Source organism: Zosterops lateralis (assembly GCF_965231275.1).
Source record: "Zosterops lateralis genome assembly, chromosome: 1".
NCBI lineage: Eukaryota > Metazoa > Chordata > Aves > Passeriformes > Zosteropidae > Zosterops > Zosterops lateralis.
This window is the reverse complement of record NC_139762.1, coordinates 34,994,311-35,136,024: the sequence shown is the minus strand read 5'-3', so window position 1 is coordinate 35,136,024 and position 141,714 is coordinate 34,994,311. Positions and strand designations below refer to the sequence as shown.

Here is a 141,714-nt window from a genome sequence, read left to right as displayed (position 1 = left end):
CTTAAGACAGAACTACATGTGATCACTAAAAATATTCCATTTTAAATATAAACAAACTTATGGCATCATTTTTATTTTGTAGTGTTTAGATTGTATCTGTGGCCTCACAAGGAAAAGGATTCTTTTAACAAGCTTTAAACAAGAGCCGAAGAAAAAAAAATATGGTGGCCTGGTGTATTCTTGTTAACATTAAAATTAATTACCATAGATATACATTTTTAAAAACAGTTCTTAAAAAGTGACATAATAGTTCTCCCTCAGAAAGCAAAGATAATTACACAGTATTGTTGCACCAGCTTTGGTTTTGCTGTTCATGTTCTAGGTGATTTGAAGAGTCATTCTAATTGTGAGTGTTCATATATACTGAAGTCTATGTGAAAAGCTCCAATACTAGGAAGGAATGCCTAGCCTGGAGTGATAACTCAAGGCTAGACACTTATGCGGCTACTAGAGAGGAAACCAGATTAGTTTCTTTTGCCATATGATTCTATTCCTCCTCTTCTTTTCCTTTCTTTTTTCGTTCCTTGCCTTTCATTGATTTATGCTCTTTCTGGTCTACTGTTTTGAGAACCTGATGTTGTGAAATCTTTAAGTCATCTGTGACCTAGGTCACTACAGACAGGAGCAATTTAGTAAAAGTATTAATTGAAGCTCTTTGGCAAGCCCTACTTCTGCAGATGAAGTTACACATCAAACCTACACAGACTGCAACTACACTTCCGAACACACTAAGATTTTCAATATCTCATAAACAGGCTCCTCAATCACCAGAATCTAATAAGACTATAATCATCATTGACACTATAATGATTAAAATGAATAAAACCCATTAAGAAAAGTCATGTTGAGTTATTAAAAGTTTCGCTCTGTGTGATATGTAATCTTTTATTCATTTTTTATGATGAAATCTGTAACCATCTATCCACAAAAGACCATTAATTTACTGCTCTGTGGATGTTACCATGCTCTTTAGTTTAACAGCTTATCATTGATTTCTTGAGGGAGATATTATATTTGGAGAAATACACATGGAGCTAAAGCCAGTATGTTGCTGTAAATTTGCCACTGACAGGATGATCAAAGTATTTTGGTCTAGTCAAAGCAGAGGGCTGCAGAACAAGTTCAGAAGAGCCTATGGTCATATCCCTGCTGTTGTAAGCAGACCCCGAGGCAAGGCAGCAGATACATGTTTTCAAGAATCACAAACTCTTGTAAGAAAAGGTCATGTGCACTGCAGGGGGAAACACAATAAAATTTCCATTAACTAGAGCCTAGTTAACCGGCTTATTGGCATCTATTAGAAACAAATTGCAAACAAAACTGATCCTATTATAAACTTCCCCTTGTTCCCTCAGTAAAATAAAGTCACTGAATGACCCACAAAAGAGGAGGAATACAGTTTGTCAGATGACTTGCTTTATTTTTGAGGGAAGTATTATGTTTCACACACTGAAGGGTCTACAATCATGACTGGCAGAAAATTACATAGTTATGGGAAATACGTGAATCAGTGCATCAAAAGTAACCTGGAGAGGGGAGGCAATGCACTTCTGCTCACATTCTTTTAATAGGGACTTTTTTCCTCCTAGGCAAACAGCCATAAAAAAATGTGAATGGAAGGATGTGTACACAAACTTTCTGTCTAAGTGGTGGGAGAGCACTCTTCCTGAAGTGTACATTTTCTCATAATAAACCCAGCTCCAATATCTTTATTGCTCATCTCCTTTTTAATCTTATTAACAATAAAGCCTAAAAATGTTTTAAAGAAGTCAAATAAAGGGTGTTCTCTTTTTTTCTGAGCATTCTTTCCATTTACCTGGGATTACTAATAAAGTGTCTTTCCCAACATTTTTAATGCTGGGAAAGATTTTAAATCTTCAGATGGTGCAAAGTCACTCAAAAACAGTGAGGATATGATGAATATTACTTGCTTAAAATCTGATCCAATCTCTGTATTTTCCATCTTTCTGGCTTTTTCCTTCAGGTGCCTCTTAGCACTTCAGATATAGCTATAAATCAAATAAAATTCCTCTTGGTTTATCTAAACATGCCACAGGCCAGTACCATGGAAGCGTTAAGTCCCTTTGCAAAGGGAATAAAACAAAAAATACTTGCCTTCCAAATAAATATAGGCATGACAATTACAAAAGTGAAATATCATCTTCTTCTTAGAGAAAGAAAGTAGGGGATGGAGGATGCAGGAGCATAGGACATACAATAATGACCGTGGATGTTATTTTGACATAGAATACAGCTATAGGGAAAATGCTCTGATTTTAGGCACTCCATTCAGAGACAAAGTTGTGCCAAGGTATTCACAGAGAGGAGCTTGCACTGGCCAGCCCTGCCCTTTCACATGCTCTGCCAATGCAGGATGCTATTTATCTGAAAAACCCAATTTTCTCAGTAATGCTTTTGAAAGAATAACAGAAAGGCTTCAAGTAATTGTTGTATTAGGAGTTTGGGAAACAATCCTAAAAGTTAAGTCTTTCCCTTCTGAGTAATAATTGACCCTTACTTTGAGGACAGTGACAAATACCTGTCATGATCATCTGATTTTATACAACAGCTTACATGCTCTACTGAAAAAAAAAAAAAAAAAAAAAAAAAAAAAAAAAAAAAAAAAAAAAAAACACCACAAACACAACCAACCATGAAGGAGACCACCTACTCTGACCTAGTCAAGAGTCCTTCCTGTAGTCTGGATCCTGGATTTACTGAGCAATCCATGCTCAGTTCTACTGCAGGATTTGTGGGTCCCTGTGATGCTATTTTTCTTCCCTTGCAAATGTAAGCGAGAGATTAAAATTCTATTGTACAAATCCCCCAGAGCCACAGAGCCTCTGGCCATGGGGCACCTTTCATATTGTTCAGACTGATGCTTTGCAGAGCACAAGCCAGGAAGCTCAACACAGTTGTCTACAGATTGAGTCCTATGACTTAGGTGAATCTGAAGTATTTCAGTTTGTTGGCAGTATGCTGATTGACTGCCATTAGTAGAAAATGGGTAGTCTCAGGTATTTACGGTGAACTCTGCAATCATCTATCCTTTGAAGAGCATTAATTTACTGCTCTGCACATGTGACCACACTCTTTAATTTAATAGTTCGTCTTGCTGGGGGCAGGGAATTTGCAAGTAACAAATTATTCTGACAGGTGACCTATATTCCATGTTGTAAAAAATGGGGTTCCTGCCAGATCCTCCCTCACTCCAACTCTGGTCAATGGTTAGATTCCATGTAAGTCATAACACCCTGTATTGGGAAATACATGAGAAAGGAGTCTCAGACTGCTGTGCCTTTCTGCCTACTATCCCCACCCTGGCTGTTGCCAGAGCATATGCCTAATCAGGAGGAAAGGAGACCAAATCCAAATTCCAGTTGCATACCAAAGGCTTGTGTTTCTCCATGATGCTTGCAACTAATTCACTAAAAGTCTGAAGCATGTCTTGACTACAGTCATGTACTAATGCAGTGCTTCAGGTATTATGAAAGCATAGATTTCTCCCCTGCCCCTGGACTAAAATATGTGAGGGAATAAATAGGAAAATTTGTGACTTAATAGATGTTTGATTTCTTAACAAATACTGCAAACCACAGTGAATGACATCTGTTGTCAAAAGAATTAAAGGGGAAAGTTATTAGGTAGATGAAAGCTTATTAAGGAGTATTCTATGGTAGTGAATGAGGTAAAACAGATGAAACTGTCTCCATCCTTGAAGGAATATTTACTGTAATACACCAGAGACAAAAGGTAAACCGATTGCTAAGATGTGTGTAATTTTTAAGATATTAACAAATTTCATTTTATCTTCATATTATTAAAAATATACTTCTTTCAGCAGGGCAATGAAGAGTTTGTTGCATGAATGTTATTAATTTGAACTATAATTAATTATAATCTTTTGAGGCGACTCTTACATTGATCAGAAAAGTGAGGGAATTGTAAGGGAGTGACATGCTTACAGGAATGATGAGAAAACAAGTCACTTTGAGAGTTTTGGCAAATCTGTTCAATGATAAGGGGTGATTATGGACTGATGAGTCAGCTGTTCCACAATTACAGGTGGAGAGAACAATAAAATCTTGCTGACTTTGGCTATTGAAATTATGTGGTTTCATAAATAGTATAATATTGTTCTCAGCAGGTAAATGGTGTATTTTAAGGATGACCACTTTACCATACAGAGAACTATCCAATGGCTGAAGGTCAACAGGACACCTGCTAAATTATAATATAAATCTATAGAATTTATATTATAAATCTATAGAATTGATAGGAAAGTAATTGTTGAAGGTTTATTCTTGTTTATTCTATTCAGTTTACTGAATAGGCAATATTTTCATCATAAATGTTTTCCTACAAATGTATCAAAGGAGAGAGGGCAGAAGAAATTTTTGCCAGTGTGTGTCTCAACAAGGAGTACCACATTTTATAATAAACATGTCATAATGGTTGGTCTATTTTTCCTTCCAGCTGGTGCAGAAAAAGAACAAATTTCATTTTCCTTTCTTCCTCAAACATTATGTCTAGAAATGTAACCTCAGCACTGCCTTTAAGTTGGTGAGCAGGTCATGCAGCTACAAATTCCCAGATGTGACTGCATCAGGAGAGTGGGAATGACACCTTATTTTCCTAAACAAGGAATGTCCCCCCTCAAAAAAGCACAGTATATGAGGAATATGAGCTTGATTGTCCTTCTTTAGCCCCTTGTTATGTCTTGCAATTGTTCCTGACTCTTGTCTGGTGGAAGCTCCTTCCTCCCTGCTCTCTGACTGTGTATTTGTAAGCAGAGGCAGATGAGAAGTTTGACAAACAGCCCGGGGAAACTGGAGAAGTCATTCAGAGGTCTGGCAGTACTGCACGGAGAATTGGCGTGTCAAAGTCCCGCTCAAGGTGGTGAAAAATCACTTCCTTCACAAAGCATTAAGCAGGTTTTTGGATAACCTCTCAAGTGATAATCCCTTAGCAGCCAGGCCCCAGACTTCATCCCTTTGAGTCTAAAAATCAGACGGATTTTCCGAGGATTGGTCTGTAAGATTGCTATTATTTCAGAGTAATCTGAAAAGTTATCCACAGCTTTCATCAATCATCACACAAGTTACTTTGCTCTGCAAGTCCAATGACATCTTGATGTTCTTTTTTCCAAAATATTATCTTTATTTTTTTACAAAAGGCCTTATAACTGATACTCAGGAATATTCATCATGGAGCAGGCTTATTTATACTCAGCATAATGCTAAGTGTTATAGTAGTCAAATTGCAAATGTCTTGCTCTCACAGGGGATGCAAACAAGGTCCAAAGAGTTCTTAACTGAACCCAGATATTGCAAAATTTAATACAAATTACTGCCATGAAAAATTGTGCTGGTGTTTTAAATGATTACACATACGGGTCTATAGAAAGTAATTTTGAAGGCTCATTTCCGCAGGTGTAAAGTGCCTAGGCTTTCAAAGGAGCTATTAGGACTTGTCTAGGTATAATTAAAATTACATAATTCATAAATAATAAATCCCTTTTTTTCAATTACTCTTCTATCTAATTAGACATAAGTGCTTAATTGATATTTAGCTCTGTCAGTACTTAGGTCTTCATGTAAAAGCAGAAAAAATACTTCGGGTTAGAGTCCACTCAACCAGCATCTTACTTGCATTCAAATATTTTTCTCACACAAAATGAAATAGATTATCTAAAATGAGAGTGTAAATTGTCTAGATCACTATGTCAGCTCTGAGAAGCAGGTACATTTTAAGGCTTTTAAGGGGAAACTTAGGGTAAGCAACCAGGTTTCATCCAGGACTCACATTTCAGTTTGCTGTTATTTTGCATGGAAAAGACCTTAAAATACAAGTCTAAAGGAAGGAGTATCTCAAGAGTGACTATTGGTGTAGTCTGAGACACTGTATAATAGAATAGTTTCCTGCATAGCTCTTCTGGAGAACAGTGATACCTTTAAGTAGGTAAGTAATCAAGAATAATTTCTTGATGTGAAGACTTCTCTTGCATGGACAGCCATGCTGAGAGGCAATATTTGCCTCAGATCTCCATAGATAATTTGTAATAGCATTTTGCTACTCGGAAGTTGTATTACTGATTTCTTTCCTGTCTTCTAACGTTTGCCATTAGTCTGCATTTTAGCGTAATATTAATGTACCTACTGGCACATATATTACATTGCCATTCTAAATTATGATTGCAATGGCTGGATTCCTCCTGGACTCTTAAACTGAAAGGTGATTTTTCTCAGGTTTGCCATCAAGTCTTGAATTTGACCTCTGAACTTTGCATGACTACTCACAGAGTCAATCAGATGGGAAAGTTACACCACTGACTAAATCTTCCATTATAGCTATTGCAAGGTCTCAACAATCTCTGCAATAGATAACCCACAGGCAAATCACATACCATTTAGTAGCAGTGCTAGAATTGTACTCATTTACAAAGCTGTCACTGAATTTGCAGTAGCACTTCATGCTTAGAAGATAATTTGTTTTAATTTATCTGAAACTGTCTGTCTCTGCACATACTTTACTGATGTAAACATACACATCCTTTATATTCACAGTGTTTAATATAGAAGATTCGTTCTCTTTCCTAGCTGGTTTACCTGCTACCCAGCTTAGGAAAAGAATGACAAATATTCAGAAGGGTTATGTCTTAATCTACTTTGTTTTACATCACAATGTTTTCATCTGATTTAGTCTATATCATGATGTAAACCTTTCCCATTCATATTTAAACTTCAAAGTCCCACACCAGTAAAACTTCTTTCCATGCTCATTCACCTATCCCATACTATTCTCTCCAGAATCAGTGTAGGAGTCTACAGAGCAAAGTGTGCATCATCCCACTGAGTCTCCAACACATTTGAATGAAAATGGGCCAAATGAATTTACCATTACTCTAGGTCTGCAAAGACAGGTTCTCTGTGTTGAGGAAATAACACATTTTTATCTCTCTTTCCATATAGTAAGGGGGAGAGGATTCAGAAGCAACACATGAAGGTTTAACATCTACACCTTTTTTTCAGTTTATCAGCATTTTTTACTTTCATCTTTCAGTAAATAAATTACAGAGATATTGCATGAGAAATCCTAGATAATATCTTTGTTGTATGTTCGAGACAGACCACTGTTTCCAACTGTTAAACAAAATTTGTTGTGAACGTACTTCAAGTTTGCTGGTTTTGAAGCATGAGTTTAAAATAAACGTTGGGATAGAAATGCCATTATTGATAAAAATAACAACAGCAAGCTAATAATAAAAGTGTGCTTGCTAGAACTTGTAGCACTATTGTTGTATATAATCCCAAAAACAAGGACATTTGTTTAGAAATCATGGTATTTAAAAACAACTTGGAGTCTTAAGCTCCATGCTCCATGTTTGCCTTTCAGTTGCAATTTCAAATTTTCCTTCACAAAGAAGACATTTGGAAAGTATTTTTTTTAAAAGGAAAGCCAGGTCCACTTGGTGCTAGGACTCACAGCTTCAGAGAAAACATTACAGAATTGTGGAATCGTCGGGAAATTTGTCAACCCTGTGACACAACAACACAGTTACATTCTAGAATACAACTTGCTAGCCCAGGCTTCACAAGGCCAAAGGGTTTGCCTTCAGAATGGGCCTGGTTATCAAGAAGAGTTACAGACATTCACACAGCCTCATGCCAAAGCCATCTCCTGCCATCCCTTGCATATGGAAAATGTTAGAGAACTCAAACAACTAAATCAGGCAAGAGAAACAAAAAGAGAATAACAATGACTTTCATGTGTCCCATAAATATACCTTGGCAGTGAATCCATTTGCAAGCACAGCACACTAGACAATTAAGGGCAATTTTTCAAATGTGTTCTCTGAAATTTTAATGCAGTGTTGCTCGCCTGGTTTTCATAGGAAAACTCATGTTTTCATATTGAGATGTGTGTGAAAGCTGGCATGCAACCATTCCTTGTGTGTCTTCAGAGGCTGTGAAGAAGGACTTTTGAAAGTGGAACCTGCTCATTAACATTCTAATGCAGAGATAAAATATTTTCTTTTTACCTTGATCTTGCAGAATTTTCACAAGCTTCAAGTGAAAATAAGTGTTAATCCCTCTAAATAATTTTTGCAAGATGTCTGTGGTAAATTAGCCGCAAGATGTAAGTAGGTTCATCTGATAGCTGGAGATCCTTAAAGTGTCTATTAGAAAACTGTACTCATGAAAGACTTTCTTATTGATTGCAACCATTATTAGCTCAACTGGCCTGAGACAGAGAATAAATATGCATCATATCTCTTGAGAAAACAAGTTTCACAATTATACAGATTTTATTAGACAAACAAGATTTTTAAAAGCTTGTATGGTCAGTTCCTCTTTGGAGAGCCTTGTCCAGCTTGGAATCGTTACAAGAGCTAACAGCAGTTCTCTGTATTGCATGATTCATGTGTCCCTATAGATAAGCCTATATATCACTGCTGAGTGTGCTGATTAGAAGGGATGTTACTAGGACCCAGAGGCCTAAATTGCTGCTTAAAACTGCATTAACATTTCACATTTATTAACTCAACATACAAACGATTGATCTGAAAATAAAATTAGTGGTTTCTCTGGCATAGTAGTGAAGAATAGCTCTTTGTAATGGAAGAAATTCTCATTCTTGATTGTGTAACAGTAACCATTAAATTTCCTTATTATAAAGGCATCTAATTAGCAAAGATTTTCATTTTTTCCCAATACCACAGGGGGCCAATCACTATTCTGAGCACATATCACTTAGGTGCATAAAAATTTGCATTGTGCTGTTGGTTTTTCTTTTGAGAGAATGCCTGGGAATATAACAGAATACAGATATGACACTAGCATTTTCTACATAAAATTAAAGTTCAGTTTAGCAGAAAGTGCACAGAAAGGAAATGTATTTGAAGCTTCTGCTTCCTCTCTGTCTTCTTGTTCTTTGCCACTCCCTGAAAACTTTGTAATGGATTTTGTTGCCACAAAAAGACAATGGTTTTGTTGTTTAATATAAAATTCCCCTGCAAACCACACAGAGGATTTCACCAGGGCCCTGCGTCTTCTGAGCATCTTCACACAGACTACAGCTGCCATTTAAAACCATGGCTTGCATTTCAAGGGTGCTCCAACTGGGCTTACTTCTACTCTCTCTCCTCCACAAAGTCCAGCGCTGTGAAAGAGAAATTAAAACTGAGAAATATAAAACTTAGAAGTGTACATGATGTGGAATGAATGACTTTGAAGTATGTGTTCCCGAACAGTGCAGTGTCCGTGTTTCCGCCAGAGCTGTGGGGCTTGGCGGGCAGATTGTCACGTCTGTCTATCAGTCTGGTGTGCAGAGACTGCAATCAGCACCTCACTGCCCGTCATTCTCAGGCCAACAGGTTCACTAAGTGCAGCAGATGCACTGAAAGGGAGTAAACTCTTTTGAAACATAATAATGCAGTGTTCTCTCAGAGATCCCACACCAAACTTAGAGTTGTTTTGAGTGGTGTAAAAGTACATGTGGTGTATGGTGAGCATTAACACATATGCCCAGTCTCTCTGTGTGGGAGAGTGATAGGAAATTTCATATCCTGAGTGGGTCCTAAACATTTTTATCTGAATGGAAATCAGTGGCAATCCTCAGAAAAGCATCTTTCTGACATGTTGACAATGCCTATAATGCACCATCTGCAATTTTGAAAGCATGGTACTGCTAAGGGTGTTAGGATTATTTGGTTGGGGGTGCGAGGGTCCTAGTAACGTACACTTTTCTATCTTTATAACCATATTAAATTTGTATAAAATGAGTGAAATTGATTTTTTAATGCTTATATGGCAATGGAATATGCATCGTAGTCAGAAGATAGGAATTTTAGCTCTGGAGTCAAAGTATCCTGACCATATATGCCTGCTTGATGGAATGGCTGAATGGAATGAAACAGCACAGTGAACATGAGCAAAATTCCTAATTGTTGTGATGGGAGAAAAGGGGAAAGAGAAAAAGGAAAAATGCAATTTAGCCTGTACATTATTCTTACAGTCATGGTTTTCAAAGGCTGAAATCGATGCACAGACCCCCAATCCCACTCGTTGCTCTCTGCAACTATATTGATCTCGAGTAAGATTTCAGCACTATTTCGAATGAGAAAAAGAAATTTAAATCATCACAACAAAATATTTCTTTTCCCAACTAGAACTGCTGGTTCGACTGCAACACCCAGCTACAGGGAGAATGTTTGACAGTAGATTTCAGCTCCTTACAGGCAGCCTCTGGATCATTTCTTGCTACTTGTGTATTTCTTACTGTTTCTGACCTCTTTTTGGAGAGCTGTGGAAATACAAGTTTCCTCTCCATGTTTTTATGTAGCAAACCCATACCCAAAATGAAGAAAGGGTCAAACTGGTGGTTAGATATATTGTCTTTCATTCCAGGGCTTCTTATAAAAGTGCGGCTAAAACAGCTGTGGTGGAATCAGGCTGCCAAGAACGCCTTATACCACAAGGGTATACCCAACTGGTTTATATAGCCTTAATTCAAGCAGCACAACTAATGATAATGATATGTTGCAGTATTATTATGCCAGGAATGTATGAAATCAAGAGAGAACATTTCATTTTAAACTTTGCTGATTTTTCACATTTGCTTAGCATTTTCTCTAATGATTTCTTGTACTGTTTTTATGCTACCTCAGATAAAATGCCATCATACATGATATTTGCACCATTAGGCACAAAGTAAGTGTTAGTTATGATTAGAGGCAATGCTGTGAAGCATTAAAAAATGTAAAGGAAATGGTTTTCAAGCATACTCTCAGAGGCTCTGAAGCTTGAGTGTCATTTGCTTTCACCATGCCAGCTGGGTGATGTTCTGCATTTCAACAAAGCTAGCTACCATTTCCAAACAGATCCATACAAGATTTTCAGCACTCATATTTGAGTGAGAGGTCCAGTAAAAAATGCATTCACACAAAAATGCAGAGAGCAAAAATCCAATGAACTTATATAGAGGGAATTAAGTGAAACAAAACACAGTGGTTATAATTAATCATCAGTGAGCATGGTCACAACGACATTCTTTTCAAGAAAAGGAAACCATTTTCTGTCATAAGCTGCATCTTGTCAAACAACACCTCTAATATTTGGTTTTTATTATGACTCTTGTCTTTGTGGAGCATAACAGTGATTTTGACTTGTTGCATAGATAAAGAGTGAATAATGTAATTAGGTTGAATTAATAAAACTCATGGTCTTGCACTATTCACATGTCAGTATGGGAATTTTTCTCAGCTATTTCCTAATGTTGAAATCTAATAGGGTTCCACAGGATTAAGTCTCTACAATTATTCAGTTCATCCTCTAGCTTGTGAAAAAAGAAAAAGACGATTTTTGAGCTGTGTGACCTGTTTTATCAGCATTTGGCTACATCAGTTAGAGTGCAGTAAGTAAAACACCTGAAAGAAATGATGGAACAAGCTAAGATCAGCTGAAAGTCCCTTGGTGTACATGTAGTCCAGACTTTTTCACGTTCTAGTCCCACATAAAAGATTATAATTTTTTCTTAGAGTTTTCTTAATTTATTTATCCAGAAAAGCTGACTTAAGGTCCAGAGTGTGGTTTTCTGTGAGTTCACTGTTTGCAACACTACAGTGACTCTTTTTGAACCATCAGAGATATAAAAGTCATTCAGATGATTTATTGGATTAGATCTTGCTGCCAACAGCTACCCTGGTGTGAATGATATGCATGATTCCATTGCATTTCATGAGCATTAACCCAGTAGCACTCAAAGATGGAAGACAAAAATGTTGCTCATGTAAAATTTTAAGGTCCCATGTATCCACTCTCTCTGTATAAGAGAGATTTGCCATAACTTCATATTTGTTCCTTAATTTTGATATTGAACATTTAAACAAAAAAAAAAACTAAGCATCTACTTTAGAAAATAACATAATTTTCTGATAAAAATTACTGTTATCTTCAAAATTAAGGTGATTTCATGTGGCAGGATAGAAATCTTGACTTAGACCAAAATAAAATAAGTATACCTGTGCCAAAATCTTCTCACATAACAACTGAGGTTCGAAGGCACCTCAGGAGTTCATCTGGTCCAGCTCCCTGCTCAGGCGGGGCCACTCACAGCCACTTTGTCCAGAACCATGTCCAGAGAGCTCTCTAATATCTCCAAGGAAGGGGATGCCACAACCTGCCTGGGTAAACTGTGCCAGTGCTCAGTCACCCTCACAATGGAAAGGTGTTTCCTAATGTTAGCCAGAACCCCATACTGCTTTCGTCTCTTTCCTTGTTTCCACTGGACACAAGGAAGTATAAAGTTCACAAGAGCTATCCCCTTCTGTGCTGCTGAGAGAAGGCAGTAGGAAGACAGGTCTATTTTGTTTTCTTGCAAGTGAGCTCGAATATCCTTCTCTTTCTAACATTTGCATTTCAATTACATATACTCTTCTGGAGATATCAGAAAAATAATGATTACAGGCTGCCAACACAGTAGAGGCCTCACCAAAAATACCAACATGATACTTGCATGATACTTGATACAACATGATACTCCCTCTGCTTTGAGTTTCTTGACACAAAAATAAATTTTAAAAAAACCCTTTGCCCTGAAAGGAAGTGGTATTTCCCTGGTATACAACAAGGCATAAGGAAATGAAAAAAAAAAAAAAAAAAAAAAAAACACCACAGGCAAAGAACAAACAGTCTGGAGTAGTTACTGCCTTCAGTAAGTCAGCATGCAACTATATAGTCCAAAAAAAGAATCTACCCCCTCCTGTTCAGACTGAAGCTCACATGTTGATCTCCATCCACTTGTAGTACCATCAGACTAGCAAGGGGATGCTTTTGTTGTCATTTTCAACATATCTTTTAATGAGTTGCTAATTGACAGTGAAATAGATTAGAAAATGCTTGAATAGTTGTAGGGATTTTTTTAGTCTCAAAGATGATAATAACAGAATGATGAAGAAACCTTAAATCTTAAATTTCTAATACAATTCAAAATAATATAAATCACCAGAACAGGCTACATTTGGAGGAAACTTGTTGTTATCAATTATTACATCGGCTAATTGTTATGATTCCAGAAGGGACAATAGCATCAGGTTAATATTTCATGACATTCTTTGAATGTGGCTGTTAAATACCAAAACCTGTCATTCTTCTCCTTACAAGAAGAGAGGTGTCTGAAAAAAATGTCACTGCAAATCAGTTTAATCTATCTGGCACTGAGAGCACAAATCTGTCTTCCTCCTAACTTTCTTTTTTTCCCATCATGTAACCAGTAGGAAAGGGCAGAGCTGCTATTACTTAGACCTGTAATTCCGCACCTTTATGTGTTCACGTTGCTTTGAAGCACAATTTAACTACGAATTTCCTGTGCCTGTAATGACCAGGGGTTTGTGTGATTACAGCACAATAGTGATGCTTTTCTATTATCAATGCATGTTTTTAAATGTCACTGAATTCTGACATTTTTTGGCCCTGAAGGTCTAATCACAGAGAGGAAGTGTGGCATAAACAGAAATGGAGGGCTTTGTATACATAATGTATTATCCTCAGGCTATTGTCACTTCCACAGCATATTCAATTATCTGAATCCATATATTATTTAATGGGATTTGCTACTGTGACGTGTTTTTTCCTTCAATCTAGCCTATATCGGTGCTCAACAGGAAAAGCTAAAACGCCCATGATTTCTTTGAGTCAGGCAGATAACTGATGGCAAAGGAACACAGGTTTTTCTTCAGGTTGTGGTGAAACACTGGCCTTCATAAAACTTCTCTGGTCATTAATGTACTAATCCTCGGAGAGGAAGGGAGCTGTGGAGGCACCACCCACAGCCTTTCCAAGGTAAAGATGAGCCATAAACATCAAACCTGAAACGGCTACTCTGGATTTCAATGCAGATTAGGGATTAAGCAGCGGGGTGCTGTTTTACATGTGAACGGGCTGACAGCAGTACAAAGAGAAAGCCAGAGAGCTTGGTGTTAGCCACTTGGTTTTGAAGCACAAATGTAACTTCCAAGGGGAAAACATGGACGATTGCCAGTAAAATGAGTTCAGCTAAATCACACAAGGAATTTATCTTTGTGGAAACAAATTCTTACACGTTATTTTATTTGAAACACTGATACTTGAATTACTTGTAAAATCCTGAAATTTATTTAGCTACTTTAAGTTTATCAGAATTCATTAGAATATATTTCATTTTGACCCACGAAATGTATTTTCTTTTTTAAAAGAGAAGATAAAAACATACCAACCCTCAATATTCTAAACATGGAATTAGTGTTAGATAAGTGTAGTCAAAATCATCCTCTATCTGAGAGCCTGGAATGAAATGTTCTTCAGGCTTTAAGAAGGCCACAGCATCCCATGGCAAACTGTGTGTTGATTTTTTTCCTTCAGAAGAGCTCAGAAGAAAAGTTGTCATAGGCAAAAGTAACAGCTGGGCCATATATCTTTCAAATCTACAAAATATTTGCATTAAATCACAAATGAACCTCAAAGAAATAATTGGAAAAGCCTGAATTCATCCCTTTCAGGATATGCAATCTAATCAGCACAGCACCAAGGGAGAGGAGGAATGGGTTAGAAATAGCAGGCTCTGTTTATTTTTGTCTGGGAACTATGGAATGTGCATTTATGGCTTTGTTGGAGAGGTCAGAATTTATAAATACAGTCCATAACTCTGTACTCCCCAAATAACTTACATCACCAAAAGAGCTATTTAGAATAGACTGGATGAAACCAAACCTTCAATCCCAAATTCATCTTTGTTTTAGGAGCAAACACATTTCATCTGCAAATATTCAGACATGCATCAACTAGTGCTGGACAAGTTCTGATTTACATTTTTTGTTCAGATTTAGCTGTCTCTAATGTCCTTCAGTATAACCGGACTTCGTGAGATTTTTTTCTGTTGCAAGTAAATGTCTCAGAAATACACTGTAACTGAAATCCTGCTTTAAACTTTGAATATGCCAAGCTGCAGAGTCTGTTTCCAAGCTGTCCTGATATAAAAGTTTATTTAATTGAACCATTAGTAATGCAGCTGGTTGATCTCAACACTCTGGCCTACCTGAATAAATCAAACGCACAAAATACTTTCCTCTTCTCTGGTGTGAAGGTGGAGAGGGAATACACCTGTTTGCTCATAAATCTGAGCAATTTTGGTGATGAGTATCTAAAAGAATAGGAAGGTCTGTCAATGCCATGCACATATGGCCAGAGGATGGGACTGGAGGCTGGCATCACTTCCCATCTATGCAGTTGTTCTTGAGCCTGTATGAAAACAGATATTCTCAATCCAAAACTAACTTTCCCTTATTCACCTCCCTGCACTTTTTCTTCCTTTTCTTGCCCTACTTACAGTCACACTCCATCTCTCCTGTTGCCGGTCCTTGTTTCTTTGACTCTCAGGAAGTTCTTTCCATTTTTTTTTTTTTTTTTTTTTCCTACATTACTTGCTGCCACCACTGTTCCTTTTTTAACCCAAAGGATCCAGTCCTTTTCCAAAGCCCCCCAGGAAATCCCACCCATTTTACCACACTGATGGAACGTGTGTTCCCATCTGGCAGTGAACTGCCACACTCTCAGAGGGTGGAGGAAACACCATCCTTCCCTCACCCTCTCATCCCCTCTATGCTTCCTACCATTGTCTTCTGAGGGAAAGTCCAACAGACAAGGTCATGCTACCAAAGGGAAAACATGTAAAGGGAGGATTTTACTTGTGCTTTTTATGGGTAACTTTTCATTTGAATGGGGATAAACAACCAAATCTGTCTCCAGACACCAGAAAAGGAGGACAGCAAATAGCAGAGGCCAATGCAACAGCCCTAATGCCTGCAATTAATTCCAGAGACCATAGGACAGGAGTGAGATTGAGACTACTGAGAAACACACAACACCTCTGCCTTGCAGGCTGTAAGCTTTGCCTTCATGCCTTCTCACTTTTCAGGCAGATTCTTCCTCCTTCTCTGCTTTCTTTGCCAGCACAGGCTGAGCCTTGGTCTTGTGGTTTCAGATCAGGTCCATCCCTGCCTAACAAACTGCCTCGACCCTGCTCGTCATGCCATGCATGGATCATGTGAAAGGACAGTATCCCCAAGTACCTACAACAAGAAGAGAAGATCACTCTTAAGGAGACTTCTGCACATGGAGAAGTCTTCGGTTTGCAGACACAAATGCACTGTACACTTCCATTCACATGGAGGACTGAGAGAACAATTTCCGAATGGTGAAGTTCTGTACCAGGACCAAGATTATCTACCAAGCAGATAATGATAAAATGGCTGACTATTCCTGACCTCACCACTCTTTCCAGCAGCAGTGCTCTTCTTCCCACACAGCTTACCAATGGAAAGTGTATTATTTTTGTACATCTCATGCAAAAATGCAGCTTTTATTTTGCTTACAGAAAATTAACCAAGGCTAAAATCATGCTTAAAATAGAAATTATCCCACAAATTGGATTAGATATACATTTAACTGACAAACTCTTGAATGCTTCTTTTATATTTTTTTTAAATTCTCCAGAGATAACATTCAGTCCTATAGTGGCTGCAACAAATGATGGGAAAAGTCTGATCAGATGTTGCTTGTCCACCAGTCTCCATGAAACATGAGTCGTCTTTATCACTATAGAGAGCATTCTAGGGAGATTAAAAATTTGACATGGATGCCATTCATCCATGTGCATGGAGCCAGCACCCGGCCAATGTACGGTATGAATTCCACATAATCCCTCTTCTGTAGGCTTCAGGGGTACATAGGCTTTATCCAGACCATAGAGAACCAAGAATTTTACCCATGGGAAGTAAAATCAAAACAATTCAAGACAAACTGTGAGGAAAATATCACTGATAAAGGGTTGCAGGAGCATGTTTGGAGAATTCCCCTACTTCATTGAGCACTGGGGAGTTGAAATGCCAGTACAGGGAAAATCTGGACCACTTAACAAATGTTGGGTCTGAGCCTGCAAACAATTACTTGTGTGAGTGATCATCAGCACAAGTAATTCCATGAAACTCATGTCTAAACATTTGCAAAAATGTCCAAAACTGGTTTTTTTAGTCAACAAATATAAGTATGTTCCCAGCACCATCTGAGGGCAGTAGGTGATGCACATAGTCTGTGTAGGTATTTTTTAGCTTGTTTTGTTTAAAAAGCATTTTAAAACATGATGCTTTGGCAACAGTAGAAGAAATAATAGGAGAGAAGGCAGAGTGTAGGAGAGGGTTCACATTCAGAGAAATCTTTCATATAAATTTGCTGCTAATTGCTTCCTTCTTCTTAAGACACCAAATGATGCCATTGATCATCCACAAGTGCTGAGGACAGCACAAGGATGGTTAAATGTATCAGTAAAGAAACATTCTTAATGAGACAGAAAGCAGGGTAAATCTTGACCAGTAAATTTCACTACTTTTCAATTTAAAGGAATATTTACCTTATCATTAGTTTTACTCATTTTTTTACCTCAAAATTTGGAGTAAGTCTGAAAATCAGGTAATCATAGGGAGCTGTGAGTTATTGTCATTCATATATTTCAGTCACCCTTAATATAATAGTTAAAATCCCAACTAGAAAAGGGGTGATCTAGTTTTTCTTGCTGTTTCGCAATCTCACACTGCCAAAGTTTAGTGAGACCATCACACAGTTACAGATTTAATAAATGGTCATAATAACTAAAACAGATTTACTCCAAAAGTGTTGATTCAAATTTTTTAATTCCTGTTTTGTCAAGCTGCTTTAAACAGCCAACCCTTATTGTAAGAATATGCTAATGTGTAATTAAACAGCACTCACATCATGCCATATGGTACATTTGAAACATAAACCACTGTTCTATTATTTGGGGAGGGTCATTTGAAAAGGAAAGGAAAAGAAAAAGAGACAACCCAGGGGAAAAGACAGTTTATCTGTCCCCTCACATTTTATAAGCCAGCTTTAAGCATTAAGCACTGTTATTCTGGATGAGATTTGACAGTTTCGAGGTCAATAGATTCTTGATCTTTTATTAAAGAGAAGAGCATGTGTTGATATGCAACAAAGACCATTTTATGGGTTGTGGGGTTTTTCCCTTAAATTAGACATAATTAAGATTTTAGGGAAAACATCTTTACTGTTAAACCACGAGCAGGTAAACATGCACACATAGAGGAAGTAAGCTTTGGAGCCAGTGTGAGTTTTGCTGTTGGCTTCTGTGGGAACAGATCCTGGTTCTCTGCCATTTTCCAATCTGATATTAACATGCAAGTCAGGATTGGTGAAAGGGAGATACAAAGAGAGAAATGCTGGATTCAGAAAGAGAGTTTGGCAGTTAGGTGCTTAATTATATAGCGGCATGTGGACAGTTTGCAAGCTGGAGTGCAGACGCAGGCAAAAATGATTAATCTTTTGTTTTAATTATAGTTGATTGTTTGATTGTGTGGTCATTATTGAAAAAGACCTAGTATTTCATCTGGGAACTTGAGTGTAGCAGGAAGGTGAGGAGATGCTATAGTCTAAAGCATTAGCTTCTTACTAGTAGATGTTTGTATTTTATTGTGCTTGACAGGTCACAAGTGAGATGAGTGATGGGCTCAACCTAACCTTTGCCAAATAATCACCTACATTAATAAACCTGCATAATTTATTAAAATAATTCAAACACTTTACTCAGTAGAGCATTCACTGTCTACTTTTCTTTTTAATGATAACCATCCATGATGCTACTCTCTGATGGCTATTCAAAGAGATGTACATTAAATTAGTTGGCCAGTGTTTTCAGCTTAGTTCCCAGAATCAAAGGTACAGATCCTCAGAGGTATTTTAGTTTCTAAAATAAAAAAGCTCCTCAGCACTCCTCTGGATTTGCATATGTCTACTCCCAAAATCCAACCTACTTTGAATTTGGTAGGTACAAGCAAAGAGGCCAAAAACTCGACAGTGCTCTGCTCAGTGATGTGGTGAAAAACAAGCAAGTCTTGAAGCGAACACTTCAAGGAGGGATTGTGGCAAGAAGCCTGGGCTGCTATGTAGAGAATTTCAGTTTTCAGATTTGGCAGGCAATAGATTTTCAATGCAGAGTTATTGCACTCAGAAATATGTTTCTGGCCTCATGGGAAGGCCAGAACTCTACATAAAATTCTGCTGCAGCATGAAAGAGTTGAAAGGTTTCTTTCACATGATGTAACCTCTCAGGAAATCTAACCCAACAAACAAAATAAAAAAACCCCTCTCCTCTCCTTCATTAACAAGAAAATAACCACCTTGTTAACTGAGAGTAATATGTTTTACCTCAGCTCTGCAAAGTACTTGCTTATCCTAAAGCGTGTTTCAAGTCCCATTCCTATTCTGGAGGCAAGAAAATAGGGTGTGCAATTTAAAACATTTACAGCCTTCATTTCACTTGATAAATCAGTGCTAGTGAGAACCATGTGAGACTATTGATGGCATGAGGCCTCCCCCACAGGCCCATGAGAAGGCCTGGGTGCTGCCTGCCCACCACTTGTCCTATTTTTCATACATGCCCCGGTTCAACCCTTGACCCCATGGAAATAAAGGATATTTTCATGAACATGAGTTCAGTTACTTGAATGGGACCAGGCCTTTGCCCACAGACTTTAAGGATGAAATTCATCTTGACTGGTCTATTTTGACCCATCCAGGAATCTCTGTGTTAAGCTCAGAACTTCTGTCTGAACTAGGTACTTTAGGAACATATCCAGGTTTTGTTTAAGGATTTTAAATTAAAAAGCATTCATTGTATACCTATTAAAAGTATTCCAAAGGCTACTTACTCTCACTCTTTGAAGACTGAATCTTACCTCCCATCCTAATTTGTATATATTCAGCTTCTAGATGTTGAATATCACCATATCTGATGGTCTAAAGCACTTCCTTCTATTTAAATACCCATTTATGGATCACAATCAAAATAGCTCCTAATATTTTCTTCAATAAACTGAGAAAAATTAAATATACACAATTTTCAACAGGAGAAGAAGTTTATTGGCCAGCTATCACATTAAAATATTTTTCAATGGAAAAAGGAATAAATGACAAATCTAGATCAGATTTGAATATAGCCATGCCAAAATGGGTTTATTTTAATATGTTTATTCATATAATTGCATTATATGTTTAAATAGGAGCAACTGTACTGTCCTGACAATAAGACAGCACAAAGCCTTGTGTTGTTGAATCAATTACTATTTTCAAAATGTAATAAAATAGAGAAAAAAAAATCTAAGACAGTATCCCAGGAAAGACAGAATTCATAGACTGCTAGCCCAGAATAAATAAATGATCCTTCAAAGAAAAAATAAAAGAGCTTGAATGAGAATAGACAATGAAGAATCTGGCAAGAGGAAGGGGTTCCCTTCATTGGAAAATGTGTTAGAATACCTGCATTGACAAAGAAAGAAAAATAGAGATGTTTTGGTCAAGTCCTTCTCTGTTAACACCCACTGCAATGGGAGAAATTTAGAAGAGTGAGAGATGAAATATGACTAAAGATGGGGACAGAGTCTTTCTAAACTTGAATGAGGATTTTGAAGCATATTTGGGATTTGAAAGGAAGACAATAGACAACAGAAAGAAGAAAGTATTTGCCTGCTGCAGATTCCGAGAGGAAGTAATTGCCAGAAGAAGATATTTTTAAAAGAACAGAGAAAAGAAAAAGACTAGTAAGGCTAAATGCAAAATTAATTAGGATAGGAGAGAGTGGAAAACAGGTGACTTTCAAAACAATTAGTAAGAAAGGAAGATTTTAGAATGAGCAAGGTTTTAAAGACATGGAGTGGTCATAAGGCTGCTTAGAGAAAAGGATCTTCTGGAGCAGAAAGTATCCACAGACAGCTGTAGCTATAGGTTCAGGAAGAGTACTGTCCCTGAGCATATTTATATCCTCAGGGAAAGGGAAATGCAAAAATGAGAACTGAAATCAAAGGAGATAATGAAAGGGCAATAAGAGAAAAACCAGGAAAGATGAGTGCTCTTGAAGTTAATAAGTTGAAAGGGAAAGAGTGGCAAGAAAAAAAGCAAGGGGTCAAAGAAATCCCCATTATATGGGAAATAAAAAACTTGGATAAGATTACTCGCTTGCAAAAAAGCGGATTACAGTGTTGGTTGGAGGGGATTAACAGGACAGAGTTTATGTAGTTGGGAGACTTAGGCTAACTCTATTCATTGACTTTAAAATTGCCAACTTTTTAGCCAGAAAAAAAAATTCAGAGATAAAGGAAGTTTAGTTATCCCATTCCTCCACCACACTCCTCTGTTTCACTGTCCAAAATGCCAGTCTATTAGGACAGGGGACTGGAGTGAACTAACATATCTACAAGACATTATTCCATATTCTGCCAAGATTTCTGGAAATTTCAGACTTTATGAAGATAAGGATAATAACACTTATATTTCTTTCAGAGTGATAAAAAACTTCGAAGCTTCTAAAAACTGAAATGAAAAGCTCTGATCAGAAAAAAAATAATCTAATCAGGGATTAACTGGTTTAACTCTCTTATGGATTATGTTACCAATCAGTCTCATACAAAGATATGACCTACCAATACAGAATAAATTAATAACAGCAGGTAAAGATATTCTTGGTGTTCTCTATAAATGCATGATATTTACAAATTGTCTATAGGCAATATACTTATTCAATATGAACAATACAAATATTTTTATCTGTACATAACTTGAAGCGAAAAACCTCCGAGATTTGTCACCAGAACTGAAGTGTGTGTTCTTCTGGATCCTTTTTGACAAATTCCCAGCCTATTGTCCAGATACACTGTAAAAAAAACACTGAGAATTTAGCATGTACAAAAAAATTATCGTCAAAGAGAAGTTGCTTCTCTGCTCTAAATGCTAAAAAAAAAAATCTCTTCCCCACTTTTTTAACTGTGAAATGCTATTAAGTCACAACAGTCTTATGTGCATGACACAGTAGTATTAATTCATTGTTATCCAAGACAAAATCACAAACAATCACAGAACTGGTAGGGTTGAAAGGGACCACTGTGGGTCATTGGGTCCAAGCACCCCTCTTAACCAGTGTCATCCTAGCCTTGCTGAAGTCAAGGTAGACAATACCCACTGCTCTCCCCCATCCACCCAGGTATTTGTTTCACTAGAACGCAGTCAGGATGTTCAAGTGTGATTTACCTTCAGTGAATCCATGCTGACTACTCCTGATCATCCTCTTGTCATTCATGCGGATAGAGATGGACTACAGGTTGTTGAGGCACTCCACCACTTTTCCAGGGATTTAGGTGAGGCTGACTGGCCAGTAGTTTCCTGGGTCCCCCTTCTTGTCCTTTTTGAAAACTGGAATAACATTTGCTTTCTTCCAGCTCTCAGGAACCTCTCCTGATCATCATGACGTTTCAAAGATGACCATGAGCAGCCTAGCTGTGGTGTCTGTCAACTCTCAACACTCCTGGATGCATCCTGTCAGGGCCCATGGACCTGTGGATGTCAAGTTCACCTGGGTGTTTTCTAACCCAATCCTTCTTGGCCAAGGGAAACAGAATTTCAAAGTCAAGAGCAAGAAAATTCAAAACCGATATGGAAGGAGTGAATTAAACTATCTTGAAAGAAGACTGAAATGTGACTGAAGTGCAACAGACTTATTGTTCTACAAACAGTTTTCTTGATTTGAAGGATATATTTCTAGTGTAGTACTGCTTGGAAAGTCAGATTACAGTTTTGGATTTATGTTAACTTTGTATGAATATTGTGCTATAGTTTTGTTCTTCCTTTCCATCTCCATATTTCATCTTGATTACAGCTTCATTCTGAAATGCAGTCAATTCATACTATAGTGCAGGTAAGAGGGAACACATTAGTCTTAGCAGTCTGTGGGAGAATAAAGCTGTGTCTTGTAAAACTTTGATGGTGAAACATTGTCAGTGGCCTCTCTCAGTATGCTATCTGTTCCTGAGACTTCAAAGAAAGAAGCAGTTTCAGTTATAGAGATACATTATGTCATTATTTAAGGGAAAAGGGTCAGTTCCTGGTTACTCAAGCACATCTGAAAAATGTAAACTTAAATACTATGAAATTATCTTTGTATGGTGGGAGAAAAGAAAGCAGTTTGTGTGTACTGTGTAGCCAAATGTTGTGTCTGTCTAGGTGCTTTTATTGAAATGTATAATGAATGACTCACCACAATTTTTTCTCCTGAGTAGATTGTGTGAGCTCGGGAGCCAGTAGGTTGTCCTAAAAGTCCCAATCAATGTAGGAATTACTGCAAAGGGTTACTAAATGCTTTGTCTCATCTAGTTTTTAGTTGATTGGGCAATGACAGCCTTACAGCTTCCCCTGAGAGATCTTTTCATGTAACATCAATTCCACATTAAGTCATTTCTGTTTCTCATTCTGTTGCCCTATAAAACTTTCAGTGGGGCAAGGGAAAAATCAGCAACATGAATGAGAAAGGCCTGTGTCACGTCTAATTAAATTATTTTGCCCTTGGAATGAAAAGGTATGGCGATAACTGGAGTCACTGGGGAGTCCTGCCTAAAAAAGTGTTGGCATCATATCACCTTATTTCAGTACAGACACAAAACTGAACAAAATGTGCAATTATGTCTTAAACAAAAATGTGGTGCTAGAAATCAAATGCATGTAGCTGAAGCAACATATGAACACATGGCATCTTTGCTAAGTAATTTGCTCTTAATTGTCAGCACATTTAGTACTGGCATTTTTAGGTACATTTTTGGTTCATTCTCTAACAAATGACTCTACACTAATTGTTTCTCCCAGCAATTTATTGCACAGCTGGGAGACCAAGTTGCAGAATTGCTCACACACTATCTTGTATTGAATTCATTTCTTGAAAATGCTTCAAATTCCATGAGGTAGTCAAGAATTATTTTAATTGTAGTGTCTACAATGAAAATATGGAATTAATTAAATGTCTTGCAGGTCAGGTAAGGTACAACTTTCAAAACCTATTGCTTAGGAATTTTTCAACTGTAATAGTGTAAATCAAGAGATCTTTTAGTAATGGGGATAACTGTGACATTTCAGAGGATCTTTTAAAAGCTTATTTTTATTTAAAAGGCGAACATCTGCTAAGGTAGCAAACTCATCTGTATGCAAAAGAATTATCTTTCTGAGGATCTTTCCATTATGAAATACCTGTCATGATTTTCTTGTACAAATCTGTTAGGTCTCACAAATCTTTCTCTCATGTCTCTACTAAGGTGCACTTATCTTCTCTGATGAGAGATAAATGTTCATAATTAAAAAAAGAAAAGGAAGTTTTAATCTTAAGCAGACCCAAATCTAAAGGCTTACTAAGGAATATTAGCTGGAACAATATAAATGGAGATGGATCTTTAGAAAATGAGTTGCCTGTTGTATGTGGGATTAACTTTCAAGAAGAGCTGATGTCACATTTTAAGTTGGGAACAAATTGCTAAAAAGTCCTTCCCTCTTAGCTCATGAATCACACTTCTCTGATATGTCAAATCACATCAAGAGCAATCAGTCAAATTAACTGACATCATGAAGTGCTTAGGGAATTTTTTTTTCCATAGGAGAATGATCTCATAGCTTTCCAACTTTACATTGTAAGCAAGATCTCGAGACACCGAGGAAAAAGTGTTTGTATGAAGTTGGACTATATTGTTAGCCTGAAGCAAGCAAATTCCTGATAAATTCTTCAGGGTTTCAGGTGTGGGCTTTTTTTTTTTTTTTTTTTTTTTTTTTTTTTTTTTTTTTTTTTTTTTTTTTTTTTTTTGTAGTTGTTTTTTGGTTTGGTTTTGGTTTTGTTTGTTTTGGCTTGGTTTGGTTTGGGCTTTTTTGGTTTTTATAATTGAAAGTACTTTGTTCTTTTAGTAATCTGTGAAATGTAAGTAGCATGCATTACTGCAGAGACTTAACATCACCTGTATACCTTTGCATACAGTGATCCCTTTGAATTACTGACCTCATTTTGCAAGCTGTAACTTTCCCATTAGCAGAAGGACTTGGTGATAACAGGATGAATTTGTCTGGTCAGAACACTTGGACCTGTGAAGTTCTTGGGCTGGAAACCCCTGTCACTGCTAGCACAAGCCAATACCTGCCGTAGACCCACAGCAAACACAAGGTCACCAAAGATGGAGTTGAACTTGGAAAGATCCATATGGCTTCACACCAATGACTGAGATGATGGGTGAGGAGAAGAGGGTAGCCTTCAGTAGGAGTGTAATGCATCACTGAAGAGATACCCTGGTGATAATCAACATCATAAAATAGATCTGCAAGAAGGTTAAGCCCTATTCCCATACATAAAAGGAAATAGCTGGTTGGGGGATGGGGGGTTTAGTGGGTTGTTTGGGTTTGAGGGCTTGGGGGTTTGGAGGGGTTATGTTTTGAGTTTGGTTTGATTCCTTTTGTTTCACTGGGTTTTTTCCTACGTGTACCTAAATTCTTTGTAAAGTTTCTAAGATGGTTGCATGCAGAAAGCATATATGTAAAAATCACAGCTAATCAAATATTTGCACCTGCCATCTCTAATTGTAAAATAACAGTAAACGTGTGCAAATTCAGCATTTTTTTAAATTTTACATCATGTTCAATAATACAAAACTTCTGAAAATTCTTGCTGTAATCCGTTAACTGAGCTCTTTCAAACTACTCAAAATTCTGAATATACCATTTCTTCCATTTAAACTACCTAAGGAAGTGATTAGCTGGTGTATTTTTACTGCTTGTTTGTCTTCTCTGTGCAATACCTTTTTTTTTACACAGGACATAAACATGTCCTGTGGTTTTAGCTATGAAGGGCAATCTAATAGAATAAATGCAGCCCAAGCTAAATTGCCATTGCTCTGTCAGTGTTACTGAGTGGTGTCTGCTTAACCTAGAGCTGAATTTCCATTGATTTCAATTGAAGAAGGGCTAAGGTCCTTAATGAAAAAGGAGTAGAACCAAATGGTTCTTAGCTGAACAGTTTTGGGTTTGTTTTTTTCCCTCATAAATTTGCAGGCTGAAATCCTGAATTGTGTAGATCAGTTATCAGAATGTATTATCTGCAGATGTTCAACTTCTGTTAGCTAAATCAACAACTCTGAACAGCAAGACTGCAATTTCTATAAATCACAGCTTAGTTAAAATAGCCTGTCTGTTACCTGCATGATACAGGAGGAGGCACAGCTCCTGAATGAGTGGAAGGGGAAGTGGAAGGGCTGGGAAGACCAAGATGGTGATAATGTTGAATGATGCTACTAGGGAGGGTCTAAATAGCGTTCCCCTACCCTTCTGTTCTGTGCTTGCAGAAACATAAAAACACCTAAAACACCAGATTTAATTTAACAGGACCAGCTGGTCCTGTTAAAAGACAATCTATTCCTACAAACTTATCTCTTATCCTCAGGCCACCACTGCTACCTAAAATAATACAGGCAATGTTGTAGTTGGCAAGTAGTGGCCAAATACTTTATTACTCAGTTAATTTCTGCAAGCTACAAGTGATAGGCCAGCCCTATCCCCAAAGAGATAATGTCTCTGCTGAAGATCTTCACTCTTCTAGCATACTGGCAAGAAAAATCCCACAATTTATACACCTGATACATTGAAATGGAGAATATGAGTAACTAAAGGCTTTTGTTTGCAATAAGACACAGAGGGGAAGCAAAAACTAGAAGATTTGTTCTGGTCTGCCCCTTGGAGAAACAGCTTGGAGTGGCTGCATTGTGAATGGTCATATAAGGGTTGCTGAGGGAGAGGGCCAGCCCTTGTGGTCCCTTTGACTATGTGTTGTGGACCAGCCTGACAAGTGCTGCCCACAGCCACTGCAAGTGGCTGAATCAAGAATTGCCTTGAGAGGTGTTTGGACTCTTATTTAAGCAGTCCTTCCCTTGGCTGCCATGAAGATAATGTCCTCTGTGCACACAGGCTGGAGACTGCTCCTACTCACTCAGCAGGATCAGAGAATTTGCACTCCTCACCATCAAAACTCAAGTCAACTTCAGCCCAGCTTAAAAAGCTACAGTTGCAGCAGGGCCAGGACTTAACCCAGAGATTCTTATTAAATATATTTTCTTCTGGAAATTAGAGTACAGTAGCCACTATTTTAGTTAACCTTTGCAATGACATATTTATTCTGGTGCACACAATAATTTCTTATCACAAATTGTTTCCATATGGAAACTTTAGACATTTTTATTTCCAGAAAAGGCCTCAAAAGGATTCTATTCCCACTTTTCTGTAGAAGTGTGATTATATTTGTAACAATTAAAAATGCAGTTCCCCTTGGGGAAATGTCAGTGGTAATTATCACACAGATGATTCAGAGAATGCTTCCTTCTACAACTGTCTCTTGATAAATTGCTGGTACTTGTTTGACACTCTCAGTTCTCTTGTTTGATTAAATAATCATTGGGAAAAAAAAAAATCATCACTTCCTAGTCAGATGTCAGTCTCCTTTCACGCTGAAGTGCATTGCTCTTGCTGTTAAAATCACAACGACATCACTATGTGAAAGCCAAAAAATGCCTCCAAGAACCCATCTCTATGTCTCATAGTCTGTGTCAGCAGTAACTAGAAGAGCTGTACATCTAAACCCATCTCCACATGAGTGGAAAGTTCAGGGATAAAATCCTTGCCTTACTTAGCAGCAGTACATACAAATAATGAAACCATTCCACTAGTGTTTCCTCAACTCTTGTTCACAATTGTCTGAGTTCCACTGTATATTAGGCTTGCAACTCCTGCTGACCACATTTATTATACCCTACACCACTGGGTGAGGGAACCACTCAAGAGCAACATTTGTACTGACTTCAGTGGGTGCTAGGTCAGACTTAGCATCTCTTTGTGAAAATGTCTCACTACTCCCTGTAGCCCCAAACCCTATTTGTCCCACACCTTCACTTCTTTCCTTGAAATCCTGCTCAATCCATCATTCCTCAGTTGATGTTCTCTGCCTTGATCTTCATAGCAGACACAACATGGAAACTAATGCTGACCAGCATCTTATTAGCATATCATGAAGTGGTAAACCACTGCAAACCTCACTGCACCTTTCCTCTTCCTTTCATTACAAACACATTTCCAATTTTGTCTAGCTGAGACCAAAAAGGCTTCAGATCACATTCTCAAAATAATACATGTTGGAAAATAGTACTACTTTATCACAAATTTCAGTCCTTTTATTTTTTTTTTCTCTTCTTTTACCTCATTTTTAAGTTTACCTCTTGCTAAAGATGCAGTTTCTAACAAACATGTAAGAAATTCTCACATCCCAGGCCAAAGCCCTCACAGTTGTTATTCTCAGGAAAGTTAGTTTTTTGGTTAGTTAGTTAGTTAGTTAGTTGGTTAGTTTTCTCAGCCATTGGTCTATTTGTATACTTGACAAGCAGTGAAGAACGTTGGTAGTTTTCTTGCACTGCAATTCATTTTCACTACCTAAGTCCTTTATGTCAATATGAGACACAATACACTGGTTCCTTTCCCCACCCCCACCCCCCTCCCGATCTCGCCCAGTAAACAAACATACTCTCCCTTTAACCTCTGGCAAGGAACAGTCCTTCATGGAGCAATGAATGGATCAGCTTTCCAAAAGTGGTTCAGCAGCAGTGATTCCGGATTACGGCCGTCTTTGAACTCTTGATCCATCATATCTGATGTGCTGTCTAGCCCCTTGACTGATTTTCAAAATGGTCTCTAACTGCACAGAAGCTACCTCTGCATTTGGCCAGACAAATCGCATGAGCAGATGTGAGGTGACCCAAACAAGGTACAGAAATGATGTGTTTGGGATCAGATTCAGTTGCCCGCTGTGCTAAATACCATGTAGACACTAATTGAAAAGACAGCACACATTCCAAGAAGCTTCAGTACAGCAACTGAGAAAGGAAATCAGCACCTAGGAAATGGGAACAACACAAGACAAATGAAGCATAAAACATTGTTTGGAAACTAAGAGAATTAAAGAATATTAAAGGAACACCTTTGAAGTAGCAAGGTCAAATAACTAAAGTTAGGAAACACAAAATATTAGACTGTTTCACTCTACCTTTTCTTATGTGATTATGTGCTCTTTTTTTAGCAAAAATATTTTGTCATTCAGATAAAAGGCTGTTGACCTAAAGAGCAAGTACTTACTATTTTGTTTCTTTGCACTGGTGTGCTCTCAGAGTGCACTTCCTGCATGGCATTCAAACCTTTGCCATGAAGAAGGAATTATTCATGAACTTTGCCATCATATTTCTCACTGCAGAATCCACAATTTCACAGCAGCTGCAGCAGCTGCATTATGATAACTCAGCAATGGTCTATCACCTAGCCAACTTCTTGGTAACCCTTCTCATAGTACTTACAAAAAAGTCTCTGTCACTTTTTGAAATGATGGTAGAAATCCATCATAGATAATAAGAGCCTGGGGTGAGTCTTGCTAGCATCTGGGGTAGATCCCTGGTCATGAAGCAGTTGCCCTAGTGAGAGCTTGGCTCAACCTACTGCTGAGGCAGGGGAATGTTCATGACCCAGGGAACACATTCCTGCAATATAGAAGACTGTCAGTCTTCCACTGACGATGGCTTTGGTGGAAAAGTGGAGTTGGTGTTCCGTATCACATAAGACTGAGAAGTAGAGGGGTCTACAAGATGGGAAAGCTGTCTGGTGTCAACTCCATGCAAGGAGAATTTTCAGGAAATTTACAGCCACATCCAAAGACTGGTTCTTGAAGTAAAAAGTAGGCAGGACCTAAGTACAACCTCAAAACTCCATATGTTTTTTGCTTTTTTTATTGTAAAATTTCCCAAGCACCAAGAGTTGCATCTTCTATCCCAGAACTGTCACAAGTCAGCGATTCTGAAAAGTTCATCACACATCTGACTCGTACAGCAGAACAAGAGCTGCTGTCTGTCCCCACATCCTCTAAGAGGCTCACTCAGGAAAGTGTTGTAGTTGTATTCTGCCATCACCAAGAGGATCTGTCTCCATTCAAAATGCCATAGTTAATTTCAAAATTTAGATGAGAAATAAGTGCCTACTTTCATCTGTATCTATATCTATATGCCTGTGCTTTACTTCCTTTAGTATGTTTACACCCACTATCTCACGCCTCTCAGGCTAATATCCTTGTTCCCAAGCTGTGGAATGTTTTGAGGTAGAGGGTGTCACAGCCCAGGGAAGAAGTCATGATTCAGTGGGTCAAAGACTGAGAACACAGTCCACTTAGCCCACTTTGTAGCCCACTTAGCCTTAAAATACTCCTACAGACCTCTTGAGAGCTGTAATTATTCAATGACTTGCATGATGGCAAGTTTGGGGAGCATCTCAAAGGGATGATAAAAGGTGCAACCTTGAATAAAGGCCAAAAATTATTAAAGGCTGTCAGATTTCAAGATAGGGGAGAGATGACCTATGTTTTTCCAAATAAAAGGTCAGCAGAAATTTTTAGCATGGGAAGAACACCATGTTTTTCTCCATATTCCTTCTCAGAAATGGCAGTTTATTTTCTGCATAATTATGTGTGTATATATAAATTCACCCAGCACTGTACACCCAACATAGAAAATTTCTATGGTGTTTGGCAAAGTTGAAAGTTACTCAGCAGAAGATCATGTCATGGGAAATATCAGTCAACCACAGTAACAGGCAGGGTGACCCATCCAGCCTACAACAAAACACATGGCTAGAGAGCATCATGCACTGGCAGATTTTCTGGTTTACATCAGTGACCACATAGCAAGGAGCTAGTGAGAAAAAGTAAGTGTGGGAAAGGGAATATGTAGCAGATCTCTTCTCCTTAGAAAATATACCACTACCTGCATGAATATATGTCCTGTGGGCCAGCAACTTGGCTTCCAAAAAGAAAGCAGCAATTTTTCCTGAGCTTAAGCTGCGAGCTGGGACAGCAACAAATAGTGTGGAATGGTTAGGTTTGCCCATGTAAATTACACCTTTCTCATCTAGTCCTATGACCTTCATTTAGACCTATGACACAACAGGTGAAAAAATATCCCTTATAGTAAGTGGGAGGGGGAAGAAAAGGCTTAAACTCAGATGCTTGCAAGATGATAATACCAAGCTGAAATCCTATATAAAAAATACGCAGATAAGCTGTTAAGTATGAACCAGGCAGTTGTGGAGAGGGGTTGTGTTTGCGATGAGAATGACTGTTTCCATCAGGCTAGTTCAAGGAGGGAGGATTGGTCTGTCAGGGCCATGCGATAGCTGATGGCTGCTTCCAAAGCCTGCAGTCACTTAACTGCTCATAGTTTTGAGGAAAACATATTTAGGGTTTTATTGACACACACAGAGATGGCAACTCATTCGTTTATGAGCAACAGAATGTCTCCTGCTCCAAAACTGCAGGTAAGTGTTGCATTGCTTAAACTCCAAGCTGGGCTGCATAATTTCCTTGTAGGATTTTCCCAGATGTAAGTACTGCAAGCAAGTGTAGTTATAGCAATTCTTTCTGATATAATTTGCCTTTTGGGCAAGATTTTTGAGAGAATTTTGAGAACTGCAAATGTTCTTCCTCAATATTTGAAAGGTGTATTTATTTCTTTCACCAAATTGATATAGTAGCTTTAAAATTCCTTGTCTGAGCTTCTAAGTCCTTACAAATTCTGCTATTTAAAAAATCAGGCTCTTCTACACATTGACAGTTTGGCTTCTGCTCTCAGAGATATGCTGTATATGCACACACAACAGTCTTTGAATAAGTAACATCTGTAATGTTATATTTACTCTGATTAATGAAAAGTGTTAGATCTCCTGAGTCCTTAAATGCTGTTCTGCAATTATGCTACAGCTGATCTTTATTGTTTCAGCTGATTATTTATCTCATTTTCTCATGATTGTCTGAAGTTACTTCTTTAAAAATTAAGTCTTGCTATTAACAGCTATTATTAATTATCCTTATAGAAGGCCTGTGTCTGCAGCAGAAATGTTGTGCTTACAAGTTCTGTTTTATCCAACTTTTGCTTAAGTTGTTTGTTGCTGCTATTTCTCTGCAAGACCCAGGGATGATCTGGAAGGTAGTGTATTTATCAGTAATATTTCAGAATTTGTTATGTGTAATGCTGAGGTTCCTAGATAGATGAATAAAAGCAAACCATTTAAAACGCAAATGTTGTCAGAAACAGGAAGAGAGCTGTACCAGACCCAAATGTTTGGCCTAAAATCTCAAGGCTTCCTCAGGGGAAATGAATGAATATTGCAGAGAACTGAATCTGATTAGGATGAAAAAATCATGACTAAATTCTAAAGTATGTATCTACTGAGAAGGACTAAAGAGTGATTTCAAGACACCTCCTCACCACAGCTTTGAAAAACCTATCTCAAGCACCTGACAGAACAGGGAGATCTAGTACCATAGGCTTTGTTACAAATGCTGATGGCATACTAAAGCTGCTGTAACAAAAGTCAGCAGGAGCTTTAGAAGTACCTCGGGTCCCAGCACTGAATCCAGAAGCTGGCATTAGGCACTGCTACTTCCTCTCAAAGAGCATAGAGAGGAGAGGGCAAAAGCACAGAGAGACATCCTCTCCTTCAGTGGACCCTGCATGCTGGGACAGGACTGCTGTGTAGTTCATGACTTCCCATTGGGGACCAACTGGATTACACCACATACCCTTTCTGCCTGTGTGTGAGGGTTTCCTTTAGGAAAAAGAAGAGTAATTTTTGTACAGCCTAGTCTTTCAAACTGTTTGGTATCCCTAGTTTCTAGTCTTTGTTCCCTTGATTTTCTCTGTGTTAATGTTTGGAGTCTGGCAGCAACCAAATAAAATGTTTCTGGGATTAGGGAATTGCTGGACAGAGCTTCTTTGGGGGATCAATACACTGCCTCTGCTAGAGTTAAGCCTGAGATACCTTTACTGATATATACTCAGGCCTAGTGTGAGGGACAGAAGGGATTTTAATATTACACCATTGGAAGTACAACAGGAGAGAGAAACAGTAGTGTTCCCTTACGTATAATGTTGTGTAACTGCAAAAAGAAGGAAGAAAGATGAAAAACTAGTGAATGATTAGGAGCACAGAAAAATTTAATGTAGGTATTTTAAGTGAGCACATAAATTCAAGAGGAATTAGATGTGTTATACAAAGCATCACAAAGAAGACCCATGAAAAAACCAGCTCTTTCAAAGAAATAAATTCTATTTAGCAGAAACTACCTCCTTGTTGAAATGTCTGTCCCATTAAATCATCAGTCTGTGTGGCAAAGCCAAATCACATGAATGTTAACAGACTAACAGACTAAACAAAACTATCTGCAACAAAATAAAGGATAACTAGGCCACTGCAACTTCAATGCAAGAGACAAATTCAAAGTTGCATAGGTATTTGGAACACAGCAGAAAGCATGTTTTCTTAATCCAAGTATCTAATAAGCACTGAAAGAATGAAGCATACAATTGGAAACACATGCCCAAACTGTGTGACTGGAAGGGGAAGCATGGTGTAAAGACCAGCTGTGTTTCCAATACCCCTGGAGAGAACTGACACCATGTAAAGATGTTGGCACTGGTCTCCAATAGGAAAATGCAGCTGGAGGATGAAGCTCTGTTAATGAAACAATGACATTTTATTAAGTCTCTTAATTGAATCTACACTGGTATATTCTGCAGCAAGTTATCTTCTGACACTGCATAGAAATGGGTAAAAAGTGAATTCCAAATAGACAGTGAAGCTGAATGTGACATAATCACAGCAAGCACTGTGCCCAAAGTTAAAATTCAAAGCTCTGCACATTTCGAATAGCAAGATCAAAATGAGTCCATTTGGCAAAGCTGTTCTGGCCTGCCTGCTAACAGATAGAAGTGTTTGAAATTGTGGAATAGAAAGTCCCAAGTGTCCTTGATTGAAGAGCAGTCTGCAAACACAGATGATCAAATTGAGTAGAAAACCTATCTATGGAATTGAATTTTAGACTTCCTTTCAAAGAATGCCATGAGACATGGAAGAATACAGGATGCAATAAAGTCGTGTAGCAAATCTTATATGTCTGAGGCAATTTCAAAAAGGGTGGGAGAAAAAGCAGCATGCTTAAGTTAAAATTAATAAGTTGCTCCCAGGCAAAGCCATAGAAAAAGTAATGTAAGATGCAATCAACAGAGAATGACAAGATAGCAAAACAATTAATTGTCACAAAAAAAAAAAAAGTCTGCTTTATTAAGAAAGAATCTTGTTAATAGGGTTTATCTTTTCTTTTTTTTTTGCCTTTTATAATATATTTTGTTGGCAAAGATATCTGCATTTTTCTGATGGACTTAGGATGGCTTGATTTAATCCAGATTCTAACATAAAAAGTTAACTATTTGAGTGTAACACTTATTTAATAAGTTGAAATCCAGAAAACTAATAGATCAACAGTAGAGACAGTCCTCAACTAAGGGAGAACTATCATAGCTCCTCCAGCAGTTCTCCTATGAGTCACCACTGCTCATTAATTTTATCAATATCTTCAAGGGAAGAAATGCTGGAAAAGAATGTGAATTTCTTTAGACATAAATATATTTTAAGGACTTGTCACTTTAACTAAATTACCTGGATCACATGGTAACTGGTCCCATGTCTGCTTCCACATATGACTTTATCACAGGATGTGGATCTGGAGTACCATGTGGTTGAAACAGCTGAAACCTCTGAAAGATTGAGAATAACTGAACATGAATTCCCAAGGTGATGTGATAGCTCATAGTAGTAATTCAAATGGAGGTAACAAGCAGAGAGGAATTTTAACTATATGTAGCATAAACCCACAATTAGAATTCAATCCTCACTTTGAAAATGTTGCAGACTTATTGGAAGAATATTCAGAAAAGTGCTGGAATAACTATCCAAATTCAAAGACACATTTTAAGATTTATTTTAGTGCATCCATGTACCTTCACTTCTAATTTGTCATCACTGAATGTTGCATTGAAGATCCCCATGGGGGAATAAAATGACATGAGATGACTGAAATCTCTAAGGAATGTAAAGCCACCAGAAAAGAACTGACATGAAACATGGTGATACCAACAAATCCCTAAGCTATTGACTAAGGGCTATGAGATGTAGCTATCCTTTGCTAAATCAAATGCTTAATGTCATAGGCTTTCCAAAATGTGGTATCAAACTGGATGCAGAGATAAAAATGCCACAATTGGTTATCTGTCAAGTTACAAACAGCCAAAAAGACATTGAAGTGACCAAGATGCTCAAGTTAAAAAATGAGAATCAATGCACTGCATAAGCAGGAATTTTGTGAAATCATCCTGTAAGTATCATCCTCTGATACTCACTGCAACTTGTGGTAGAGAAAGACTTTGTGGTAAAGAAAGACTTTGAGGATTTGAGAAGGAAGCAAGAGGCATGGCTAGATGAATATCCATATCAACTTTTTAGAGGCTCTTCCACATTTACAAGTTACAAAGATTATTCTCAGGACTTAGCTTTCTGGTCTGAAGTTCAAGTTTTGCTTCAGTGGAAGAACAGAACATGTGGTAACAGGAGAGAAGTTACATGAAGAGTGTATCTTGTTCATGGGTAAGGGGAGTGGCTGGGAATCAGATAGAATGGCAAGAGGGTTTTCGTAATGTGACTCCAAGGAAGACAGACGCAACATACAAACATGTTTCCAGTCAAAAATTATACAATAAACAACAAAGTTTGAATGAATGTAACAAAATATGAAAAAAATTAATTCTTTGGATTCTTTTACAAAAGTGGTAAGGTGTATGGATAGCACAGTCAGGGAAGAGGAAAGTTTTATTAGTGAGAAGATAGTCATCAGCACTAGCACCTGGTGGGAGTAGTCATGTCAACAGTGAAAGGAAGGAGGGAATACCAACTTGGTAATTATAACTTACAACCAACTGGTCTCAATAGCATATGGATTGATGTACCAACTAAAAAAGACCAGGGTGCTGACAGGTGTGTGTCAAAAACTGCCAAACTAATCCCAAGAATGGGATGCATTACCTCTTAAACTTTTGTCTGCAATATCTAGGCATGAAAATAGCAGCATCTGGACAAACTCAGTTCAGCATGTGTGCAAATTTATCTCATGCAGCTACCAATAAGCCATCACTGATAGTTTCTAAAAATCGTGGGTAAATCCACTTCTTGGAAGGCATGATGTCCAGCATGGAAAAAAAATTATTTTTTGGATCTTATTATAATGTATTAATTTTTAGACTGGAAACTGGTGGGCGGCCGGAGGCCGGAAATACATCACATATGAGAAATATCTACATGGAGGGCAAGTTTCTGACTCCAGAACAGTCTTCAGGAAGAGTGAAATGAAGGCAAAAATCTGAAGTAAAAATCGCCATACAACATGCAGAAGGAATTGTATTACATAGCAATTAGCCTACATTGCACATTATAAAACACAGGAAGTTGACGAGGGAATCCAGAGACAACAGAAAAAATACGGGACTAATACGCAGTAAAAGTGGAAAAAACCAGTGAAAATTCTAAAGTATAGGAAAACCAAAATAAATCCTCTCAACAATGTGGATCTAATATTAGCTGGAAGTGCAAAATCAGTGTTTTAATCTTCAGTTGAAAATCAGGGTGATGTAATCTTAACAACAGAGGAAGACTGAGAACTTTAAAAAAGATTATTAACTAAAAAAGGTATTAAGCAGTGCCTTCTGGGTTAGAGAATTAATCAGTGGATTCAGAAATTCTTTTTAAAATAAAAGAAAATAACAGTGAAACTGGCAAAAAAAAAGAATTTAATAACTTCCATTCCTCTCCCAAATATGTCAATCAACATTGTTTTTATGAAAAATGTGTCTTGGCATGGCACATCTGATTTATTTTAAAGAGATTATGGGGTTAGTTTATAAATATCTCAGCCTAGGCTTCTGTAAGCAATTTACCCCTAGACATTCTAATCTTAATATGTTATGTGTTATCCCTACAGTATCCTCAATCAGTAGGTGCCAGCAATTATTTAAAGCAAGTTAAAAATGGGCTAATTTGAAGAGCAGAAAAGAGTTTCAGTGGTATAGACATCATCATGAAATGGGATTATGGGTAACGTAATCCTACACAGACTGGGATGTTCAGCACTACTGGCTGCTGTAATCAGGTGGTCAGAAATATGTACATACCTAATGTTAATCAAATTTATGACAAAGATGCACTTGCCATATTGTGTATGTGGCACCTGCATACCTCCATACCTACCATCATGTCTGTGGAAGACTGTTCATACATCAGAACTATCAGATGGCCTTTATTTTATTAGTAATCCCTTTTATTTTCCTCAAATAAATCTGTTTTTCTGGATATCAGGTAAGTCCTGAAGCTAAGGCACATGAATGTCACAGAGAAATTTGAGTTGACAAAAAAAAAAAAAACCAAAACCAAAACCAAAACAAAACAAAAACAAACAAAAAAAAAAAAAAAAAAAACAAAACAAAAAAAAAAAACCTATTCTAAATATTGCAAAATACAAAATAAGACATTTAGGACCCCAGTCCTTACATGTTGAGGAACACATCCAAGAAGACAGAGGTGGAGAAAAGCAGTGTTATAGTGAAGAAATGTGTGAACATGCAGATCTATGTCGGTGCTGCAGAACTGCATTTGGGCTACTGCAGTCCTTGGTTGCCTGGACAAGAAACATTAAATAGAAATAAAAAGACAGGCTGCTGATGGAATAAATGCAAAATACCCTTATACTGTGTATGTAGTTATGGCTTTCATGCTTTGAAGAGAGGAGGCTGTAAAATTGGTGACAGTGTAAGAGAAAGCCCCACTCAGAGCTCAGTAACTGAACAAAGTGCCTCACACAAATTTCAGGTTTGCTTAGGCTGTCAGAGCAAAGATAGAGATGTACTTTACTACCATATGTAAACCTCTTTAATGGAAAATGCTGGATAATAAAAGTTCAGTAACTTAGCTGAGAAGAACACAAGGATAAATTACCGAACAACTTTTATTAGAAATAAAGAAACATGGAGGCTTTTTATTTTTCTGGTCTGTTCTGTTTGCTTTAACCAATGAATCACGGCTAGCACATACTATCAAGATTCTCCACAAGCTGATAAGTCAGGTCACATCAAGCATCTGTTTTGAAAGTCAAATATATCATATTGCACTTGGTAAAAATTAGCCGTAAGAAATCTAATGGTCTGGGATGTACAGATCAAGCCTTAGATTCCTGTAGATTTAACCTATTGGTTTATAAAGCTAAAGTTTAAGAAGTTTAGGAAATAACTAATTGTATACTTACAATATGATGATGTAACAGCAACTCTGATTTCTACTGGTGTGCCAGATTACAGGAGACATCAAGTACCTTCCCTTGCTGAAGGGGTGGTTATGACAAACTGAAATGACATGCACACAGATACTCTAATTTACAGCCACTTTTTCAAGGAAAAGCTGTTGTGAGAATTATGTTCCTGTATAATAAAGTGATTGGGGCTATCAGGGTAGATGATTTTGCCCTTGGTGGAGTTATATACCAATGATATGTTGTTGCCATAGCAAAGGTATGCATTCCAGTGTAGAAGTGTCACCCTAATTGCATAGCAGGGCTTTGAGAAATTTGAAGTCAGACCTTAGAATATCTTCCTTTTGGCTAAAGAGTGAGGCTGTCACTCAAGACAAAGTAAACACAAAAATTGGCCTTGGCTGTAGGAGCTGTTTAAGATTCTGAACACACTAGAACTTTGTGATATGGCTGATCATCACTTGCTCTAAATCTCTGGTGACTGCCCCTTTGTGGTGTTAAGTGCAATTTGGGTTTGGCTGGGGAATGTTGATTTGGGGAATACCCTCTGGGATGATGCCAGGGAAATCAGTACTGGGAGCCAGCATAGAGAGCACTAACATCTCTGGTTCCTGCATCTGGATCTAGAGAACCTACAGCAAACTCCCAGCACTGAACATGGCTTTCTTTTTTTTCTGTGGAGCAATATCAGAAAATGGAGGTCATGGTGTCCTTTATCCTGTTTTGAACCATTATTTTACAAATGCTTGCACACAGCCCTTGAGATACAAGTAGCAACTGGAATAAAATACAAAAAATCAGTAGATGGGTCAGACACACGGATAGCGACTGACGTATGGATATCAAAAGAAAGGAATCATAATTAGTGACACTACAGCTTTTTTTTTTTTTCTTAGAGGACCTGGTGTCATGATCTGAAGTTGGATTAGATTAAATGGGGAGTAAATAGATGCAGGAATAGCTGTCTCCTTGTCGTCAATACATGATTCAGTTGCTCATTGCTTCAGTACAACTCTTTTGCAAAAACTTGCTTTTGTGACCCAAATGACACACAGGCTTTCAGGTGGGAAGCTGTGACTGTCAAAGCAGAGGGAGGGGGCATATAAGGTCATGTAACCTCTATTTTCTTGTACTTCGAGAGCCAGAGTTAATGGGCAGTAATGCACTGCTTGGGGCTGAGAATGGCTCAGACATTCAAACTTGTCCATTTGCCTAAATCCACATCTCTTCTAAAACGGGAGCAGGGTTAGAACGTCATTCAGAACCAAACCAGCACAGGCTGAGTGCTCTCCTGCCTCCAGAATAGATTCCACTCCACACTTCAATTGGCTGAAAGGGGAGCATAAACATTAGCAAAGTTAGGAGTTCCCCTCGCCTCCCCAAACTTTGTTTTTCCCCTTCTCTTTCCTGCATGATTTTCTACTTCATTTTTGATTGTGAGAGGAGGCAAGACTATGCTGTGACATAGCTACTATATAGTAAATCAGACCTTTTGAGTTTGGATTAAATTTTACTTCAGGTCATTTATGGAAAGTGATTTTGGAACCTATGACTCAGTGCCTCCATATTAGAGAAAACTTCCCTCCCTGAAGTACACAGGCTTGAGTAAACATTAGAATAATTGTAGGATAATTCCCAGGAGTGATTCATATTAATCGTGTGGATTTAGTAATAGTAGTTGCTTTATTTTTTCTGAAACTCATCTTTGATCCTGCACTGTAATAACATGAAGCAAACTTCCCCTATGTAGGCAAAAAAAAAAATACATTTGGGGACAAGTTAGGACCTTCAGAATTTGGTGCCAGGCAAGCAAGACAAATGTTTGTTTAATAAAATTTAGCAAGGTGAAATCGAGCTATGGAGAAAACTGGAGGACCAGACTGTTAGGCTCTTTTCCCTTAAATAAGAAATGGAGAGTACCCATTCCGGTGCAAATTCAGGTCTCTGTAACAAATGAGGAAGGGGGAATTTTCAGGCTGTGATTTTTGGTGGCAGTACATGACCGACATACACGTATCATCTGGGGACTGCACGTAGAAGATGCCTGTAATGTAACCCTGTATTGCTGCTCGGGAAGAATGTGGTGAAAGGACAATATTTTAACACTGAAAACACAACTGCAGAAGAGCAAGTAAAATAGTTCAGCTTACAAATATCGATCAGAGATGCTTTCTTGTAAAAATTCTGGTGGTTTATTTTTGAGGTGTACCCGGGTATTAGGGATTGATGGCTCCCGAAACAGCCTCGAACTGCTTGCCTTCCCCAGAGACGCCTCTGCTAACAGAGAGTTTGAGAAGTCAGCATCCTTTCTGTTCTGCCAAATTGATTTCCTTATTAATCAAAAAATCTTGTCTTCCTCTGGCTTCAGGTGATTTTTTTTTCTTAAAACGTTTTCCGACTACTCAAAGAAAAAGAAAAAAAATGAAAAGAAAGAAACAAGGAAAAAGGAGAAAATAGAACAAAACTAGAATTACTTCAAGGTGAGCTTCCAATGACTTCTTGCTCCTTTTGACGGTTCTTGTCAACTATGAACTTTCCCCCTGTCTTTCTCTCTCTCTCCGAGCACCCTCTGATCTCAGAAATGTATTTTATTCATTTGATGAATGAAGCGATCAATTTCTCTTTCGACCAAGCGTTTTGGTTTAGAATAAATTGGCGAATGGTTTTCCTCCCTCCCTGTGAGAGTGTTTGCTTTGTTTCCTCCTCCTCCTCTCCCAAGGTAAATCTAGACGGCTGTAATGGCATCTATAGATACAATTGCTGTCATTCAAATAAGACGTTTTATCAAGCGTCTTTAAATCTGCAGTCAGCCTCATTTAACCCCTAAAATTACGCTTAACAAGAGACCTTCATTAGCCAAATTGGAAGGAACGTGCGGTATGTGTTAAGCAGCGTCGTTTCCACGCTGCGGACCCCCCTCCTCAGCAGGCGGGGAGGGGGGGGGGCCATGGCCAGGGCCGGGATAAATGCAGGAGCAGCTACAGCCCACGCCCCTCCTGCCCGGGCACACGGTTGTCCGTGAGCACGGAGCTTCGTGAGGCTGTTTGCGAGCAGTTGGCCTCGGGTTTGCTTGGTTTCCTCGCTCCTGTTCGGAGGGCGAGGGATGCGGGATTCCTCCCGCCCAGCCGCATTATGTATCTGTTACCTTGCGGGCGGGAGGACGGGGCTTGCCCGAGAGAGCTCTCGCCGCCTCAGCTCCCGGGTTGCCTGTCCCACAGGACACCAATTAAAGGCACTAATTGGACAGCGATATATCAAAGTCTGTCGCTGAGAGCGGCTCCTTGGAGCTCTGGGGGTCCTACAGGCAGGCTTTTGTTTTAGGCGCCGCTCCAGGTTCCCGTGTGGGGCCCCGCACCCTCACGGCTCCTCGGGCCCCGCACCCCCACGGCTCCTCGGGCCCACCCTGCTGCCCCAAACCCCCGCGTTACCCCACCCCGCCTGTGCCCCTGGGCGAGCGCGCCCCACGCTCGGCTTTCCGCTGCGGAAAAACTACACTGATGCGGGGCTCCCGGTTCACTGCGAGGATGTCTCACCTCGTGTTGACCCACCTGGGCTGAGCCTCGCACACTCCCACCCAGGAAACCCGCCCCCCTCCGCCGTCAGACTGCGGTGGCTCCCAGGGGTGAGACCCTCGTCCCCAGGAGTGGGACGGGGCCGGAGGACCCGCGCTGCCCAGCGCTTCTCGGAGTCCCACCTGCAGGGTCCCTTGGACAGAGGATGTCGGGCCGGGTTCTACCCCTGCCATACTCCAGGTTTTCCCTGTGCACTGGGGTGAGCCTCTTTGGGGCAGCAGGTGTTTCTCCGAGCCTGGAATCATCCCTCGAGTCTGGGCAGGAGCCTGGAACTGCCGCCCCCGACAGGGCGTCAGCGCCAGCGGGGATGAGGGCTCCAGGTACATGGAAGGTGTTTGGAGAAAGGATGAGAAGCGGGAGGAGGCACTTATACACCGGCACCTTGACAAACAAGCCTGGTGTCTTCGCTGCTTTCCACCTCTTTTTCGAGCAATGAAACCATTCTCCCCGTTACGAAAATGGTTTATTTCAACTTTTGTAGAGGCTTTATTAACCCTGAATTATTCGGGACGTCGGGCTTTCCCAAGTGAGGCTGGTCCAAGCCCGAAAGGAAGAGCCGGCGCTTCCAGGAGAGGTTCAGCGATTCTCCGCCGGCTTCACCCAGAGCCGGGCGAGCCCCGCGCCAGAGGGAGGCCGGTTATGTGCGAGGCTGGCCCGGGGCATTAGCAGGGCTCGGCCTAAAACAGGGCTGCTGGTACACATATACTTATATATCTCGAATAGGAGGCAGTCAGAGCCAGAAAATGACAGGTCTCTCCGCAGGAGAGCTTGGCATCCCCGGGCTGAGCAGCGGCGCGGGCTGCTTATTCTTGCGTGGTTAAAAGCTGCTTTTAAACGTGTCCTTTCTGCGGCCATCGCCCTTAGAGGCAAAGCACGGCCCCGCAGAGACTGGACTGGGTGGCCCATGAAGGAGCGAGGTTGGTTGCGCTGAGAAGCGCTAAGAGCCGATAGGGCGGGGATGGAGTTTGGTGATGGTCCCCTTTATTCCCCACCTGCAGCTCCGCTCCTTTCCTCAGGCCGGGGAGGATGTGCCGGGAGAGCGAGGAAGTGTTTGATCATTTACTGCCCACGGAGGCATTTGTTTTTCATTTTGCAAACGCTTCTCTTTAAGTAATTGTTCCTGTTAAGAGCGTATACCTTTCACTGGGCTTCACCGCGCTATAAATAATCTCGATGAAGATGCAAGGATATGACTTTCACAAGATTGGACAATTGATTAAATCTGTGACCTGCAATTGCGAATAATCTTGGAAGGCTATTTAAACAGATGAAGGCCTAAATTGTCTTGCTTGTATCTGAATTAATTTCTCATTCATCATCATTATGGAGTGATTGGTTCTATTCAGGCTTTGCAGCCTGCTGGAACGAAACTGGATTTAAATGAGACTGTAACACAATTTAAATGCTCCCCAGATTTAACGAGGCCAATCGAGCAGCTGCAATAAACACAAATATTTTTCTAAACAGCCTTGTTTTAAATAATTACTTAATACTTTCATGTGATGTTCTTAAGTGGCAATTTCTGTCTCTAAAGTCCCAGGCACTTCTTTGCAGAGAGGGCAGCTGGGAAAATCACTTTATGTGTTTGCTTTGCGTGTATATGTGCATGCAATACACCGATGGAAATTCTTTAAAATGAGGTTTGTAAATATTAGTGTAAACCTGCACTGCATTCTTGGTCGTAGATACACTCAGTTTAACTGATATACAAAAAAAAAAAAAAAAAAAGCGCGGGGTGGGGAGCAGGCAAATGCTGAATTGGAGGGTAGAGGTTTGTGATCTATTTGTTTTCTTGTTAGATCTTGGACTAGCTATCTTTTTCCTCCTATCTGAGAGAGAGAGAAGAAAAACTTCCTAAAACAGGGACCAGATCCGGCGAGGATCTACCCTAACCTATCGTACCTCGAGCCTTCCGCAGTACCAGCTCTCCAGGGTCAGGACGGGACGCTCCCGCCTCACAGAAGGAGAAGCGAGAAGATCTGAATGAAGCAGGCAACATATAAGGGGCTCCGTGTAGAAGGATGAAGCAAAAATCGCGTGGGGCTGGTTTCTCTCTCCCTTTACATCCACCCAGGAACCTGATGCGCCTAGATGAAGCCATTCGTGTTAAAGAGACTTCAGCTCATCCTGACGTGGGCTTTATCCCAGGGTGACACTATTGTAAGAGGTAGGACAGCGAGCCCTGGGGTGACATATGGTGGAGGGTGTTTTCAGGGACTAAACTCGGTAGTGAAATAAAGTAGGCAGGCGAGCAGGAGAATAATAGAAAACAAAAGGATCTTTCTGACAGACAAACCAAAAAGCTAAAGGAGCCGCATGCTTTTCTGCAGGTGCCAGCAAATGACCGAACAACCCAGCAGAAAACGTGAAATATGGGGAGAGGATTTGCCAATGATTTAGGCGCTGAAGTAAAGCATAGTGCTGGGAAAGCAGATCCGATCCAGTTTAATCGTACAACCTTAATAAAAACATATCGTCTGAGGCGGGAAAGTAAGCGTCAGTCTCGTTGCTGTTTCACTTAATGGTACAGGAGGTGACAGATAAAACACAACAAAGATGGGCTGAGTGATTTGATAGTAAAGGAGCAATTTAATGCGCGAGTTACAGCGCTGCTCCCCGGGATTGTTTAGGCTTAACTCGCTCTCTAGAGCTCATCTTCTTCCTCTTCTGGTCCTTTTTTTTATTAGTAGTATTATTATTCAGTTGTTTAAAATGAGCATTATCCCAAACATATGCAGTGCAATCAGCTCGGTCACACTTACAAGAACACGCTTTAATAAGGCAATCAATCAAACGCTAACAAGGGGCGGGGGGGGCGGGGAGGGACGGCCTTTAGGATCTGAATTTGGCTGGCCAAGCAGCGAACCCGATGTGGCACATGGGGTACTCCGAACACAACTCCACTCCTGCTGGTGACAAGGGGCCAGGTGCCCATCACCAACTCCCCTGGGACCTCACCCCAATTCCTCCAAGGGTCTCATCCCCGACCAGGGCGAGGCCATGCCTGCCTGGTGGCAGTGGCTGGGGGCCAAAGGCAGAACCCGCTGCCGGCTGGGTGCCCTGTGTGTGCCGTCAGTGCCCCCCCGTGTGTGCCATCAGTGCCCCCTGTGTGTGCCGTCAGTGCCCCACGCGTGTGCCATCAGTGTCCCCTGTGTGTGCCGTCAGTGCCCCCTGTGTGTGCCGTCAGTGCCCCCCGTGTATGCCGTCGGTGCCCCCCTGTGTGTGCCGTCAGTGCCCCCTGTGTGTGCCGTCAGTGCCCCCCGTGTGTGCCATCAGTGCCCCCTGTGTGCCATCGGTGCCCCCCGTGTGTGCCGCCAGTGCCCCCCCGTGTGTGCCGTCAGTGTCCCCTGTGTGTGCCGTCAGTGCCCCCCGTGTGTGCCATCGGTGCCCCCCGTGTGTGCCATCAGTGTCCCCTGTGTATGCCGTCAGTGCCCCCTGTGTGTGCCGTCAGTGCCCCACGCGTGCCCGGAGCCAGCGCCCCACGTGGGGCCGCGGACACCGCCGGCGGCGAAGGCGTTAACGGCATCGGCCCCACGCAGCAAATGGAAAATTTCATTATGAAGTAATGAGTAATTCCTCCCACTGAGATGTATTGTTATATCTTCCACTTCAATTTAGGAGCACAGCGGCTCAATTACCTAGAAAATACAGTCAATTAAAGGCTGCTGATTGGACACGAGGACGGATCATCGATCTTGTACTTTCCAATATCGCTCCAGACACCTCATTTTCCCTCCCCTATTAACTGAAAATACTCTTGGCATTACGGCGACCCGCAGCCTATTTACCTGTCTCAGGCAATCTCTGCCCTGTGACCGAGCCGCGGAGAAATTCACAGCCACCCCTTGCCGCACCATCCTCCAAGAGTGGGCGATCAGGAGGGCGGCTCTGGAGCCGAGGGGAGAGCGGCGACCGTGTCCCTGTCCCTGTCTCTATCCCTGTCCCCGTCCCCGTCCCTGTCCCTGTCCCTGTCCTGTCTCTGTCCCTGCCTCCCCGCTCCCCGTCTGCTAAGCGGAGATGTCCCAGTCATGGGTGGAAGTGACAATCAGAGCCTTAAATGTTCTTTTTCTCTCACACGCACCGTAATATATAAAATATACGTATTTGAATATATATATATATATATATATATACCCCTGTGCACCAGCCGATGGCATTTTCCGAACTGGTCATTTTGCAAGGGCAAACTGGTGCCGCGATGGCAGCAGCAGCCCCGGCCGGATCCTGGCCTGCGTTCCCGGCCCAGCAGGTGCCTATGGCTGGCCGAGGGCTCGTGGGCCGTGCAGGAGCCCCCGGTTTTGGTGGATAGTGCTCATCTGCCATGCCACCCCTCCCCCGACCTCTCCAAGCGCTCCCTTCTCCAGGAGTCGCCGGGGGAATGGTATCAAGCACTGGCTCCGCAGCTCCTATTTTATCGGACTGGTTCTTCTGTCTGATAGAAGACAAGTAAAAGAGGGGGAAAGGCTTGCAAAGCTCGGAGGTTGTGCGGTTCTGCCCTTGGATGCTGTTTACAATTGTTATTTCCGGGGGGTGGGGGGACGGGGAGGGAGAATCTATTTGTGAGTGTCCAAAAAGGCCATTGCTTTCCATGTCTATGAGTAAATCTCATCTACAAAGGGTGGAATAATCTGGCCTTAATGATTTGTATCAGGTTTTTTAAAAACTGTAACAAACAGTATTTTTTTTTTAGTGGAAAAATATATTCTAGCACGCCCGTGTCTCTTCCCTGCTCTCCATCAGCTATAGGGAAACGCTGCTGTGCACTCCCTCTCCTAAAGACAAAAAGTCTCCGGTGTGGCAATAAACCAGAGCCTTCTGAGCAATTTGGTACAAAGTAGATACAGAGGTGTCAACACGTCTTTGTTCTGTCCAGCATTTATTTTCCTGCTTGTTGAACTGTAACTATTAGAAACTCAACGGTGAAATTCGTCTTAAGAAATACTTTACCCTTTTTTTTTTATTTCTTTCTCTTTTTTTTTTCCTTTTTTTTTTTTTTTTTTTTTTTTTTTAACAAGCACGATAAAAATGTGGGTGAGAGGCTGTTAAAACGTGTCGTTATTATCGGTTTTGGTGTGGTTATTTTTGTTGCTATTAAGTTCTAGTTTGACATGGTAGCAAATTATGGCAGTGTGTTTTTTTGGGCTATTTTAAAACAGAATGAAATAAATAATGTCGGTTTTGGAAGAAACCACTACCCAGCTCCGTGCCCGTGTTTTTTTTAAATTTAGGGAAATGCAAGCAAAAGCAAGGATGATACCTTCTTCCGAAATACCCTCTGGATAGGAGATGGATGGGCGAATTTGTGAAAGAAATACTCCTCAAGAGGGAAAAATGATCAGTGTGAAGGACACACACATATGCGAAAATTAGGGATGGAGAAAGAAACACGGAACCCAAAAAATTAAATAATTAATTTAAAATAAAATAAAATAAAATAAAAAATAATTTTTAAAAGAGACATAGCAAGGAAAAGGCAACGAAAGAACTGAAGGCTGAAGTACAAAAGGAAGGGAAATCGCCTTTGCTCCAATTTACAGACTGGTGATTGTCTGAAGGAGTTGTGCTCCCTGTCACCTCTAATCTCTTCCCTTGGCGGCTTGTTAGCGTTTGGCACGGGGTCTTTGCTCACAGAGCATTGTACATTCGATATTCAAAAACCCTCTTTACATATACATCACTTGCTAATTTCTTCAGTGTGTGCACATTTCAGAGACTGATAATAGAACATTGTTATTTAAAGGACAAATAGCTCTGACCCATAAAGAGGCAGGAGCTCGTATTTTTCCCCTGCCAGTTCCAGTCTGCCTCTTAAAAATAAAAGTTGGAATGAAAGAGGAAATGAAATGCTGGATTTCTGCTCACAACGAAGGACGAGACAAGGGAGAGTAAAGAATACAATTAAACTACGAAAGTTATGTACAGAATGACAGGTTTTCTTTATGGTAAAGCATTGTTATTTTCCATAGAGACAACTGGGTAATACTGCCGAGTTGCAAACCGGAAACCTTTCGGGTTTTTTTTTTTTTTTTTCTGTTTGCTTGTTTTTATTTTCTGAACACTGGGAGATTACATCTGCTTCCTTCATGAGCACAAGCCATTTCATTATCAATATAGTGTTTCTTTCAAGTATTTCAGATTTTCCTTCTCCGTCTCATAGGTTTGTGCATTAGGTTTGTTTTGATCCGCAGAAGCCCCAGCCCTTGGGAAGAAGTCCATCCACGGAAAAGAAAGTCCCAGCACATTTCTATATGTAGCTGGTAGGAGCATATTTCGTTCGAGTTGATTTTCTTCGTCCTTCGTGCCTAAATTCCTTCTCAGAGATAAACCGCTAGTAATTTCTTTCCTCCTTCTTTCTTTTATTTTCCCCTTGGAATGTAAATCCTTTTAAGACTGAGCTATTTTTAGTCTTCTTTTTTTGTTTTTTATTTTTTTTCCTTTTTTTCTTTTTCTTTTTTTTTTTTTTCGTTTTTTTAGTCCTTTTTTCTGTGAGTGTCCACGGCTGAGGAGAGAGCACGATTAAATAAACATGGGCTGTAGGTACATTAACTCGAAGAGAAGTCCGGGAAAGGGATGAGTGTTTAATAACCCTGAGACAAAGGTTTATCTCGTTAAAGGTACCTCTTCTCTCTGGTCCATGGAAACTGAGGTGGCTTTGCTCAGCACAGAGGGCGTGAAAGTGAGGAAGGAGTCAGTCCTGGTTGTGGCCGAGCAGGTAAAGTCTGAGCCGGAGGGTCTCTGTGGCAGCCCGTTGGACTGGCCGCTGTGGCACGCCAGGCAGGAGCAGGGGCTGCCCCCCGCGCTGCTGAGTCCATGGGTTGGGGCAGGGTAGAGAGAAGGGTGTCTGAAAGCGCACAGCAGTTCTGGTCTCGGGTACGGGTGGGAGAGGACCCTGAAGGTGTCCAGAGGCCTCAGGGGGCTACTGAAGGGGGTGGCGGCGGAGGCCGATGTGGCGCCGATGCCCATGTGGGAGTAGTAGGGCAGGGGCAGGTGGGACGGGAATGGGTACGGCAGGTTCCCGGTGGCCGCCGCGTGGCTCATCATGTACGTATAAAACGCCGGGTCGGCCGGGTGAGGCCAGGTCATGGCCAGGCGCTGCCGCTTGTCCTTCATCCTGCGGTTCTGGAACCAAACCTGCGGACAGAGGAGAGGCGAGAGCCGTCACCCGCCGCCGCCCCGCTCCGCCCGGCCCCCGGCCCCGCTCCCGGGGCGGACGTGGGGCTGCCGGAGAGCGGAGACCGGCGCCAGCTTTCCCTCCTACAGGGAGTTGTCATCACGTACAGAGGGATCAGTTAAGCCCCTATAAAAATCTACCGGGAGACCCAGAGGAGCAGCCCTTTTAGGGTGCTTGTTTTCCTTTTTATTTGTCGGAGCTTGTCCCGCTGCCCCCCCAGCCCCCGGCCCTGTGTCCGGGCCAGCCGGGCGGCTCTGCCTCATTGCTGCCCTTTCCCATCCAGAGCTACCTGGAGTTGTTGCTATCGGCTTTATTTTCATGTGCAAATGTTTTGGAAAAGGCAAGGCAAAGCGAGATCGAAACAAAATCTGCTACTGGCTTCCTCTTCCCTCCCCCAAGAGCTGGGCGAGATTTGGATTGAACCGAAGGAGGATTAAAAATGATCTGCTGGGGAGAGGGCAGATCAGCGGCGCTGGCCGGGACGGCTCCGGGAGCCGTGTCCCAATCCCGCAGTGCTGCAGGGTGCGGGCAGGGCCAGGAAAGGGGCGGGAGGCGGGGGAGCTGAGAGGGAGGGTTATGCTGGCGAAGTGCTTTCCCGAGTTTTGCAAGGAAGTTTGGCCATACAGATTTATATCGTGCTAATTGGAAACATGTCCGAGCTGCGTGTACCTTGATGGTGGTTTCTGGCAGATTTAGAGCAGCCGCCAGCTCACATCTCCGGGGCCTGGACACGTAATTCTCCCGGTAAAACTCCTTCTCCAGCCGGGCGATCTGCTCGCGGGTGAAGGCGGTGCGGTAGCGGCGCATCTGGTCGCTGGCGCTGCAGGCCAGCGAGCCCTGGGAGCCGCCGCTGCCTCCGCTGCCCTTGGGGTGATCCCCCCCGCCGCTGGGGCTGCCGGCCAACGCCTCGGAGCACGGCCCTGCGTGGGGAGCCCGGAGCAACGACACACGCTCGGAGGCGGGCGGGCACGGGGGATGCTCCCCGTCCGCCTCCCCAGCCAACCCGCTTCGGCCCCCCATCCCACCCCATCCGGCGTTTCCTTGCTTGCCCCCACGTACTGAGGGTACTGGGGCACTGACATCCAAGAAGGACCGGGGAGCAGGGCAGTGAGAAAGGGGATGAAACACCGCCTAAGGGTTTGAGGGGGGTTTATTCACTCTGGCTGGGAGGTTACCTGTCCCCCACACACAGCCCCCGCAATGGCGGTGTCTGCTCACTGAGCCTCCCGCTCGCTTCCTGCACTGGGAGCCTGGAGCGCCGCAGCATCCCCGACACGAGTGTCTGGAAAGGGCAGGGGTGCCCGCCGCCCATGTAGCACGGCTCCGCTGTCCCTCCCTCCAGGCCAGCAAGGACCCTGGAGTGGAGCAGCCAGCAGACAGAGACTGCTCTCTGAGGGGAAGGTGAGGCCTTAGGAATCTCTGCTCAGCCTCCAAAGAACAGGATGGGATCTTTTCAACCAGCCTCTAAGGGACGAGGGAGGACATACAGCGCTCTCTACGTTTCCCGGGTTCTTGAAGTGATTGAGGAACGGGGAGGGGGGAGAAGGGAATTGTTGTCAGGGTAGGGACGTCTTTGCCGGGCTGGGAAGGTGGGAATAGGGAGTGGAGAGTGGGGGCAGGGGGAAAAGGGGCCTGTCCACTGCCTTTGCTTTCAAATGCAACTCTCCCTCATTGTGCCCGAGACCAAAGGCAATTAATTCATTGGGACCATTTCCGAGCTGGCGCCACCGAGACATAGAAGTGACAAGGTAATTTGGACCTCTCTCTTTTTTTTTTTTTTTTTTTTTTTTTTTTAGCCCAACGTGCAAACAAGGCCCTCGCTACCGCACTTGGGGCTGGCATGAGTCGGCGGGCGATTTTACGGTCTTTATGGGTGCTTCCGCACTCGCCCGGGCACATTTCACCCTGCAAAACCACAAACAGCTCTTGGCCAGAAAACCCGTTTGATCTTACCCCCACACACACACATACAAAAAAAACCCCGCCAGTGCGGAGGATCGTAAGGGATTTCCTGAAGTACGCACTGTCTAAGCGATGGGGAAGAATAAAAATAAAATAGAACAGATTGAAGAGGAGAGCACGTGGTTGTCTTGGCCAAAAAGATCCTACGGGACAAACTGCAGACCTGACGCATCCACGGCGGGAAGCCTGGCTCCCCTCCAGGGACGCGGGGGCTGCCCGGTGCCGTGTCCTCTGACTCCCAAACAAGTCTCCCGGTGGCGGGGAGGTGAGCAGTCAGTCAGGAAAGAGATCACACACGGGCAGACACACACACACACGCTCACACCCGATTTCGCTGTCCCTCGCTCAACTGGCGAGGGGAAAAGCCCCTCCGGCAGCCCCCCGCCCCACCAGTGCTGCCACCCAGCCCCGGAGCGGGCGTGGGGCCGGAGGCATGGGAAGGAGTTGGGTACCTTTGCTGTGCTGGTACTCGGCGCTCCCCGTGGCGCAGTCCGGGGTGCAGCTCACCTCGATTTCCTCATAGAAATCCGACTCGGTGTCCGAGCTGCTCTGCTGTCCTTTGCTGGAGGGGAGCTCCGGGGCCGGGGGCTGCTGTCCGGCCGAAAGCAGTGCTGCCGCCGCCGAGCGGCTCTCCGGCACCGTCCCTGTCCCTGGCAGCACCTCCACCTCCTCTTCGTCTTCTCCTCCGCCACCTCCTCCTCCTCCTCCTCCTCTCTCCCGGGACGACAAGGGGCCAGGTCTGGGGCTGATGCAGTTCCGATGGATCATCTTCTCCTGCGGCTCCGCAGCGGGGCTCCCCACTGCTTCGGACAAATTAGGCACCCTCTTGCCAACTAGAGCGCCAAGAGTAGTCCCCTCCAGAAACATCACCATCTCCTTCCTGGTTTCCATTGTGGTTTTGCTTAAGGGAGGGGAGAAAAAAATCCAGATCTCTTCCCCCTCTCCCTCCTGCTCCCGCCCCAGCCTCGCACAAACCCAGCAACCCTCTCCTGCCAATGCAGAGGAGTCAGCGGTGAGATAGGGTGACCTTGTGATGCGAGCGCTACACTCCGCTGTGCTGCTCTGGGAGGGATCACCATTGCCCTCTTCTTTCTAAGCTGTCATCCTCAATGGTGCAGTCGTCATTACAGTACCACCGGTGACGCCACACATTGATTGCCAGTGGATAAATAGAAACGTCTGCCATTGGGAAGATGAAAGGAAGAGCCGGAGCGAATGGGCTAAATGCGTGATGCGCCAGGTGTAGGAGCCTGAGATGGAGAGGGAAGTGTGAAAAAGAGATGCATATGGAGCTGCAAAGGTGTTGTAACATGCGGAGAGAGTTCCGCGGGGGGAAGCCTTGCCTGACAATTAAATATCCCTTTGACTGCTTTAAGCCACAACCTTGATGTAGAATTGAGGCGAAGATCCTTAGCTGCATCCTGGAAGTGAGAAGATACGTACTCAAGCCTCTTCCTTGGATGCATTATTTATTGCTGGCAATCAGCTTCCGCCTAACTGCATATATAAGGCTTCTAAGAATCCTTTGCAAACTTGAGGATAAAGAAATGCGCTGCTGACATTTGAATGTAAAAATAGCTTTGATTTCTTGCTCTGGGTCAATATCGGTTCCTATCGGTATAACTGTCATCGCTTTCTATTTGCTGAGACTAAAACGTTAGTTTACCATTTGGAAATGCTTTTTACATATGAAAAGATACAACTACTTCACTTGTAACTGTAGTTATTCTAGCTATCTGCTGTTTATCTTTTGCTCTTATTTTTTTCCTTTGCTTTTTCCATTTTTCCACGGTTCTTGCGCTTTCGTGAGAGTTTTGTGTCTCCTCTCCTTTCTTCTTTTTGACTAATTGTTTTGCACAAATTATTATCTACTTTCGGGGCCGGGGGCGGGGGGATGCAAGAAGAAGGTCTGCCGAGAATAATTCAGGCTCAGACAAATGCAAGTTATCAAGGCCAGAGCTTATGCTAGCTAGCAGATGTTGTTAAAACAGACATGACAAGGGCAACAATTTGGACAGCACTTGTCTGAAAATAAGGGACCTTGTACCAGAAATACAGCGGCACGTGTAATCTTTTTTGGCTTATTGTGGTATTCCTAATGAATGTGGTAAGGATCTCATCTTTAGTTAATATTGCCTCACACGTGTAGTGTCAAGTTATTTTTCGCCATCTGTCGTAACTAGGTTGTTCTAATTTTTTTTTTCTCGGAGTGCTATTGGCTAGTCAGGATACAGAAAACATTCAACCAATTACAATCCTAACCCGGTAAGGAATTTACTGGCATATCTGAGGTGACGTTGCTTCGGTGGGGAACAGGCAGCGCAATAGGAAACACGCTGTGATTTTCCGTCTAGCCCTGCGAGCAGGATGTAGAGAGACAAACAAACAAACAAGCAAACAAGATTCTCGTTCTGCTGGATGCATGGATTAAGGGGTGCTCCTAGCAATAAGTATACTGTTTTCAGGGTGATAAACCACGAATTTTTACAGGTTTGTGGCCACCATTCTCCGTTTTTTCTCTGTATATATAGCCCGTATTTTTCCATGCAAATGCACATCATGCACATAACACACTCTGGACTGCGCTGCTTTCCACCACACGCTGTGAAGCGTGCACTGCTCCGAAGCTTGCAAAATTCTTGAAAATTCATTGTTAAATTCCCTTTCCCTTCTCTCCCCTGCCAGCCTCTAGACCGACGTGTGCCCTGTGAGGACCTGCCGCCCATCCCCACCGCAGCCGGGCTCGGCTCTGCGGGCTGTGTCAGCACGGAGTCGGGGAAGAAGGACCAGGGCCGGGTGGGTGGGTGGGAGAAAGGAAGGATGGATGGATGGATGGATGGATGGATGGATGGATGGATGGATGGATGGATAAGGCAGTCTGCCCTCGGTGCTGAGCGGAGCAGAAGGGCAGCGCTCACACTGCTGAGCGCAGCGGTGCGGGCTGGAGCCATGGGGCACTGGAGCCGTGGGGCACTGGAGCCGTGGGGCAAGGCCAGACAGGGCGAGGCGGGGGTGCTCGGGCGCTCTTTCCGTGTCGCGCTGGTGCAGCTTCCCACGGCTGGTGGCGTCGTTTTCGCGCTTTGTTGGACTAAGCAGGGGAGCTGTGTTCGTGCTCCTGACACCTCCGGGGGAAGTGCGAGGGTTCGGCCTCCCTCTGGGCCCACGGTAGCCCCAACTCCCCGAGGAAGCTCAGCTCCTACCTAGCCTGGCCAAGCAGCCCTGTGGTGAGAAGGCAGCTGGTCTCTGCGGCGGACAGAGAGGATTTCCACATCACAACGAGTTTGGTGGTAGTAAGAAGAGGGATATTCATGTCTGTTTCTACATAAGACCGTAATCAGGAGCTGAATTCTGAGTGCGAGGGAGAGCTCCCAGAGTGGGCGACAGAAACGATTGTGGGGAAGTTAACGGGAAAATCTCTCTCCGGCAGACTGGAGCCCTGGGGATGATTCCTGTGGATTAAGCTGGCCGATCCTCAGGAATTTTATCATCTTTCTTTACGAGTCATCGCTGCCTCCTTCCTCAACCCGTGCTTAAGGCGTTCCCACCAAGAAACCATCCGTCTTGTAGCCCGGGTTGGAGGTTTTGTTGAGCCCGAGATGATGGTCATTGCCACGGGAGGCTTGAGGCAGCCCACAGCAGCACAGGCTGCGGAACACCCCTGCACGGACAGACACACGCCCCTCCCCACATACACATGCTTTCATTTGCCATTTGCCAGGGGTAAACACAGGGAGTTAAAGGCCCGAGTGGAATCTAAGAACGGGGGAAAAAAAAAAAAAAAAAAAGTACTGAAAGTTTTGGGGTCAATTTAGATTTGATTACTAAAGGCTTCTTAAAATGTCTATTTTTCCATCCCCAGGAAGAGCTCAGCCGCAGGAGCCCCTCGCACGTCAAGGAGCGGGTGAGGCGGTGTAGGGGAGCGAGGAGCCCGTCCCGCTCTCCCCGGAGCGGAGTTTTGCCTCACCGGGAATGGGAGTCCAGTACACTGCCTTCTGTCTAGTGTTTCTCTCAGATCTGTCATGCTCGATTTGGAAGAAGACTCCCTCATTTGGGATTAATTTCCAGGCAGATTGGAAAGTGTATCCCTATGGGTGTGGGTGGGGTTTTTCCCTGCATGTTCCAGACCGAGGTTTAAACTTATTCTCTCTCACTGGCTAGGTCACAGCCAGGATGCCATAAATATGCTCAGAGCTTTTCAGACTTATTTATTTCTCCGAGTTTGCAGCTTTCCTTGTTGATACACGGCCAAGACGGGATCAGGACACCGAATCCCGCCTTAACGCTGTCTGAAATGTAGTCCCATGTAAGAAAAACAAACGCAACACACAGACACACCCCCTTCCCAAAACGAGGAAGCAATAGGGGGACATTAAAACATTGCTAGATTGATATGCTCAGCATTTTCCTTGAAAGTGCTAAGCCTGCAGAAGGAAAGAAATTCCCTGTGGGATATTTATTTTTCTTAGCCGGTCAACAGGGTGTCAATAACTTTTGACCGATACTGTCCAGTTAGGACTGTGAATCCATGATCAGCCTCTTTAAATAAACCCCAATGTCTTCTCATCTTTAAAAAAAGGAAGAAAGTTTTGACATAGCGCGGAACGGTTTAGTGCCGCAAAAAGTGATACCTAGCTCAAATGGGTGACCAAACCAGAAAACCTATTTTTAAATTTTTAATGGGTAGTGTTAACAATAATGGCGTAATTATCACTGTTTTATTAAGGCTATTTTTTACGACATGATTAGAGGTGGAAGCTTTGGAGAGAAGAGAATAATAGGCGCATTATTCTTGTGTGTAAAGACAAGCTGGTACAATGACAGAACGTAACACGTAAGTGGCGTTGAGGAGAGAGAGGACAGAGCTGTGAGTGGGATGTGCCTAGGAAAGCATGTAATGGTATTTACAGGATCCGATGCAGGACACATTTCTACCTCCCTGTACCTCTGAGTGCCGGATCCGGCACCTCTGCGGAGGGCATCGGTCTGTGCTGAATGGATTCTTCTGGGGTTTTGTTTTTACCTATTGGCTGTCCGAAACAACTCCTCATTGTCACCGCATGAGCTTCTGGAGATATTTACCTTGTTAGACTAAAGCCTAGGTGAAGAGGGAGTGGGGGGGAAAGGGAGGTGGGGACAGGTAAGTGCACCATTCCCTCTCATAGGACAGTCAGGACAAGTTTGACCGTGCAAACTAAATCTGCAGCTTTACTGATGACAGTAAGTAAATCGTGAGGAATTTGGGCTTTCGATTTCGTTTCCTATCTCTCCCAGACTCCTCGAGTACCATAAAACAGAGACAATTTTTTGATGTTAGAATGAGCAGAAGAAACACGATCGGCATGGCAAACTCCCCGATTGGAAAACAAAAAGGTATTTATGGAGTGAATTTAATTCGGAGGAAGGCGCAGGTAAATTAAAATCGACAGTATTTCATTGGTTCTCTCGACTAGACTTTTTTTCTTAAAGGTTTGGTTTAAGGAGAACTGAGCCAGCAGCCCTTTATGCTGTGCATTCTCGCGATTCCCCCGCGGGTTACGGCGCCTCTCGAGACCTGCTGTGCCGAGGCATCTCTGACAGAACCACTGAGGAGTTCCAGGGGGTGCTCAAAGGAAGACCTTTAAGGGGGGCTGTGGCATTATCGAGGGAAAACCGCAGAATGTCAGAGGCGAACGCACATTCTTTGACCGCATTTAGTATTTTGGTGTCCTGTTTTATTAAAAAAAAAAAAAAAAAAAAAAAAAAAAAAAAAAAAAAAAAAGCCAACCAAACCAGACGGGACACCCAAGAATTTCTCCTTTTGTCGCCTCCAGGTAGGCGGCAATGTTCCGGAGAGACGGCGTTCTGGCCCTCGCCTGAGGGAAATGTTTGTAACGAGGGGCGTTTGCAGAGCACTGTCTGCTGTGAGCTAGCGGCACACGGCCAGAACCAGCGATTCTCTGCGCCCTCTTGCAGCCCTGCCGCTTTACAGCCTTAGGCCTGGTTCTGCCCCAGATAGGCTAAACCCTGGTATTCTTACTGTGATGAAGATGTTTTTATACGGAGCCTCATGAAAGAGTGCAGAGAGGGGCATTAGGAGAGGGGCAATAGGAGTGGTTCAGAGCATTGGAGACTGACGCTAAGAGATGGAAATTCTGCCTAGAGAAAATGGTTGAAAAAGTCCTAGCTCGTATACTGGATCCTGGGGACCCTTTTCATCCCTGGGGAAGGTGTGAGAAATCCCTAAGGAAAGTTCCTTTGGAGATAAGGGTGTCCAAGGGGTACAGGATCTGCTGGGGCCTCTGGCCATTAGGGAAATTCCAGAAGTGAGTATCTTACTCCAGAGACCCAACAGTGTGTCTCATGTAATGAAAGGGTGATTTACTCTTAGATTTGAAAAGGAGCAGATTTGACCCCATGGGAACAGGCATGTTGCCTCTTGTTTTCTCTTTACACACGTCATGAGACTCTGTTTAGAATTACAAGGAACAGAAAGCTGTATATAAGACAAGCAAATGAAAAGGAGGAAAGAGGAACAAAAAAAAGAAAGGGAGGGAATGGGAACATAAAGAGAAGGTGAAGAGAAAGGGGAAGGAAAGGGGGAAGAGGTAGGGGCAGGGGAGGGGGGGAGGAAAGAAAAAGGAAACCCCAGCCACCTAGAACAGACATCTCAATGAAAATTCTCTCACACCACACTGAATCCCAGTGTCCTTAAAAATAGCAGTTGCACTGGTGCAAAATGCTGGTTCAATTACCAGACATTACTGTCTCATTCAAACTTTCCCCAAAACAAACACATATTAAACCTCAAATAGGGGCATGGAAGGCACGCTGAATGAAAATTTTACATCGTTTTAACAATGAAGAGTGGAATGTTAACCCCGTAACTTCCAGTGGCACTTTCAAAAATCTTCAGCTAGCCAAGCTAAGATGGTATCATCTGTTCTCAGAGTGCATCCTTAACAGCAGGTTTGTCCTCCTAGTTTATTTTTGACTTGTATCTCTGTGCATGGCCCCCAGGGATGAGGATGTGAATCCACAGGCTGGATTTGTTCCACAGAAACAAAATCTCCACCCTGACTCTCTAAGCAGTGGCCAACTGCTTCAGCACCACTGCCTGACAGAAATGCTCAGGTTTGCACTCTGGGTACTGGATCCTCAGTGCCTGACCACTTTCTGTCTGTCCTCCATCTGTGAAATCCGTGATCCCCTGAACAAGGACAGAGATAAAGCGAGCACAGAGCAGCAGGGAATGTGCACTGAGCAAAACTAGCAGCCTCACTGAGCTGTGCCGATGGGGATCCTTCTCCTTTGGCCCCTTGCTCCTCTCTGTGCTCTCAGAGCACAGCTCTGGGCACACTGTGGGTGTCATGTGAAATAGCAATCAGAGCAAAAGCAGAGATGTAGAAAACTGTCACAGAAAGTCATGGGCTTCTGCCAGAGACTTTAGCCCAGGAACATGTAGAAAAAAATCTAAGTTTGTCTAAAAAACTTATACCAAAACAAAACAAAACAAACAAACAAACAAAACAAAACAAAACAAAACAAAAAAAAAAAAAAAAAAAAAAAAAAAAAAAAAAAAAAAAAAAAAAAACCACCAGAAATTTTGCTGGAACTTCTGACCAACTTCTGATCCCATTTTTATATAGTGTCCAATAAACATTACAGCTGAGCTTTTTGATCATTGAGGACAAGAAACATGAATGAAGAAGTGGGCAATGATGCAACCTGAGTTACGCACCGCTGTAACAGAACTGCATTAACCCCTTGATACGCATATAGCAGCAATGCCAAATGTCACCTCTCCTGTCCTCTCTACGCCCAGGCACAGAGGCAGAGTGCCGGAGGGTGTTTCCATTCTTTGCCTAGGAGGGATTGTCGTTCAGGCCTCCTGCTTGTGAGGCTGAACCGAAGGAGGAAAAATCTTCCTTCATATGGATCCCGAGGTGGGCCCGACCTTGACCATGTTGGTTCTAGAATCGCAGGGAAAATTGCAGCCCACATGGGCGCCCAGTGTGATGGATTTCTCCCCAGGTGGTGGCACGGGATGCTCGGCATGCAGGGTGGGTGTGCTGCTCAGTGGAAAAAACCACTGCAGCCGCAGCGAGCCTGAGAGATCATCATGATTCTCTTGGGAATAGGGGGCGTATCGATATCGTGAAGAGAAAAAATATCTGGCCATGTTCGTGTGATTGCCTGTTATTTTGCCTGAGAACTGGCGTGAGAAAAGATAATGTTAGAAGCGAAGCCCAAGCGTCCGGGCTTAGCTGTTTCCAAAAGAGGAAAGGAGCGCGCAGTGGGAAGTCTCAGCAGGGAAAGGCAGGGGTTTGTTTGTCGTGCAGGGCAGCAGAGCGCAGGGCACGGGACAAGTACCGTGCAGGCTGCGGCAGGTAGCCACGGCACACAGCGGCTCCAGCTGCTCCCTCCAGGGCTTCCCTGCCTGCCCGGCCCGCGCCCTACGGCTCTGCTTCTCTGCCGGCTCGCTGCACGCTCCTTTAGGAGCTGATCCCGAAGTCCCAGGCGAGCCCAATGGACAAAGAAGACGAGAAGGAAGCACGACACAGCCCTGCGGGTGTGTGGGCTCGGGGGAGGACGGCGTCCCTGCCTTCCCCGGCCGGCTCAGACCTGCGCACGGCCTCCCGTCCCCGCCCGCGCCGCCAGCCGCATCCGTCCTCCCCGCAGGGCCAGTCGCGGCATTTCCCCTCCCTCCCTCCCACCCTCCCAGACGGCGGTCCCTGGCTGTGATCACCGCGGCCCTACACTAACTGCTGTCTTCTTGCGCCCCCCACTGCTGATGGGCCGCAGAGATGAAAGGAGACAAGCCAGACCGCTCGCCCTCTCACCTCCGGTTTTTTTCTTCCTTTTTTTTTTTTTTTTTTTTTTTTTTTTTTTTTTTTTTTTTTTTTTTTTCTTCCCTCGTGCCAGGAACGAGTAAATGAGAAGGAGAAAGAAGACCAGGCAGCTCTTCCGACGGTTCTCGCCCGGGGTGCCGAGACGCAGGAGGTTCCCCCCACCTTCCTCCCGCGGGCAGGGAGGAACCCACGGGAGCAGCGCCTCCCAGGCGGGCGGGAGGCATCAGCACCACCCCGCTGTTCCCCTGCCGGGGGCACCGCGCCGCAGCCCGCGGCTAATTCCCTGGTTCTTTCCGAAATTACGTCATCCTCACTAGCAGCGTCCCTCGAGGTCAAGAACATTTTGCTCAGATCAGACTAACTTAAAATTCTCTGAAAACACTCTCAGGGAGAGAAAGCTCTGCTGCAGGTACAGCAGGCGAGGAACTCAAACAGGTCCTTCTAGGGCGGTCCCCGGGGCAGTCACGGCACATGGCAGCAGCTCGGCACTCTCTGCTGCTCTCGGAGGGTCTCCCGGAAGCCAACCTTTGGCACAAGCAGTCAAGGGTTTAAATGTCTGGACCGAGAATGGAACAAAATAAATATGTCTCTCTGCCTTAATCGCGTTTGTTGACTTCTTCTAGAGCATGACATGCTCTCCCTGTTTAGATCCGTGGTGCGTGCCATATGGCACATCTTATCCCCTATGTACATACGTAGATATACACGAACGCATATTTATGGCATATCTGCTTGTGTTCCTCCCGCTCCTGCTCTTCCACTGAAATCCAGTTTCGAAAAAACTGCTCGAATCCAGAAAGACTACATCTATGCGTCAGTATATGCATGCCTTTTACTACGGATACACGGTAACCTGTAGGGGTTTGTCATTCTCAGTCCACAAAACTCGTTTTGAATGCTTTTGGTCTTGCTGCCAATCAGCATTAAAAAAAAAAAAAAAAAAAAAAAAAAAAAAAAAAAAAAAAAAGGTATAATTAATAATCAAAGCATGTGGAAGAAATCCCACGAGGCACGGGGTGCTCCTTTCTCGTTTAGCACCTTTCTTACAATATTTCTAGCCCCGTAGGAAACACGAATGACTTTGCTGGATTAACGTCCTTCCTTGGGCAGCACTATGACGAGACGATTCCGTAGGGAAAACTTTGAAACACCTTTACATCTGAGGATTATTCTCCCCTTATAACTCTTCTCTCTAGAAGACGACCACGGGATTCAGCCTCCATCCATGTTTTGGGAGACTGAAGGGCAAACCTGCAGCCCTCAGGAAGCGGGACGCTCCCCCGGTGCTGGGGGCGAGCCGAGAGCAGGAGGGCGATGGGACACGCCGCCGCCGCCAACTCCCACCCCTAGGGACGGGAATAACATTTCAGGCACTGCTGTTCTTCAGCAAAAGCCCCACCTGTCCTATGGAATCGGTGTTTTTCTTGAGAAAGGGACAAAAAGGAAAAAAGGCACAAAAAAAGAAAAAAGGCGAGAAGGAGAAGGATAAGGAGAAGAAGAAGGAGAAGGAGAGGGAGAGCAAGGAAGAGAAAAAGAGAGAAGAGAAGAGAAGAGAAGAGAAGAGAAGAGAAGAGAAGAGAAGAGAAGAGAAGAGAAGAGAAGAGAAGAGAAGAGAAGAGAAGAGAAGAGAAGAGAAGAGAAGAGAAGAGAAGAGAAGAGAAGAGAAGAGAAGAGAAGAGAAGAGAAGAGAAGAGAAGAGAAGAAGAAAAGAAAAGAAAAGAAAAGAAAAGAAAAGAAAAGAAAAGAAAAGAAAAGAAAAGAAAAGAAAAGAAAAGAAAAGAAAAGAAAAGAAAAGAAAAGAAAAGAAAAGAAAAGAAGGAAGAAAGCCCTCACAACTCGGAGATAAGAAGCAGAACAACATGTTGCAAAGGAAACGTTTCCTGGCATCCAAGCTGGTTGCAGGAAAGTCACTGGAAATGGGATTAAAACTGGCAGGGTGTGCTCCAAATCACCCGTGTGCTCCAAATCCCCCCAGCGCGGGGAAGGACCGTGCCTGGGGGCTACGAGAGGTGGGACCTCGCAGTTCGCCCTTTCACGGGCGCTCTCGGGCCATCGCGCGTGGGTTTTGAACTAAGAGATCAAACCGCAAATCCATTTTGACCGAGCAGCAACGAGCTCCAGGCGGAGTGGGTTGAGCTCACTGCTCTCGGTGCTCCGCAGGAAAACCTCTCCCCGAGCAGCGGGAAGGAGCCGCCCGGCTTTGCGGGAGCCGGGGTAATGTTAATTGCGTGGGGGTTATTATCACCCACATTCCCCCAGCAGAGACAAATCCGGTTGACAAATCTGATCGTTCGGATCCTGCCCCCCGGCTCCGAAACTGCCGGGGTGTAGGCAGGAGGTTGCAATTAAGCCCCTGCCGTGTATTTTTTTCCCGCGGGCGCCTCACGAAGCGCCCTGGGAAAGCGACTCCGGCTGGCGGGGCGGGCTGAAGGCAGCGCTGCTGGCCCCGGCCAGGAAGGAGTGGGTGAGGCCCAGAGCCCACGGCACGTCCTGGCCTTTTCCTCCCCGGCCTCGGGCACAGCCCTGCGGGGACATCCATCCTCTACGAACCCGGGGCCTCACCCTCTATTAGGGGCCCTTTCACAAGGAAGGAAATGAACCAACTTTGCAGTGGCCTTTGGATGGGGAATGGTAAGGAGAAATCTCTCTCCTCATCCGTTGCCCCCTCTCACCCAGCTGTTTCTGGAGCTATTTCCTGCACCCGTCCCCCATCCCAGCATCCAGGGGAGGATGTTTCTGGCTACCAAGGGCCATATCTGTCCAGATATTTGGTAGTCCCAATGTAGAAAAAATATAAATACAAAGAAACCTATAAAGGTTCCGTTCCCCTGAAGCTATGGGAGAAGCTCTGGGCAGGCAGACAGGATTCAAAGCCTTCCATCTCCCTTCAATGAGATGCATGGCCTGCTTGGCTGGTCAGCAGCATCCTCTTGGCCCAGGAGCACCAAGGGCATTAGTCCAAGGCCCAGGCAGTGCAGCTGGTCCCAGTACCTGTTTGCCCAGAGTCTGGCCTACATGGTCTCCATGAGATTTGGGTGTAGCAACAGAAATGATTTCTCTCTCTCGTAAGTCCTTCCCCAAATGCCAAAGACACCAGGCCAGAACTGTTTTGGTTTACACTGCCCAAGCACAAGCTGATTTCCAGAACACTGGTGGGGCTGGAAAAATTTCTGCCCTTGGGTTGGTGTTCCCGAGCAGAGAACAGAGTGGAGGTACCAAACCATGTGTCTGAGGTGGCTGCCACACGCAGCACAGAGCAGAACCACTATCCTCCCATTTAATTTTTTTTTTTTTTAATGACAACATCACCATGTACTTGTATAAATCCTCAGTGATTTCACAGCTCCCCGTGGTAATATCACCAGGCTGACTCTTATGATTTCCTCCATGCCTGCACAGTTTTAGATTTATTGGACTCTTACATACTCATTCACAGAAATAAAAAGGGTGGGAGTGGAGAGGACTTGATTTCTGGCTGCTCTCTGAGGTTTCCGTGCCAGATCCGTGCAAGATCGAGGGCTTTGGAAATGTGGGTTTGTAAAACAACCCCTTAAATTACTGCACACAGGTTAGGGGGTTAGGCACACACTCACACGCACACATGCACATACAAAGTAATATCTTATGAAGGGTTAAAATCTATTAAAGGGAGTGCTGGAAAAAAAAGAGAAAAAAAAAAAAAAAAAAAAAAAGACAGAAACACCCAAAGACCTTCAAAACCAAAAAATCTAAACGCTCTTGAAAAAAATCTTTGAATGGCAGATGCATTAGTCCCATCGAATAACCACTCCAGAGCCTCATGGGTCAAAATTCTTCCAGCCCTAAGAAATTCTAATTTTGTGTGGATTAGGATCAAACCAAATTAGGTGTATCAACATGAAAACTGGACAGTGGAAGAGCAGCTGCTGAAAGGACCAAAGAGTCTGATTTTCCAGAGGTTAGGTCCTAATCCACCCATCAGGAGCTGAAAGGAAACCAAGGCATCATCATGATTGATGATGACAGAGAATCAGGAAAGAAATTCCCTCAATTTGAAAGTTCTTTGAATAAGGGCAATTCATCAGCTCAGCTCTTTCCACAGGAATGGTACTTTCCCTCTCTACTTCTTAGTTGTGTCTATGTCAAGTATTTTCCTGCTGGTAGAACAACACTTAGAGATAACCTGTCTCTACCTCCCCCACAAGAAATGTCTCTGAAACAGATCTCCACGGGGTAAATGCCCCAAAAGGTATCAGGTGGGTCCTCCTCAGATCTCTGATAGATAAAGGGAGGTCTGCATGTGTCCCGGTAAAAGCAATCCAGAATACAAGCCAGTTCCTCATTTCTGAGACAAGAGCATATGTATGATATAGGGATGTTCGAAATGAAAATGTGAGATCTTCCAAGTCCTGCAGGGAGATGAGGCACCAATGTTACATGAATGGCAGATGCACTGTCCGCAGGCTGTATTCTCCATGGCATCAACCCTTCACACCAGTAAAAGATCGTTCCTAATGTCCAGTAATCTGTCAACACTGCAGAACTGGAGTTCCCAATGTGTAATTATGAGACTTCAGATGCACTTTGGGTGCATTAATTAAAGGATTAAGCCTTCCTTCTCTTTCTGAATCCTATCTGAAAGTTTTTGCACACCCTTAGTAGAATATAGTAAAAGTTAATCAAAGCAATTCATGATTTGTACACCTCACAGTAAACACAGTGGGCATTTGTACTGGGCTAACAGAGGGTTTGCATATATAATGACTCCAAGCAAGCATTTGTTGTCAGGTGTCTACCTATGACAAAACAGAGAAGGTCAATCTGACCTAAGAACCAGGCAAGTTCACAGAGTAATTTGTACTTTGAAATATGTGGAACTTGGGTGACAGGGCTCAGCATTCAGACTATTCTAGATGACTGGAGGGTAAAAACTTGTTCACACATGGAAATGCCTAAGAATGTCCACACAGGATTTCTCATTTCACGTCAGATCCACACCCCATCTCAGCCCAAGGTGAATTTCCTTGTTAAACAAACCTAAGCTGCCAATGGAGATAAGGAAAAACACAGGAACTGGTTCAGAACAAGAATGTTCAGGTTTGGAAGTACTCTGGCAGGGCCACTGTATTTCACACTCAGATCCTATCTTAATTTGCATGAGCTTTCAAGAGTAGATGTTCATTAGCACAGTGTGGTCCTTTCAATAACTTCCTAGTACAGTGTGAGTATCTTCTGTTGGTTTGCACTAAATTAATCTAATCTAAATGTAATTAAATGAAACTAAAGTGAGCTTAAAGGGCGACCCTAAGTCTACATGTAGATTCTCATCTCAAACCTCAACCCAGACCACTTCTGCACAGAGGATGGATATCAAAAGATGAAACTAATTTCTTTTACAGTCAAAGAGGCCTCACCTGAGCAGGAAAGAGCAAGTCACCCCCAGTGTTCCTGACAGGAAGTTTTAGCAGTGATGATGTGCTCAGCTGTAAGTTACCACCTCTCAGCTGTGGCAGCACAACTGATGGACAGAGCCCCTCTTGGTCCATTGCAATGGTATGGAAAATAGGATTATAGAAACCGCTGTTGGAACACACTAATTAGTCTCTAATTCCTGAGTTCTGACAGCTTTGCTGACAAGGAAGAGCTAGCTACCTTCAGCTGCTTCACTCACAGCTACTGTTATTAATTAACCTAACATGATTTCAGTTTAAATTAACACACCAGGCTGAGGAATGGGCATCTCCCTTTTTTACAGCTGGAATAAAACCAGCAGTAACCTACTACAACATGTACATCAGCTAAATCCAGGACAACTTATCAATCACATCCCTCAGTGAAATGCTGCATTTTGTAGATGCTCCTGCTTATGTACTAGTTCCCACTCCTGTATCTCATTTCTGTATAAACAGGTTTTTAATCTAATAAATATGCTGGGTTTATAATGGCCCAGGAATGGGCATGTCACATACTGAATGATTTAACCAACCATTGCTTGTCATTTTACTTAAGAAGTTGGATGGGCAATACCTTAGTTGAAGTGACAGGGGTTTTTGTTTCAGTCAAGTCAGGGATCCCTTGATCCAAAATCTGCTTCCATGTTGTGCATGCTCTGGCAGCCCTTGTTCTCCCACTGTTTCTGGCTTGCACAGTCCCACAGTGCAGCTCTGCCATGTATCCCATTCTGGTCAGTTCAGGGAGTAGAGGCTGTGGCCACTCTCTCATTGTATCCTGTTGTGCAGGATGTTGCAAAGTTGCTCTAAAACATGCTAAATCACATTCTAGCAGTGCCTGATTCTGTGGAGAGTATTTTGGGTGCAACTTCATGACATATTTTAACCATTTGAAAAATGGATATTTTTTATCTCAGTGAAAAAAAGTCAACTGTTTTGATGTCATTGGAGTGTGGATAATAAATTTAGGAGGAGAGTGTGAGCCAGGAAATCTGGAGTTTTCTTCCTGCCTGTCTGCTAGCTCTGTGGCCTTGGGCAAGTCCTAATCTTTCTGACTCCACTTCCTAGCCTGTAAAATTGGGCTAATATTAGTTACATCGTGGTGATGACTGCAGTAGTGATCAGTTATCAGTTTTTATAGAAAAATCCCCAGTTTTGAATGTTATTGCCTGTAGTATTTTAAAGGAGAACTGTGTCTTTGTACTCATATTGATATTTGAGGATTATAAGAACCACCCACCTCTTTATCCTGTTCATCAGGATTGTTTTACGGTACTCCTCCAAGACTCTCCCTCTGGAAGACAGACAAAACCAGTTTGTAATCCAAATCATCTGCTGTGGGGCATCCCAGGCATCATACAGCTTCTATACAACATCCGAAGTGAAAACAGCCCAGTTGTCATTACAGAAGATTTTAAGTGGAAGAACAAATAATTATTTAATGGCAAGCTTCATGTTTTTCTCTCGTACTTCTATTTTGCAATGATTTCCTTCTCTCCCCTGTTTTGTTCTTGTTGAAACTTCTTTCTCCCTCTCAGAAAATCAAAATTAAAATGCCAAAACATTGCAGCTTAAGCACATGCTTAGGACTTTCTCATGGAAAAGCCTTGCTGTCAGCTCTGTTGCAAGCTGCCTGTGACCTCAAGCAGATGCCGTTCACATAAGCTACTGTCTTGTGTTTCCAAGTCTCTCAGTGTTCACCTAGCTCTTCTTTTCCTACATATAACTGGAAAATTCTACAGGGCAGGAGGAATCTTGGTGTTCTCTGTTTTATCTACATTCCACATAGTCCTGTTTACAGTGCTAAGAAGCAACAGTAATAATAAAGATGAAAATATATGATTAAGTGATCATTAGCCCTAAAAATCCTCAACTCTGGAGGAGGGACTGGAAGTTTCCCACTATCAGCCTGCACAAAACCAGTCTGGATTTGCCTGATCCATATGGAGGATCAGGCCCATTCTGGAACAGGGTCACTGCAGGCATTCCTGGCCACCCTGCTTCTGGTATTTTGTACAGTTGGGTGGGAATCTGAATCAAAGGGCTCAGCCATAGTTCTGATTCTAGAGGCAGAAATATTTTCTGTCTGCAGCACCACTGCTTGGCTCTGTAACACTAAGTAAATCTAAAATATAACCCAAACTCTCTATAAAAGTAATGTAAACCTCCAAGATCTATAACCAATGCTTTGCACTCTCTAATGTTCTGTGGTAGATTTTATTGCAAGGCTTCATAGAAAGCCATTTACCTACACCCACATCCTGGGTAGGACAGTGTTGTCTGACAAGTATCTGCCTGGAGGAAGCCACAGCAAAGCCATCGTAACCAACATTTTGTGGAAAACAGTCTTATTAATTCTGTAGTCTCTGGTTACTCCCATTCAGTTTTCCTGACTCCATGCCTTCCCTGTCACTGCTGCCATGGTGCCTCTCTACACTAGCCAAGAGGTTGTAACAGAGCTTGCATATCTCATGTAACAAGGAACTTCATGATAAGGAATGATACAGCCCAAGTCTTTGTCTAGCTTTCCCACAGAACTCCTGACACTAGTTTCACAGTACCACAAGCATGGAAGGTCTGACCCTACAATGCCCAGCCAAAAAACATCCCATTTTACACAAATGCAAGCAGATCACTGCAGAGGGACTGGCTTGGAAGGCAACAAATAACTAGTTTGGAAAAAGCATTGTGGTGTTGAGATGTGACACACTGACAAGTCTCCACCAGCTGGGAAAAGGACGACATGTCTCATGTCTCTTCCAGGGACAGGAGGTGGGTGCAGAAAGGTGTTCAAGCCTGTGGCCATGACCCGGCTGGTGTTACAGGCTGTGGGCAAACATGCAATTCATCCATCATCTCTGTGGCTGTGGCGGATCAGGGTTGCCGGGTTTGCGTTTTTAACAAGGCACACGCATGAGCTGAATATAAAATTGGGAGCGGAGAAGAGACAAGCAGCTGCTGGAGCTGATGACCACTGATCTTTTCCATGTGAGGGGGTAACCTTTGGTAACCCTGGCCCCATGTCATGTGACAGGGCCAGGAAATAAACCCTGGGCTCTTACCAGCACTCCTGTGCATTACACCTTTATTGCAGTGATGACAGGTTGATGGCTACACTGAAAGGTTCTTTTCCTTTGGGGAGTCCTGTCCAATGTTCAGCTTTATCCGTCCATAAATGCTAAGTAGTGTAGGGTCGCTGGGAAAGGTTCCTGCTCCCCCTTCAACCCCTGCATCTGAGGACTGTGACTGGGAAAGGGGCCCCTCACCTGCCTGTCAAAAACCACTAATTCACTGTCATCACGGCTGGTTTTCTCCTGCCTGGAAGCGTAGAGAACTTACCTCTGTGAAAGTCTTTCAGAAGGATCTTCCTTCTTTCCTTCTCTTTCATATCTCATCCCAACCCAGTGTAGAAAAATGCCAGTTAATTTCTCTGGGATTTCCTTGGATGTCAGGATATGGCACGGATGCTCTCATTTTAAATAACTCCTCTGGCAGATCAGAGAATACTGTAAGAGCTTCTCTCCTTTAGAGTTTTGATAATTACGTTAGTAAGGGCTCTCAATATACTCCAGACAGAGCTGATGCCGAGTCCTTGGAAAAAGAGCAAATCAGAAGTTAACTGAAGAAAGAAATAAACTAGGAAGAATGCTAATCACAACTTGTGAGCTCACCATTTTTTGAATGCTATTATTCCTTCTTTTACTCCACCCCTCACAGCCCCTAGCTCTCTTTTAATTACCACTCGTGGGAAAGGTAAGCTGACTGGTTTGATAATTCTCAGCACCACAGCAAGTGGTACAAACAAGTTTAAACTGGAGATCCTAAAAGCTTTCTCTTTGTATAAGACAAATTTATAGCTTGGAAACTAAATATTTGTCCAAAGAACTGTTGAAGGTGTTTGAGCACACAGGAGAGATGAAATGGCAGATTAAATGTTTCATTTACATGCGATATGCATAGCATTAAGTCCTATCTTAATTCTTCACCTGTTTTCTGAAATCCTTTGACAAACACAAGATATTTCACATCCCTCTTGCAATTTTGAGTGGCTTTCAGGATCATTTAACTATTTGGTGTTGCTGTGTGGAACGGTGCAGACTCCAGTCCCTAACAGGAGTGCCACAGGCTGCAGGAGGGTTGATTCCTTCTTTAGCAGGCATTTCCAACATGTTACTACTGAATAAGGATGCAACTTCACCCAGGAAACCAGATCTGACTCCAGCGGGCATGCAGATGCTCTGTGGATAAGCTCCGTATGAATGTTTATAAATAGAACAAACAAGAACAACAAACAAGCCAATGGCCCTCCCTACCATAGAAACCCAACAAAATTTCTTTGGTGGAAACAGGGTTCAGCAGTTTTGGGGCTTCTAGGTGTTCAGTGCAGTATTTGCTTTTGCACAACAAGCCATATGACACAGGCTTTATCAGAGCCATTTCCGCCTCCGGTATTTTGTTTTTGGTGGGTTTTTTTGGCAACTCACTGAGCTACCATGAAACTGTGATCTACAGCTCATTCAACCAAACCTGCACAACAGGATGGCAGAGATCTCTCTTGTACACACACTTGTGCACACAGACACACACACGCACACCGTTTGCCCTTTCTCCTTCTTATCAGTACTCTAGAAGAGGAGAGAGCATTTCTGTGGGGTTGGTGGTCTGATAATTTCCTACAGTCTGCTTTCAGGAGAAATACATATGTTTATTCATAGGTTCAGGTGATGATTTTGGCATACAAACTACAGGTAAACATGCAAATTTTTACTTCATCCATAGTTTATTAGAACAAAAAGTATTCCTTACTTGTACTTCTAATAGAAAAGATTAAAACAGTACCAAATGTGAGCATTAGTGATTTTCAAAAGGGGTTTTTATTCTTTATGCCCTAAATGCCTAAACCTAACATTTTGACGTAGCACACAAGCTGTGATCATAAAACGAGTTTTACTGGGAAGCCATGTTTTCTTCTTGTGTATCAGACTTATTTTAATTCATTCTGGGTATGTTCCAAGCACTGTGTTAGAGATTAAAGGCAACTGCACACCCCAATTAGCAGCCAGCCCTTTCTAAGTAAAAATATTTCTGAGGGGCGAGATGAAAGTGGAATAATTTCTGTTCATTAGCAGTAGAGAGCTGGGGTGGGTTATTTTTCACTAAACGGTTATACCTTGATTTTGAGCACCTCAAGATTTAAAATGAGTGACCACGTAAAAATGAAACCCAGTGCAAGAATACCCCTCCAGGAATCGCTTTTGATTGAGCAGTTGAGCTCTGCGGTAAAAAGCACACTGACTAGTAAAACATCACGACTGTTCACGACTCCAAGCTCTCCGGCAGAAAATCTAGCTCTGGGGCACTAATCTCTCTGTCTTGCACGCAAAACTGTTCAGCTGCAGTCGCGGTGCAGGCCGTAAAAACTATTGCTTCCCTTGAGCCAAGGCAGCAGAAAATTCACGCTGTTCCAGGGGACAGTCGGCCGCGAGGCTGAGAAAAATCGCTTTCAGAAGGACTTTACCACCTCTTTCAGAGTACGATTCCTCTGGTGAGTGCAAATCCTGCCTTGTGCGCTCTGTAAGCGAGAGTAGTTTTTCCCTTTGGAGTAATATGGCGTTTACCAACTAAAAATTGAGCAAATAAATCTCGAAACTGTATTTCAGGGGTGTACTTTACACCTAAAAGTCTTGTTTTAATTTTCACGTTCTCACAGAGGCCTATAAATCTTACTTTTCACCCGCTTAACCTTCTGGGGAAAAAACCAACCAACAAACAAAAATAAAAATAAAATAAAATAAAATAAAATAAAATAAAATAAAATAAAATAAAATAAAATAAAAATAAAAATAAAATAAAATAAAATAAAATAAAATAAAATATAAAAATAAAATAAAATAAAATAAAATAAAATTTTAAAAGGAAGGAAAAAGAAAATAAGAAGAAAAGAAAAGAGCAGCGTCAGCCACAGTTAAGCAGCCGGGTGAGCACAGCCCGGCCAGCCCTGGCGCGGGGCGATGGGCCGGGGGAGCTCCGGGCGGGCAGAGCCGGGCTGGGCGCTGCCCCGCTCGGTGCCCACGGGCACTCGGCCGCCCGTAGCCTCGCTGGATACACGGCTCTCCTCAAAGCAGAGCTCTCTCGGGTGCCTCTGCCTTGCCCATCCTATTCCCCCTCCGCCACTCTGGGATAAATTGCTCCTATTAATTTTCTAACGAGCAGGATCGGGGAAGAAGAGTCACCCACCCGGGTTAAACCACCCCAGGATCCCGACAGGGACCTCGGTGACTGATTTATTCGCTGCCATTGTTTTACTGGAAAACATTCACTTCCCGAGAAATGGGGCGTCTCGGCTTCATATTGTTTGGAAATATCTTTGAAAATTCCCCATCTGCCCGTCGTTTCGCCAATCGTAACACCTCCTTGATTTGAAGGAGAGAAAACCTAGATCCTGCTTTTTATTGAAACCAGCGCAGGACCTTGGGAGGAGTGGGCGGGAGGGAGGAGAAAATGGGAGAGGGAGCAGGGCTGGGGGCAGCCGTGGGCCGGCATTAATCACACATCCACTTTGGCATGAGGAGACAGTGCCGATGCACGTTTCGGGCCCGGGGAACCCGCAGCACCTGCGGCCGGCAGCGGGCCCTGCGCGGGGAGCGGCGGAGCTGCCGCACCTGAGCGGCCCCGCGCCCCGCCGGGCTCGGGTGACACGCGGGGTGACAGAGCACGACCAGCCTGTGGATGCAGGTTTACCTCCTGCTCCCCGGGGCCGTTCCTTGACCGGGCAGCCAAGGGAAAGTACAGGGATGCAGACTGGTTTCTGGGCGAAAGCCTCGCTTGTAGAGTTGAAACTTCAATATTTCTCTGGAAACACTTCTTCATAAGACATCTTTTCAAAGACACAGAGGGCCCCTGTCATCTACACACACATCGTGGGTGTATAGGCGTGTTGGCTTTGTACACGTAAATTCGATAATACGCACATCTCTTCCTCATGTAATTGAACTTCCTGCTACCATATTTCCCTTCTTCAGTTTGCCCTTCTTCTTAATATGCCAGGCTCTGCCTTTAAATATCAGCCACGACAGATTTTTTTGGGGCGAACTCCGCGGGAGACGAATTTATTCATCTGAAGTAGTCCCTTCCCCTCCGGACTGAAAATAACACAACGTAATAATTGCAAGACTGTGGCTTCAGCACAAATCCGAGCCCAGAGCACAGCCCACATCCTGGTCCCTATTCCGGTGCCCCGTGAATCGGGCGTTTGTCTTGGCCTATGTGAGTACTAGTTATTCCGAGCTGGACAAAAGTCTTCATCAGCTCCTGAAGGCGTGACACTGGTGGGAGCAATGAAAACGCTTCCTTGTGGGCTCCCTCGCTACTCGCATGAAGGGAAAATTGTCTGCTGTAGTGAGCCACCTTGGCCGGGAAATGGGCAGGAAGCCGGGAAGGACGGGCAGGAGACCCGGGGGCAGGGATGGCGGTGGGACTCCGCGCCCAGGAGATCTCACTGCTCCTTATGGGCGCGCACACGCCAATGGTCCGCGCTCAGAGCGCTCTCCAAAGACCTGGGACACCCTCGCGGTGGCTGGAGGGGCTGCCATCGCCACCCCAGCCCGGTGCCCAGCGGGATGAGCGCATCCCCCTGCCAACGAGGCTTTGCCCTGCCCCGCTTCCCCTCCTCAAGGCTGCAGCTAACGGGGGAGAGAGGAAACAGGAGGTCCCACCACCCGGTACAGCTGGCATGGAAACCAGCCCGTAGACATTCATGTGTTTCTTCCCGGGGTGGTGGAAGAAATGTTTGGCTCTTAGGTTTCCCGAGCCTTCTCTTTTTTCAATACTCTGTCGGTGGCGGTGTGATCCGTCTTACCCTGATACAGAGAAAATAACACTAAATTGCGCCTCTTTTCACAGCTTTTCGAATATCTGTCCTTCTTGCAGATTAAACGAAGGGCTGCTGGAAAAAAAAAAAAATCCCAAGACTGAAAGGAATAAAACTTTTAAGTCCATAAAGATGAAATGTAACAAGTATGTTGAATACATAACGCTGCTATATAACAGTTTCAATTAGTTGAGTAAGTCCTCTGTAACGTCTTGTAAAGGTGTAAGGACACGTTTACAGTAAAAGCAACATAATGTTCTCAACTGTACGAGTTAATTATTTCCAGATTTTTTTTTTTTTTTCACAAGTAAAGGCTCTGTCCGGGTATAAAACAAGTGGTGTATTTTTCCAGCATTAAACGTCTTGAGTTCATAATGAAAAGCGGAGGAGAGAACGGACAGTTAAATAATTAGACTCAGGGATTTCAGAGACGGGAAAAGAAACAGTAAAACAAAAGAACAGCCTTTTGTCTTTCGGGGAGCGGCGATTATGGCTACTGTGTGTCCTTCCCTCCTATTTATCTCTATTGAATAACACCAGTACATAAGGCAATAACGCCGCCTGGCACGGAAGGCAGTTGTGTGTAACCAGCGGCCGGGAGGGAGCGGGGAGCAGACACTTCCTCCCCTAAAATTCACGAAATCCCCAAAAGTTTTGCGAAAATGCTCATCTCGAACTCAACGCTGGAAATAATTAGGGGAAAGTCTCGGGAGTGTCACAAGGTCCGCGCACGATCCCAGATCTCTGTGCCAGCAGCCTTGTCCCTCTCCAGCCCGCACTCTGCCGTTCCTCCCGTGGGGACCGTGGGGAGGGTGGCACCTCCGCCGTCACAGGGCTGGGGCAGAGCCCGGGAGAGAAGGGTCAGATATTCTGTTCGGTTCCTCCCTGCCCTTCCTTCAGGGCCGACTGTCCGCTCACCCTCATATTTTCTGTGCTATAAAGGTCGCGACTACTTTGTTCACGAGGAATTGAACTTGCTGCGGCTCCCGCCCGAGTGGAGCCGAAATCTCATCTCATCTCTTCCCCCGTGATACTCTGCTCCCCAGCTGGACTCGTGTGTTTCTAAACAACCCCCTCAAAACGAACTACACCTCCCTCCTGCTAGTTTTCCCTTCAAATTTATCTCGTATTTAGCCATATTTTAATTTTCCTAGGTGTGTGTGTAAAGTCTCAGCCGGTTAAAACGGACACGAAAGTGGGTAACAAAGGCGGATGGGATTTCCAATGCTTAGGCCTTTCCTATGACTGAGTTCAGGACCTAAAACTCCATGCGAAAGGCTTGACTTTAGGTCCCCGTGCTCCACAGCTTCCAAGGCAAGCGTAAGATGAGGCTGACCAGAGATCCCTTGGTAAAAATCAAGGCGAAAGTCAGTTGTCACTAATTTTTATTGACAATAAAAAAGGCCCACAAATTCCTGTTCTTTTCTATGTGTTCACTCAAATTTATCTGTTTTAAAATCAGGTGCTAGTAGCAAACAAAAAAAAGCGTTCTGGTTTTCTCTTGAAGATACTTACATCATTTTTTAGAATATTTTGTTCATGATGAACCAAACGCACTTTGGGTTCTCACACCGCACCGAGGCCAAAGAAGAAGTCTGCAGATTACTTTAATTTTTTTAAAACAATCTATTACAGCATCACTGATTGCAGAAAGGGAACATACGCACAAACATGTATATATAAAAAAAAACTTGTCTAAATTCCTGCATAGCACATTAGCACACACATACTTTAGGAGAGGTAGAGAGGTGAGCGAGGAACATTTTTCCAGTCCTGTGGGAAGTCTGGAGGTGCCCGATAGAACTAGAATCCCAGGAGCTTTGATTTTTTTGGTCTGGTTTTCTTTTTTTTTTTTTTTTTTTTTTTTTTTTTAAGATAATTGGAGAGGCGAGTTTCTGGTATCTGTAGGTAAAGTATATTTGCACTTCTAAGGATGAGAAAACTAGAAACGTCTCTCTGACCTGTGACTAGGATCGCAGAACATACTGTTCTAAAGTAGAAATGTCAAAGTAAAGTAATTTACCACCTGGATGTCCTTGACTTGGGATGATTAAAGTCCAATCCGAGGTGTGTGCACAGTTTTACCGTGTTATTTAAACGCAGCAAAGGTCATAAAAGGATTCCAATAACATGAGTCGCAGACCAGAGAGCTTCCTCTGTGGAGAAATCCGTATTTTATTCTAGCCAAAACTCCAGCACGCTCTTGAAAGAAAAAAGGAAACAAAGAGAAGGGAAAGACCCTGGACTAGTAGGGGGGGATAGGGATTTAATTTCTGGAGGGATAAGCAGACACGAAAGAGGCTGGGAGGGTCGGGCTCTGGGGGATACACCCGGGAGAGGACAGAGCTTTCGCCTACCATTAGCTGTGCAGACATCTAGTGGGAAAGTGTCGCCATTGCAGGCCGACCCTCTGCCCCACGGGAAGGCGCTTACCCCGGCTCCTGGACTCAGCGCTGCCCTTCTCTCCGCTCCGCTCGTGTTCCCGGCCCGGCCCGAGCGCTGCTGTGGCGGTCCCGCCGGGCCGAGCCCGGGCCGCCGCCCCGGAGGCGTGCGGGGCTGGTGGTGCCCCGCGGCGCTGCCCCCCTCGCCCCGATTGGAGGCTCCCGGTGCCGCTCCGGCCCCGCCCGGGCTTCTGCTCCGCCGGGACCGGCCCCCGACCGATTTCAGCCCCACAGGGGCGACCCCACAACCTGCCGTGCCGCTCCGCCCGGTGCCTCGCTCCCTTTGGCACGGGCGGTGCTGGAAACCCAAGCGAGGATAGGCACCCCCCGCAGGCTCTGGGGCTCTGTTTACACTTGCAAATCCCTGATGGTTATCGTCAGCAGGGGACGGGAGCCGGCCCCGGCCCCCGGCGGGGCCACAGAACATGCCGGGACACGCGAGGCGCTGCCACCCGCGGCTCCGGCGGACGGCGGACACCCGAGCTTACCCCAAACACTCCTTGCTCCTTTCTGGGTCACAGATCTCAGCAGGAGTAGGCAGAAAAGACTGGAGGGGGGATGGGTAAAGCACACGTAAAGCTGGGCTCCAGGCTTCCCCAATGCCACGGCAGAAATTCATGTTTTCATTTACATGGCCGCGGAGAGAGGACGGAGTATCCGGGAAGGTGGGAGAGGCGAGGCAGAGGCGTTGACCTTGAGTTTTAAAACATGTACCGGCACTACAGCGATTGATCATTCCTTGACCGGGGGTCCCAGGCTGCTCCTGGCTAACAAACAGGTGGCTTCTCTTTGGGCACGACAGGCGCTTTTAAGCTACAGTGAGATCTAGTGCCAGGGCTGCTTTTATTCTGCAGAAAGTTGAGTAGTGGGTATTTCCTTAACTTGGTATTCTTCTTCCCTTCCACCTTCCCTCTTTTTCTAAGGGGTTCAGATCACTCAGTATCTTAGTTGCTACCTAATCACGTTGCAGCTGAGATGTGGGAAGCCCCATCATCTGCCCAAATGATGAGAATGCTCGGAGATCTCTGACTTGTGAATGCTTAAACTCTTATTCTTTCAGCCCACACGTTTTTCTTTCACCAGATAAGGTTTTTCGTGTTTTGTTCGTTTAGTGACTACAGATGCCACACTTATATTTTAACACTAAATATCAGAAACTTCTGATCTTAAAAAGCCATCATCTTCCATGACCTTGTTTTCTATTCTTTCCTTGACCCTTTCTCCCCCTCAAGGTGCCAGTCACCTGTCGTTCCCAAGGACTCCGCTGCCTTGCAGGAATGCTTCTCACTTCGGAAGCAAAACTGTCTCTTTGGATACCCAGCAAAGCAAAGAGACATCTTGCAACGCGCACACAGGTTTGAATTATTAGGCTGTAAATTTCGTACCGTGATAAAAGCTTCAGCTGTGTTGTTCAATATTAAAGTTTTTGGCAATAGCATCACTTGGGTTTTTTACTTCCTTCAACCCCGCCTCAGACCTGCATTCCCCTCTTACAGATTTCTGAGAAAATCTTTCATGTTTTGTTTTAATATCGCATATACACGTTTCAGGTTTCTTAGCTGGTATACAAATAAGAACGGACATATGGCAAGAACATTTGATGTTTGAAAACGGGCAGAAGATACTTGCTAACCGATTTCCGCTGTGGAGTTATATGGGATTCTCTTTTTATATACAGGCAACTTTTATATCAGCTAGGATATTCTTGCTCACAGTTTTTAAGGTTTCGATGCTGTGGTTATTGTTAAGGAAAGTAGTACAATCGATAACACACACAACCCCCCGATAAATGCAATTTAATCTTAATTCTCTGATTGGGATAGTTGTATACATCGTTTCGTCTTTCCATCTAAGGGGGATTTTTTTCCCGATTGCCACGGTCGTGCCAGCTACAGAAAACGAGGCTTTGATTTAAAGCTAATTATGAAATTATGATTACTTGATTATCTAGGCACTGCCCAAACTTCGTAGGAACCTCAGCATAAACTTCTGACCTCTCTTTTAGCGACTCTGAGAGTAGTCACAGACCCTGAACCGCCCTCCCTCCAGAATCCTAAAATTAACAGGTCCAACAAGCTCCCTCTCCTTTATTTGCCAAATATTTACATCACACAAAGTGGTGATGACGTGTCCACGCCTTCAGCAGCTCACAGTGACATTATTCCTGTGGCAAAGCTTACTGTCGGCTTTGGGAGCTGGAGTGGCGTTCCCCCAGCAGCAGGTGGGCGGCCGGGCCGGGGCAGGGGGATATGCCCTCGCCCCTCTGCTCCCTACACCCATGGCCCGATCCGCTCAACCTGTCCAGTTTCCCCTGTGTGCACGCACAGGTTTCAGTAGGAGCCACGTCCACACGGCGGGATGGACTTCTCGAGGGAGAGCCCCTGGGCTGAGAATTTGTTGACCCGGCAACAGCAAGAAGCAGCGTTGGGCGGATACAGATACTTCAGTGAGCAAAGGCGCACCAGCCTTTATGTTTCCTTTGCAACACGACCTATGATATGTAGCTTTATGTTACACCCAGCTGTTTGAGGGGACAGGAGGGTGGGGTTCTTCTTTTCTTTCCTTTTTTTTTTTTTTTTTTTTTTTTTTTTTTAGGAGGGCGATGTGGCAGCGGGCCGCGCCGGGAGATGACAGAAGATTTGACTTAGTCCCCACATGCATCAAGAGAAATTGCAAAGAAATACTGCCTTGTGAAAGTGGATGACAATTGGTAATTGCTGGCAGGCAGCGAGTATCTTCCCCACAATAGGAACGAAGCGGCTCCGGGAGAGGATATTGGCTCACTGGCACCAGGGCTGCTACAGCTGCAGGAAAATGGCCTCGGGCTTCTTCCTTTAGGTATCTGCCCTACAAGACCAGGGGGCATGCTTGGCTAGAGATGAACCTTTATTGTTCAGCCGCTCATTATTTTGCATGTCAGAGGGGTTGCTATGAAACCACTCCCTTTTCTCTGTGCCATTATTGGACTAAATATACTTTCGCTCCCGGGACTTTGCGAATTGTCTTCGGAGCGTGGGAACCTTGGCATGTGCCCTGAGGTCCCCTCCGGTCCCTTGGCACCAGCCCGGCTCCTTCTCCCCGGGTATCTCTGCAAAGGCTCCCAGGACTGCAACAGGGTTGCTTTCGCTGGGTTGAAACTGTCCCTGCTCTTCCCCCGTCCCTCTGTCCATGGCGAGGGTGGAAAGACTTTGTTCCCCCACATGGGTGGGAGTGGATGTGGGGGCACAGGGTGGCAAGGCCAGGCTGTGCCGGTGGTCTGGCTGGCCGCCATCCTCAAGGGCTCCAGAGCGGCGCCCTCGGGCAGATGAGGTCCGAAGCTCAGATGAGAAGATCTAAGTCCAGGCGTGGGCAGATGTGAACCGCTGGGGTCCGCTGTGTGAGGGTTAATTAGGGTCTGACTACTCTCCTGCCTTTCCTGGCGAGCCACAAGTCTCAGTTTTTAGCTGATTCTAGAGTAAATAGCATCATGGAAGTACAGTCAGCTGTCGCGTATGTAAGAATGGGATTTAGCCCTCAACAGAGTCACATATGTAACTGCTTATCTAAAGAAGACATAAAATACAATAAGCCTTGGAAAAATTCATGATTCAGCAAAAAGGGAGTAATATGCTTACCCAGAGATGCGAGTTATCGACTAGTCTGCATTTGGCTGGTGTTAAGTTTAAAGAAAAACGCTGTATAATTCCTATTTAGAAAATGTGTTCACGGTATGGCTGGAAAGACATTAGTTCCATCTAACATGAAGAGTAGCAAATGTCTCTCATCATTAAAGACAGCACGTATTATATATACCTGAGAAATGTATTCTAGCCAATAGAATGCATTTTCTAGACCCCGGGTTTACTGGGATTTTCCAAATAAACTTTTAGCAAAAACGTGTGTGCTTGGTGAAATGTAAAGCTAATCAGGGAGGACGGGATCACATCACGGTATCGAGTAGCGCTCTGCTGGTTGGTTGGGACTGGGAGCACCCACGACATGGACGAAGGTCATTAAAGCAGTGCTGGGGACTCAGCCGAATCCAGCTGCCTCTTCCTGCTCCAAAGTGATCACAGATCCGCGCAGATGGTGCGTTGTTTTTTGTGAAACGCGTCCCCAGGGCTGTCCCTGCGGGGTCCCACCCACGCAAGGCGGCTCTGGCCAAGGCAGAGGAGGGATGCGCTTTAGGGTGGGAGAGGACGCCCCGCTCCCCTCCGTGCTGCAGCAGAGGGATGAGCATGGGCTGTGACAAGGCGAGAGGCACGGTGCGGTCACACACACACACACACCGGCCAGGCCGAGGGCACACAGCACTCGTTTGAGGTCTGCGCGCCTGCTGCCCGTGGGTGCGCCATTCCCCACGGCCACCTCCCTCCTCACCCACTGCCGGCCCAGCAGAGAAATACAGAGTGCCCAAAACCATCCCCGGCCGTGCTCCAGGGTGTGCCAGGAGTCAGAAGAGGTGCCGAGGCGGGAGGCAGGGGCAGGAGCCGCAGCGGGGCCGGGCACAGGTGCCTGTGTGGCCCGGGCTGGGCCCGGCGCCGGGCGGGGGGCAGAGCCGGCTCGGGCCCGCCCTGTCAGGCCACGGGCTGAGGGCACGGCGGGCCCCGAGGGGTTCTGCAACCACCCGGCCTGCTGGAGGAGCCACAGGGGAACGGGACGGCAGCCACGGGGCTCCTCCAGCCCCCGCTCTCGCCACATTTGACAGAGTTGCCGGGGTTTGCCAGATCCAGCGTGTTTTGTCTTTGGTTGTTGGTGTCAGGGTTATTTTTCCCCTCTCCTGGGGCAAGATTCCCACTCGTGGCTCAGGTGCCTTCCAGCCAGAGCCATCCTCCCCTCCCGTCAGGGCGGTGAGTGCCCGTACCTCTGAAGATATTTCTTAAGACAGCCGCGAATACAGCCCCGGGTGTGTACAGTCTCAGCGGAGCAAAGGGCCGGAAAAGTGAGGAAAAAGAGCTGTTAGACAGAGCCAGACATTAGAGATAAACTGCCTCCATCGAGTCAATGTTTTAATCACTCAAACCACTTCTGAAAAGAGAACCAAAAAACCCTCTTAAAGAATGTGCTCAAACAGCTGTCTTCCAGTAAAGGCAAACATGTCCAATGTTTCCTGTATGATTTTTTTTTTCTCTCCCCCCCGCCTTTTTTTTTTTTTTTTTTTTTTTCCTTTTTTTTTCCTTTCTTTCTTTCTTTCTAGATACCACGCACGGACATCTTTAACACTGAGAACTTCATTGTTTCCATCCCTAGGTGAAGATATGAATTTGGGCTCAGCGTGGAAAATAAAATAAAATAAAATAAAGACTCTGCAACTTCTTGCACAGAGCAGCAGCGTCCACTTCTGCCCCTGAGCCCCTCTGGTCGGACCTAATGTGTAAATGTCACGCTATTACAAGAAAGTTATGGTGAGAAGGGGCTTTTGGAAACGCTTTCTCTCGCACTGTAAAAGAAAGGGAGACTTCGGCTTCTCTCCGACAGCTTTTCAAAGGGAAATAAAACAGCACAAAGTGGGCCTGAAGCTCAGGAAGAACTTTTTTTTTCCTTCCTCTAATGAAAAAGGTGGAAGGATAAGTTTAATTGTAATCAGGCTGCAACAATACACCATGTGATCATGTGGTAGCAATTATTATAAGCTCACAGTAGAAAAATAGAGGATATGTTATTGTAGCTTACTGTACCTTCTTTTCTTTTCTTTTCTTTTCTTTTCTTTTCTTTTCTTTTCTTTTCTTTTCTTTTCTTTTCTATTTTTTTCTTTTCTCTTCTCTTCTTCTCTTTTTTCTCTTTTTTCTCTTTTGTTTTTTTATCTTTTCTTTTTCCAAAAGTGTGACCTAATGGTAGATAAGGTGAGAAATTAGTTTACCCTCAAAATGCTAAATATCGAAAAGCAGAGGATAAAGCAAATAACATCAAGGAAGAGTAACTTGAATATAATTCTGTCATCTGTTGCTATTACACATTCAGAACATTTCAACTAGAAGATGGAATCGACCAGATAAACTACTGCACGGCCAGCCAGGCCTTCTCCTTATCAGAATTTGCCAAGGGAAAAATAAAAACTTTCTCAGTACCCTTGGTCCGAAAGAGCAGACCTGACGGCAAATAAATCCGTCTCAGTTTACATGGCAAAATTAATTAAAATTATGGAGGGGAGACCGGGGGGGGGGGGGGGGGGGGAGTGGTGCTTTATCAGAATGTTCAAGCAGCCTGCGGCTGACAGAGCCGGCAAAGGCTTCTCCTCATCACTGCATTTACACGGCAGTTTCAGTAAAATATTTTCTGTGGACTACAAACATCTAATGCCAGGCTTCAGCTGCTTTCACCCGCCAAATATAAACAGAAAACTGTAGCACCCACTCCCTCCTCCCGAAAATACTACGGAAAAAATGTAAAGCAGAGGAAAACAAATCTGAACAGAGACCTCGCCTGGGAGACAAATTTCAGGATCATTCCCATTTTAATTTCTAATCACATTAAATACTTCCAGCGTGTTTTCTGAAGCTGAAATACGAAAAAAAAAAAAAATCTAAAACAGAACACCAAGCCCCCCAAAAAATCCCACTGAGCGAAATGATCTTCTGAGACCTGGCTGCATTAAGATTAGACCGTGTCCCACACCTCGGGTGAAAGCAGTGACATTGTTTTCCAGAACACCTTTTTCGTAGGAGGTGCCGTTTGAATGTTTGGGTCGACTGAAACAGATAAATTCATATCTAGCGTGCGCCTGAGGATTTTTAGGAAGCCTTCACGAATTTTCCCGAACTCTTCTCCTTTTGCATTTGCTGTTACAAATTCTTCTTATTTTGTAATTATCACAGCACCCCCCTCAGCACGCAGTGGGAGGGAGAGAGTTAAGATGTCCTGCGAAACCCGCTCGTAAAGCTGCTTACTTCCATTAGAAACACATGAATATCCTGAAAGACAAAGTGTATTTAAAACGGACTCAGGAATGTTTATCTCGATCCCCGATGCTTTAGAAATTGTGGAAGAAAACAGCGGTGACAGTACTGCTCCAAATTACCCTTTTGGCAGGTAAATTTCATTTGCTCATGAAAATCAAATTCGATTAAGGCTCTTGCTCCTGCTATCACTTTACTCCCGCTTCTCCCAGGAATCCTGAGCTCTGCAGGACGATTATTATTAGTGACTAAGATCACCCTCTAGCTCCTCCATTATCAGCTAAGATATTTTAGCGGGTTTAGAGGGATTTAACTCCGTGACAAACATATTTTGAGCCATCAGACGCGATTTTTTCCCTTCATGCTTATTAATTAACTCTAAGCGATGCATGAAAAAGTAAGAGTGGGTTTCTTTGGGCAACAGCTTGGGCTGGGGTTGGATTTTTTTGGTTTTTTTCTTTTCTGTATTCGTAGATTGTGATTTACCTACAAGAAATCAGCGTTCTCCTCAGCCGGGCATTCCCGCGGCAGGGTGCGTGTGTGTTATCACACAAAGACTGCTCTGGGGGGGAAAAGAAGCTTTTTAGAGACCGAGCCGACAAACTCCCTATTTTCAAAACTTGTCTTGCAGCTGAAAGGAATTCTGGTTTCTCTAAGAGAAATCTTAGGGCCTCTTTAGAAGTGAATGAGTGAAGATATTCCTATCACATAAAGAGGTTTAAAGGTAGTTTATATTTTCACGTTTAAGGCCATATTGCTGCAGTCCTCACTGGCAAGACTATTCTTAGCTTCGTGGCGTCAGGAACACACACAGTGACCTGTTTTAAAGCACTTGTAAGGGCCAAATTCCACTCTCGCTTACACTCGGGAAGTGGGTGAAATGCTTCTGACCACTGTCGATGCAACGAGGTAAAAAAATGCCATTTAAGCGTTTTGTAATACCTGAGATGTGCATGGCCGTGTACCGCGATGGGTGACTACCATCAGTCAGAAATCGCCTGCTATGAAAAGATTCAGGACCTTTTAAAATCCTCCGACTGATCACGGTTGTGCATCGTCCCGCTCCCCAAGGAATTAATACTCATCTTAGAGGAAACGATTCAACAGATGCATTTCTCTCCAAGTTGTTTCACACTCTATATAAATGCAAAGCAGTTCGGAGGTTTGCATCAGTTCTCCTGGAAATCGCTATGGTTCCACCATACGCTTGTATGTGCTGTATTTTAACATTATTTCACAAGGAAAAAAAAAAAAAAAAAAAAAAAAAAAAAAAAAAAAAAAAAAGTTGGAAGAAGCATGTCGGTTGCATGTATGGAAGCGTTTAATTATCAAGTAAGTTTTCCAAAGACGCTCAAATCAATCAGTGGCTTCAAGTAAACTCCTTAGTTTTGGTTAATTTATCCAGCTCATCCCAAGAGTTACACTCTGAAAAGCAAAAGCTCTTCCACAAGTGGTAGGGAATGGGATATGTTCAAGGCAAGGGGGGTAGGCTCGGGAGTATTTTTATCCTTGGTGTTCATTACAAGGTCCACGAGTTTCGAAGAACATCTGTTCTGCCCGATGCCTTCACTCCTCATGGTTCCTTTCTAATATTTATTGGCAGATACTCATTAAGGCAGGAAGAAACTATAGGTGAGGAATGAAAATTGGGTAGCGGGGGCACCAGAAGTAGCTGACGAGGTTTTTCTCCTCTCGCGGTGTCAATAATTTATTAAAAGTAATTTAAATTAGGAAGGCAAAACAAAGCGTGGAGTCCTGTGTCCGATAACACTATTTTTCTGTTGGTGCATACGCACCCTGCAGATGGAATTTTTGCCTATTTTGAGGGAACATTCCCGTTCCCGAAATCCTCCTCACATGGCAACCAAGGAAAGGGGACTGTTATATTACTGCTCTTATCATCAGTGAAAAGCATGACTTTCCGCCATAATTATTAAAAAGACCTCTAGAGTGAGTAAGAGATGCGGAGAAGGGTAGAAAAGTAAGCTCTCTAATCTAATCCCCCTTCTTTTAGCACGCAGGGCTGGAACAGCCCCGGGAGGGTAAACAAAACAAAATAACAACCACCAGAAGTCTGCAAACCGGATGCTCCCCCTTGCCCCCCGCCCTGACACCCCACACGCACTTCTCGTACAGTTTGTACCGGGGCTAAAAGCTACAGTTTCACATCATTCTCCCTCCTTATGGAAAAGAGCCTGAAAAGTAGAGGGAGATAAGCGGGAAACTCTGCGGCTGAGGGGAGTTTGGAGAGTGGGGGCGGGCTGGGGAGGGGGGCAGAGGGGAGCTGGAGAGATTCGTGTTCTCATGGCTACCCGCTTTTTAACAAATCAGACACATCTTCGGGCTGTGAATGACAGTTCTGGCATTGGCTAGACTGCAACTTTCAACTTGACCTTGGCCTCCAGCCGTGTCTAACCCGTATGTAAAACAGCGCTGCCCCATAGAGCTGCCTCCCCTTCCCACTTCTCCTCCCTCGTCCTGCAAAGCGATTTTCAGAAGCAGCCTCGAGAAAACAGGGGGAAACGATCCCAACCAACCCGTGCCAGTCAAGCCATGTTTGGCCGGGGGAATCCGCAGGTTTCAAAACTGGAGCCTGAAAGAAAAGGGAAAATATGCGTGGAATAAATATTTGCTTTTGGCCATGAGGAAAAATGCGGAAAAGAGTATGCGAAGCTAAAATGGGAACATTTTACTGGCTACAATGAAGGAAAAAAGCGGCTAAATGCTGCCAAATTAGCAGGGAGAGGACAGAGACTTCAGGTATCCCAACTCATGGCACGGAAAAAGCACCTTGGAAAAACATTCTTGGGCACCAAGGAGCTATTTCTCATGGCTGGCAGCTCTGCGCTAGGCAAGGAAAAGCCTGCTCGGCAACAATGTACGTCCCGGGATTGCTCTGCGCTTGTAGCCATGAGGCCAAAACAATGCTACAACGTCAATGGAAAGCACAATAGGACAATAAATACGCCGAGCTGTCAGACTCAAAACAAAGCAACACGCAATTGGGGGAAAAAAAATTAGTTTTCAGGATGGGAGTATTTGTGGCTGTTTTGTGCACACGCGTGAGGGCTGAGAGCTGTTAACGCTGCTTTGGGTCAAGTTTATTGATAGCTCAGGGATGGAGGGCTCTGGGTTCAAGGCTGTGAGCGAAAAGCTTGGGGGAGAAAAGCATCCGCGCCGGTGTGAGGATATCAAAAAGAGAAATTATTTCACCCTAGGAAAAATTCATCCCGAAAAGAAAGCGGAGATGGTGGTTTTTGGTTTTTTTTTCTAGCATTCACTTGCAAAGCGGTACGGCCTTCAAACCCCCCGCCCCCCCTATTTTTCAGCTGCTAATCCATTTTGTTTCTGCAGCACACACGACACACAAACCCGCCGTGGGTCCGTGCGCACACCATGCAGGGCGACGCGATCATTCACAGCCGAAAAAGATTCCAGTCGAATCGTAGGCCCAGGGTTTTATTATTACTGCAACAAATAATACAGTGGTATCGCGATGAATATCGAGTTAACTCTCCCGCTGCCCAAGACCTCCCTACAAGATAATAATAAATAAAACGGGGGTTTCCCGGTCTGTTCCTCTTATCTAACTTCTGAGACTTTGTGGCGAGAGAAGCGAGATGAGTCTTGGGCTTTCGACGGGCGGGAAGGAAGAAGGAAAACACCCAGAAAAGACCCGCGGAGGCTCCGTTTCGACAGCCTTTAGTGTCGGAGCGCTGGGCGCGGGGAGCGATTCTCCTCGCTGGGCTCACGGTGGGCTCCCCGCCCCACCCGGCCGGGCCCGGCCCGCGCTCCCCGGGGACAGGCGGCGGCTCGGGCCGGCCGAGGAAGGGGCTACGAGGGGTGCGGCTCCTCTTCCCCCGAGACCAGGGGAGGCCTCCGGGCTTTCCGCGGCCCGGGGGGGGGAGGGCTCAAGGAAAGCGGCGCAAGGAGAAATCAGGCGGGGTGCCAGGGGGAGCCCCGCGCCTCGGGGGGTGCGCCGCGGCAACAACGGGCCAAAAAGCTCACGCCTCGGTGGCGAGGGAGGGCCGGAGGGAGGGAGGGAGGAAGGGAGGGAAGGAGGAGGGACGGGCGCCCCCCGCCGCCCTCATCCCGCTCGGCGGCGGCGGCGGGACCGCGGCGGGACCACGCCGTGCCCGTGCCCGTGCCCGCGCCCCGGGCCGGCCCCGGCCCCGCGCTGATTGCGTTATTTAATTATCTCCACTTTATTCCCTCAGATGTTTATCAGCTGCTTTGCATATCACGTGGGGGCGGGCGGGCCAATGAGGGCCGGCCTGGCGCGACGCTGGCGCGTCAGCCCCGGTCAAGTCCCGGAGATTGAGTATCTCTTTTTTCAGTCTTTGGGGCTTTTAAAAAAGAGCCACTAGTCTCAATGCGGAGCGGGCTATGACAGCCTCCGTGCTCCTCCACCCCCGCTGGATCGAGCCCGTCATGTTCCTCTACGACAACAGCCTGGATGAGATCAATAAGAACATGGACGGGTTTCACGCCGGCAGCAACTTCGCGGCGGCGGCGGCGGCCAACCCCTGCCGCAACCTGATGGCTCACCCCGCGCCCCTGGCCGCCCCCAGCGCCGCCGCCTACAGCTCCAGCGAGGCCCCCGCCGCCGGCATGGCCGAGCCCGCTGTCAAGCAGTGCAGCCCCTGCTCGGCCGCCGTGCAGAGCTCCTCCGGCGCCGCGCTGCCCTACGGCTACTTCGGCAGCGGCTACTACCCCTGCCGCATGACCCACCACAACGCCATCAAGTCCTGCGCCCAGCCCGCCTCCACCTTCGCCGACAAGTACATGGACACCTCGGTCTCCGGCGAGGAGTTCACGTCGCGGGCCAAGGAGTTCGCCTTCTACCAGGGCTACGCGGCCGGGCCCTACCAGCCGGTGCCCGGCTATCTGGATATGCCCGTGGTGCCCGCCATCGGCGGCCCCGGCGAGCCGCGCCACGACCCCCTTCTCCCCATGGACAGCTACCAGCCCTGGGCCATCACCAACGGCTGGAACGGGCAAGTGTACTGCCCCAAGGAGCAGAGCCAGCCGCCTCACCTCTGGAAATCCACCCTCCCGGGTAATACACCTGCATGGCTCCCCCTGTCTCCTCTTCCCATCCCGCCCCGCTCGCCTCTCCCGGGTTATCCCGCCGGCGGGGCTCCGCCATCGGCCCCCGGGCCGCCGCCCCCGGCCCATCCCGCCCGGGGCACACACGTCCCAGCCCGCTGGACCGGCACCGGGGCCGCCCCCCGCCCCCCACCGGCCCACGGCACATCCCGCCTGCCCCGGCCCCGGCCCCGGGAGAGGAAACAGCTGAAAAGGGCCGCGGGAAGGTCTGTGGTATTATTTTCCATAGACCATGAAGTAGGCGAGCTGTGTAAATCCCCGCAGCCCCTCTCGGCCCTTCCCCGAGTCCCCGGCCAGGCTACATGGGGTTTGTTATTATTTGTCTGACAGAAATGAGCCTTTCCCTGCCTAAAAGCTGTCTGCGGCGGCCGGGAGAGAGCAATCCCCAGCGCTGAGCCCGGCTTTAGCAGCTACAGCGGAGCGGGGCAGGCGGAGCAGGGCGCTCCAGCCCTAACCCTTGTACCACTTGAGGATGTCCTAACCGCTTCGAGCCATTTTCTAACACTTCCCTGCATGGTTTTTCTGTTCCAGACGTCGTTTCTCATCCCTCGGACGCGAACTCGTACAGACGTGGAAGAAAGAAACGAGTGCCTTACACAAAGGTCCAGTTAAAAGAACTCGAAAGGGAATATGCTACAAATAAATTCATAACCAAAGACAAGAGGAGGAGGATATCGGCGACTACAAATCTATCAGAGAGACAGGTCACAATCTGGTTCCAAAACAGAAGGGTCAAAGAGAAAAAAGTGATTAACAAATTGAAGACCACCAGTTAATGGATTAAAAATGGAGGAGCAGCAATTCAAGAGTTTCAGAACTTTTTTTTGTGTGTGTGTTCAGATTAAAGTAATTATTAATAATAATTAAAAAGAGAAAAGACAATGAACCTCTCCTTTCAGAACAAGAGATCTGTATCTTTGGAATTATAGCCTTTCTTTTTCTTTTTCCTTTTTTTTTTTTTTTTTTTTTCTTTTTTTTTTTTTTCTTTTTTTTTTTTTTTTTTTTTCTTTTTTAATATTGCTGTAGCAAAATGGTGAAAACTGACAGTACTCCTGAAATCCCAAACAGCCAGCCAGTTTCACTGACAGACTGTACAGCCCACACACCCAGCTCCGAGAGATACACTTTCAATTAAGACACGATTTTCTGAGAAACTTGTAAATACTTCTAAGACCTTCCTATTTGAAAAGAAGACCCTTCGTGGCCACGATGCGAGAGCTGGTAACGTGAGGAGGTCGATGTGGACACATGATCTGGTTTTCTTCCATTGCAATCCAAACTGTATGTTGAATGACTGCTCAGGTAAACCATAGTGAAAAAATTTACAATTACTGTATTTTTTTTTAAGCAATGCATTTGTTGTCAAAAAGTAATAATAAACCTCGAAGGTACTGAATAAGGATTTCAGAGACATCAGTAATGAAGGAAGTTCTGTGGAGGATCTGTCTTGATAGTAAATCTTAAAACATCGTAAATTAGTGAGGATAGAAAGGAAAACATTTGCTTGGAGATGTCTTTCGGTTTTATTTTTTATTTTCCACAGATGAATTCTCGTCATCTAAACTGGGGGGTTTTGTTTGTTTGGAGGTTTTATTTTTTTTTTCTCCTGCAGACCATACAATAGATACATTTTAAAGGACTCTGTCTATTTTAAACCTGAAATAATCTTCAAGAATTAATATTCTAAGTCCCCGGAAAATTTTAATGTTTGAATATTGGCATTTCTTTACAGTAGAAAAAAAAAAAAATGGCCTGGGAAAAATACCCAAGAACTTTGAACTGAAATACATTTTTTTCCCCTGAAGTATTTTGATTTATGTAATCTATATTTGATCTATAAGTAATTAGTCGTTTCTCCTTGTTTATTGTCTGTTATGAGGCCGCAGTAGAGTGTTTAGGGATTCTTTTTACAGCACCTTTTAATCCAATCAGTTATTTCAACCAGCACATTATTTTGTTTTTATTCACTATAAGAAGCTATCTTGTAAATAAAAAAAAAATCAGCGCACTGTGAAAATGTACTTATGCACCCCTTTTTTATATATTTCTACTGAAAAAAAATGAAAACCCAAGACGTGTAGAAGTATAGTAGTATTAATACTGTTAATAAAATAGTCACTGTAATAAAACCTGAAAGAAATACTCTCTATTTTTTCCATTTCTACGCTCATTTAATAGAAAAATATAATCTCTCTCTCTTACAATTGTAATACTAATGTCTTTCAGTATGTAGCTTGTGTATATACGGTGGATTTTGTTTTATTTTTCTTGGCGGTGTTTATCTGCGGGCAGGCACGCCTGATAACCAGCGTTCCTAAACTATAAATGTTTCGGTAATGTTAAACAGTGGTTTTTGCAGCCGCGCTGGGGGCCGGGGGGGGCAGAGCGGGATGAGAGGAGCGCAGCGCCGCAGCCCCGGCCGGGAAATGGAGGCCGGGGGCCCGGCCCTGGGCTGGGGGCACGCTGCCCGGCCTGCCCAGGCCGCACGGGGAGGCGGCGGGGGAAGCTGCGTGCCGATGACAGGACGGGGAAGGCCCGAAACCTTGACCTTGAGGGGGGAAAAGCCGATTTGTGACCTTGACTTTTGACAGCTCCCGGCGCCGGCGGCATCTGCGGGCCGACAGCGCCACCTCGTGGCCAACCCCGGGCGGCGTCCGCACCTGGGCGCGCCCGCGCAGCATCGCCGGCCCCGGAGCGCGCACCGCGGTGGGGACAGTGCCCCCGGGCTGGCACGGCACAGCCAGGGGCGGATCATGCTTCGCCTGCTCGCTCTGTCTCTGCCGGTGACAGCAGCGGGGCTCAGGCGGTGCCCGGCTGAGGGATGCCCGGTGCCCGGTGCCGTGCGAGGAGCCGCCGCACGGCCGGGACAGTGAGTGAGCGGCGGGCGACTTTGGTCGGGCACAAAGAGAAGTTTGCTTTGTCCGCCTGTCTCCTGCGGTGGTCTGTAGCTCTAATTAGAGCTATTGGGGAACCTTTACGGTACATTTAGAGGGTATCATATACCGCGCTCGCTGTGCGCTTCTAGCCTTACATTTCTGAAATTCAAAAGGACCCACCTCCGCAGGGATCAGCGCAGGGCGATTTCCGTCCCTCAGATCTGACTGTAACGCGTTCGTGCAATAACTGACATGAAAACTACCTGCAGTAGCGGGATTTATTTTCCAGGAGGCTTTCGTGTCGGGGGCTTTGCCCTGTGTTTGGGATTTTAGCCTTCCCGCCGTGTGCGGCCTCGCAGGGGCTGTGAACCGCTGTGGTTTCTCGGCCTGCGCAGCCCTGTGGTTTCTCAGGCCGCGGGAAACCCGCGGGCGCGGAGCGTGGGAATTTCGGGCGCATCCCTTCGGAGGCCGGTCAGGGGCATTTCTGAGCGAGAAATGCCATCCTGCTGCGAGAACAGCCTAGGAGTGTCATATTATTGGCGGGCGGTTTCCAGATCACGCTCTTCGGTTGTGCTTTGGGGTGACAGGGTGCGGCCCCTGTGACAAGCACCGGCACCGTGCGAGGGACCGCAGGTAAAGATCCACGGGCGGAACCCACCCGTCCGTGCCGGGCAGGGCCTGGGGCTGCCCGAGGGCGAGGGGAACCCCTGGAGAGCCAGCAATCTCCAGGAGCTCCGCGGTAGAGCCGCGGCCTGGGATTCTCAGCGGAGCTGAGAAAAGTCCCGGCTGGAGCTGTTCTATCTGCGGGAAGCCCTGTTACCTGCCTCCAAGGGCTGCCTCTGCAGGGACCTGTCTCCCACCGGCCGGACCTGCTGCCCACGGCCTGTGGCCTCGGCTGCGGGCACGGCTCTGCCGCCTTCCCACCCTCTCCCTGCCACGTTTTCTCCTGAAGGAGAGGAATTGCCCCAAGAAGGCCACAAGTGAATTACACTTGTTTTTGCTCCGAGCGAATAATATTGTTTATTTCGTTATATTCCGCAGCCTGTGTAATTATTGCATGAGACGCCGCAAATTATATGTACTTCAGGCTGGAGTTGGGGTTGATGCGGAGGACTCAATCCTGCCTACCTTAGTCAGGATCTTCTATTTTCAGACCATGCCCCGAAGCGATATAATCCACGGACGCCTCGAAAGAAGCGTCACAATGAGAACATGGCCGACATTAGTACAACTGCAGTTTTTGGTGGTTTCTTCGGGGTTCTTTTTGTTATTTTTGTTTTGGTTTGTTTTTTTTAAGGTAACTTTAAATCGGAGCTAGCGTTTGAAGATTATGTTTTCACCCTGAACTACCTACCTACCGTTCAAATTTGCTAAGCATTTCAAGACCGACTGTGGATTAGCGAATTTAAATTCCCACTACTGTTCAAATAGCTGAGCCGCATATATATTTCACAGGGTAAAAAGGGGTGCCTTTGACTGGCGATCACTGGCAGGAGTAAGGTAACATTTTGGATCCGACCCCTGTTACCATGTAAGTCGGCGTCAAGGCTCCGAGGCTCCCGGAGGTTTCAGCAGGACGAGCAGGTCATATTTCCCGGTCCCGCAGTGGAGAGTCCTCCTCAAGGGAGCAGGACCCAATTCCAGCGGCAGAGCCCCCGTACCCACCGGGGTGTCTCCCCAAAGCTCGGGCGGGCGGCGGAGGCTCCGCGCTCAGTCCCGCGGGGAGGCCGAGCCGCCGCCTCCTCCTCGAGCCCGGCTCGGGCCCCTCTGGAGAAACACCCTGCGGGGCGAGTGCCCGGGCCAGGTGGGCAGAGACAGGGAGCTCCGGGCCTCGCTCTCCGGGGCACCGGGACACAGGGCACGGAGGGGAGCGGGGGTGGCGGCCGAGCGCTCCGCGGCCGGGCGGAGACTCAGGGAACCGAGAAGGTGCCGCCTGCGCTTTTCCCAGTCACCGAAGATTCACTGTCCGCGGGCCTTGAGTGCACCCCAGACCCCGCTTGGGTCACCCTGCGTGTCTGCCTCTCCCTACCCAGGGCTGCACTCCTGAGCCTCCCATCCCTCCATCCCTTGGCCGGCAGCTGTGGCCTCGGAGCGCGGGGGAGAGCGGCCATGGAGGTGTGTGTGTGTTCGTGTTATTTATTGCCTTCACTTACCGTCCAAAAGCTGTTGGCACATACATTTTCAAGTACAAATTGCTGCTGTAGTGCATATTCCCCTCTCACCGATCTGCCGCCAGAGTCCTAAAATACATCCCTAATGCGTTTTACAAGTGAATATTATCACCAGAGAAAATAATTAAGCGACGTGATACATTAAGTCGCGACGTCCGTCCTTGCCCACGATTCGGAGAGAATTGTTATTTATATTCCCTGCTCTACAGAAAATGTTTTAAAATGGTGGTAGGGAGCTTACTGTGCCTGGGTTGCTGTCTGGAGTTACGTGTGCAAGGAGTTTTATTTGCAAACGTTAAGAAAATGTGCCGGAAGAAGGATTTGGAAGGAAAACAAACGCAAAATTAAAAAACAAAACGTATGTAAAAGTAGCACAGTCTTTATTTTCTCAGCTTCCCTTGAATCAAGAATGTTAGGTATAATATTTTAGCAGCTGTGGAGAGAGATGCAAGGGACAGAGGGAGCAAGTTATTACTGCATATTTAATGTATTTATTGAAGCACTAAATACAGAGCGGCGTTTCATTCCTAGTGCAAAACACGCTATATAATTAAAGACAAAAAAAAATCACTTTCACTTCAATCTCCACGTAGTTCACTTTCAATCTTAGATTCAGAGACATAAATTTTGATTCCCAGTGTCCGGAAATATTAGTTTATAATCGCCTGATTCTTGGCGTCGTGGGTCCCTCAGTTTTCCCATGGGCAGAAAATGTCCTTTATGTCTTTGACGCGGACAGACAGGTATAACAAATGTTACACTTTTTCCCACCCAGCGAATAATCTGGTATTTAATCTATCCCCGCCTAGAGCACTTGGCAGTAGCAAAGGTGGATTGCTGTGGGAAATAAACCTTGACAGCAGCATATTTCCGAAAAAGAATAACTCTAAATCTATTTTTTTCGGCTGCCTTTTGCTCAGAAAAAAATCCGTTTAAATACCCCGAAATGTCGTCCTCAATATTGAAATGTGCAGAAAATCGCCCATTACTTCCAGAAAAACGAGTATATATATATATATATATATATATATGAGAGAACGGGTAAGAATCTCGGCCTCTAGTTTATACTTTAAAAATATCTACGGCGTAAATAAAATCCCATTCCCGGTGCATTTCAGCATTCTCCGTGGGCAGCATTAGCAATAAAATCAAGACAGCGCTTAATACACAAAAAAAAATATTGGCAGACGCTAAAAGGCCGTTTGTCGCCATTCATAACATTTAGATGCGTTTCAATGCCCTTCCATGAGGATTTGAAGAGATGTCCTTGCGCGCTCTCGGCCCGTAAAGGAGTCCAGAAAGGAGAGGGGAGGGAACAAGGGGAATGTGGGGCGGTGGGTGCCCCGGCTGGGTCTGCAGGGTCCAGCCGCGGGTGTTCTGCCCACGCCGAGAGCCTTTCCCTGCCCCCTGCGCCCCCTCCCCCTCGAATGCAGTTGATTCACGAACTAGGGTACGAAATGCTAATGTTCATTAAGTCTATCCTCCTCTCTCCTCCCTTCAGCCTCCTTCCCGCCCCCGCACCCCCAAAAAGATTTTTTTTTTTTCTCTAGTGAATAGCTTCAACATGGCGTACTGCAAGGCAGAGGCTTTGCCCGCTCCTAGATCTGAACTGTGATTAAACATCCCCAAAGAGAGCATCTCTCTTCCTCCCGCCGCTTCCCCCTCCCTTCCCTCCCCTTAGCGTAAAGCGCCCTCTTCTACGTAGGAAAGGTCAAGTCCTACAAGGCACAACCCACGGTCATTACTGTACTGTGACCCGGGCTGTACTGGGGAGGAACGGCCGGTGTCTCGTGATCAAAAACACTGGGACTTTTTTTTTTTTTTTTTTCTTTCTCCTACTCGTGCGATGGGAATCCGTGGAATTAGACGGCATTTTAGCCTCCTGCAATCACCTTGTGTGCAAATCGCCATCGGCAATCCTAAGGGACCGGGAGAGAAAGAGAGAGAGAGAGGGGGAGAGAGAGAAAGAGCGGGGGAAAAGAGAGAGAGGAAAAAATAAATAGCTATAATAGTAGTAGTAATAATAACAGCAATAATCGTCATTAGGCTGTGATATCGCTGCATTTTGCCTGAAGCTGGCAGGAAGGACAATGTGCCCCAGTGGCCAGCTTTCTCTCCATCTAAAGGCAAACCAACAACAACTTGAACAAAAAAAAAATTAGAAACCCCCAAGTCAACAGCAACCCAAGACACTGAAAAATCGAGAAGGAATGTTTGGTGGACCCTGTATATTTAATCTGTAAGAGAGGAAACCAAAAAATATGCAACCCATCCTCATTGAACTGGAGATCTACAGCCCAGCGCGGGATCCTGTCAGTCTCCATGGGGATATATTTTTGCACAGGCGAGAGACTTCTGGATGCTGGGGTAAGATTTTCGTGCTCTTCCTGGAAGCGGCTCAATGTTTCTTCTCTCTCTGCTCGGTGGTGAACTAAGCAAACAAGCCAACAGCAAACACCCACCCGGTCCCCTCGCAAGAAGCCCCTGCATGACTGGAGCGAAGTCATTCGGGAGGCCTTTGTGGAGAGGTTCCCAGGCCCTGCACTCCCCCCGCTCCCAGCCCACCCACCCACCCCACTCCGTTTCTCCCACGATGTTTGAGGCCGAAGTGCCGCTTCTCCTTCGGGGACCTGGGGGAAGGCGGCTGCCTGAGCTGATGCTAATAGAGCCCAAGAGCCGGTGGAGAAAAGTAAGACTGTTTCTCCCAGCTTGGGTGCCGGCCCCACCTCCCTCAGGGATGCTGCTTTCCTCTCTAGCATAGGTGGGAAGCAAAGAGGGCTCTTGGCAGGAAAGCGCACCAGGAGAGGCTGGGGTCAGAGCCCAGGACGAGAGCAGACTTGCAGATAGAGCTGCTGCTTGTTTGGCTTTGCGCAGCGCCGCGTTGTATTGCAGAGCTGGGTCAGGCTGCACGGAAAAGCGTCTCCTGGCTTTTATCCCCGGTTGTTTTATTCCCGTGTACTTGCCTCTGAAATTGTTTTAATCATTCAAGTGCAGGGGAGGAGGGTGGACGGCTGTGTATGGAAGAAATACGGGGAAGGATGTTTAACCTGTCTGCTTTTCGCCATTGTTTGTGCGTATCTAGAGAGAAAAATGCCAGCCGGGCATTGTAACCTGTCAGTTTTAATTAATCTGAATTTCGTCGTAATCGCCTTGATTTGAACGCACTAAGCAAATTGCTTTCATTTATTCCCGATCGTATAAAACGACCTATATGGTCGGCTTGGGTGAGGAGTAATGGAAATGAGGGTTATTTCAAGCTTGGCTTCGAAATGCCTTCGGGTAGGCAGAAAAAGAAATTCTAAAAAATTAAAATCTTTAATACAAAACAACCTTGGCTGGACTTCGTCTCTAGATAGTGGCTGGTTTACATTTAAATACGTGAGGATTTCTATGCTATAGAAATATATACTGTGCTATATGAACTTGATGGGAAAATAAAACCGAAAGAGAAAGAACCAGTAACTCCTACACTTCGCCTGGTCCCATTTTGGATGTTTCGCCCGAATTCCCCCCGACTCCACGATGTGGATCTGTCATGCTTATGCGGCCCGATTTGTGGAAGGAGTGATATTAGTATCGGCATTTGTTGAAAAGTCGGGGAAGGGAAACAAGCGGGACAGTGAGCCGCCTTCCACCCGGGCATAGGCAAGAGCAGCCATATTAGCCTTAGAGAAAGAGCTGGTTTTATGGGTTTCTTGGCTTTACATATTAGAGAAGAGACAAGGAACGCTCCTTACGAGCTGGCTGAGCTGTACATGGGCATATGATTGCGTCCTAAATTGCAGCATGTACTTTAAGCTCGTATTATACAAATCGCTTCCTATAAATGTTACACAAGTACAGGTACCTTAATTACAATACAATTCTGAGAGTCCATCAAAATATGAAGTTGGAGCTTTGAAGTCGTTGATTTGACAGTCCTGGTATAGCGATACTTCCTGTACCCGCCCCTTAAAGCAAGCATTGATGAAGAAATGTCTTTAGTTCGGTGGGTTTCACGATATGTGAATAAGGCTCTCCTATAAAGTTAGCAGTGGTACAGTAAAATCTGATGTGTTTCTTGGCGAGTTGAGCAAAATAATTAAATAAAAAAAATGAAATACCTTTATAAATCATTGTTAAAGTTTAATGTGCATTAGAGAGAACCTTATATCCTATAAAATTCAATTTAGCTTAGAATCCCAGTCAATTACCTTGACGTGAATTTCTGCGACATGGCGTGGATCTCGGCATCTCAGACACAGCCCAGCTACCACGGGCTGGACTCGGCATTGAGGCATTTCACTTTCTGTAGCTTTCTGGGCTCAATCTAAAGGGCACATTATAGATCTCCTAACTCTTGTGCGTTGTTTATGTGCTGAATTGGTGGGCAGAAAAAGCTCGTTTGCCAGAGGCAAGGCGATAGGATTATTTTTTCTTCTCACTGAATATACTTCCTGGATTAACAAATCTAAGGTCAAGTTCAAGGCACCGATTCTAGCAATACTTTTAAATGTAAGTCGACATGGGAATGTTTTGGCGGACTTTTTTCCTTTCTTTCTTTTTTTCTTCCCCTTTTTTTTTTTTCTTTTTAATATGTCGAGTAAAGCGGCACTCTCGGTTGGGGGTGAACTTTGCATGGGAGCATCGCTGCGATATGGCCGTCGGCAGGGATTTCTGTCCATTACTGGTACCTCACTTTCCGGGGATCACTGGGGATGTCCCCCTAAACCGCTCTGCTCAATTCTTCATAAAATACATTGACGTGAAAGGGGGATTGGTATCTGCTTACTACAAACGGTGCTAACGGACGGTGCTTTGTGGGTCTGGGTGGGAATCGGGGCAAAGTGCCTGCTCTTCTGTACCGGCGGACAATAACCAAGGAAATTTGCTTTCGCACCAGTTTAGAGCCCACCGCTAGCTCTAGACACCCCTCTCCCTCAGACTAAGTTTGCTAGAAGTGTCTTGCACCTGTATCTGGATAGACGGGGGGGAAATGAGAGTGTGTGTGTGTGTGTGTCTGTGTGTGTCTCTGTGTGTGTGTGTGTGTGTGTGTGTGTGTGTGTGTGTGTGTGTGTGTGTGTGTCTCTGTGTGTGTGTGTGTGTGTGTGTGTGTGTGTGTGTGTGTGTGTGTGTGTGTGTCTCTGTGTGTGTGTGTGTGTCTGTGTGTGTGTGTGTGTGTGTGTGTGTGTTTTCCTGTGCCGGGCCGGGAAAGCCTCCGAGAGCGTTCAAGGGGAGAGAAAGAGACATTTATAGAAGCATCGTCAGTCAATCAATTTCTGATGCACTAGTTGGTCTGAGAAAACCTCACTCGGTCTGAGAAAACCCCAGGGCTCTTCCTTCCTGGGTCCGTCTTATTTCCAAAGCCGCCAGCATTGTCTCTCTGGACCGGGCTGGGAGTAGAAGTGTAAACATTCTGGAGGGTTCGGTTCAGCGCCCCAGGACCCGGAGCTCAGGGCTGGGGAACCGGGGGCTGAGGACACACGGCACTGGGAGAGACTCCCCGCGCTTTGGGAAGGCGCCGGGAGCTTGTCAGAACAATTCGTTTGTCTGCTGGTGAGCAAGAGAATAGCTGCCGAAACACCAAGTTTTCTATCTAGAAGTAGCTTCTCTCCTGAAAAGAAAAGGAAAAAAAAAAAAAAAAAAAAAAAAAAAAAAAAAAAAAAAAAAAAAAAAAGCCCACAATATTTCGGCTACTTGCAGCTATCAGAGTCAGAGAGCCCCCGACGTTCATCAGCTCAAAGGGATCCAAAATATCAAAACTGGCCGACAAAAACGAGTACATTTCTGTAGATCCGTAGTGGTTTAATGCTAAAATTCGAACTAGACGGGAGGCTTGGTAGGAAAACACCAATTACCCTCTTCATTTCAGCAACTCAAAAAGACACAGAGGAAAGAAAAAGATTTTGCTAATTGATATTCAAAATTAACCGAAAGTATTGTAGCCCAGATGAGTGCAACCTTTTGAGGGGTTCAACCCTCCGAAATAATGTAATGCAGAAAGAAAAAAAAAAAAAAAAAAAGAAAAAAAAGAAAAAGTAAATGAAGAAGTCAGAATTACATTGAATCTTGTTTATATCTCCTCTTTCTCTTTACACGTATCACATATTCTGCAGTTTGCTAGCAAAATCACAACCCCACCGCCTCATGTTTTGGAAAATAAATAGCCTGTCCCGTGTCAGGGCACGGGGCTTCCATCTCACCGATATATACAGACATACAAATATATATTAAAAATCACATATTATTTTAATCATTTAGCTAGCTATTATAGCACTTCATTCTATAGCAATCTTACAAAAACACACTTAGTTAAAAAAAAAAAAAAAAAGTATACCTATAGCTTCTTTCCAGAACAGACAAAACGGCAAACAGAAAAGAAGCACCTTTTAAGAACTTCTGAGCCCAAGATATTTAAAATCCAAATAATCAGCCGGTTTTTCTGACGCTGGATTCCTGGCAAATTTTGCGACGAATTATCGCCTGGCGTCCCTATTTGCATTGGTAAAGGTGGCAAGACGGTGCGCTTTCTGTTGGCAGCTACATTTCGAATTCCCTAATGCTGTACTTTTCTAATAAGACTTTCTAGACTGTAACCAACCCTCAGTTTTACAAAACACCGTCCTAATTCCTTGGATATTTTCCCCTGCTCGAGTCGTAACACCCCTCGCCCTCCCTGTGCGAGAGAAGCAGCAGAGATTGAAGGCAGCGATCCTGTAATATCTTTAATTAGCTCCTCTTGACGCAAATTCCTTCTAGCACACGTTCCTCCTGTTAATTAGAGGCACCCACCCTCCTGGCAAGGTAAATGGTCGCCTTCAAATATTTTTCAAGCAAAGCCCGGTACCAAAAGACAACAGTTTAGATACAATAGAACTTGAACTTTTGGAGAAGCAGCAGTGAGTTAAACAGCTCTCTTTGCACGCCATCTGTATATGTAAAAGCTAGACTATCGAGGCGTCCTAGTTCTGTTTATAGTCCTGCAAAGAAGAGATGTAGCTTTTTTTCCTCCTCCCTTTGTTTAGCTTAGCTATGGGTAAGTCTCTCCACCTCTTGGCCACGCTTCTCCTTTGCAAAACCTTCCTGCAGCAGAAGTTCCAAATTCAGAGCGGTTTTACCCTCTCTAATCCGGTCGAAATACATGGGAAGGCGTAACGAATGCATTTTGCTTCTCCAAACGAAATGCCTGCCTTTGTTTATGTTGTTCTCAGTGAGGTTAGCGAGGGGAAGGCTCGGTTTTCCCCCTTCCTCAACGCGGAAGTCCCAATTACTGTATTAAAAGAGCAATTCAACGTTAGACCAAATAATCAACATTGATAATTGTGCTGAACACAGCAACTTAACAGCAGGCTCCCTGCAATTACCCGCACATTCCGAGACTTTAGGCGTACATTATCTCTTGTTTCGTTTAACAGCAAATAAAGCAGAGAACAGCCTGTGCCTTGGGTGTCTACTCTCTCCCAGACGAGCTGTGCCCCCCTCGGTTTTCCCCATCGCCCCTGGCGCTTGCCGTGCAGGCGGCACCCGGAGGCGCTTTGGGGTCCCCCTGCGTTCCAAACCCGCTGGAAGAGAAATGCTCTGCCTGCTTTGGAGAGGTGGGGGAGAGAGCCCGAGCGGTTCAAAAGCATCGGGGCCGCACGTGTGCGTGCTGTGCGAGCACATCCATGCCCAGACACACGCACACCCACGCACACACGCTCCTGTTTCCAGTTGCCTTCTCGCCCTTCTTGCCTTAATTTCCCTTTGTTTCCCAGACGCAGCCCCGACCTCTGGCACGGCGGAGCCTCGCACGGCGCCGCAGCCCCGGCTGCAGAGAGGAGCGGCAAAGAGCCCCATACAAACCTGTGCCAGCTCTGCTCCCCATTTCTAGCCTCAAGGTTTGAAATTTATTGAAATGCAAGAGGGCGGCTGCAGTGAGTCCGAGGAGGTGGCGTCCCGCGATTAAGTGTTGGGCAGCTCTGTCATGTCTGCTCTGACACAAGCTGAAGTTGACTGCCAAAGTGCTATAAAACCGCAGGTCAGTCTAGAACTGTTTTCGGTTCCCCTAGACGCGCCGTGTTCAATTATAGCCTTAAAAGCCCTAATACAAGTGCAAGAATTTGTTTGCCATCACACAGAGGCGGGGCGAGGCTCGGCAATGGTGGCGCCTTTGTTATCTCAAAGTCACTGAAATCCTTATACATTCCTTTTTGTTCGAAGGGAGGAGTGTCTGCGTGTGTGCAGGGTGTGGGGAGAGGTTTTCATCGACGGGATTGAACGGTGCGGGTGTACAGGGAAAGTAACCAATGTTCGGGCACCAAAAGAGGGCTTCCGACCCCCCAGTCCACTCCACCCACCACCCCACTGCCACCACCCCCGGCAAAAAAAAAAAACCCAGAAAAAACAAAACCAAAAAAAAAACCCCAAAAAACCCCACCCCAACCTAGAGGGAAAGTAAATGCGAGCGAAATTATAGCATTAAGGAAAAAGCCAACCAGAGCTCTTGTACACCCCTCGCCACCTCAAGTTGAAAAAAAAAAAAAAAAAAAAAAAAAAAAAGGGAGAGAGAGAGGGAAAGCCCCCCAAACCTTTTTACAATCCCTAAACGACACTGCAGTCTTCTGCTAGCGGTTTTGACGACATGCAATCTCTTTCCATCCACTTTCTAGCAAATATGTCAAGCTGGAAGATTAATTCATTAATTTCAAGTTCAGCTCACAGACGTGCAGTAAGCATAAGAAGTTCTTTCAGCAAACCAAAATAAAGAGTTCATTACAGGGATACGTCCAGAGCATTTGATTTGTGAACGGTAACCCTTGTAAAATAAGAAAAAGGCATATAAACATTAATGCTAATAAATTAGTTTACTCCACTACAAAGTAATTACTTGATAATATTGAATTTACAGCTTGAATTCAAACGCAATAGTTAACTATAATGTAGGGGAAATGCCTAATGAGAATATTTTCTCTCTGCACAACATGATTAGATTTGTTATTGAGTCTGTTACGATAAGCTAAGCAATAAATAAACAAATCGATGTTGACATTTAAATACCGAGGATCTCCAGAATTTACTAGAGAACTTTCTCCGGATATATAAATACTTCCACTGCACTGCAGAGGAAGAGGGGGGGAAAATCCAAATATTATTTCCCCAACATTTTCGTTTCCCTTTCACTAGCCTCCCAAGTCCACGGGGGCATGGCTCTTGAACTACGTCTGATTTCCTAAGAGCACCGACTTCACAATAGCCTTTTGCCATTCTGCTTTTCTCTTTTGATGAAATCCAGCCGGAACTCAAATATTTCTTTTCTGAAATCGAGCATCAGAATAGCAAAAAAATACTTTTTTCCGAGAGCCTAGGGATGTCCGTGCCTCAAAAGGTGCTGTATTCTTTGGCGTATTTCTCTGTTTTCTTTGGCTCTGCTCATTCGGTGGGGTGTGCATTTTTATTGGCAGAAAAGTACTTTTTAGTCTCTGCCCTGTACAATCCGCTTTCTATATCATCCCTTTCATGCAACAATAGTAAAAGTTTAACCAGGTTTTTAAAATAGGTCTCTCTGGGTCTCAGCCTTCAGCGACGACACAGAGCTAAAAGGAAAGCATCTCGGAACGGCGAGTTTGTTCCTGCGGGTTAACAGCATGTCAAATAATTTTAACTAGGCTTCTGGCAATTAAACTCCGAGTATTTGTCAAGCTAGGGTAGCCCAATGTCCACTGGTTTTCCAAGCATTTAGCTGCAGAGTTGAAGCGGAGAGATCAGCAAACAGTCTTTAGCTGCCTGGTCTGCAGTTTAAAGGGCTCGCTGGCTCTCTGGCGTTGCGAATGAGGCGAGGGGCGATTTGGAGGGGGTGAGCAGGGGAAACCTGCGTCCTGGGGACCCGACACTGTTAACTACCCCCAGTAAAGCTTGGCTGAAGCTGCGCGGGGTATTTGAGGTTAATATGTAAGTAAGGGAAGGAAGACACTAAGCGCTTCGGAAGTGAACATGAATGCAAGCATGTAATCTATTCACCATGAAAATCAGTAAAGACTTGACCCTGGCACATTCTTCCTAGTAAGGTTTCCAGAAAAACCCTGAAGACCGAGGGCTTTTTTTTCTTTTTTTTTTTTTTTTTTTTTTTCAGAGGGGAGGAGGGAAAGCCCAAACCGAACTCCCCCCAGAAAAAAAAAAAAAAAAAAAAAAAATTAATTAATAAAAAAAAGAGACGTTTTCTTCAGGAGCATTTTCCTCCTCGGAAGCGGCTTTCCACAAGAAAGCGTGCGTGCATCTCTACACGAGGTGCCCTCGTTCTCGGAGCCTGCCAGCGAGCCGCCGAACGCCCCAGCAAGCCCACAAACAAACAGAAAGGTCTCACCTAACCCTGGGGGGAATTGATAAGCCTCTCTGCTCCAGAGCCAGAGGGTGCCAGGGGCCGGGCGGCTAAGTGTGGGCCAGTGGCGGGGCCGGCCGTGTGTCCCCCAGGGCTCCCCCCCTGCCAACCTGCGCCGGGCTCGCCCCTGGGCGCTGGCGACGAGCTGTTGCTTTCCCCCGCGACGGCCACAAAGGGAGCGGGGCCCGGGCCCGCCGCTCGTCAATGTCAACGTCGGGCCACGTGACCGCACCTCCCGCCGCCGCCGGGAGAGCTCTCCACGTCAGCCTACGTCTCCCCATCTCTTACTTCACGGATCCGCTTCAAAGGGGCAGCTGCGTTACAGAATCATGTTAAGCTCAGCTAATGCGGAGAAGCCGAGGTAGCCCTAATGATGGATTTTGATGAGCGTGTTCCTTGTTCCTCTAACATGTATTTGCCAAGTTGTACTTACTACGTCTCGGGTCCTGATTTTTCCAGCCTCCCTTCTTTTTTGCCCCAAACCCCGTCTTCTCGCCCTATGACATACTCCTACTCCTCCAACCTACCCCAGGTCCAACCTGTGAGAGAAGTTACCTTCAGGGAATATGCCATTGATCCCTCCAGTAAATGGCACCCCAGGAACAATCTGCCCCACTGCTACTCCGCAGAGGAGATCATGCACAGAGACTGCCTGCCAGCCACCAACACTGCTAGCATGGGCGAGATGTTCGGCAAAAACACAGCTAACGTCTACCACCCCAGCACCAACGTCTCCTCCAATTTCTATAGCACGGTGGGCAGGAACGGGGTCCTGCCCCAGGCTTTCGACCAATTTTTCGAGACGGCTTATGGCACGGCGGAAAATCTGGCCTCGGCGGACTACCCGGTAGACAAGAGTGGCGACAAGGCGCCCGCGGCCGCCGGGGCGGCGGCGGCGGCAACTTCAAGTTCGGAGGGCGGCTGCGGCAGGGCGGCGGCGGCGGCGGCGGAGAAGGAGAGGAGGAGGCGGCCGGAGAGCAGCAGCAGCCCCGAGTCATCTTCCGGCAACAATGAGGAGAAATCCGGCAGTTCCAGTACGTATAAAGGCAGCGCCGGAGCGCTTTTAGGAAAGGCAGCTTGAAATCTAGCGCACCGCCGCTGTTAAATTTTTATATGCTGTTTTATAAGCATATAAGGTTTATGAAGGGCCTTTAGATTTCCCCCAACAAAACTTTGTTATAAAAGGCGAGATCACGTGTTTAGTGCTGAAATTGGCCGTGAAATACCCACCGGGCAATGGATGCCGAATTTTTTTTTTCCTTTTTCTTCCTTTTTTTTTTTTCTTTATTTTTTTTTCCTGATTTATAAAAATAATAATAATAAAAAAAGAGTTCCGTGGTCAGCTCTTGCAAATATAATAACGTTAGTTCTGTGCCTGTAAAATCGGCAAAAAAAGGAGATCCTGGCTCCTTTGATATCAATGTAATCCAGTGATTTTATAAAAGCCATGTGTTGCACCAGAAGTCTAGTTAGGAGCTGAATTCAAAGCCTTTGCCGTTTTAACGATTGCGCTAGAATAGCGTTTAACAGATAAAGTAGCCGCCTGAACTGTAGCAATATATTAAAAGAAGCAAATTAACCTAAAGCTGGCCTTTTTGTCTAAAGGAAGCCATTTTACTAAGGCACTCTGGCAATTACGTGTTGCCTTCTGTCCAACAGTTTGTTACTTACAATTGTTATTCAATCTGTCAAAGTCTGATTTTTTTATGTGGGCTTTTTAAAAGGCAAAGCTAGTATACGGCCGGAGGAAAAAAATACCTCGACAATGAACTGTACCAGAAAAGGAAGTTTTTAAAGGGATAGCAGCTACGTTTAATGTAAAGAGCTCCTGAACCTTGAAACCTTTTATATTCTGCTTAATGAACTTTAAAACCGTAATGGCTAATCGAGAGGAGAATACCTCGATGCGGTGGAGAACGTGCTTGAAAACAGCCGGCTGAGGGGAGAAGGGGCCGCCTCAGCCTTGGGCTCAGGGCTTTTCCTCTGCTCGGGCCATGGAGACAGGGGTTAGGCCGGGGAACGAGGGCTGATCCAGGCTGTGGGGCTCAGGGAGGGCTGCTCCAGGCTGTAGGGGCTGGGGAGGGCTGATCCAGGCTGTAGGGGCTCAGGGAGGGCTGATCCAGGCTGTAGGGCTCAGGGAGGGCTGCTCCAGGCTGTGGGGGCTCAGGGAGGGCTGCTCCAGGCTGTGGGGCTCAGGGAGGGCTGCTCCAGGCTGTAGGGGCTCAGGGAGGGCTGCTCCAGGCTGTAGGGCTCAGGGAGGGCTGCTCCAGGCTGTAGGGCTCAGGGAGGGCTGCTCCAGGCTGTGGGGGCTCAGGGAGGGCTGCTCCAGGCTGTAGGGCTCAGGGAGGGCTGGGCGCGGCCCCCTGCCCGCTGAGGGCAGCCAGGTGATGGCCGCTCCCCGGGCAGCCCCTGGTGCGCGGCGGCGCCCGGCCGAGCAGCCCACAAAGGCTTTTCCTCCGCCTCGTGAAATCCGCAAGAGCCCCCCGCCACCTCTCCTTCCTCCCGCCGCCCTCCCCGCGGAGGAAGCGAGGCCGGATCCCGCGGCTCGGCGGGGGTTTCGCCCTGCCCGCTGCCGGGCCCGCGGCGCCGCAGGAGCCGGGCTGTGCCGGCGGGTCCCGGGCCCGGCCGCCCGCAGCAGCCAAGGCGGAGGGGCCGGCGCCGAGCCCCCGACCCACCAACGCCGGGCCCGGAGCCGGCAAAACGAGCCTTTTCCCTGTTAACGTGCTTTGCCTGGGAGCCCCCCCGGCCCTTCTCAGCCCCCCGCCGCCGCCCATCGCCGGGTCTCAAATGTTTCTGCCTTTTTTCGCTCCACAGGTGGACAACGTACGCGTAAAAAGAGATGCCCATACACCAAATACCAGATTAGAGAGTTAGAAAGGGAATTCTTCTTCAGCGTCTACATAAACAAAGAGAAACGCCTTCAGCTTTCCCGAATGCTCAATCTGACCGACCGTCAAGTCAAAATATGGTTTCAGAACAGAAGAATGAAAGAAAAAAAAATTAACAGGGACCGATTACAATATTACTCAGCTAATCCACTACTCTAAAACTCGTAGCGTTTTTCAAGACGAGATTAAATTCAGATTTCGCCCTTGACAAGGTCAAGCCACGGGGTTACGTGGAGGAAGGAGGTGTGTATCTGACGGGACTTGAAGAATCTGAGGTTTTACACACATGTAAACCCACTCTGGAACTGCGATGATGATTTTTTTTATATATATATTTACATATCAACTGGAATCGATTTGGTTTTGACACACATGGGATCCATTTCTAAACGTGCACGTCACCTTTGAGTGCAAAATCCATACCTCTTTACCTTTCCAGGCACTGCGGCTCGCCCTGCCACCGCTTTCGGCAGCCACGGGCGGGGACAGCTCTTCTCCATCCCTGGACTCGCCCACCCTGGGCCTTTCTCGCCCCTGGGCTGCTGTGGAACAGCTGCCTGGAGATTGCCAGGTCGGACTCACCCAACCAGGACCACTGCAGAATATATAAACTCTGAGAAAGAATCTTTTGTTCTTCCTTAGGAGAATATCTGGGTTAGAGGCGGTGCTCCATTGCTCATGGGTTTGAAATAAGAACTGAAAGATGGACACACACACACACACAGACACACACACAGAGAAAATTAAAGAAAGGAGGGATGTCATGTCTACGCCATACCGAGGCCAACCGCGAGTAGTTGTAATATGGATGTAGTGATGGTTATAGTAGTGTTTCCTTTGGGGGTGTGGGGAGGGATGTGGGCGAGGGGAAAAAAAAAAAAACCTAAATGAAAGAATTAATTATTTACTTTTTAAAATCAGGTATAAATTCGCCATATATCGTAAAGAAACAATCACTAAAAAGAAAATTAGAAAAAATTAATTAGCTCTTGTTTTATTTATGACAACAGACTATGCGTTGCCATCTTTTTGGAGACAAATCATGTTTAAATACTAAAAATAAATCGGCAAAAGAAGTGTGAATTTCATAATTTTAAAAGAAACAACTCCATAAAGGAAACTAACCTTCTGGCTTCTGGCTCACAAACTTTCTTCAGGAAATACCTGTGGAGAACGACAGTTTAGCAAATACCACACAACACTTAATTGAAACTTGGAGTTGTGCAATGCACTAACATTGGATGATTAAAATTACTCGATTGCATGTTCGTTAAAAGGTGACTAGTGAGGAGTTTAAACAGAAGCCAAACAATGTAAATATGGTCATTTTGTTGTTGTCTACTTTAAATGTCATGAGCTCTACTTTGTCGCACAGTCGACGTATGCAAAGAATGGAGAGTTGTTTGGACTTATTTTAAATATCTATAAATATATATATTTCCCTGCAGGAACCAAAGCGTGAAAAAAATGCAATTAAAAAAGAAAAACAAAAAAACGACAAAAACCCAAAAAAAAAAAAAAAAAAAAAAAAAGAGAAAAAATGGAAAATATTTAAAATTCTATATCAGTTTACAAAGGATACAGTGTTCTATCGTTGAGGTAATTTGCTGTCGAGAATATCTGAATGTATATTTCATACAGGAACGGTGTTTTACAAGACTTGTAAATAATAATAATAAAAAAAGAACCCATGACCTATTTCGTTGGAATGCCTTTTTTTTCCCCTGGTTGGATTTATTTGGTGGTGTTTTTGTTTTTGTTTTTTAAATTGTTCCTTTGGGGCTAAAGGGTGTGGGATTTCTTTACATGTGCAACAAAGTGGTGATAAGAATGTTTTTGATTAATAAATTTTACCAAATGGATGTAATTTCTTTGTCACAATTCACAAAATGCAATATCTTTATATGACATCACTGTTTTCAATATGTATCATCTATATGTATATACAGTTTTCTTTTAATGTGCGGGAGTATTTGGTTGCATGTATACAGTGGAACAACGCACAAGGAAAATAAAAAATTGAAAAAAAAAAAAAAAAAGAAACTTTATATTTTTACTCTGGTGTTACATTACTCCACGCTCTTTTATCCGATGTAACTCTGGGACCCGAAATTCCTCATGACCCTGTTCAGTGATTTGGGGTGAATTACTCTTCGTTTGTGAACTTCGTTGTTAAATCTTCTATTTTGCAGTTAACAAGCGAACCTAGGCTCGTTCGAGCGTAGCTTCAGCGGATCACAGGAAAAGGAAAATTAGGTGTGTTCATAGCTCTCTACGTGTTAGGCCTTCTCCTTATCCTGCCAGCACCGGCGGGGCAAGGTCCTGTGCTCGAGGCTTGGATGGGCCGTTGCTGTTTGCTCCCCGCCACATGTGTCCGGGAGAAATGTTTGTCAGTAGCACTGGGGACACATTTTATAAGCTGGCACCAGAGGGAAGGTTCAAGCCGGCTGATGGATGTGGCCAGAATTTGAGAGCCCTAAGAAAATTGTTGTCTTTGGGGAAAGAAATCCCCATGGCAGTGTGGTGGAAATGGAGTGTTTGAAATTGTCCTTGATCTCCAAGGCAGGGAGGGGGTGGACAGAGGCGGGCAGCGGGGGAGGAGGGCTGGAGAGAAAGTGGGAAGGGGCAGGGGGGAGAAAACCCCAAACTCCAAACAACAGCTGAGGTAGGAATGTGTTTTGAGAAGAGCGTTTGAATCTTTAATGTTGACCCTAACCCTAATCAGGAGAAGAAAGTGGATTCTGTTTTTGCATTGTTTACTGGCTTTGAACTTCTGTATTGCTTGGACATCACCCATAACCTTGAGGTGAAGGACTTACTGACTTTGGGCCTTTGTTGACCACCGCCACCCAGCCAGACAACGTTTACCCAGAGGGAATGTTGAAAAGTGAGGGGAAAAGAGGGGACTTTGTTTGTTTGTTTGTCTGCAAGGGGAAATGCCGGTTAAAATGAAACAGACGGATGGACAGGCGGTGAGAGAGGGATGGAGGGACGGATGGAGAGCTGAATGGCAATGAAAGTTAAGCCTGCAAGCTTCCTTTCCTGGTTAAAAATTAACTGGTATTCAGAGCCAATCCCAGAGACAGTAAAAACATGGAGTTTCTGTGGTCGGGGTTTGGATTTCCTAGCCCAATAAAATCGCATCCTCTGTGTTGCTGTGACATTGCGGCCATAAAAACTGTCCATGACTTGTCTGCTCGCCTGTACCAAATGCATCCACTATAAAGGCGGCGGAGGTTCGCCCAGAGGTTTTTACACCGGGAGGTGAGCGACCATTGCTCTCCGCCGCCGTCTGTCCGTCCGCCCGCCCGCCGGGGCCCCCGCGGCAGGACGGCGGGTGGACAGACAGACGGACGGATGGACGTCGGCCGCGGTTTAGGGGCTGCTTTGCCACAAGATGGCGATCTTCAGATCAATGTCAAAGCCGCCCGGGGCAAGGAGAGCAGCCCTGAAAAAAAAAAAAAAAAAAAAAAAAAAAAAAAGGAGGAAAATCTTGGCCTTTGTTCACTTTGCATCCCTGGAGCCACACGGGTAATTATTGCACTTACCGGGCTCCGCTGTACAAAAAGCCGCTCGGGATGCCGGGGGAGGGGGGAGATGCTGGGGCTTCTCGGTGGAGTTAAAGCCTCTGGGCTTTGGGTTAGGAAATGCACGAAGGTAAGTGTTTTATACATCTAGCGGGCATGGAGAGCGGCGAGAAGTGTGCGGTGACCGGAATGGTACCCTGGGATCTGCGGTGGCCCTGGCCCCGGCCGCCGAGCACCGCGGAAAAGAGCTATAGGGAGGGGAAGGGATGCAAAACCTTGGTGATTAGGATGTGAAATAATATAGAAGGGACTTTCTAAGTTGCAGCTGACCTTTTATTTTCTCTTCGTTTTGGCCAACCGCGTGGAAAATCCAGGTTATCTGGAAATATTTTTTCAGAGTAACTTGTAGCTTTCTTCCACTTATTAAAAAAAAAAAAAAAAGAAGAAAAAAAAAAAAGAAAAATAAAAAAGTGTAGCATCGGAAATATTATGAAACTTGACATTTATGTGTGGAACAGTAGGTGTCTTCAATCAAATAGATCTATGGCAACACAGTCTACAAATGACAGACAATTCTGACGATCTTATTAGTCTTGAACTATAGTTTTGTTAGGGTAGTTTGGTAACTTTAAAGGGTAGTCTGCTTCCTTGCAGCTGGACACAGATTGTGGTAAACAACTTTTGACATACTTATGCTAAAAACTGTTCATGTGATTGCATATTAAGTCAATGTTCGTGCAAGACCAGTTTTAGATTTCGATCCTTTCTTTCTTTCTTTCTTTCTTTCTTTCTTTCTTTCTTTCTTTCTTTTCTTTTCTTTCTTAATCAGCACATGTGCTGTAAACAAACAATAGTTACTCGTTCTCATGTGCTCAGGGCTGCTCTGGATTGTAGCTTTGAAATTCTATCCTCTCTATGAGTATCCCTAACTCCAGGTTACTTTTCATGCCCATAAAATTTTCACATGTTTTTCTTATGTCTCCATTTGAGAAGGGCGGGCGGGAAGGTGGTATTGTATGGAGGAGATACTGGTTTGGTTACATATTTTAATACGCTGTGTTTCTTAGGACAGAATTTTAAATATCTGTCAGGAAAAATGAAAAATATTATTTTATTCTTTCTCTTCTATGTATATAGTGCCAGTTGCTGCAGCGTCTTTTAGTTGTGCTTCCGGGGAACTGTTGAAAGTGTAGTTAAAAGCACATGCTCAGTCGACAGAGAGCAGTTTCAGATGATTATTGGAACCTATCGATTTCATCAAAGATGCTCCATTAAAAGCTGGGGGATGTTGATCCCTTTTGACTTCCCCTCGGCAATGCCAGGACACGAGAAGGCACGTGAGAAGCAGGGAGATTTGAGGGTCCCTTTGCAACATTTCATTTTACACCAGTCAACTTAAACTCCGCATATTTGATCAAATATTTATTTTTCCCCTTGTTGTTTCCCTGTCCCATTCAATACTTGGCTGAATAAATCAAAGGGACCCCAGCAGCGGTTAAAGCGCCCTCTGGTTACGAATTGTTTACTGACGGCCGCGGTCATAGGATAATATTTTAAAAAAACAAGCTTGTTTCTTACAATAACTGTTTATTATTTCACATTATTTGGGTCTGCGTGTTTTGGAGGGAAGAGGGGAAGCCAGCTCAGTGTCTACACTGTGTTTAATTAATCGTGTACTCAACTTCAGCTCACATACCACATCCAAACCCCTGGGAGGCTTTTTCATAAGCTCATTGGGTTTGTGTTTTGTTGTCTTTTTTTTTTTTTTTTTTTTTTTTTTTTTTTTTTTTTTGGGTCGCAATCTTTTCATTAAATGCTCTGAAATCGAAACTTCTGGCCGACGTGTGTGTCTGACAGCCAAGCTATACCACAACCAAAAAAAGAAAAAAAAAATTGTATATGCATACAGATCTTTTTTAAAGGGAAGACAGCTACAAAAAGGGAGAAAGGCTACAGTTTCAAATCCTTAATAGAGCTGTGCGGCCCATCTATCGCATTAGAAGGGGTACATTTAAAAGACAGACTTGGGTATGCAATATTTCCCCCACACGTACAGAACCCGATACCGTTGTTGCTTCTGCTTGGTGTTTGGGGCTCTCCGGACAATAGAAAGCCCCCTTGTTCTCGTCAGTGCCGGAAAATGGCGAGGAAATAAAGCCCTAATGAATTGGTTTGGGTGTATTTTGTCCTGCCGCACACTAGCATTTGAAGCTCGTCAGAATTACTTGCAAAATATGTTCCTAATCCAAATGAGTAAACCGATACATGTATAATATAAAACATAGTTAGGAGAGCAAGCCTACGGATGGCTGGAATAAAATTAAATCGCAGCCTAATTTTTAACAAGATAATCCGCCAAAACAAGCCAACCCCCCCAGCACCACCACCAGAGTGAAAGAATTTCTAGTAAAGATAAAATTAGAGGGGCCGTCATTTGTCACCTAACTTGGCACAGACGCAGTTCCTAAACCTCCTGTCTGAAATCCGCCTTCTTTGGAGCAAATCCAGAAAAAAAAAGGAGAAAAAAAAAATAAAAAAGAGGAATCTGGCACACACCCACGTTCCAGGCAACTGACAGTTCCAATATTAAATAACTATAGTCTGATCGCATTAATTTTTGGAGCAGTATAAAATGCAGTCCACGGCTGTATTCTCAGATAGGCGGCGCATGCACTCCTGCACACACTGCAAGGCCCTTTACGTTTGCACAAATTGCAGTTTGCCCGTGTCTACAAATAAAAGCATATTTTAATTAGCTCGCAAAATGCGTCTCTGGATTAACAGCGCTGATCTTTTGGGTTATACGGGCCAATAATAAAAAGATAAATCACGGTTTAACACGATGCGTTCTGAGATTTCCAGTCAGAGTTTGCTTAGGCTGAGCTGTCGGGGTTTATTTATTCCCTTTTTGTTTTTAATTTTAGTTCAACCAATAAAACGGCTTAACGACGCTATTAATGCATCTATTATATTTTTCTTAGATCAATAAAATTTTATTTTGATAGTATTGTCTATGTACGCCATGAATTTAGATTCTCCACAAAAAACACCTTCTCGCCGGCTTTGATATTTATCAGAATTTTATTTGCTCGGTTTTATAGACCCTCGGATAGCTTTACTTACAGAAGTAGAATTAAAAAGAAAGTAATTCTCGTCCCCTGGCGTCCACAATATTCTTTAAAATTTCTTTTAAATGGGGGTTAAGTTCCAAGGGACACATTGTTAAGAGCCGGCAATGCGGTAGCTCCACTCGGCGCATGCCAAATTAGCTCAGTTTAGTCAGAATTGACCATTATCTTTTATAGTTACGAATCAAGTGAACATTATTAGTTTTACTTCAGTGGGTTTGATGATGCTGGTTACTATTTGCCTTGGCCTTGTTAGCGATTAAAGAAAGCGGAGATAATGCAGCGCCGAGCTGAGTTCATGATCTCGGCGGAGCCGGTGCCTTGACCATCAAACCGGCCCCGTTTACTGCGGTCACCACAACAGCCCACGGCGGCTCCCGCGGGGCCTCACACGGGGCTGGGGGAGCCCAGTGCCGCTAAACCTAAACGGGGAGCCTAAAGAATACCTTCCGAATTTCTCACCGCCCTCCGTGCCTTTTGTCTGATTTCCCGTGCATTGCATCGCGCGGGGAGGAGAAGCCAAACTCGAGTCTCATCGTTGCACTTCCAGTCATTTTATTCCGGCTGACGAGGACTGCAGAATACTTTTTATAGTACTTTCCTTCACTTTAATCCAATTTTTAAAAGGGAGCTGCTTATTTTAAAAACAGCTTTGGAAGGATTTCAAGCGTTTCTGCCGGGTTCCTCATGGCTTTTAGATTTGCAATCCGTTTCTATTTAATTTGGCAAATGCAAAATAAACATACCGCAAGAGCGGACTTCCCCAGAGTAATTTTTATACCTGGCTTGTGTAGAGAAATGTATTTGGAAGGCGGCGCTGGGGCTCACGTTTCTTTTAATTTAGATCTGTATTTATGAAGCTAAGCCTATTGATAATAGCCTTCCTGTATACCAGCCAATAAACCAGCTCCTTATGTGGTATTAATTTTGTAGTAATGATATGGCCCTCATAGGAATGTGATAAGGGTTCGTCCATCGCACATTAACACATCCCAGGTTAGTCGGGTTGGGAAATTACAAAAAATGTTACAGGAGGAAGTGCGGGAAGGAAAAAGCCCCGAAGGGTTTCTATGGGCTATAGGGAGAGCTACCCCCGTTACCGCATCCCACGGGCCGGGCAGAAGGAAATCCCGCTGTGATGCTCGTCCCACCACGCAGGAAAAACCAGGTGCCTTTCCATAGAGATTTTATGGGTATTTCAAAGCTGTAGCATCCCCTGGCTGCCCTGGTGCTCCCCGGGGTGCGGAGGGAGGCTGGGAGGGCCCCCCGGGAAGGGACACTGCCCTCCTGCCGCTTCCTCCGGGGGAATGCCACGCTGTGGAAAAAAAGCTTTTCCCCGTGGCGGGCGGACACTGCGAGACAACACCACGGGGGGATTGACACATCCGTGGGCCGAGGGGGAAGAAGCGCTCCCTGGGGGTTTTGGAGGCCGAGGGAAGGGGCCGGGGAAATGTGGGGAGCCGCGGCTGGCCCACACCACCCTCCCCGCAGGGAGCGGCCCCATCACCGCGGGCAGTGCCCTCCCGGGCCCCGCTGCCCGCCCGGCAGCGCCTCTCGGCCCGGGCCCTGCTGACGCCCGGGCGGCGGCCGCTCTCACCCGCCCGAGCTGCTGGGAGCGGAGAGCGGCCGGCGGCTGCTGCTCCAGGCGGCGAGCGGGGGAGAGGAGCGAGTGATGCTCCTCAGGGATGGGCAGCGAGAACCGGGCAGCCTCAGGCTCCCCTTCAACTAAAGTGCCCTTAGTTCCGCGGGCCAGGCAGCGAGGCGACTTCAAAATGGCATAAGCGAAAGATGATGGAAGTGAAAGCGAGTCATCATTAAGCATTTCATTACGAAATCTATCTGTCTCTCTGCCTGCGTCCCTGCCTGTCTGCTATCTGTCTGCTACCTCCGCCACAATTACATATTGACTGGACCGGGCTGTCTGGTATCTCGGCATTTATCTAGCTACTCTTATTTCTATTATTCAGTACATTGCTTAACGGACACGCTTTTGAAGAGGCGAAAAGTGAAAAGACCCAAATGGAGCGGGAAGGAGGGGAGATATAAAAATGATCGTCCAAATATAAACACATCAATAAACACGGTGCACAGCATCCTGCGAGGATCCATTTGAACTGCTCGCGTCTGGATTCTTTCTGTGACATATGTCTGGCTTTATATTTTAAATGGTAATCAGACCTCAGGAAGAATCCAGCGTTAACTAAAGCATTAGAAGCTGCAACCGCACAATCAATCCTCCCAGAGTGGCACTGCTCCCTAAGAGATTCCTCAGCGCAGCGGCGAGCATTTTATCTCCAGGAAAATTAAGGCCAGCCTGGCGTCGTGGCGGTGATGTTGGGCTGCAAGCAGTCCCCTTCCTCGGTAGTTTAACGCGGGAGGCACCAGGCCCCTTTACGATTTCCAATGATCCGTGATAAACAATAACACGTCTTTTATTTCTTAAAAAAACGAGACAATCAAATAAAATGAGCAGAGGCTGAGCATAAAACACCGGGCGAGCCGTGGCTTTATTAATTTCGTGTGACACATAGTCAGCGCAGGGAGGTGAGCAGGCATTGCTGCTGGAAAGCCCAACCGCGGGGAGAGAGAGGAGCGACAGTAAAAGCTTCATCTGGACACCGCTCCAGCCTAGGTATAATAAACATCAGCACCGCCGACCTGTTTTATAGCGGTGCGTGTGATAAGAGGGGAGCAAAACTTGGAGCCAGGACCAGCGCAGCCCTCTCCTTCCCTTTCCCCTTCCCTTTCCCCTTCCCTTTCCCCTTCCCCTTCCCTTTCCCCTTCCCTTTCCCCTTCCCTTCCCTTTCTCAGTTGCGCGCTCCCGCCCGGGCGCAGGCGCTCGCCCATGTGGTGGAAGCGCGCGCGCCCGTGCGCATGGAAATCCATATTACACATTAATATACATCTATCTTCCAAATTCAGAGGTCGACCTGAGAGCAGCTCTGTGCATACGAAACCAGACGGGGAGGGGTTGCTGGGGAGGCCCGGGCTTCCATTGGCTGCGGGCGCCTGCCGCGGCGCGGGGGTATCTCTCATCATATTCAGCATGTTTTGCACAAGAAATGTCAGCCAGAAAGGGCTATCTGCTCCCTTCGCCAAATTATTCCACAACAATGTCATGCTCCGAGAGCCCGGCCGCAAACTCTTTTTTGGTAGACTCCCTGATCAGCTCGGGCAGAGGGGAAGCGGCGGGAGCAGGAGGCGGAGGCGGAGGCGGAGGCGGCTACTATCCCAACAGCGGGATCTACCTGCCACAGGCGTCCGATCTGTCCTACGGGCTGCAAAGCTGCGGACTTTTCCCCGTTCTGGGCAAACGCAATGAAGGTACTTCTCAAAGCATGGTCCCCACCTCGCACTCCTACGTGTCAGGGATGGAAGTGTGGCTAGATCCCCCCCGGTCCTGTCGCATGGAAGAGCCGGAGAGCCAGCAGGCCACCTCGTGCTCCTTCGCTCCGAGCATTAAGGAGGAGAGCTCCTACTGCCTCTATGACTCAGAGAAATGCCCCAAGGGCTCGGGCGCCACAGACCTCGCTCCCTTTCCCCGGCTGAACGCCGAGGTCAGCCCGGGCGGCGGCAGCGGCGGGGTCCCGGTCCCGGGCTACTTCCGCCTCTCCCAGGCTTATGGCACTTCCAAGAACTACGGCGCGGGCCCGGCCGGGGCTGCCCCTTTCCCTCCGCAGCCCCCCGGCCGCTTCCAGACGCCTCCATCTTTGCCTCCCGTCCCGGACGCGGGGAGGAAGGAGGATGAGGAGCGCTCTCCAAGCCCCTTGGCGTGCGTCTCCCAGAGGGAGGACGAGACTCAGGCTTCATCTTCCACCGCAGAGGAGCTCTCTCCAGCTCCGTCAGAGAGCAGCAAGGCTTCTCCCGAGAAAGAGCCTGTAGGTAAGCGAATGGTGATGGTGATGGTGGTAGTGATGATTAAAGAGAAAGAAAGGAAAAAAAAAAAAAATAGTCGTTGAGGATTATAGCGACATTGAGATGCGAAAGGAAGATCCCAGCTGCCCCGCGGGGCTGCCAAGAAGCGCTGCTCAGACTGACCTTCTGAACTTTGTAATATTCGGGCATGGGGTTGCCGTAAAAATTAATGTCCATCCTATAGTTTAAAACCCTTAGAGCCTCCTCTATGGGCAACTTTAGCCTGCATGCTGCTAAAACATATAGAAAAACAAGATCAATCTCTCCCCCGTGATGTGAAGGTGCCTACCAGATAACAGAGATGTTTGTAAAGCATCCAAAATAAGCAATAGGCAGTGCCAATAAATAAACCTATTAACGCGGTAAGTTATATTTTACGATCCAGAATGCTTTTCGGAATAACAACCGCGCTGAAATGTGCCATCTATGAGCTGCTATCAAATTAGACTGATGAATGCACGGCGAATATCCTTCAGCATCCACACTAGATAACAGAGATGCTATTTATGCATTTCCTTATTTATTTATTTTCCTTTCGTGTCCCCATGGCAAAAAATAACTCCCCTTCCCTGGACGGCAGACTTTTCAGGAGCTTCTCTCCGTCCGCTTTTCAGACGCCCTGTTACTCCTTTCAGGCGACTCGTTGGAAAGTGGTATTTAAAGAAAAGAAAAGGGTCAGCGAAAAACTGTTAAAGAGCCAACCCCAAATCGCTAACCACTCTGAGCCATCAAGGGACTGGTGTTACCTCTTTCCCAGCCAGTTCCACTGATAGAAATCACCTCGAAACGTTTTTATCATTGTTATGGCCCTATTTTTTCTTCCCCGCAATGGTTGGAAAAGAGAAGGCCATGGCGAAACCCTCGGGAAAGGCAGGGGCTGAAGGCAGGGAGGCTCCGGCTCCCCACCTCACCTTGTTTTCCACCTCCGTAGCACACTTACCGAGGCCGGATCCGGAGGCTTTGTTTTTTTGGAAGCAGGTGCCTGGGGGGAAGGAAATAAGACTGCAGGGCCTTCCCCAGCTGCCCCCAGTAGCAGAGGGCTCGGAATGGCCGACAGGGAGAGGGTAGGAGCTCGTTTTGGAGGGTCGGAGATGAACTACAGTCTGGGGCGCGCTGCCCCACCAGAGGCTGTTGGAGGTTTTTGAGCAGGGGCAGTTCTTACCCTGCCACATCCAAAACCTTCGGGAAACCGTTTGGAAGGTCTCGGTTCCCTCAAGGATAGCGCACATCGCAGTTCTCCGCAGCTGGCGGAGTGAGCCCATCGCACACACAGACAGGCACACGCTCAGATGCTCCTTCCACCCTCTCCCCCGCAGCTCTTTGCCTCCTCCCCGATGGTAACATCCATTTTTTACTCTCTCAAAACTAGGCAATTCAAAAGGAGAGAATGCAGCAAACTGGCTCACGGCAAAAAGTGGCAGAAAGAAACGATGCCCCTATACCAAGCATCAAACTCTCGAGCTGGAAAAGGAGTTTCTATTCAATATGTACCTGACTCGTGAGCGTCGCCTAGAGATCAGCCGCACAGTCCACCTCACAGACAGACAAGTTAAAATCTGGTTTCAGAACCGCAGAATGAAACTGAAGAAAATGAACAGAGAGAATAGGATTCGGGAGCTCACAGCCAACTTTAATTTCTCTTGATGAACCTATAAACACATCTTTATGGTTTAAAGAGCCAGTATCATTTTCCTAGGCTGTATTCATCCGCACCTGTATGGATTAACGATTTTAGGCGCTCTCAGTATGTCCTTAACCTCTTAAGAGCTACTTTGGGGGGGTGGGCAGACTAAAGTCACGCTAAAGCACAAAATGCCGTGTGTGAACCTCCCCTCTTCCTTCAGCCTTTCCCGGGGCCAATTTGTTCCTCTAAGCTTTGAGACACAAAAATACCGTTTCAGGAGCTGCAAATATGTTTCCTCCCCGTCTCTCTCTCTGAAAAGTAAACAATCCTGATTAAAGGTGCATTCTTTTAAAATATAAGTGCTGTAACTTGGACTGTACGTAGCTGCACATTGAAGAATTTAAACATGGCCATATTTCCATATATTGGGAGCCTTCCCCTTCTCTGTTTGCCTTTTCTCCCCCTCCCCCCCCCTTTTTTTTTTTTTTCCTTCGAAAAGCGGGACTTAAAATAATGAAATGCAGGCATCCTTTAAGAGGGTTTCACAGGAACGGGTGTTAGGAGTGATTTTTTTTTTACACTTTACCTTAAAAGCCAATATTACAGCTTTAAATTTGGCCAGGAAAATGAAATATCTTCTCTTTAAAGGTATAAAAGAGTTCGTTCTACTCATGGACTAAATTATTACACTTACCTCTGAATTCCTCTCGCTGGTTGTAGATATTTACTTAATGTAGTTTTGCTTAAATATGTGAATTTGGTGTTTTCCTTTTGTGTCTATATATAACGTTACCATTGGTAACGCACGACAAGCACACAGAAATTCCTCCCTTGAGAAGAAAATAGTCACTTTTTCCCTCACTAATTTCACCGAAAATTATATATCCTGGACATCAGATGGACTTTCTGAGCCAGAGTCTGAGATTGTGAGGGAGAATATGTTCATCTTCCTTTATACTGTGAAATTACATGCATTAAAGGGTCAAACATATAGGGGAAAAATTTAAAAATATTAAAAAAAAAAAAAAAAAAAAGAAAGAAAGAAGGGAGAAAGCTATAAATACAGATATGGATAAATGTCTATTATTATTAAAATGCCGATACTGTTTTAAGCAAATGCATTCTATCATTATTATAAATGTTAGTTCTAGCTATATCTAGTTCTTACCTTAAATCGGAATAAATTAATATTGTAATGCTGCTGTGCGTGAAAAAGACGATGTTTATGTTCTCATAGAAGAATAAAAAAAAAAAAAAGTGGAATGAATCCTTTTAATTTTACCTCTTTTTGTGACTGTTTATCCTCAGGTTCTACTTTATGTCTTCAAGAACTTTTACAACAGGAATAGTTGCCTAAACCCCCTGCAATTACTTTAGGAATCTATTTAAATATTACCTAGACGGTCGTAATTTGTCTGGGCCATATAGCGATGGTGCTCTAAGGTTTGTCGGCTTTTGTTCAGTTTTATGACTTGCTAGTATATCTGGATTGTTGCTGTCTTGAACGAGTGGTTTCAGTTGACTGAGGAACTGCATAGACTGAGGAAGCAAATTACTATTTCTTGAGGGTAGGGAAACGATATATTTCTTTTCTCTTATTTTTATTTTTGATTTTTGTTGTCGTTGTTGTTAATCGAACACCTACAAGTGTGCGGAGATCTTTAACTCCAGAGGACGTTGACAAAATTCTAGCTTTATATCAGGGCTGAGAAGAAATCGTAAAGGTGAGCTCATGGGAAGGGAGGGGGGTACCCCAGCCTCGCCTCCCTGCCAGCGGGCCCCTCCAGGCAAGGCTATTCCCTACCTGGCTGCATGTGGAAGAGCTTATTTCACACAGGCTGCTTGCTTTTTTTTTTTTTTTTTTTTTTTTTTTTTTTTTTTTTTTTTTCGCATCCTCCCTTCCTTGCTGCATGTTTAGCTAATAGGGTCTCGCACAAAGGGAAGGCAAAAGGAAGGCTGGAAGAAAAGAGACAGCTAACGCTTCCTTGCAAGGGTATATGTACGCCGGGAGGAGAGGAGGGGGGACAGACTTTGAACCCGGGCTTGGGAGCCGTTAGCTTTTCGTGATGTAACATTGTCGTGCACGGCCCTTTTTTCCCCGATTACATCTGCATGGAGAGGCGAAAGCTGCCCGCGCGCGTGTGTGTGGGTGGTTGTTATTATATTTTACTCTTGTTTTCATTAACCCACCCCAGGCTGGCCGGGGGGCGCGGAGGGGCGCCGGCGGGGTGGGCGGGAGGGCGAGAGGGATGTTTTAGTCACGTTTCTGGTTTTATTTTCGTAGCGGGATCCTTGCGTTAAGGACCACGGCAATGGGGAAAGTAATAATTAGCGCCTGAGAACTGCTCTGTGGTTTAGGTAGTTTCATGTTGTTGGGGCTCCACCTTTCTCTCTACAGCACGAAACTGCCTTAATTACTTCAGTTGATATCATCACCAGGTATGCTCGGTGCGAGGGTCCTTTCTGCTCGAAGAAATCTTAGCGCCGAAGTGAACTGTAGGCGTCAAGTCCCAATGCCATTGTTTCCCATCTGCAGCGGAGCCTCCTTTGATTCCTCAGATAAACACGGCAGCCGAGGGGGGAAGCTTGACAAGTTCTTCAAGGTTAGCTAGCTCCTAAGCGAGTCCCTGCCTGCTTGCGGGTTTTTAATATCTCTCGTTGGCTGCATTCAAGGTCAGGTGCGTTTTTGCATTCCGCTCGGCGTGGGTCGAGCTCGGGGGGCCGGGGGGGAGGCGGACGGCTGCTTTATTTTTCACTCTGGATTTATTAAAAACCAAGAGACCTGAAAGCGTGCCTGGAGGAGGGGGTGGGGAGAGATCCGATCTGCCTGCCCCGCTGCGGGCGTCCTCTGAACCACGGGCCCGGAGCGCAGCGCCCGCGGCCAGGTGGATCCTCTGGCGGCGCTCTGTGTCCCCGCCGGGCGCTCTGTGTCCCCGCCGGGCGCTCTGTGTCCCCGCCGGGCGCTCTGTGTCCCCGCGGCGCTCTGGCCGCTGCCTCCGCGCCTCCGCCGTCGGGCCCGCCACCCCGGGGCTGCCCCGCGGCCCGCAAGGCCTCGGTTACGATCACGATTGCGGTGCGGGCTCTCCGCGGCGGCGGAACGGGCAACAGCGACCTCTCCGGGCCCGCCGCCGTCGCCGCCACCGCCGCCTTTTGTGTTGGCGGCGCGACCGCGGGCGATGGGCGGGCTCCCCGGGCCCTCCGCCAGCACCAGCGCCGCCGGGCCCGCACCCTGAGCGGGGGAAAGGAGGGTGCGAAAAAGGACACAAAACTCACTCCTTGCTCATTTATTTGTATTCATTTTTTTTAGCGGTCGTGATTAGTTTTGCATTAAAAAAAAAATTAAATAGTAAATCCTAAAAACTTTGTTGGAAAGTTCAGGCTGGGCTGCAGGAGCTCGGATGGGTTGGGATAGCGGATTTGGGGCATCCCAAGGAAAGCAGCCGTCCCCGGCCGGGGCAGGGGCAGAGCTCTGCATTGCAGTCAAATTGAAGTGCTTGTGTTCGCCTCTGCACACACGGGCTGACGGGCTGTTTGCAGGCTCTGTGTACATTTCGGGGAGTGTATTTACAGTGCCTGTGTCCGTGTGCGCCTCAATGGCGTCTTTCTGCCTCTGCCCTTTCCATTCCCGCTTGAATCGCCTCATCCTGATTTTGGACTGCATCCTCTAAATTCTGAATCATTTTTTCTCTTCGTCGTGCCAAAAGCCCTCGGCGGCTCCGTACCAGCAGTGGTTCCGTGAGAGAGGTCTGCAGTGGCAGGAAAGCCTGGGGAAAGGCGATCCTGAACTTCCCGTTCAGGAGACGGAGCCACCGCCCGCCAATTCCTGCCCCGCGCCCGCGGATCCTCCGCGCCTCCGTGTGCAGGGCTAATGAAGCAGCACTTGCAGATGCCCCCGCCCCGCTTAAAATCCGCCTGGATCCTTCCTGATGCAGCCGGGGCCGGAGCTAGCGGGATGGGAGCTCTGCCAGCTCGGTTGTGTTGGTGTGGAGGACAGGCAGTACTTTTATTCGGACACGATCGCTTCAGCAGGGCTTCGTTCCTGGAAATTCTGCTTTCACATAGCATTTTAATGTCAATGCCTATTTCTGCCCTCTTTGGGGTCTTTTGCCCCCGAAGGTGTAAGACACCAAAACCTTGAGTCGTTCGCAAAATTGACGAAGCGAAATGGCCTTCATGGCTCGTACCAAAAATGTACTTTGGGTGAAAATGGATGTAAAACGGCGATAAAAGAGTCGAATATCCCAGCGTTGTTATCAGCGACGTGACCGCGTGCAAAATGTCCAATTATTTGCTGTATTTCTCCTCTCGCTTTCTGTACAACCCCTCCTGCCCCTTGGATGCTGGCAGCGAACAAATGCGGAATTTTACGGGGGAAATAAAAATGCAGTCACGTTCTTTTAAGCGCTATTGTTATTGTTATTCATTTGCTATTAGTTTTGGTGAGGAACCAAAAAAATAAAACCCGCTGCTAAAGTTGAAAACCCAAATTCGAATATAAACATCCAGGACTCCTGCAGCTAAGATTATTTTTTCTGAATGGAAAAAGGAAGTTCTACAATCACATTTCACCACAGCTGACTCTTAATAATAAATACAAATGACGTGGAGTTCCGTCTTTCCAGGAAAGAAATACAATTATTTTTTTCTATTACGGACTGTCTATACAATGGGAGAGGAAAAAAAAAAAAAAAAAAAAAAAAAAGAAAAGCCGAGAGAACTTAATTTGCATTTTTTAAATTGTTAGAAAATAACGGGCCTCTTGTTTATTGAGATCTCGCAACTGTTCCACGATTTTCGAACTCTAATAAGGGATAATAGTTTCATTACGGCCCTTCGTAATTTTGACTGTGGAAGAGAGCGGTGTGAAAATGGAACCTCTGTAAGATTTCGGATTAAACTGTTGAGAAGACATGAAAAGAAAAAAGCAAGAAGAAGAGAGAGAGAGAGAGAGGGAGAGAGCCCACATAGCGATGCAAAACTAATTAGAACCACACTTTCGCACGCACAATATTTACACGCGATTTTAATCGTTACTCAGCCGTCCCTACCATTTGCTGGGCTCTATTTTCAATACAAGACATTTCGAGTAAATCGAGCCTCTCACGGAGATTTTTGTGCCCCCCGCATCTTAGTGACCGCGCTCCTCCGCCAGCCACGGGGATAAAGAGCGTCAATGTCCGCCAGGGAGAAGCCGGGGAGCCGCAGGCGCGTTTGCCAAGAGCTCAGCCACTACTTTAATTCCTAACACTGGACTTGGATCTGGCCGCCTCTTACTTTCCCCCGCGCACCCTCCCCTCCTTGTGCGGAGGATTGTAACCCTCCGCTCGGCTTCCGATGCCGCTAGCGTGTGTCCTGCGCTCACAGGAGGTGCCAGCAAATAAATAACTATATTTGAACGTAAATTTGATTCACCAGAACGCGGGACGGCCGGCTGCGAGCGCCCCTTTGAAAGCCGCCCGGAGAAGCAGGGTGCCTTTCGGCAAAGGGGAGACGGGGCATTTTCTCCCCTTTCCCCCCGCTGCTTCCCTGCATAGCTGAAGAATTAATTGTGGTGATAAATACCGCGGCCCGGCTCTGCCCGCACGCCTTTCCCTCCCGGCCAGTTCGGCGGCTTCTCTCCGGCCCCGGCCGCTCCCTGGGCCTGCCGAGGGTCCCGCTCCAAGGGCAGGGCCGGGGGAGGCCGGGAGGGTGTTTGGGTCACTGCCGGGCCGGGCTGTGAAGTGCACTGGGCTGAGCACCGAACCCTGTCTGCCCCGTCCCTCTGCGGCCCGGCGGGGAGGGCCGGCCCTGCGCCGGCCTTTGGGAAACGGGATACGTTGAATTTGACTTTCCGCTGCCAGCTCCGAGCCGAACGGAACGGTATTATTTACAGTGGGTTCCCAAACTAAACACAATAGTATAATTTAACCTTTCCAAGCACTCGTAAATTTTTACTGCTGTGAAACACAGCGATGCAAATGAGCGCGCTCATAGTTACTGACTTAATAACAACCCCGTGGCTCCCGAAACAATAACTCCTTATGAAATATAATAAATGTATATTTAAATACAGTATACCGCAACTACTATTTTGCTCTTTTTATTGCTTCGGTTATTGTATCGTTTTATGGGAAGGTCTCCGATCACAAGGGTGGCGGGATTTTTTTTTTTCGCGGAGAACACGACCCACTGATGGGATGATTAATTTTGATATAAAATAGTTCGCTTAAACGAAAAAAAAAAAAAAAAAAAAAAAGAGAGAGAGAGAGAGAGAGAAAGAGAGAGAGGGGAGAGAGAGAGGAAGAGAGAGAGAAAGAGGGGAGGGGGGCTGTAATATGGAATCTGATCTTTTAATCTCAGTTGGCCGCAATTAAAACAAACCCCGCCGTATAACTCAAATATCCCTTTGCATAAAAACATATGGCCTCGCTATAAAAATTATGGCTGGAAAACACTGACCCATTAATAGCCCGCGGACTGATTTATACTTTATTGTTCTGCTCCCCCGCCACGTGACAGGCGCAGCCAATGGGCGCCCGCGCTGCCCTCAACTTATTACTGACTCTACTTCTCCGCCAGCACCAAGTTGTTACGTGAAACCCGCAGCCCCGAACCGCGGCGGGTCCGCCGCCGCCCGCCCGCCCGCCATGTCGGCTCCCGGGACCCTCAGCAATTACTACGTGGACTCCTTCCTGGTGCCGGAGGGGGACGAGCTGGCGGCGCCCCGCTACGCCCCCGCCCCGCTGGGGCCGCCGCCGCGGCCGGCGGCGCTGGCCGAGCACCCCGAGCTGGCCCCCTGCAGCTTCCAGCCCAAGGCGCCCGTCTTCGGCCCCCCCTGGAGCCCCGCGCACCCCGCCGGCGCCAGCGGCGTCCCCGCCGTCTACCACCCCTACGCGCACCACCAGGCGCCCGTGGCACCGCCCGACGGCAGGTACATGCGTTCGTGGCTTGAGCCTGTGCCGGGCTCCTTGTCTTTCCCCGGGTTACCTACCAGCAGGCATTACGGCATTAAACCTGAACCGCTGGCGGCCAGGAGGGCTGACTGTACCACGTTTGACACTCACACTTTGTCTCTCTCTGATTATGCTTGTGGTTCTCCTCCAGTTGATAGGGATAAGCAAAGCCACGAAGGCGCATTCTCTGAAAGCAATGGAGAAAGTGAGGCAAACGGAGAGAAACCGCAGATCGATCCAAGTAAGTGGGACGGCAAGGGTAATGGACTTCAGGGCTCTGCGCCGGCCGCGGGGAGGTGTCGAGGCGCTGGGGCAAATGACGCGGCCGAGCAGCGGCCACTGCCGCCGGCCCGCCGGGCTCTGCCATCTGCAGCGGCCAGCGCTGCCTTTCTCAGGCTCCAACGGAATCTAGGATGGCTCTGGCTTTCCAGGGCGAAAGGAAAACAAAACCCCACCCTACAACTGCAACTTAAGCAAACATTAAAAAAAAAAAAAAAATAGAGCGAGAGAAATGCAGTAGCCGCCCATCCCCGCTCCTGCCACCCCAGCAAACTCAGCGGGACGTGCTCACATCCTCCCGCCCCGCCGCGCTCCCGGGCGTGGGCAGACGCCGGGGACAGGGTGCCTAGAAAGCACTGCTTGTGAATCTGATCTTTTCTGAGACGGCTCTCAGGCCAGGGCGGCTATTGCTGGGCTGAGAACAGAAACCTCGCCGTTGACTTGGTTCCTCCCCTCCCCCTTTCGTCTTCTGGGTGGAAAAGCCCGGGCTGGACGCTCCCAGGACTGCGAGACCGGTGGCAGAGCGCCTCGGGATTACTATCGCGATTAACGCCGTGCGAATGAGGGTCCTGAGAGGGCGAGGGTTTCGTTATGTCAGCTGTAGATTAACTCGCCAGCTCCCCGGGTCTTGCCAGGGATGACACAGGAGAAGGTAGAGATTAAAAGGACAAACAATTTCGATGACACGTTGATGTGGCTGGTCACTCCCCGGGCTGGCAGTTAGAGGTGTGGGGAGGCCAGGAAGGAGGGAGGGAGTTAGAGAGAGAGGAAGAGAGAGGAGGAGAAAGTATTTTAAAATCGTAGTCTCCAAACAATAAAAAAGGCGAGGGGAGGCGGAGGCGGCGGGGCTTTGCCGCGTGTGGTTGCGTGTGACCTCCCCATGTGTCTGTATTTTGGAGTCCATTGTGCCTCACGATCCTCCGTGCCTGGGGAAATGAGAGACACGTCCTAAACACGAATAGCGGCACACCTGATGGGCTGTTTCTGCGTGGATTTCCCTCCCAGCCCACTCCCTCCACCTCCCACCCTCCCCCTCAGCCTGAACCTCTGTTGTTTTCGTTGTAGATAATCCAGCTGCAAACTGGCTCCACGCAAGGTCCACCAGGAAAAAGCGGTGCCCTTACACCAAGCATCAGACACTGGAACTGGAGAAGGAGTTTCTGTTCAATATGTATCTCACTAGGGACCGTAGATACGAGGTGGCCAGACTCCTCAATTTAACAGAGAGACAAGTGAAAATCTGGTTTCAAAACAGGAGGATGAAAATGAAGAAAATCAACAAAGATCGAGCGAAGGACGAATGATGGCGACACGTGGGTTAAAATGAAAATGCGTAAAGTAAAAGAAAAAAAAAAAAAAAGGAAAAAAGTTAAAACTAACAAAAAAATCATCCCCTCGAGCCCTACCATGCAATGCGTCTGGGTCCAGGCCTCATTTTTCCCTTGGCAAATTCTGATTATGATTGTACAATGGTAGTCACAGAGGCCAGATTGCCAGGAGAGGTACAGTAAGACTTTTAATTTTCTAATAGGAAAGAAAAAGGGGGCATTAGCACGAAAAGGCTGTTTAACTGGCTTGTATAAATCTACCTGTTTCTTCACTTAACGAAAGAAAAAAAAAAAAAAAGAAAAAAACTACCTTTTCATAATGCACAACTATTTACGGACTGTATAGTTTAGTCTACGTAGTTAATTTTATTCGCTCTTTGCGTGGCAGAGAGATCTCTGCTCTAATACTTGAACACTGTGTTTTATTGTGGTAATTATGTTTGTGACTCAATTTATGTGCTTGGGTGCTGTACCGGATGTAATGGTGTAAGCTAGAATTCAATTTGAACTCAGGTTGTTTATTATAAGAATTGCATAGAGTATAGCTCTGTAGTGTATTAAGTCTTTTCTGTATAATTAGACAGTTAACCTTTGATTGTAAAATATATATATTATATATATCCCAATGCAAAATAATAATAAAAAAAAAGGTAGAAAAACCGTTCGTTCGGGATGTCTGGGAATTACGGTTCTCAAAATATGAAGCAAGTAATTTTAGTATGCACAGTTGATATATAGAGTACTGTCTTCGTCGGTTGTATATATAATCTATATATTAAAAAAAAAAAAAGTAAATGAACAGACTAGCTTAAATATTGTTTTTGCACCAGTGAGCAGTTAGCAGATTTCGGAGCTATACGTATATGTGAAAAAGGTAACTACCTATGGTTTATGTTTGAGTTTTAATCGAATGATTTGATGGTTGTTGTAATGAAGGTTAATTTTATTGATAATAAAGTATGCATTATAAAAAACTACATTTGGTTATTGTAAATTTGTATCAATTTTAAAAAAAACAAAATCTGGGAAGTTATGTTGATGCAGAACGTACACTGTCTATTTTGAAACGGTTACCTCATGGCCTACTGACCAAATCGTTGTGTTGAAATGATATTTAACTTTTTGCCAAATAAAATATATTGATTCTTTTATATTTTGTGATGTCTTAACATTATTGAGGAGAGGCTCTTTCACGGTGCACTGAGTCTCGCCAGCAGATGTGGCAGGGCTAGGGCAGCTGCAGAGGTGAGGCGAGAAATGAGATTATTTTCCAGCCAAGGCAAATCCACGGTTTTATAAAAGCAGCCCCCAGGTGATGGAAATTCGGCCTTATATTAATCCTCAATAGACAGACTCAGCTCCTGGATGCCATAGCTTCTTTGGGAGTGGCGATTTCTCCCCCGTTACCGCTGTGGTTTGGTGAGCTGGTGTTTAGGGGAGCCCCTGGCTGGCAGTGGGGCCGAGCTAACGCCGCTGGAATAAAACCCGCCGGGGCTGGGGAAATGGGGCCAAACCAAAATGTCCGACGTGCTTTAGTGCGGACAATAATGTAAATCAGCTCAGACAGCGACATTTAAACGGAGATTGTTCATTAGCCTCCACCAGAAAATGTCCAGCACTAAAAGTGTGCTTCCACAACCCCTGTGAGAGGGCTCGCCTTATCAGGGCGTTCATTTCAAATTCCCTGCTAGAGACAATTGCCCAGGCAAAATATGCTATTTCAAACGTCATCCACTTTTTTGCTTCCCTTACCTTCACTTCTGTATTTTTTTTTCCTTTTAAATGTCCCGTGGCAAATAAATATAACCCGTTGCGTTTTACTAGCGCCCCAGATTATATATGTATTTATAGATAGATATAGAAACAGATAAAATTTTACTGACAATTATGGTAGAATTGATGGTGTCAATTTTAATCGCTGATTTAGCTGAAGGAAAGCGGTGGGCTGGTAACAGTCTAGAGCAGACAACACGAAATTGTATTTATTTTTTAAAAAGAGAAGAACGGTTTCTTTGGAGTGGAAGATTTCCATACATCCCCTCCCCATTGCATCTACCCTTCCCCCGCCGCCCCAAGCCAAACCAAGCTCAACAACAAAAGAAAATAGCAACGTCTATGAGCTTGCTGAAATTTACCCTTGTTTTGGGCGGACATCTTACTGCTCACAGTGGATTATCCTCCATAACATGAATCGCAGCACAGCTCTGCACCACACCGACCCTTGTTTGCAAATATGGCGAGTAACAATAAAATTCTTCTTGTTTTATGAAGGTACCTTTACACATATATACATGTATATATATGTATATGTATTGAAAGCAAAATAGGACGAAACACGCTTATGGTCCTGGCAGAAGTTGTTGTTAGGAAAATTCAGAGCCATACTACAGTGCAATAAAAGAAAATTACTGCTGTAACCGTTTATGGGGTGTAAAACGCTGCAGGGCTGAAGACAAAACTTAGGGAGCCGGCAAGAAGTTTACAGATGTGCAGAACTGCGGGGGGAAAAATGCTTTCGACTTCACCTTAAAAAAAAAATAAAATAAAATAAAAAAAAAAGGAAATAAATCCGGGGTAAGATTTGATGAGTTCTAATTAGCAAAAAGGAGCTCGTTCTGGCGTGCACATATACAAAAAAGCCCCTAATTGATCCCCGAGCCAGTATTTGGGGATGCTGGGACGCCCTCTGTTGTTGCAGACAGAGGCAACTTCAAAGAATCAGCATTAAGAGTGTGTAATAAATGACGGGTCTGCAAACTGTCTGGAATTCGGCTCTTAATGAGTTTACAACTGTCCAGCCACAATTAAGATTTTCTACAAAAGCCTTTTCATTTGTTTTGTCTGGCTGTTTTAGATAAAGCGGGAGAGCGGAAATAACAACCTTTTATTGGCCTTCCCGTGCTCAAGCCCAGGCTGGGCGGTGGACATTTATCTTGCGGGGCCCGGCGGGCAGAGGCGCGGGCTGGGCCGGGCCGGGCGGCGCTGCAGTGGCGGCCCGAGGGCGGCAGGTGGCGCTGTGAGCCCGCGAAACAGCGCCCGGCGCCCTCCGCCATCAAGCGCTCGGCCGCCTCCCCGACAGCTCCTAAAATGTCGACTTTATGGGAGCATAACTGCGCCTGGAAGGGCTGCCTTGGTTTTGACAGAGGCCGATAGGGCTGAGGGTGCTTTTTCCCCCCTTATCCCCGAGATTTTTCCCGCTTTATTCCGCCGTGAGAGTGGCGTTTTACCGCCTGGCCACGCTCAGTGCACTCGTGGTGAAAGTAAAGCTTGAACTGCACCAAGGACACACCGTGCATTTATTATTCTCAAAATACCGAGACATCTCCTATTATGTGATAGAGATGGATGGAACCCTGGCACCGAAGTGCCAGCGCCTCTTTTTCTCCCTTGCCCCAAACCTTTGCTCTTTCCGCTTAAGCCCCGAGCCTGCGGACAGGGTATCCTGATTTCCCGAAGGGCTGGTGTGAAATGAAATATTGGAAGAAAGGGGGAATTGAAGGGTTCGGGCCGGATGCAAAAAGGTCTCCCCGGCTCAGCCTGAGAGGAGAGCGCCCGAAAAGCCTCGCCCTTGGAGCTCTGGGGCCAAGCGATGGATTTTCCAATGCCCTTGTCCGCTCGGCGTGGCTGAGACAGCCGTGCGGGGAACCGGCACTGCTGCAAAAATCTCGTTTGAAAATTATTTACCGGCGGGTGAAAGTCTTCAACAGCTGTCTTTGATACAAATAAAAAGCCCTGCTTGTGTCCGAAGCAATTTCAGCTCTGTGGGACCCGTTGTGATTATATCACACAGATGTGAGAAGGCTGATGCTCTGCAAACTTGACGCGTCTCTCAAAGTCATTCCTAACTTGTTCTCGCCGTCTATTTTGTTTCCTTGAATCGTTTTCCTATTTTTTTTTTTCCCGCTTTGCTTTTGTTGGCTCCCGCGTCTGGAGAATGGGGCTTAGTGTGGAGTTGTGGAATATTTTCAGATGGTAATTGCCAAAAGAGACGGGGAAAAAAAAGTAATTGGAAGGAAAATAAATGCAGAAGGAAAGGAAGCATAAAATATGGGCTGAAGTATAAACGTTGTATTTCGTAAGTTTAAGCCAGACGACTAAACAAATCTCTGCACAGTATTCTGTAACAAAACTACTTTCTCTGCATCTTATTTACATTCCCTTAATTCGAAGCCGTTCTCTTTATATCGAAATTCAGCACTGGGAATGCACTGAGCTAGTTTTTTTTTTCCACACTGATTCAAAGATTAAATTCTTTCTAGGGATAAAGACTAACAGCCACTCCCTGCTTTCTAACAAGAGCTTTCCTATCAAATGTTTGTCGACAATGGCATTGCTAAACTTGTTATGATTAATTATTTTTTTTCCTTGGGCAGTAAAATTATATTGAAATTAAAAAGTGTTTATGCATCGTCATACTAAGTAATAACTTGGCACAGCATGTTCCATTATAATCGTGGATAAATTATGGTGAGAACAGATTCCAAACCGACAAAAATCTTCTCTACTATGAACCACATCAAGATACTGCTTTGTACACAAGCCATAATCATGTAGTGCTCCCAGGTCGCTTATAACTTACGAGCACCGTTTTATCATTACATTTTACTTCCCGGAAAAGCTCAGTGCCAAAGAGGGGTAGTCCAGAGCTTACAAGGAAAAAAAAAAAAAAAAAAAAACTACAATTAATCCGTCCTAGAGGATTATTTTCAAAGCGCATGAGAATATTGCCATGACCAAAAATTTGAAACCTGTGCCTGTTCACGCTTTCCCGATCGGAAAAAAAAAAAATAAATAATTTAAATGAAAAGCGTGTTTAGAGGCGCGGGGATGTAGCCTGATCCTGTAAGCGACAAAACGAGAGATTTCAGAGGGTATTTCAGAAGCAGCGTTATGCCCAACTCGCAGAGGGTGGGGGAGTCAACAAGGTGGCGGGGACCCGTGTCTAGGGGTCCTTCTAGCATTTATTCACTGAAGGCGTTTTGATCAATTTAAAGGGCTGGCCGGGAAAAAATAAGCTGAAGGCAAAACGTATTTTAAAAAACCGTGGCGGCGATAAACACACGTAAGCAAAGAAAAATACATAAACGTGCAAATTGTAGAGAATGAGGGAGCTCGAAATACAACCAGCCAGACAATCTATTCGGCCCTACACTATTCATATTTGAGTCTAGACATTGGTTATATCTGCTGTTTCTTTTTTTCTTGCATCTTGGTATGTTGTCACCAGAGGAGCAATTTATTGGTCTAATGCCATCTACTTCAGCCTCTTTGATCTTCTTGATCGTCGTCTTGTTTGCATCGCATTCGTTTAAGTTCTTGGGCCTCTATTCCCCTCCATCAGCCTCTTCTGCCGGCACGTTCCCGCACCGCGATTGCGACCCAGGAATATTGTCCAATATCGGTGAATTAGAAGAAATAATCTTTCGGCGGCTTCTCCCTTATGCCTGCTAATAATAACTGCCTTTTCACATGCTTAACACTTGGCAAGCGTTTACACGCATCCACAACATCTGCATGCTCTGAAGCAGCAGTATCTCAGGGATCTGGCTTTCAAGAATTGGCTTGTTTCTGTCAGTAACCTGTGTTCGTGGGGCTGCAATAACCCCGCATGAAGGGTGCCAAAGGGTGCGGGGTGTGCGGGTGTGTGTTGGAGGTGCTCGGGGGGGAGAGGCTGCTCCACGCTCACAAAACATAAAGTTTAGGGTCCGTGCGAAATATCGCCAAGAACAATTTTAACTGGTGAGAAAGTCTTTGTACACGGGGCACCAAACTATAATTGAAAGGAGAATTTCCGGGGCAATTCCATTGTGCTTCTTCCAGTTTATGATGTGCAATACAGGCAGGCAGTAAAAGCTGTCTTTACCAGGACTCCCTGTCTGAGGGAAGGAAACTCATTTTACGATCCGTTTAAAGGAAGGGCACGGAGCAGCATCCTCAATGGAGAGCCATTCGCATTGTTGGGGATCCCAGTGTTTAGAAAAGCGGCAGCTCTCCCCGACAGGCGAGCGCACCGCCGCCTCCCGCTCCGGGCTGCAAGGTACGGAGGGCGGAAAGGTAACTCGGGCACACAACAGGCGGCGGCGGTTTCAAGCCATTTGCAGGCGATTTCATCAAGTCTGGACTTTCGGCTTATTCTCTGCTTTTCTTCTTGAGACATTCAGAAAGTTGAGTCTTTTTTTCCCTCTCTTTTATTTTTTTTTTTTTGGCCATTATTTGTGGCGGATGGTAGGACTTTTTTGTGCGTTCTGTTGTTGGGTGGGAGTTATTCATTTAGTTGGATGTCGTTGTTTGTTCGGGGGTTTGTTTTTCTGATTATTTTGTTTGTTTGTTTCCCTTTCCCTTCCCGGGGCGGGTGACTGGGGCTGTTTCCCGCCCCCCGCCCGGGGTGGCTGTTGGGCAGGGCCGTGATTCCCGAGGCTCGGCATTCCCCGGGGACCGGGGGGTGCCAACCCTGTCACCAAACCCTGTCACCAAACCCTGTCACCAAACCCTGTCACCAAACCCTGCTGCGGGGCTCCCTCTGCTCCTGGCCACGACGGGAAACAGCGCGGGGGGAACGGGCCGCCTCCTTTAAACCTGACACACGCCTCAATATCAATATACACATACTATATATATATTTAAAGATTTAAAATTTGATTTTTTTTTTTTTCCCGACGCCCCCCGGCCCCTCAGCGAGCACAGGGGGTGCGGCGGCCTCGGGGGCTGAGCGGGCGGCCGAAGGGGGCTGGAGAGGGGCTGAGGGCGGGTGCAGGGCGGCTGGAGGTGGCTGGAGGGTGGCTGGAGGGTGGCTGAGGGCGGCTGGCGGTGGCCGGAGGGTGGCCGGAGGGTGGCCGGAGGGTGGCTGAGGGCGGCTGAGGGCGGCTGGCGGTGGCTGGCCCTGGCTGGAGGGCGGCCTCGGGCGCTCCGGGCGCGGCGGCGGCGGCCCCGGCCCAGCCCGTCCATGGCCGGGCACCGTCGGGCCCCGGCCGGCACCACCTGTGAGGCGGGCGGGGATTGGCGGGCGGCGTCACATGACCGGTCACGTGCTGCGGGCAGCTCAGTCCAAAAGAAAATGGGGTTTGGTGTAAATCTGGGGGTGTAATGTTATCATATATCACGCTACCTCGTAAAACCGACACTGAAGCCTGCCGGACAACAAATCACAGGTCAAAATTATGAGCTCTTCGTATTATGTGAATGCGCTTTTTAGCAAATATACGGCGGGGGCTTCTCTTTTCCAAAATGCGGAGCCTACTTCTTGCTCCTTTGCGAGCAACTCCCAGAGAAGCGGCTATGGACCGGGCGCGGGCGCCTTCGCCTCCTCCATGCCCGGCTTGTACAATGTGAACAGTACCATATATCAAAGCCCGTTCTCTTCCGGATACAGCCTGGGCTCTGATGCCTACAACCTGCATTGTTCCTCTTTTGATCAGAACATTCCCGTCCTCTGCAATGAGCTAACCAAACCCAGCTGTGAGAAAGCGGAGGAAAGCAACCTGCACAACCAGGCTGAGCCTAATTTCCGGATATACCCCTGGATGAGGTCTTCAGGTAGGGGCGAGCGGAGAGGGCTCGGAGCCGTGGCAGCCAGGCAAAGCGTGTCGCCAGGATTACTGTCAGCACAGCCTTTATGGTTTTAATTATAGCCGAGGCGCCATTGCGTAGAAAGCCCGTGGCATTGTATGTAAATGAGTATCATAAAACTTTTTATTGCCCAATTAATGGGTTCTAGCCTCGTAAATTTATTTAACTCCGTTTGCTATGGAATTTTAGCATCGGGTCGATTTGCGCTGTTTGCCGTGGGCGAGCGGAGAGTTGGCTGCGGGAGCCCCCGCGGGTGAGCGTCTCCCCTGCCCGCCGGGCGGACCTGGGGGGGAAAACACGAGCCCGCTCTCTGGGCGAGGCGGAGGGGACAGGGGCTGCAGCACCCAGGGGCGGCACGGCCAGGGCTCTGCCGAGATGTGCCACTCTCGGCCCCCCTGCCCTTTCCACGGAGATAAAGATCTATAGAAATGGACTAAACAGGAAAGCGGCGGGGGGAGGGGGGCTGGGGACCGGAGTGTGTGTGTGTGTGTGTGTGTGTGTGTGTGTGTGTGTGTGTGTGTGTGTGTGTGTGTGAAAAAGGAGAGCTCTCTTCTGGAGCTAAATGCTATGTATTGTTTACGATCCAGGCGGGATGGGTGGGGGGGAGCCCACGACATTAAAATAAAATAAATACAGCCCAGCCTTCCAGCTTTTTATTTCCTCTTGCGAAACGTGAAAGTCTGGAAGGTTTTAGGGAAATCCATCGCCTGGGGGAAAAGTTCCTCCTCCCAAAAGCAATTTCCTCCCCCACCTCCTCTCCTGAATGCTTTCTCTTCACTTTTTCTAGGTCTCGAGCAACTTAATTTTTGCCTTGCCTGAGCAGGGCAGGTCGTGTGGCTGAAATGTCTTTGTTAGGGCGAAGTGGGGGGGCGGGTGGAAGTCGAAGAAGGGGATCGTTCACTCTGGCTCGGCCACTTTGTTGTTTGTTTGTTTGTTTGTTTGTTTATTTATTTATTTAAAAACATCCATGAGAGAAATAAAAAGAGCAAAGTTTCCATTTCTTGTCTAACTCCTGGCCGTGTGTGTGCCTGTTTTCAGGTCCAGATAGGAAGCGAGGGCGCCAGACCTACACCCGCTACCAGACCCTGGAGCTGGAGAAGGAATTCCACTTCAATCGTTATCTGACTCGGCGGCGGAGGATAGAGATCGCCCATGCCCTCTGCCTGACGGAGAGGCAGATCAAAATCTGGTTCCAAAACCGGAGGATGAAGTGGAAGAAGGAGCACAAGGAGGAGAGCTCCAGCACCCCGGCTCCCAACGAGCCCACGTCAGCAGCAGCCTCTGTCGAGAAAGTGGAAGAAGACGAAGAGGAGGAGGACTAAGGAGTCCCACTCGAGGAAGTGATCCCTTAGAATAGTGTATGCACATGACAGTTGGAAAAGCTCCCTTTAAAGGAGAGGAAAAAAAAAAAAAAAAGACTTACTGTTTTTATTAAAAAAAAAATCAGTTCCCTTTAATAATCATCTTGAAAGCGAGCATTTGCAAACATGAAAACATTTCTAGGGTTGGTTTTCCAGCCTTCTCTCCACTCTCCCATACTCCCCAAACCTGCCCTATGCCGAACCTTTCGGTAATATCTCCTGAGAGCATCTTACAATTAGTTTGGTGGTTTTTGTTTGGGTTTTTTTTTTTTTTTTCTTCATTAACCCAAACTTGGGTGGGCATCTTCAGGGGACATTTCAGTGGGAGAACTGCTGCTTGCACAGATAGCAAACCGTGACCTTCCGAAAGTAACTACCTGACTCCATAGTCCCAATCATGTGTGAGGGGAAAAGTGCATTAGGCTCACATTAAGAAAAACTACCTAATTTTGAATAAGTAGCTCTGCACTTCTCATTTTGTTTTTGTTTTGGGTTTGTTTTTTTTTTTTTAATGATTATTATTGTTGTTAGAAAAGTATCATAAGTAACAGCTACACTAACGAAAGGTTAAACAGCAAGTAAGGGGGGGAAAATGTTCCACAAACCACTACAATCTACAGCAATTATTTGTACTACCTATTTTCCAGACTACCTACCTATATATCTTGCTCTGCCTACCTATCTTCGAAAGTATGCTGTATTTTAGTAGTCAAAAGGATGTTACAAGATTACTAATGTGAATCGCAAAATGCTTTTAGACATGTAAGTGTAGTCGTTCAAAAAGCACGCATCAATAGCTTTGGTATAGAATTTGGTACCGAAAAGTCTGAATATATTTAAATTTAAAATAATATATTTATTCCAAAGCAATTATAAATGAAAACCATATGCTGCAATATATCTTTGTTCTCGATTCTTTGCTATTCCGAGAGAGGAAGCAAACACACGCCAATATTGTAAAAAGCGGTTTAATATCTCCCGTTGGCTTCTACCTTCAGCTGCTTCTGCTAAAGGCCGTTTTCTTATTCTACGTTGATCTTACTTAATATAGCGGAAAGTGTTCTTTGAAAAGTGAATTAAAATGATCATGTAACCACCTTTAAAAAAAAAAAATCAACAAACTGTTTGTCCTGATTATCTGAACGTGTTAATATGTAATACCATGATTTTTCCTACAATAGCAGATATTGTAATATTTTTTGTCATTTATATTCGTCTTGAAGCTCATTTGTAAGATCATGTCATAAATTGGGAAGTATGTAATTAATTTGGAAACTTTGTAGCATGATGTATCGTTAAGAACTCTGTATAAATCCGTCTTGAAGGTTTGGCTAAAGTTTATTCAAAAATTGTATGTTACAATGTGTTTCGGTGTGTTCGTTGTGAACATTTGGATATGCCGTGTAAGTATTGGAAGTGGGAAAAAAAATGTCTGTGAACTCTCTTTGGAAGTGATACCGTGTTCAACTATCTCCCACGATAAATGTGTTTTATGTTACACAGAAAATAAATATGCTTGTTGACAATTCATTGTGTTTCTTTATTAAGGGACCAGTTCGAGGTTCGAAGCACCACAAATATATATTACATAGACAAATTAAGAAATTAAGACCATCTAAAGATTTTTAATATAATCAGAAAGGAAAAAAAAAAAAAAAAAGGAAAAAAAATCCAACAAAAAAAACCCCAAGGTGATGAATTGATAGGAATCAGTCAATATCTCTATCTCGAGTTCATGATTTTTTTTTTTTCCCTAGCGTTGTTGATTAATAAAGCGGAAAGCCTATTTTATGGGAGAGCTTCCTTCCACCGTGTTCTCTTGCAGTCATAACCTCAGCCCAGACGATCGGCGATCAAGCCGAAAACGCAGGCAGTGAGAGAATATTCTGTAATGAACAGAAAGTGAAATGCGAAACTTCGCAGTGTAAATGATCTGATCGGGTACATGTGTGGTTTGTGTGTGTGGCTTTCGGGGGCCAGGGGGTATCGCCGTGCCACGAAAATGGGGGGAAATTGCCCCGCTTTAGAAAATGTCCTAATTTTGCCAGGTACCACGTAATGTCGATGAAATCTAATATTCCCCCTTTTCTTTTTTTTCTAATTAAAAAAAAGAAAAAAAAAATTCTAACCCGAAAAGTCCTTTTATTCAGCCGGATAAATACAGGTAAGACCTGGAGCACTATTTGCGCCGAAGTTCCCTTTTTTCTGCTACACTCTGTTCCCAGTCAACGCACTAATTGTAATTTTAATAAAATTAGTACAAAGTCCAGGTCTTTTAAAAAACTCCAGGGCTGCCTCTGTGGTAAGATGGCGCCTCTCTAAGACCTGCCTCTTCTTAGTGATGAGGAAAAGGCCATAAATCCGTTGTTGTTTATGAAAATTTACAACTTTGCAATACAACTTTATGAGTTGTTCGGTTTTTCCATTGGTCGTTGTCGGTCATGTGGATGGTAACCGTGAACATGAACTTTTTTATAATTTCCCTTGCGAGAATAGAGCCGCATTCTTTTGCTGAGCTCTGTCCTGCTTCGGATCTCTCTGGCTTTCAATCCCCATTTCATTTGTTCTTTGTAAGGCAATAGTGAACAAAGTGTGCGGAGGTTCGGCATAAGCAGCCGCCTAGAACACAGATCCGGGATGGCAATTTCCAGTTCCCCCGCTGGAAGGTGTGGCATATTGGATTCAAAGCACTGGCGTGGCAGATTTTCAACTTGCAACCTGGCTAATTTCCTGCTTCTTCTGGCACCAAAAGGAGGGCGATTCGTCTCCTGTGCAGCCAAAGCGACAGCTGTCAAAGTCGCAGGGGCTCCTGTGAGCCAGAACCTAAAAGGTGAGAAATGTATATGACACTACCGTAAGCAGGGAAAAATGGTTTAATACGTTTAAATATTAGACATGTGCAATTAAACCAAATGGAAATGTTACCGGCCAAAAATAGAGATGGCTGCAGATCAGTTGATTTTGACTTAACCAGTGCATGCAAAAACATGCCTAAATAAAATGTTTCTTTTCTGTGATTTAGCAAGGAAGCCGTGGATTTTTTTTTTCCACGAAGTTGATTTCTATTTGCATTAGCCAGGGGTATGTTGTGATGTTCATGTTATTTTCTAATAATTCTGTTTTACAGCATCAGTGGAGGGGATTTTTTTTTTCCCAGCACGAGGGGAAAAAAAAAAAGTGATATCCCCAAATATTAAAAAATACTAATTCGCAGCATTAACTCATTAGCTTAAATTTCATTTGCGGTTGACGAAATTTAGATGTAATTTATTTTTTTACTGTTCCATTAAAAAAAAAAAAAAAAAAAAAAAAAAAAAAAAAAAGCACTAAAAAACCAAGACCAAAACAAACAGCACGATGTTGTCTCCTGGCTTCTCTGCCACGTCCGGGAGGAAGGTTATTTCTAGACGGGGAGGGGGGGAAACAGCGCGAATGTGTCTAAGATTTTCTCTATCAGCTCAAACGCTGCCCGCATCAATCCCGGCCCCGCCGTGGGTGCCTTGCCCGGCGGTTCGTGCGCGTCTGGGCTGCGCGGAGCGGCTTCGCGGCGGCGGAACCCATTTCATTGCCGGGGACGGAGCTTTCCCCCCCTCTCTCTCCTTGTTGTGACTGTTACGGTGCGGCGCTGGGGCGGGGAGCGGCCGGTGCCCCGCGGTGTGCGCCGGCGGGGGGCAGCGGGGACCGGGGGACGGCGGCCCCGGGACCCCCGCCCGGCCCCGCTGCCGCCTGCTCAGGGCCGAGGAGCGCCTCGGGAGGCTTTAAACGGCGGCCCCGGCTCTGGCCGTGCCGCCGGGCTGATAAAGCGCTGCATTTGCATTGCATTGCGGTATCCGCCGGACTGGAGCTGCAGTGAGCGCAGGATTATTTATTGCGGGCCCGGGTGCTCAGTGCTGCCACGGCGTGGCGGGACGGCGGAGGCGGGCGCCGAGCGGAGCGGCCCCCGCAGCCCCTGCAGGAGCAGCGCTGGCAGCCTGCACTGCTCGGGGAGACCAAATAACAGACCAAGAGAAAAAAAAAAAAAAATTAAAAAAAATTTAAAATGCGGCCTACTTTTTTTTTGTGGGAATATCAGAGCTCGCCCCCGAGCAAAATATTCCGGCAGGACCGGCTCTGCCCAGTCCCCTTCCCCTCCGCCTGTGTCTCGCTGTGTGTCAGCTGCAAGTGGCCGCGGTGGAGCCGCCTGGGGAGGACCTGCCGCGCCCCCCGGGCCGGCTCTCTGTACCCCGCAGTCTAAACAACGGCCCGCCCGGCCCAAACTGTTTGGATTAGGAGCTATTAGTTAAAGGTTGGTTTTGATGACGCTGGCGAGCACGAGAATGGTTTCAAAGTGGTTTTATATACGAGGAGAAGGAGGCTTTTAAGCTTAAGAGGGTAACTGCTCCCGCACCTGTATCCGAGGGGGCTCGGGCCGCGGCCGCGCGTTCGGAGGGAGGAGGAAGGCGGAATGCTCTGTGGAGGAGGTGCCGGAGCGCGTGGAATTACGAAAACAAATAAACGGGCTATGAAACCCACAGGTATCGCGGAGTGTGACCGTTGCGGTGGCAAAATGCAGCGACCGGCTTTCTTTCTGCTTTCCAGAGTGGGGACGGGAATGGTGAAGGAAAAGTGCTGTGAAATGTGTCCAGGCCGGACATTTCCCCGGCAGAGCTGGGGGGTAGCGGATTCTCGTGATTCGGGGTTTTCTGGCCTTGGGGGAGGAGCGGAAAGGACGCCTGAATGTGACTGAAGCAGAGATTGTGCTGCAGATTGTTTAGCTGTCACTGTAACTACTGGAACACGACCCAGCCAGGCAAATGTGCAGATTTCATTCCTTTTCGCATTATGGGATCGACGAAGAAATATTTTCGCTGCCTGAGGTCGGGCTTTCACTTGGTTTGGACGCGAACAGTAACTTGAAAAACGGGAAAGAAACAAAAAAGAAATAGAAGGGGGAAAAAAAATCAGACTGTAACCGATGCTATAAAATGTAAATATAACCAATCCTGGAGCGATTTTTATTTTAAATTTTGTTTTGATCTTTATGTGATGGATTCAAACAAAAGACAGTCTGCCCACAACTTTTTAGAAGTATGGCCGGTGGGGTTTGTTTGTCCCGAGTATTCACTTTTTCACAGTGCCTTTTCGTTCTGACCTAAACTGGCCAAAATATGCTCTTTTAGAAGCCTTTTCGCGTTTAGCATGCTGTGTATGACTGCTCGCTTGCTGGTGTTTCCTCATTTTTAAACTCTATTTTTACTGAGTAAAAAAAAAAACAAAACCAACTTATTTTTTCCGGAGAAATCTGCTTTTCAGGAAATACATGTTTCTGAAATGACCTCTCAAAGCATGCAGCTAGCGAGCTGTAATTCTGCCAGGTGTGTTTGTGGATTAGCTGGCCTGAAGAGGTTAAGGAAGTTGAAAAAAAACCCGAAGGCAATCAACATCTGAATGTGAAAGTCCAGCTGAGACTGCAAACAATACAAACTATTGTGGAGCGATGTTTTAACTCACTACTGCTTTATAGGTATCGTAATCTGCCCCCGGAAATGAGACAAATAGTCTCCCAACAACAACAAAACTCTCCTTTGAAAGCTGCTTTAGGAAACGGTGCCCGTACCAATGTCACTTTACGTGACAGAGCGCCTTTAAAATTAGTCTATTCAATCTGTTGTAATGGGCACGGATTATGAGTAAACACGGCTTGGAATGAACAACCTCACGTTATCTGCAGGAACTGCAGGGTTACGGCTGAATTAAATGCGCATCAGCGAATTTCATCAGCACTCTTACTGTCCGAGCCCTGGGCCAAGAATTAGATTTCCGCTATGGGGTAACTGCCATATTGAAAAATGAAGGTGGAAATGTTTGTTTGGTGTATCGTTCTTTCCCTCCTAAAGACACAAATCCACGTTTAATCAAATTATTCGGAACAACAACGAAACCGATTGGCTTTTGCTGACTCATTAGCGGGGTTGTATTAATTAGGAATAGTCTTAGTGGCTCGGGTTTGGATTTGAGTGTTTGGTTCCCTCGGCTCTCCTCTGGCGGGAGGAGGGTGGACTTGGGGAGAAGAGACACACGGAACTTCATCTGGGCTGCCGGGAGCCCATGCGGCTCTTCCCAGGCCTCTTGGGCACTTGGTGCAGATCAAAACCCCCACTCCTCATTAGGCCACGGCCCCAAGCTCCTGATTGTGGGGGTGTTCATTAGGATACGAGACTCTTCCCCTGCAGGACGCGTTAGCCTGTCTCACAGAGCTGGGCTCGGCGCCGGGGCGGGCTCCCCGAGCTCCGAAGGGAAGCCTTAGTGGAGGGGCAATATGCGACTGAATGGATAAATAAACACTTTTTAGAATAGCTTAAAAATCCTTGGATG

The 141,714-nt window shown here is 45.4% G+C and overlaps 7 protein-coding genes and 2 long non-coding RNA genes across 14 annotated transcripts in view; 6 read left to right on the top strand and 3 right to left on the bottom strand.

The window, feature by feature from the left end:
• Positions 1–48,145: 48,145 nt before the first annotated feature.
• Positions 48,146–51,771, bottom strand: EVX1 (even-skipped homeobox 1; the record flags this gene model as incomplete). The annotated part of the gene is made up of 3 exons (XM_083877176.1): positions 48,146–48,878; positions 49,588–49,838; positions 51,333–51,771. The coding sequence occupies 3 exons, from the start codon at positions 51,769–51,771 to the stop codon at positions 48,348–48,350; spliced, it is 1,221 nt and encodes a 406-aa protein (XP_083733302.1). The 3' UTR covers positions 48,146–48,347.
• A 34,905-nt stretch (positions 51,772–86,676) lies between these two features.
• On the top strand, positions 86,677–89,194 carry HOXA13 (homeobox A13). The gene is made up of 2 exons (XM_083863811.1): positions 86,677–87,382; positions 87,964–89,194. The coding sequence occupies exons 1-2, from the start codon at positions 86,710–86,712 to the stop codon at positions 88,206–88,208; spliced, it is 918 nt and encodes a 305-aa protein (XP_083719937.1). The 5' UTR covers positions 86,677–86,709; the 3' UTR covers positions 88,209–89,194.
• Positions 89,195–94,304: 5,110 nt separating this feature from the next.
• Positions 94,305–102,593, bottom strand: LOC310924013. The gene is made up of 3 exons (XR_014592735.1): positions 100,301–102,593; positions 96,673–99,728; positions 94,305–94,398 (listed from the first exon to the last, which is right to left on the bottom strand). It is a non-coding gene; the product is annotated as an uncharacterized lncRNA (long non-coding RNA).
• Positions 94,394–107,389, top strand: HOXA11 (homeobox A11). Of its 2 annotated transcripts, XM_083884971.1 has the most exons (3): positions 94,394–94,846; positions 103,345–103,846; positions 105,627–107,389. In XM_083884971.1, the coding sequence occupies exons 1-3, from the start codon at positions 94,802–94,804 to the stop codon at positions 105,857–105,859; spliced, it is 780 nt and encodes a 259-aa protein (XP_083741097.1). In that variant the 5' UTR covers positions 94,394–94,801; the 3' UTR covers positions 105,860–107,389. The 2 variants fall into 2 exon arrangements, with proteins under 2 accessions (XP_083741097.1, XP_083741096.1); XM_083884970.1 differs by lacking the exon at positions 94,394–94,846 and having other exon boundaries at positions 102,994–103,846.
• A 7,507-nt stretch (positions 107,390–114,896) lies between these two features.
• Positions 114,897–126,281, top strand: HOXA10 (homeobox A10). Of its 5 annotated transcripts, XM_083884921.1 has the most exons (6): positions 114,909–114,987; positions 115,278–116,237; positions 117,640–119,618; positions 120,179–120,333; positions 120,431–120,572; positions 126,171–126,281. In XM_083884921.1, exons 2-3 carry the CDS (start codon positions 115,418–115,420, stop codon positions 117,912–117,914), a joined length of 1,095 nt encoding a protein of 364 aa, XP_083741047.1. In that variant the 5' UTR covers positions 114,909–114,987; positions 115,278–115,417; the 3' UTR covers positions 117,915–119,618; positions 120,179–120,333; positions 120,431–120,572; positions 126,171–126,281. The 5 variants fall into 5 exon arrangements, with proteins under 5 accessions (XP_083741048.1, XP_083741047.1, XP_083741046.1 ...); XM_083884920.1 differs by lacking the exon at positions 120,179–120,333 and having other exon boundaries at positions 120,334–120,572; XM_083884918.1 differs by having other exon boundaries at positions 120,179–120,572.
• HOXA9 (homeobox A9) lies at positions 123,982–127,584 on the top strand. Its single transcript, XM_083884988.1, has 2 exons — positions 123,982–125,067; positions 126,171–127,584. The coding sequence occupies exons 1-2, from the start codon at positions 124,521–124,523 to the stop codon at positions 126,407–126,409; spliced, it is 786 nt and encodes a 261-aa protein (XP_083741114.1). The 5' UTR covers positions 123,982–124,520; the 3' UTR covers positions 126,410–127,584.
• Positions 127,585–133,459: 5,875 nt separating this feature from the next.
• HOXA7 (homeobox A7) lies at positions 133,460–136,524 on the top strand. The gene is made up of 2 exons (XM_083879877.1): positions 133,460–133,966; positions 135,038–136,524. The coding sequence occupies exons 1-2, from the start codon at positions 133,591–133,593 to the stop codon at positions 135,319–135,321; spliced, it is 660 nt and encodes a 219-aa protein (XP_083736003.1). The 5' UTR covers positions 133,460–133,590; the 3' UTR covers positions 135,322–136,524.
• Positions 136,525–136,920: 396 nt separating this feature from the next.
• HOXA6 (homeobox A6) overlaps positions 136,921–141,714 on the top strand; it is a 9,121-nt gene continuing 4,327 nt past the window's right edge. The window contains exon 1 of the mRNA XM_083879855.1: positions 136,921–138,190. Within this exon, the coding sequence (XP_083735981.1) occupies positions 137,998–138,190 (193 nt within the window). The 5' untranslated portion in view covers positions 136,921–137,997. The remainder of the gene's footprint in view (positions 138,191–141,714) is intronic.
• LOC310920162 overlaps positions 138,070–141,714 on the bottom strand; it is a 4,564-nt gene continuing 919 nt past the window's right edge. The window contains exons 2-3 of the long non-coding RNA XR_014591918.1: positions 139,748–140,251; positions 138,070–138,183 (exon numbers count right to left, since the gene is read on the bottom strand). This is a non-coding gene — a long non-coding RNA (uncharacterized lncRNA). The remainder of the gene's footprint in view (positions 138,184–139,747; positions 140,252–141,714) is intronic.

Excerpts from the sequence above, each read along its gene's own strand:
- HOXA13 (XM_083863811.1), top strand. The coding sequence starts at position 86,710 with ATGACAGCCTCCGTGCTCCTCCACCCCCGCTGGATCGAGCCCGTCATG. Across the intron at positions 87,383-87,963 it reads CTGGAAATCCACCCTCCCGG|ACGTCGTTTCTCATCCCTCG; the intron begins GTAATACACCTG and ends TTTCTGTTCCAG.
- HOXA9 (XM_083884988.1), top strand. The coding sequence starts at position 124,521 with ATGTCGGCTCCCGGGACCCTCAGCAATTACTACGTGGACTCCTTCCTG. Across the intron at positions 125,068-126,170 it reads GAAACCGCAGATCGATCCAA|ATAATCCAGCTGCAAACTGG; the intron begins GTAAGTGGGACG and ends TTTTCGTTGTAG.
- HOXA11 (XM_083884970.1), top strand. The coding sequence starts at position 103,183 with ATGATGGATTTTGATGAGCGTGTTCCTTGTTCCTCTAACATGTATTTG. Across the intron at positions 103,847-105,626 it reads GGAGAAATCCGGCAGTTCCA|GTGGACAACGTACGCGTAAA; the intron begins GTACGTATAAAG and ends TTCGCTCCACAG.
- HOXA10 (XM_083884920.1), top strand. The coding sequence starts at position 115,418 with ATGTCAGCCAGAAAGGGCTATCTGCTCCCTTCGCCAAATTATTCCACA. Across the intron at positions 116,238-117,639 it reads TCCCGAGAAAGAGCCTGTAG|GCAATTCAAAAGGAGAGAAT; the intron begins GTAAGCGAATGG and ends TCTCAAAACTAG.
- HOXA7 (XM_083879877.1), top strand. The coding sequence starts at position 133,591 with ATGAGCTCTTCGTATTATGTGAATGCGCTTTTTAGCAAATATACGGCG. Across the intron at positions 133,967-135,037 it reads CCCCTGGATGAGGTCTTCAG|GTCCAGATAGGAAGCGAGGG; the intron begins GTAGGGGCGAGC and ends GCCTGTTTTCAG.